At 40.9% G+C, this 144,179-nt stretch overlaps 4 protein-coding genes across 12 annotated transcripts in view; 3 read left to right on the top strand and 1 right to left on the bottom strand.

Annotated features, from left to right (window-relative positions):
- LOC122758466 overlaps positions 1-121 on the top strand; it is a 2,249-nt gene extending 2,128 nt beyond the window's left edge. Inside the window, exon 4 of the mRNA XM_044012683.1 lies at positions 1-121. This exon is cut by the window's left edge and continues 59 nt beyond it. The gene's annotated coding sequence lies outside the window, so the exon portion shown is untranslated.
- A 4,248-nt stretch (positions 122-4,369) lies between these two features.
- Positions 4,370-15,628, top strand: pip5k1ba (phosphatidylinositol-4-phosphate 5-kinase, type I, beta a). Its single transcript, XM_044011893.1, has 15 exons — positions 4,370-4,494; positions 8,322-8,374; positions 8,477-8,548; positions 9,292-9,422; positions 9,523-9,640; positions 10,375-10,527; positions 10,746-11,042; positions 12,310-12,497; positions 12,599-12,679; positions 13,190-13,238; positions 13,331-13,415; positions 13,501-13,653; positions 13,728-13,818; positions 14,453-14,549; positions 15,043-15,628. The coding sequence occupies exons 3-15, from the start codon at positions 8,480-8,482 to the stop codon at positions 15,043-15,045; spliced, it is 1,515 nt and encodes a 504-aa protein (XP_043867828.1). The 5' UTR covers positions 4,370-4,494; positions 8,322-8,374; positions 8,477-8,479; the 3' UTR covers positions 15,046-15,628.
- Positions 15,629-17,381: 1,753 nt separating this feature from the next.
- tjp2a (tight junction protein 2a (zona occludens 2)) lies at positions 17,382-42,465 on the top strand. 9 transcript variants are annotated; one of them, XM_044011890.1, is made up of 25 exons: positions 17,382-17,572; positions 21,121-21,250; positions 27,352-27,405; positions 29,483-29,607; positions 30,489-30,591; positions 31,184-31,931; positions 32,048-32,151; positions 33,560-33,713; positions 34,921-35,032; positions 35,561-35,691; positions 35,799-35,889; positions 35,968-36,118; positions 36,211-36,319; positions 36,848-37,067; positions 37,820-38,007; positions 38,656-38,751; positions 38,836-38,915; positions 38,996-39,206; positions 39,382-39,482; positions 39,686-39,910; positions 40,005-40,109; positions 40,232-40,456; positions 40,582-40,596; positions 41,435-41,512; positions 42,026-42,463. In XM_044011890.1, exons 3-25 carry the CDS (start codon positions 27,361-27,363, stop codon positions 42,113-42,115), a joined length of 3,507 nt encoding a protein of 1,168 aa, XP_043867825.1. In that variant the 5' UTR covers positions 17,382-17,572; positions 21,121-21,250; positions 27,352-27,360; the 3' UTR covers positions 42,116-42,463. The 9 variants fall into 9 exon arrangements, with proteins under 9 accessions (XP_043867825.1, XP_043867820.1, XP_043867822.1 ...); XM_044011885.1 differs by lacking the exon at positions 17,382-17,572 and adding an exon at positions 19,763-20,093 and having other exon boundaries at positions 35,802-35,889; positions 42,026-42,464; XM_044011883.1 differs by lacking the exon at positions 17,382-17,572 and adding an exon at positions 19,764-20,093.
- A 7,178-nt stretch (positions 42,466-49,643) lies between these two features.
- LOC122758257 (ephrin type-A receptor 5) lies at positions 49,644-132,683 on the bottom strand. Its single transcript, XM_044012283.1, has 19 exons — positions 132,371-132,683; positions 124,274-124,338; positions 112,700-113,420; positions 95,395-95,550; positions 94,181-94,519; positions 82,325-82,449; positions 81,099-81,188; positions 80,089-80,158; positions 79,812-79,914; positions 75,875-75,942; positions 74,576-74,701; positions 72,614-72,799; positions 71,890-71,951; positions 65,657-65,724; positions 65,431-65,572; positions 63,431-63,580; positions 56,240-56,433; positions 54,236-54,400; positions 49,644-53,178 (listed from the first exon to the last, which is right to left on the bottom strand). The coding sequence occupies exons 1-19, from the start codon at positions 132,546-132,548 to the stop codon at positions 53,067-53,069; spliced, it is 3,120 nt and encodes a 1,039-aa protein (XP_043868218.1). The 5' UTR covers positions 132,549-132,683; the 3' UTR covers positions 49,644-53,066.
- Positions 132,684-144,179: the final 11,496 nt, after the last annotated feature.

Below are 144,179 nucleotides of genomic sequence, written 5' to 3'. Positions count from 1 at the left end.
CACAGCTGCATCAACACGGAAAACTCAGCAACAATAATAATAATAACTTAAATGTGACAATGTCTACAAAGTGAGTTGTCGATAAAGAGTTCAAAATTAAACGTTCTTTCTTAAAACTGAACTGTAGTTTTGTACTTTTAGTGTTTCTTGTCGTCAGCACAGTAAACAATGCTGTCCTCTCAGAAATACCAGCAATAAAGTATACAAAAAGAAATAGCATTAAAAAATTGTATATAAATATACATATAAACAAAATAATAAATATTAAACAAATACTAGATCGGCAATTCCGTGCCGAAATTTCGAGGGTGCCTGCAGTTCTTGCGGCATGTGGAAGTTATATGATTTGGATCCAATCCACCTTGGAAGTACTTTTTGGTGGAGTCACCCAGTTTTAAAGGAGAGAGGGGGAGAGAGATTCACAAGCCCCTCTGTTTCCCATTCATGTGTATGTGGAAGTTATATGGCAGTTTTTTGCGATTTTTGTCGCCATGGTTACTTGAAACGCTTAGAAATAGTCATCGCACACAAGTCCCGGTCGAGCCGCACGTTTTGATATAACATGTGTGGGGGTTTTCTCAAAACTGTGGGAGGAGTTAGACGTCAAAGTTTTGGGTGGAAGAATACAGAGAGACTGACAAGCCCCTCCCAAAGTCCCCTCTGCTCCTTACACACACGCACACACACACACACGCAAACACACGACTGTCTCTATCTCTCCAAAACCAGCAGAGAAAGCAGAGAAAACAGCATGTTTTAAAATGGTCATATTTCAAGAACGGTTGATGATAGAGATAAAATTTTTGGTTTGTGAGCGTCAGGAGGCTTTCGGCAACTCCCACATTTAAATTGGTGACAAACGGACGTGAATTGACAGAGAAATCACAGTTTTAAAATCACCCTCGTCTTGATTTTTCCAGAACTCAAAAGCAGACATTTTAACATGGGAGTCAATGGAGAGTGTGACCGGAGTTGTCTGCGCTTTGAGGTGATTTTAAGAAAAACTACAAGTCATATGAACATGAAAACACACACAGGGTTAGACGACGCCCATGGCAACGTTTTGATGTAAAAATTATCAGTGTAGGTTGGAAATTGTGGGCAGGAGAAGAGTTTGTTTAGAGATTTTTGGTGATTATTTTGCTGGATCTCGCTAGAGTGGCACACTCTAGCTGCCGCCTACACAACGCAATACACACTCATTATAAAATCTGAAAACGTAAAAAAAAAGTACAAAACGTAAACTGCGATTGTTTAAAAACCGTAACATGTATCAAAACTTTGACTTAGGTCAGAAAAGTCCCAAGTCTTGTGACCCGTTTAAAGTTCCAACCACGTTTCTACGTTAAAGTATGACGACACTGTGATGCTCCGAAGTGGGCTTGGTTGTTTTCGGTTTCCCATTATTGTGTGAGTGGAAATGAGTGAAAATTATTTTACATTTTCGCGATTTCTGTCGCCATGGTTACGCGAAAGTCTTAGAAAAGTCATAGCTCACGATTCCCGGTCAAGGCGCACGTTTTGATATAACTTGTGTGGGGGTTTTCTCAAAGCTGCGGGAGGAGAAGCGCGGCAAAAAACGGGAGGAAGAGGAATATCGAGCGGAATAAACGCAAGTGGAATATCAATAGATGCTTGCTCTGCAATGCAATCTAGTGAGAACCCTAGGGTTCTGACTAGTTTGCCTTGCAGCAGCAGGCACCTAATAATGTGCATACAAATATATGTAAATATATGCATATATTCAAAAGAGAAACTGTACATTATTGGAAACTGTGATTGTAAATGTGATAATTAGTGCAAAGATGCTCAAGTAAGAGATTTAAAGTGACAGGGATGTAAACAGATGACTTTAAGGCAAGTGTATAAGGTGTCTAAAGTGTCTTTAGTGTCGTCCGTTCAGCTGTTGACTATTCTGATGGCAGTGTTATAGAAAGAGTCGTCCTGCATTTCACCACAGGTGTGAGGACGGTCCACGTTGTCCTTCATGACGGTGGCAGCTCTCCTGTGCAGACCTGGTGATCCTCTCAGCTGTCTGCACCACCACTCTCTGCAGGCGTGTGCGGTCCATGGCCGCGGTGATGCTTTCTTGACCAGCTGTGTTGTGTTGGTGGTCCACGTGAAGTCCTCAGTGATGTGGAAAATTCTTTTAGGTTAATATGAAGTTTGCACCTGGCAGAGCCTCCATATTACAAAAAAATACACTGGAAACTAAACTAAAACATTTACAGCATTTACAAAAACATGTACTCAGTTTACATCTTTATAAATTTACTTTTGGGTTCATGAGAGGTTTGCAAATCCTCCATATTACAAAAAAAGACCTTAAACTAACACTAAAAATAATAATTAAAAAAAACAAATAAAAGCTCATTAACTTTAACAGTAGTTTTTTACAGTAATAAAAAGGCAGATAGTGATATTGTCAGAAACGCTGACTCATCATTTACACTTGATGACAGCGTGACTGAGGTCGCTCTCACAGACGAATGTGGCAAAGGTTTGTGTTTTTCTGAGCTGATATCTGATGACCTCAAACAGTCTGATTCTCTGTCTGTCTGTCTGTCCAAAAACAAACCTCCAGCAACTTGAACTGTGACCCAGTGAGAGGACAAAAGACGACAAACGTGGACAAAAAAACAAAGAAGAAGAAGAAGAAAGAGAAACGGGAGAAAATAATGATAATACAAATAATACGTGGAATAATGAGGAAGTAAAAGAACAAAGACAGGGAAGAAAAGTGAAAAATATGAAGTTGCAGAGAGGAAACAGGAACATCATTAACACACGGTGGAGTCAGTGGAGCATGAGAGGGGAGAGCGCCCCCTACAGGACAGAGGCAAACTGGTTACCTGCAAATCTGAGAATCTGTAAGATGATTTTTAATTTGAATACCTTTACTAAAATATTAAATAAATATTAAAAAATAAATATAATGTTTTAATTACAATATCATATATGTGTGTGTGTTTCCACTGTAATGTGGTATGTATATGAATAGAGTAACAATATAATAGTATGAGATTAAAGTAAAATACCATATTTATAAAGAAAATGACTATTAAACAACATTTACACAGGAAAATATGAATAATTCAAACTAGAACACTGTACCACATGATTGCTTTGAAAATATAGGATTTATGCCTAAAATATACTGTGAGGTTACAGTAAAATACAGCATTTATGAAGTAAGAAGGCTAATAAATCACAGTAGTATAATTATATATTATATTACATCATATATATATAGAAAAAATCATGGTAGAGTCATGGTAATATACTGCATATCAAAATGACTTTAATGTTCAGTTAAATACAGTATTTCCACATGTAAATACTAGTAATTCATGTTTAATATTTTGACTCTCATGGTTACTGTGATCTCTAACGATATTTTCTTTGGAAACTTTCCGTATTTTCGTTGGAAACATAATTGTGTAGTGTGTAATTGTGTAACTATGTTACACAGAGTTAGTGCTATTACGTGAGTTCTGTTACCTAATTTCCTGTCAAAATTCCTGTGACCCTTCTCTTCTAACTAAGTGTTATTTTACTATTAATATCATGGTTTTGGATATTTAGTATAATATTGAATAAACTGACAAATGGTTCATCCCACAGGCTGTAAACCTGGGGTGTTTTCAATTTGGTTAAAAAATATTTATTCTTTATAGTTTATTCTTTTAAGTTTGAAAAAAGTCGACAAAGTGGTGAAAATAAAAATAAATGTATAACATTTATTTATTGACCCCTAGTGCTCACACGGCACAGATCAGTGCCACAGGTGCACTCTGGGTAAATTGACTATATATATATAATAACACACAACTCCTTGTGTGTTCATCGGTCACATCTTCAGGCATTTTCATCTTCTGTTTGTTGAGTCAAAGTTAGGATTCATTTTATGTCACATTTTCTTTTTTTTTTAAATAGTACTAGTAGTGATAATTGTGCAAAAAAGTCACAAAATCAACACAAACATGTCCATAAAAAGCTTTGAACTGTGACGTATTTCCACATTCCACAAATTCAATACGATACTAAAAGATTTTGAGTACTTTTTTTGCTCAGGTGTGTTTATATAGTTTTTAATCAGATTGTCTATAGGCTGTGCTGAAAAAAAAGATTTATAAGACTATATATTGCACATTCTTAAAGCCTTTTATATATGTTTTAATAGAGTTATGCAAAATGCTCTGAGTTCTCAGGGTTAGCTTCAGACAAAATGTTCTGCAGAAACCGCTGATCCTTTCAATGTTTCCCATCACTGACTATAACTCAGCGTGACTCACGCTGTAACAGGTAGGCGGAGTGAGTGAGAGAGAGAGAGAGAGGAAGTGGTGATGATGTTCCACAGTCACAGCTGCAGTCACTCACTCACTCACTCACTCACTCAGTTTATTTGTCACTCACACACAAACACGGTCACATCGTCGGCGTATCGTCGGATCCACGTTTAACCTCCACCTGTTTGTCGCCATGTCTTTTCAGGTAAGGGGGCAGTGGCCTGTCGTGTCTTCTCGTGCCGCTCTTTCGAGTCAACTTTGTCACTGAGGGCGGAGCCAACTGTTAACGTTAGTTTCCCTATCCAAATTTGTCTCAAAGTTTAGAAAAATACGATTTTTTAAAAAAAAGCACATTTACTGTTTCTGTTTCATCTTCAATTAACTTTTGTTAAGTGAATATGAGGAGATAGTTCTCTGAAATAATCAGTAGGTGGCGCAAAAACAGGAGAAGGATAACGTAAATAAACGTAGCCGCACATTTGCAGAGATTATTGTCGTAATATTTGCATCTAAGTGGGGGAATGTTGCAGATTTCGTCGTCCGGTTTGCAGAGTGAATCAAACTGGAAAGTGAGTTAAGTGCTGTACAAATAAAATTGGATTGGAAAATGGACAAGAAACATTCAACATTTGACAATAAACAACTGTAATGAAATATGAAAAATGCTTCATCTATAATCACTAAACCTTACTTTCTGTTTCCTCCTTTCCTTCTTGTTTTTCTGTGCATTTTTAGTTGTATTCACACGTAATGTCAGGCTGATAAAAACCCACCCAGTGTCTGCAGGTGTTTTGTGGGTGACAGCGTGTTTGAACGCAGCCTCCGGGCTCAGACGATGAGCCGGTGATTGTATCACAGGAGGAAATGGCTCCACTTCCCTTTCGCTTCACTCACAGAGACTGAATAAATAAAGTGTCGACGGCTGTGAGCTGAAGAGCTCCTCGTCTTTTTTACATACATGCAAAAACAGCGGCAGTGGAGCGTGAGACGTGAGAGCGAGCAGCTTTATTCAGTCGAGCCTGAACTCACTGCTTAAATGGTTTTAGAGATGAGTTTATTTAAGTTTGTGGTTGAAAACAGTGTAATACTATGAATATTCATTTATGCTTCTCATGGGATACATTCAACTTAGTAATCAGGAAGAAATTTAGAGTAATATAATGTCATATTAATGTAATAATATCAATGTAATGAGTCCACAGCAAGATATTTAATGTGATATTTTGATAGTTACTGTCACTAGGATTTCACAATAATTTACATAATCAGTACTTTACAGGCTTTAACTTTCAAAATAAACTACTACATGAGTGGCTATTACAGGAAAACTACTCTAACGTGATATTTGTTTGTGTAATTTTACAGTTGAATAAAGTATTTATACAGAAAATGAGTATGAGATTACCTTAAAATACTGCATATATTCAGGAAAATACTAATAAATCACATTAAATCATCATCCATACGGGAAAATATTACTTATTCACATGATGACTTTTAAAATACCAGTTAAACTAGTAAAATACAGTAAAATGCAAATAATTAAAACATTATACTGTATTATACAATTACTTTGAAGTAAAATGTTAAAAAAACAAAATACTGCTAAATCTGTATGGCATAAAATTACAGTAAACAGGTATAATTTTATAGTATTTTACAATAAACTACTGTGAATGTAAAGTGTTTAATTTAAAAAAGTAAGTGTTTAAATTGCTAATATTATACACATATACCCTTAATATTTACAGTGTGTTTTCCTCCACTGCCTTGCATAATCTGGTGGATTTTACATAATCTGTCAGGTGGAATTTAAATGACATGTTACTGTTACCACACTCACTGTGTTACATCACTCACTGTGTGATTTTTTTAAATACATAAACCAGAGGAAAAAACCTGAACTACAATTAACCCCATTCACATCAGGCTTTAAATGAACTGAACTGGAATACATGTTATTGAAGATTGACGTTTCTTTATGTTTTCTCTTGAGGCCTCTGCTTCAAACCTGTAAACAGCTTTCTCACCATAATCCTCCCTGAAAACATTTCTCATTTAGTCATTTTGTCACCCACAAAAACCACATCCTGATGAAGCTCAGCCGAATATAAACAATCGTCTGGTTTGATCTGTGTTTGAAGAAACTGTTAAGGGGATTTTACCTTTAGCAGATAGAGACGACAGGGGAAGTCAGAGCAGAGAGGTGGACAGAGAAGAAAATGGCTGATAAATTTGGTAATGTTTGAAAGAATTCAAGGAATTTATATCTGACTTTTATTCGTATAACTGTCCAACTGTTCACATGACAGGCTTCAAACTTGATAAATGACTTAGTTAAGGCATCAGTGTGTGCAGTAGCAACTTTAGCGTTGTTTGGATATGAAATGCAAGAGATATCGGTAGAAATCAGCTATATCGCAAAAAGAGCCACTACTGCCGCCGTAAATAATTGAACAGTTACTGCACGAGTTCAAACCAAAGTCAGCAAGATATATAAAGTGAAGCTGGCATTAGCTTAATTAATTAAGGTGTTACCAATTTAAATTAAGTTTTTTTCAGGTTTTTTGTCGGCCAGTTTGTTTTTTCAGTCCATGAAGTTGTATTGATGCGATCCATTTGTTGACAAAGATCGTAATTTTGCAAGTTGAGTGGGCGTTCCTTCAACAGGCTAGCTAAAAAGCTAAAAGTTAGACACAAATTTAACTGTATTTGTTCAAATCAAAGTTAGCAAGTTATATGAAGAGAACTTAAGTTTGCATTAGCTCAATTAATTTAGGTGTTACAAATTTAAGTTGGGGGGGTGTTTCCAGTTAAGTTTGTCAGCCATTTTGTTATTTACAGTGCATGAAGTGTTAGCGTGTTCACCCAATCACAAGCCCTGACATAGGATTCCAAGATGGCTGCTGCTTGTTTTAAAATAGCAAAAACACTCTTTTCTACTTTTTCCATTAATATCACTTCTGTCTTGTTTGTGTCACAGTAAATCAGTCGTACGCGTTGTATTGTTTAACTTTTATCCATAGACGTGTCGCTACGCTGTTTGTGTGAGCAGAATAGCACAAAATAGAGTAGAGTGTTGTTGTTGTTATTGACCGGTATTGCTAACAATTGCTAACAATGTTTAGTCAAAAATATGTTTGTTCCAAGCATAAATGTATAGAACTGTGATAAAGTCAGTTGTTTTTTTCTAAAGTTATAAAGTTCTATTTTCCTTTTAGTGGAATTCTGTGATTTAAAGTTGGTTTTATTGTAGAAACAATCTTCCAACGCGTTAAACTCCTGCAACATGTGCATGTCGTGTTTAAACATGTCTATAATCAGACTGCTGTAATGATAATAATTAGGGTTCCATTCCATTTAGGTTTAAGAGTCCTGCTTATGCTCACATGTAAAATGGAGGTCACACATATTTTTAATATTTAATATTTCTTTAAGAAGAAATGTATTAGTGTATTTTCTGGGTGTATTCTATGAAAATATATTGATAGATAATATTATATATTACTGTATATATTAACATCTTTGCTAACAAATTTAGAAAATATGAACTATATTTACAGTATAAACTCTTTAGGGGATTGTACATGAGATATTTCACTTATATGAATAATACAATATTGAATTAATATCAGACTGATTTCTATAGTTAAATAAATGAAACTAAAGTGGTAATAATGTGTTCGTACATAAGAGGGAAAAAAAGTAAGATTATGTTTTCATTTATGTCCAGTCACCACTTCACAGAAGTTAGTGTTGTTGAGTCTCGTTGTTGTGTTCAGTTATAAAACACGAGGCTTTTCATACGTAATGTTTTTTCTAATCCGTCTTAATGACGAACAAAGGTTGTTTTGTTGAGGGAAGCTGAGGTTAAAGACTCGCACAGACGCAGCTCGACCCTCAGACGCTCCGTGTACAGTAAGGTAAAGCGTGGATTTGAATGTGACTCTCAGAAAAGTCCGTCACAGCTTTGCATTGACACGAATGCAAATGTAAGCGCGGCACGTAAACCTCTCTGTGCCTCACCTACAGGAGCAGCCAATCAGCAACATGAACTCTCAGTAAAAGAAAAAGGTCCATTCAAGGTAAGTCACTTCATCTGCATGGCTGTTTATCTTTGAGAGGAAAAAAGGAAGTCACATTTTCTGCAGAACTTCCCTTTAATCAGTGTCTCCATCCGTGTGCAGACAATGTCCACATCCACAGCAACCAGTGCCGGAGGAACCAAAACCGCCAAAGCGTCAAAAGATCATAAAAAGGTGAGCGGACGTCAAATTCAATTCATTTTACAGAGGAAGAAAAAAAAAGGAACAAAATGTTTAAATGTTACATATGTATTTAAATTTTTACTGGTAATCTGAGATTTAAAAAAGCCACGAGACATTGAAAAAATATAAATAATGGTATAAGTCAAGTTCATACACTTTACATTGAAGATAATTGGGACGTTATTTGTGACTTTATTTAGAAGGGGAACAAGTTGATGTTTTCCCAGATTGTTTCTGATATAATGCTAAAATAAAATAAATAAAATAAAAAAATATATATTTTGTGGGAAGCCATTTTGCCATTTTTTGACTTGTTCTGCACATTCAAGCCCCAAAAATGCAGTACTTTGTGGTCAATATAAAAGTAAACACAACGTGGCAGTGTTTCATGACGCAAATACATTGTGACAAGAGCAAATTTGTGCATAAGGTAGCAACTAATTCACAGCCATATCGGTTATACAACCTCGTATATAATCTTGAGTTGGTTGGCCAATCATTTTCCAAGAGATAATCAAAACACATACATCTTGATATTCTTGAATAAATTCTCCAAATTTCTTTGGGAACCCAAAAAAACTCTTCCGCGACCCATCTGTGGGTCCCCGAGCCAGTGTTTCAGAAACACTGCAACAGGGGCATTCACACCACACAGTAATCACAACACAACATTGCAGAAATGACACATTTAAATGAATGTGTAACAGATTATTGTGTCCTGTGTGTCGTGTCAGCCCACATCCACCGTCCTGAAAGGAGCGATCCAGCTGGGCATCAGCTACACTGTGGGAAACCTCAGCTCCAAACCGGACAGAGATGTCCTGATGCAGGACTTCTCTGTGGTGGAGAGCGTCTTCCTGCCCAGGTACAAACATACGGCTGCTGTATCTTTGCACTTCACAGGGAGCTGAGTCGCCGCTGAACAAGGATTTTTCTTCTTCTTCTTCTGTTTCTGGTTCTAACAGTGAAGGCAGCAACCTGACTCCAGCACATCACTTCCCAGACTTCCGGCTGAAGACGTACGCCCCGCTGGCCTTCCGCTACTTCAGAGAGCTGTTTGGCATCAAACCTGACGACTATCTGGTGAGACGGGGGGAATGATGCGTTTTCAAGACATGGACTGCTAAATATTTCTTTACAAGCGTCAAAGGTAACGCCGTGCGCTTAGTTTGTGTGTTTAAGGATTACAATCTGAATCGCTACTACGTGACCAAACACGAAGAGAAATACAAGAACTTATCTGATGAAGAGCGCGCAGAGGAGTCGGAGGCAACGTTACGGACGAGATCCGTGGTTCTTTTCTTCTACATGTGTCTCGGTTTAAGTTCAGCAGTTGTCATTATCTCCCTCCATGTGTGTTATCTTATGATCTAACCAGCGAAGCACCGTCACTCGTATGTAAACTCATCCGGTGTGATTGCAGCATTAGTGTGTGTGTGTGTGTGTGTGTGTGTGTAGGTGGGGTGAGACAATATATTCACTGCACTACACCACAGTAGTATAGTATAATAGTATTCATTATAAAGTGTAGTCAATTACAGTAAATACAATTTACTGTAATTGACATTATTTTTTTAGATAAAAGTGATACATTTAAATTAAAACTAATTAAAATTTGGCTCGGCCCTCAAGGATAATTTTTGTTTCTCATGTGGCCCCTTATAATTGCCAACCCCTGGTCTACATCAAACCAAACTGCAGCAAACTGCTGTGTCAGACATAGAATTTAAGGGCAATCTCACAAAATGTCAACACATTCTCTGTAATGTCAACACAAAGTAAGGGAACATTTGTAAAACTGACTGTGTGAATTCCAGTACTCCATCTGTAACGAGCCACTGATCGAGCTGTCGAACCCCGGTGCCAGCAGTTCCTGGTTCTACCTCACCAGTGACGATGAGTTCATCATTAAGACAGTGCAGCATAAGGAGGCGGAGTTTCTGCAGAAGCTGTTGCCTGGTTACTACATGGTGAGCCATGCCCACAAAAACACAAACTCTACCTGCATCTGAATTTTGAGTTTTGTTCATATGCTGCTAAATTGTTTACTCACTACATCCTGGTCTCTGCTGACTGTGCACATTTATTAATTATATATTCATACATCATCTGCAAAAAACAAAAAAAACAGTTTTTAGAAATGTATTTACATATTTAAGTGACTTCATTTGTCTTTTTTTAATCGTAGAATCTGAATCAGAATCCGCGGACACTGCTGCCTAAGTTCTACGGTCTGTACTGCATCCAGAGCGGCGGCGCCACCGTCCGTGTGGTGGTGATGAACAATGTGCTGCCGCGCGCCATGAAGATGCACTACAAGTACGACCTGAAGGGCTCCTCGTACAAGCGCCGCGCCTCGCGCAAGGAGCGCCTCAAGTTCTCGCCCACGTTCAAAGACCTAGACTTCCAGGAGATGAATGAGGGCCTGTTCTTCGACGCCGACACGTACAACGCCCTGATGAAGACTCTGCAGAGGGACTGTCGGGTGCGTTACCATCAAATCTTATATAAAACATGTATTTACACTGTGATGTTGGCATCAAAAATGTTTACAGGCGACTAAAACTAGCAGCTGGTTAGCTTGGACAGCACAGAAATGGCATTTGAAACACCTGAAAAAGAGTTTTTTTAAGGTCATCTTTTCCAGCCAGAGTATTCTTCTTGAATTTTGAAACAGAAGTTTGTTAAACAAACAGAAAAGACTGATATTCTTTCTCGTATGTGAAAGCCACTGAAGTTCACTGACCCAGATATTGGACCTTCTTCTTTCGGCTTCTTCTACGTTTAGAGTTCACGGATCACCTGCCTCCACCTTGTCCTCTCACCTTTAGCCGATGAATCAATCAAAATTTGTGCAAATTATCTTTTCTTTGGTTTTCCAGGCATAGTTTTCATGTAAGCTGCTTTTCAGACCGTCAAATTCAAATTTCCGCAAAGAAAATTAACCTTTTGTGGAAGTCACATTTCTAGAATCTATGATCATTTCCAACAAGCCAGTTGCCAAATGTCCGTTTCAAGAAGTTTGTCATGAGTGCTGAAGGAAATTTACGAATTTATGAATTGTCCACCACTTTATCGTACATGTGAGTGTTTGCGGGGGATCTGGAACTAATCCCAGCTGACATACTGTAGGGTCACACCCTGGAGAGGTCACCAGTGTTCTTGGACCTGGTAGAAGCCGGGGAAAACTCACGCACACATGCAAACGCCACTGTGAACCGACAATCTTCCACGTGCTCCACCGCTTGGCCAATTTCCTGAACTGAGTAACCTGTTTATTTAGAACTTCTCCGGCTAGTTATCAAGTCAGGATTCCAGATAATGTCCAAGTGAGCTGCTGTGGGAACACGGCAATAAAGGTTGAGGATCATTTCCAAGACATTTTTCACAGTTATTGTCTGTATTTATTGATTATCGGTTGGTTCAAAATCTAAACTAAATCCCACTTCTCTACAATTACACAACCACACCGAGCTCCTTTGTCCAGGTCTGAGCTTTAATAAAGACCTTGTTAGCGTCCGCCTGTTATTTCATCAGGGTGAAACAACTGAGAACCTCTTGATGAAGGGATTAAAGCGCCTGACTGGTGCATTAATCCCAGCAGCTAGACCACAGCAGACCTCAGTAAGGATGTTAGGTAACACGCTGCAGAATGTCAGATGGTTTAAAGGTTCACAGTTTCAGGATTAGTCCACTTCACTGGGACCTGGTTTTGTGTCATGTTTAAATGTTTTGTTTAATTAATTATGTAGGTGTTGGAGAGCTTTAAGATCATGGACTACAGTCTCCTGCTGGGGATTCACGTTCTGGACCAGAAGCCTCTGAGCAGAGGAAGTCGCTGTGACAGCAGGAGAGGACAGAAAGTCCTCTACTCCACCGCACTCGAGTCCATCCAGGGCAACGTGAGGGATCCTGAACCTGTGGCTGATGATGACGACACGTGAGGAAACTTTTGCTTCTTTTCTTTGTAGAAATGTGCAGCTGTTGATTCATTTTATATGAAGATGGTTTATTTTAAAAAATGTCACTGGTGTTTTTCAGATTGGGAGGAATTCCTGCCAAACACAAGGATGAAAACCTGCTGATCTTTTTAGGAATCATTGACATCCTTCAGTCCTACAGGTACACACACAGATTTATTTTTTTAAGATGTCATTTCTTGTTGGTGATAAATGAAGTTTTTTTTTAAATGTATTCATTTATTTCAAGTTTACAGAACTTTGGTTCTGTTTCAGTTCTGACAAGGTTCTGTTTTCATATCGGAAAAATCTTAAAATACACTCAAATGTTAACAATCATACAATTATTAATTAAATACAGTTCATTAGTATATATATACATACGTATATATAAAGAAGTTTGAGTCACTTTGTTACAAAGTAATACAATATGATACAATGCTATGCTATGCGATACATTAGATACAATAAAATGTGATCCAATGGGCAATATTAAAAAAATGTTATTTCTTGTTGGTGATCAATTAAGTTTTAATATTTCCACTGACTAAGATCCTCAGCTCTCTGCCCACTTCCTGGCATTTTGCAAAAATGTTTCAGTGGGCGGAGTTAGCCTCAAAGGAGGGAGCGTTTAGTTGCCCTTTAATTATTGTATATATTTATATTTTTCCAGGTTCATTAAGAAGGTGGAACACTCGTGGAAAGCGCTTGTGCACGACGGGGTGAGTAACACACCTGCTGTGTGTGTGAGTGTGAGTGTGTGTGTGTGTGTGTGTGTACCTTTATGACTGACTCTTTATCGTGTGTTTGTCAGGACACCGTTTCCGTTCACAGGCCCAGTTTTTACGCAGATCGGTTTCTGAAGTTCATGAGCTCCACCGTATTCAAGAAGATTCACCGTAAGTTTTCGGGGGGCGTCGACGCTCTGTGACTCCCGCGTTTCCGCGTGAACATTTCACATTTTTTATTTTTTCCCCCTCTCAGCTTTAAGAGGAGCGTCTTCAAAAAGGAAGAGGAACTCTCTGTACGCAGCCAAGTCGGCGTCTCAGGAGATTCTGTCGCCGCACAGGGAGGAGGAGGAGATTAAGAAGGACGAGAAGGTTAAAGCTCAAAGTTTGGACAACCTGGACGGAGACTGTGAGTTTGTCACATGACACTCATGAGTCTGTGTTTGAATGTGTGTGTGACTGATCCACTGTTTGTCCTGACAGTTTACAGTTCCTCTAAACAACCGGATCTCCTGCCCAAATCTGCTGTTTCTTTTGCGTCTAACACAAATGAGGAAGAGGAACAAGACAACAGGTCAGATCCATGTACTGTAACTCATGTTTACACTATCTTAAATGTGTGTTGACTACTTTATTTCACTGTTAGACACACTTTTCCAACAGCTCACTCTCCCACACCAAACCCCATAGAGAAAATCAGTGATTTTAGCTCACAGGGACACAGGAGCTGCTGGTGTAATGCTGCCCCCGTGTGGTCAGTTTGTGCCACTGAAGTAAATTCAAATTTAGGATTTTAAAATAAGATATTTGAACTTACAGATGGAGGCAGCAGTGGATCAGCAGCTCCTGTGTGCTGTGATGTTAAAATCACTGATTTTCTCTATGGACTTTGGTGTGGGAGAGTGAGTGGTTTACAAAGTGACACAAACTTGAGTTTCCTGTCACAAAAGAAGGGTCAAACAGTGACAATCATTGAGATTAAGCAGCAAACATCGTCTTAAGATGTTGTTGATGAGTTAAGATGATGAAGATTTTGCTTGTTGTGCTTTTATGTTAAGTGGTTAAAATCGGTTTGTTTTTTTCCTAATGTCTCTGCTGGGAGTCATTGTGTGTCAGTGCCTCATACTAACATGCATACATGCATTACATACATGCTTTTGTGCATTGGAATCATTTATTTTCCATTTGCTGTTATTTCCTCGTTGCAGTGAGGAGCGACGTGACTCCAGTTCAACCATCGCTCTGGACGATCCTCTGCCGTCCCTCAGCAGAAGCCGGTCAGACTCTGAACTGGACGTCTACTTGGTAAGAAACCTCTGTTTCATGCAATTTACATACCCAAAATAAAATAAAATAAAATACATTTCAACATTAGATGAAGTCTACAATTATCTTAAGAATATGTTTGCCACTTTACCTTTGTGTAAAACAACTATTTCCAACAGGAAACTGAAGTTTATGACCACTCACACACACCAAACCCCATAGAGAAAATGAGTGATTTTAGCTCGCAGGCTTTACTGCTGCCTCGTGTGGTCACTTTGTGTCACTCAGGATTTCAAACCCCGAAGTCACAAAATAACATATTTGAACTTACTGATGGAAGCTGCAGTGGATGGACAGCTCCTGTGTGCTGTGATGTTAAAATCGCTGATTTTCGCTGTGGGGTTTGGTGTGTGAGAGTCCGAGGCACCACAGTCATTCATGTGAACATAAATATCACCATGTCATAACGATTCATCCTCATCTGTTCACACTTTGTTTCCTAAAGTGGAAAAAAAAACACCTTGTTTTCCAGTGAGGAGACACGAGTGCACGTGTGACCTTTGACTTCCCAGCTCCACATGAGGACGTCCCGCGTCTCCATGGTGACAACAAAACTTGTAAAACACTAATAATCTGCCCTTTATTGTAAACTTTGCTGCTAATTGAACAACAAAACAAGAAATGTGGAGCCTCAGCGGCTGGATCTCTGAGCACTTACACTCAGTTATTATAATAATATATTAAAAAGAAACGTATTTTCCACATATTTATATAGACATTTGTTCTTAAATCTTATCATCTATGTTATCTCTGATGTACAAAACTAAAATAATCATGATTTCAAGTGTGCACACCAATATTTAAAGGCACATAAATCAGTTTAATCTCTGCTGTTTGTGTATGTTTAATTGAAATGTTTTCATGTATAGATGTCCTATAATAGGATTTAAACTGCTGTAATCTTTTATATTTTTTAAAATGATCCTGCTTCTTTTTAGCTTCTCGTTGACCTTTGTGTTATTTCTGTGTAGAAAATGAGTGAAAATGCCTACAACTGTATTATAGCAACACTTTTTGACTTTTATCCATGAAATAAATTAATATTTAACGTCCTTAAATATTGTTCCTGGTGTTCTTTCTGTCGTCATTATTATTATTATTATTGTTAATAATAATAAGCATTATATTATACAAGTTAGGTACAAGTACATATATAATATTAATATCTTTGATTGTGATGTAATTTGTGTTACAATATTTTAAATATATACATAGAAATACAATCTGTTACCATGAAATATCATGTTATACTACATTGAGACACTGGAGGGTACTGTTGTTGTACAATAATAGATAAATAGAAGTAAGTTTTATCCATATACTATAAAAAGTTGAATAAATTAAACATAAATGTGTTTAAACTCCTTTTTTTTTTTACCACACAACCTCTTTAAATTCATATTTTTGACTAATTTTAAGTAGTGTTCCTACATTTTGTCACATTCCTCTATTAAACAAAACTTTTTTATCTTTAAAAAGTTAGATTGAGTCTTTTACCTGAATTATTTTGAATATTCTGTTTGTGTTTGTGTGCAGGTTAAGAAGATTTAAGGCCAATGAAAACATGAATTATGGAGTTATTTTAAAGTATTGTGTTATTTTTAAATATTGTTTAACTTAAACCTCCGCTACATTACTACAATATCATGGTAATATTAGAAAATAATTACTAATTATAGTAATTTACTGTTGTTTTTGAGATTATACATGAATAGCTCATCTGCACACACACACACACACTGAACTGCTTGTTGTTTGATGATTGTTCGAGATGATTGTGTGTGACTGTCTCAGTGTGAGTCGTGTTTCACTCTGTAAACAAAGAAACAAACAAAGAAACAAACAAAGAAACCTGAGGTTTTTATGGACTTTTCTGCTTCTGTCTGAAACTGAACTGGTTTAACGAGTCACACCAGAGTTTTTTAACGCACAGCCAACGCTGGTCAACGCTAAATATTTACATTCTATACTCTATAGACTATAGGATACAGGTGAGGTGAAACCATGTGGTCAGTGAGGAATTCTTTTGATTTTCTGAGGGATTTAAGTGAAATAAAAATGAATAAATGTTCAAAAAATATCAGTTCACCCTTGATCAAGTTGGTATGTAATAGTATAATATTCTATAGTATATATATCCATAATATAGTTATTCAGTTAAACACTTTATAAGATCATTGTTAAAAGTTTCTTAGAAATGTCAGTTTAGAAATATGAACTTTTTACATTTACATTATAACTTATAGTTTTTGTTTATGTTATATTATATTTTCATGAGAGGACATTTTAAATTCAGATTTAGTACAATTTTATTTTTACGGGGATTAAAATTAAAAGGGAAATAGGAATTATTCATTATTTATATGTATTAATGTACATTCTGTTTACACATATATATCTATATATAAATATGTGTATATATAAAAAAATATTGTAAATAGAAATATGTTTTGTCATATTTATCACTGAATTTCTTTAATTGTATATTTTTCTAATTGTATTACATTAAATTAAATGTTATTACATTAAATTAAATTTTATTTAGTAAACTTTTTTTTAACTTCCTGTCATCAACAATTTATCTTTTTATTGATTTACTTATTTTTGTCGCAACAATCTGTGGTTAAACCAATAAAAAAAGAACATGGCGCGTTCCCTTTCGTTCACGTGTTCGTTTACAGTAGTAAAGAGTGAGTCACGCTCCAGTTTCAGGCTGAGTCACCGCAGGCTCCGCCTCCCGCCGCTAGGAGGAGTCACGAGCACTGGCCACCTGCAGCAACACCTGCAGCAGCTCATAAACCACGCCCACATACCTGCAAGAACCAGGAAACGACAGCCGAGAGTCGTCGTTCCCTTCTCGGTCGGAGCGGGACGAATCCACACAGATCCACGGAGAAAACCGTGTTTCCGTGTAAATACCGTGTTTGTTTCACATTTCCTCTGCTGCCGTGGTGACGTGAAAACAACGAAAGAGAGGAAAAAACACGCAGCGTTTTCACCTGGTGAGTGAATTAATGTCACTTCCTGTCGACATGTTTGTGTTTTTTTCTGTCTGCCATGTTAGGACTGTGTTCTTCTGTCTGTCCACACCTGCGCGAGACTGTCTTTGTCCTCACCAAACGACCACGACTGTGTTTATTCATCACTTTAACTCAACTATGTTGTTGTTTGTCGCTTTTATTTGATCGTTTTTATCGAGTTAAGACGATAAAATCGTGTCTCTCAACTACAGTTGTGTGTGTAATGTAGGATGTTGTGTTTAAGTGTAAAATACCCTTAGTAAATGGATTTCAAATGTCCATTTATAGGGCTGCAACGATTAAGTATCAATTATTAATCGATCATTAAATTAATTGTTATTTTAATGCTCAATTATAATTTTTTTAATTTGAATACATGAAAAAAATCTAAAACTGTAAAAATATTGCAATATTTTGTGTTGTGATATGTTGCTTTTGAGACACCAAGTATTGTTGGTTTTTTTTTTAGCATTACATTTTTTTATTTATTGATGTTACGAATAAAGTTTAACATTACAAAAAAGTCCATTGACATTTCAGTCCACTAGATGGTGCCAAGTTTTCACTTTCACCAGAGCTGTTGTGTGATTACATCGCTTTGTGACTTAAATATCGTGATTACATCGCTTTGTGACTTAAATATCGTGATAACATCGTTTTGTCATTTAAATATCGTGATAACATCGTTTTGTCATTTAAATATCGTGATAACATCGTTTTGTCATTTAAATAACGATCATATGGTATCATCACTTAAATATCGTGATACCAATGTATTTTTAATAAATGTTGTGCTAACATCACATCATGACTTAAATATCGTGATAATACGGTATCGTGGCTTCGATATCATGGAAATGTCGTATTGTAACTTGTAACTAAATATCGTCTCGTGCTGTCTCTGGCGATTCCTTCCCTGCTTTTTATATAAACATTTATTTAATGTTAACATCGTGTTGTCAATAAAATAGTAATAAAAAACCGAATAATTTTAAATTTGAATGCACGTTTCACTGAAAGAACTTAACTACCAGGTTCTTCTTCAGTCTTTGTTTGTGTTCTCGTCACACAGCGCTCTTTTAAAAATAGCCGTGTTATTTTTATTCCTGGTATTTTTTCGGCCGCCCCTCGGAGCGAGGACGGATTTCTGACGCTCGGTGACATCTGCAGCGAGACCCTCCACGGCTGTAATCCCAGACATCCAAGCTGCTGCAGAATAAATCTTGTCCAGAATCTGCATGGTCTGGCAGCGAGTGCATGCAGATTATTTATTTATTTAATTTCACGTCATTTATGTCAGCTGGAGGATGACATGGTGTCGTGAGCACAATCTGGAGTTCACATGAGTGGAAGGAGCATCTTTTTTGGTTTTAATTAATGAAACATTGTTTATAAAGTTTGTAATCTTAAATCTGTGGGGAGATTAACGGGCAGACAGATGTTGCTTGTGTTTATAGATAGATGATAAATGATTCAGTTTGAGTGACCTGGACCTTCTCGCTCTCAGTGAATCACATCCTGTGTGTCACAATTTCAGGAAAACAAAGTCAGCAGTGAAATAATCTGAGTAACAAGTCCTGCATGTTTGTACACACACACAGATCCACAGAGATCCACCATGTTTTTATTTAAAAAATAAAACGGGCAATTATTACAAATTATGTAAATGTTTCATCCATAACCAAAACATTTCTGGTGTTAGGTTATGGGTCAAACACAAATAACCTTGTATTTTTATACAAAAACTCACATAAAAGTCAAGTGAAAGTCAAAGGGAAACAAAACACAACAAACACAAAATAGTCATATTTTTGTTGGGTTGTACATATTTTTTTTAAAAAACCAGTGTGTGGCTGTGAAAACTCTCAGGTCTGTTCTTGTGCAGATGAAGCTGCTGGTTTGAGGCAGAAGTAGATGTTTCTGTCTGGATGTAAACGGTGAGAAGACTCAGCGAGGACGGGATTATAGAAGCTAGGGGGCGGGGAGAGCGTTCACGATCTGTCAGGGCTTAGTGCCACAATTATCCCAGCAGCAGCAGCAGTGATGGCAAAGGCTGCTTTTTCATTAGTGTAATGTCCAGAGAGATTATGTAAGAGTGACGTGCTGTCATCATCGTCGTCATCATCATCATCATCATCATCATCTCCACACACCGCCTGGCAGGAGCGTGGCTCTTTGTTTTCATCCTCCCGCACTCAGAAAAGGACATCTGTCCGTCGGCGTTCAGGGACGTACGGTAGTAGTAGCATCATCAGTGGAGGAACCTCGATGTGGAGAAGACCTGATGATGATGATGAGCTCCATGAAGGAGAAGAAGAAGCGATTCCTTTGTTAGAAGATGGACGTGCGGTGCCGTTCGTGGCGCTTTCTCTGCGTAAGGAGGAGGATTTTAGAGGATGAAGTTTAAGAAGTTCATCACGATCATGCAGGCGGCCATGGGCATCGTCCCCCTGAACAAACGAGAGCTTCTGCCACCAGGCAGGAGACTGTGGAGACCACCAGGGTGAGTCTGGCAGAGTGTGGAACAGGGCTGCGACGATTAATCGACAATTAATCAATCACTGAATTAAACTAGGACTGTAAGCAGTCCTAGTTTAATTTCACTCATAGCAGGTTTGGTTGTGATCAGACCTTCTGTCTTCAAGTTATAACGTTTTTTGTGTTTTTTGGCGAGTCGCCCCCTAGTGTCAAAAACTGTTTGACATTAAGTGAAGCTTTTGGTAACTTTCGATCCTCTTCTTCTCCAAAGCAAGAATAGAAGTCGATCACAGAGCATTTGGGGAGGAGTTTGTTCAGAGACTACATGTGACAGAAAATGACAGTTTGAGCCAAAATGGCCGCCCTTTTAGGTTATGAGACCTAAAATATAAGCTAATGTTCATGTGTAGAAATGAATCATCAGTTTGTTTTAATCAGATTTCTGACTTTACTGTGCTGTACTAGTTGACAGAAAACTTCATTAGTGACTCACGGTCATGAAGTTGTTTGAGCTCAGTGTTGAAAACCACATGTTCAGACACGTTGTTCAGAAATGTTGCTCTGCAGATGATTTGTGTTATCAGTTTTTATCTCTGTGAGTGAGTAAGTTTTACAGTTGACTTCTGGAAATCAGTGAAACCTGGTCCCAGAGTGGTCCTGGGTTTTGACATAGAGTTGATACTGGAGTAAATTTTCAAAAGCCTCTTTGCAGCTTTTGAAAATCACACTGTGCCTTTATTATTATTTGATCCCAATGTGAATTCTGACTTTTTTCAGTTCTGAACTTTTTTTCAATTCTGACTTTTTTAACGTCTGACTTTTTTCAATTCCGACTTTTTTTTTCCAAGTCTGACTTTTTTCAATGATGACTTTATTAATTATAAGTCTGACTTAAATAATTTTCCAATTCAGACTTATTCCTCTTTAAAAAATGTAAACACTTTGTTTCCAAAAAACTTCTCATGTGGCCCAATCCTCTACTGCACTAATCTTGTATATAGTTGTGTGTAGTTCAGTGTTATTTATTAAAGTGTGTGTGTCTGTGTCCACAGGGACCAGCCGGGCTCTGACCAGACCAGCTCTGACCTCCTCAAGTGTAGACGCAAGTTCTGCTGGTCCAGAGAAGCCCAGTACTTGTATCTCCGCCGCCTCTCGTCACGCAGCTACTCCGCTATCAAGACGGTACGTTGTTTCCATGACGACGGCGTATCTGTAGAGTCTTGAAAGACGTGGATGTTTTCTTCAATCACGTGCTGGTGGTGATATTCACGTTAAAAACAGTTTGTCCTAAAATAGTTGTGAGCTTGTAAACAAAGCAACGTCAGCCCTGAAACATTGTTATTACTCACTGATTGAGGGACTCATTGTTTCCCACAGTTCTTTCCTGTTTCCTTTGATTTGAACGCTGTAGTGACCTCCTCCTCCTCCTCCTCCTCCTCCTCCTCCGCCAAGTCCCAGAAACTTCATTGTTTAAACGACATTGTTGGTCACAGATTATTGAGGCCAGTGAAGCTGTTTTACTTGAGCAGGATCGAAAATCAATGATGTGGAAGAAAAGTTTTTTGCCTCCAAACACGTTCTGTCATTTTTTAAAATGGTGGACGATTTATATGGATTATAAATATGTGAATGTTTGTCATTAATCTCCATGTTTTCCCTTAATTTTCCATGTTTTCCCCTTAGCACCATTTTCTTCCCTTAACATCCATTTTTCACCTTAAATTTTGTGGGGGTTTTTTTACCTTAATTTGCCTTAATGTTCAGATGTAGGAGATATATATGGAACTAAAGCTGCACACAGTTCGTTTCTCTGGACTCGTGACAAGTTTGAGAGTGATAATACATAAATACAAAAATATAATCTACTGTTAATGATCTGTATTACATGATCTTAAAATATACACTTACGACCTTTCATTTCAGATAATACCTGCTTTATTTCTTTAAATGAAGGATATTTACCTGTTACTAACAATCACATTGGCTATAAATATGGTTTAAATTGTGCTATAAAACAAATAGTTAGGCTTAGTGGAAGTGGCTATTGAAAGAAAAGCTATTATTATTAGTGATATTGAACACTTTTCTGATTTGTTTTGTGCAGATTTAAAAGAGCAGAGGCTTAAATGGTCAGAATGGATTGTGTTACACACACTCATGCACACAAACAACAAAACAACAATCGGTGGCTGTTGCTGCTGCTGCTGCTGCTGCTGCTGCTGCTGAGGCCCACAGTCGTCTACGTTTTCTACGCCTTTGCTTTGAGCTGCTCGAGTATAAGTGTTGACATTTTTCTCACAGTTTACAACTTAGCACAAACCTGTGTGGACTTTTGTTCTGAGGCCTCATGCTCTAGAATCAGAATCAGAATCTGAAAACTTTATTAATCCCTGGAAGAGAAAAAGTGTTTGCTTTTTGTACTATATGAACTATATGTACTATCTAATGATGATTTTGACACATTCTGGTTGTTTGGTAGCCGTTAAAGTTAAAGAGTTTTACCCTCGTTACAAAGCAGGAAGACTGCTCACTGTTTTGGTGTTAAAGTCGGAATTTCCTTCAACTGGAACGTCCTTTCAAGTTGGGATTTGTTGTCTGGAAAGTCGGAACAACCTCCCAAACTCCCGACTAAATGATAAATTATTCAGTTTTAGTTGTTTTTTTTTTGTTGTTTAAAACCAGTTTAGTTTCTCATCAAGAAAATGTAATTTGTAATTTTACAAAAAGGTGTATTTGTAAATCAAATCACAAATCACAAAATAATTGTTTCATTTAGTAGTCAATTGCTTATGCACATGCATCAATTAATTGTTTTAGGACATCACTGACTTATGTTTACTCTGCTCTTAATATGAACATAATATATATAAGATATAACATAACATTAGTCTAAAATATGTTTTTAAACTCAATATTTACTTTAAAATATTTGTGTAGATTAGTGAGTTTCCCACATTTTCTCAGTTATTACGTGCAGTTTTGTCAGTTTGAAGCTGTTTTTGAGTCTGAAGCTTCACAGCAGGTTCACTAAAAAAAAAAAATCAATGGGAATTCTGGACTAATTCATCCTGGCATCCACTCAGGGGGTAAACGCTGACCTTACGTATATTCTCTGTTGTTAGCGGTTTATTTTTAACTACGATAAAAATGTTTAAACATTTTCATTAGCGACGTTGTTAGTGATGATATGATTTTAATACGCTTTACTTTCTCACAATTATATTAAAAAAATCAAATCGACACCCCCCCGTTTCTCGCTCGCTTGGTACAGTCTGAGACAAACCGAGGGAGTAGTCGGCGCTGCGTTCTGCCTTCTGTTTAGTACTTTTTAATGTTTTTATTCCGAACATTTAGTCATTTAACGCAACGGAAACGCGACATTTACGTCGTTTAGATGTTGTTTTGTTTTATTTCCACGTAAACGTTGGACTGGAACGCGTCTAAATTGGTGTAAAATCCCGCCGGAGGACTTAGTCCGGGATAAAAGTTCAAAAGTGCGTGATGCCAGAGAACGGAGGAGGTTTGCTCTCTGTGAGCAGAGCATACAACACTCATTATTTCACTGTAAGTACAAACTAGTACAACTTTTATTATAAACTATAAGAAATAAACAGCAGTTATTTCTCATACGGTGTTTGTGTGTGGTTGTAGTTTCCCTGAATCCATGAAGCATCCCGCTACACCTGCTCCTGCATTCCAGCTAACACCAGAGTTAGCTAAATAAAGCTAATTAAATGTCGTTTTTATGTCCGGAAAATCCCATAAATACATGACATTTAACTAGGTGGCATTTAACTGATTTAAGATTAAATATAAATCCCAGTTTAAGACATTTTTGTGGGGTCAATTATCATTTATTATCTTCTTCAGCTCCATTAATAGTTAATTGTAATGACACTTGGTACAATGTGACATAAATGCTACTTATTTATTATAATAGCTTTATTTTTTTATTTGAATTTTTTTTTCAGAAATGTACGTGTTGTTCTCTGTTGTAATTCAGCTTTGTGGCCAGCAGAGAGCAGACTCTTTCAAGGTTTATGTTGCCAGTACATATAATGGTTTACAACACCTTAAATATAACAGTAAAATCAGCAATTGTGTAGTATAGTAATGATTAATAATTGCAATTGAAAAAAAATGTATACACATTCACACGCTGGCAGCACATGCAACTCACTCTACCACCTGAACTGCCGTCGCACACTAGTGTGCACTACTAGTCTGTTTCTTTGCACCGTAATACAGCAAAGAAGTCATCAAAACTGAATACAATTTGGTGTGTGGACAAAAACAAGACATTTGAAAACATAATTTGCACATTTGGGAACTACTATATCAACCATCAGCAACCATCAGGCATGTTTTGTATAGATGGAAATATTTCTTGAACCTTTGAAGAGCGGATATGTGAATAATAAGACCTGAAGTTGCTCTGGAGAAACACCTGCGAACACCTGTGTTCTCCAGGACTTGATGAGTTTAGAGAGTGTCCGCTTCTCTGGCACCTGCTGAACAAGAGTCTAAGTGAGAACCAACCATGGAATTTTGTCTTTTTTATCAGTTTCATTTGTTTTTGAAGAAATCAAAAATGTTCCAACACCTACAGAACATTCAGTGCGGACTGAAGACGTCAGATCAATGATCGAGCACGTGTCGTTGTGTTTGAGGATGAACACAGGGCAGTTTAATCACAGCGTGTCTGCAATGTTTACACTGCAGACAGTGGGATTTGTGCTGAATGTAGGACAGCACATCCCGCTTACGTCAAGCACGGGCGAGCGGGCGGGTGAGAGAGCAGATGTAGAGAGAGAGTGGTGGTGGTGGTGGTGGTGTTTGGAGCAGATGTGGTCATGGAGCAGGAGGCTGCTGTGGTGCACGTCAGTCTGCTCCGACACCGCCGGCAGTGAACAGGGACGAGCGCAAGAACAAAACCTCAGCGATGAAGACCGTCCTCAGTCTGCACAGGAAGTGGGCTCACGCCGTCAAGACCATCCGTATCCTGCAGGGACTCGTGAGTGTGATTCTGGTCTCAGGTCAACCTGCAGATCTGCCGTCACTGAGCTTTTGATTTAGAAAAAACTGTCTAGTTACATACATTTGAACTGCCTTTAAAGTTTAGTTAGTGTCAGGTTTTGTTTCAGCCTGTGGCCAAGTGGAAAGGGAACTTGGCTTGTGGAGGGTCACCGGTTCAAGTCCCCACCAGGTCAAAAGGGCTGGGGTACCCCTGAGCAAGGTACCCAACCCCCATTGCTCCTCGGGCGCTATCCAGTGTGGCAGCCCACTGCTCCTAATTCTAGGATGGGTCAATTGCAGAGAAATAATTTCCCTAACGGGATTAATAATGTGTAAGATTTAGATTTAGTCCCCACCAGGTCAAACAAGGGCTGAGGTACCCCTGAGCAAGGTACCCAACCCCCATTGCTCCCCGGGCGCTGCTCCGAATTTTAGGGAAGTTTCTAGTAGAGGACGGATTCCCCAGCACGACTGATAACGGACTAATTTATTTAATTTGATGGGAAATCACGTAAAAGGGGCATCAGTGGGTGTGGGAATCACCAGAGGCGCCACAATATGATATTATCACAATATTGTAGTGTTTACGAAATCATATATTGCGGTATACTCCCACAACAGCTCTAGTGAGCACTTGGCACCATCTAGTGGACTGAAATGTCCATTTATATGTATATGTTTTTATATGCTAATTTTAAATTTCATAAACTGCAATTTTGTAGCTCAGATGTGTGGAATGTTTCTGCAATTGTTTTTTATGAAGTTTATAACTCAAAAGGTAATCTTTCATTTTTGTGTGTTTATCGCTAGAGTTGTTCCGATTCCGATACCAGTATCGGAAAAGCCTCCGATACTGCCAAAAATGCTGGTATCGGTATCGCGAGTACTGGAGTCTAGGCACCGATCCAATACCACAATACTGCACTATTTAAAGATTTAAATGCCTTTTTATTTTAGTACATAATGGCTGCAGTTTAATTTGTTTTTTTATAATTATTCCTATATTTATTTAAGTTGCTGTTGCACTACTGTTTTTTTATATTGTTCCATTTAAAAATAAATATAAAAATAAATGGCTTCCATTTGCTATATTCATTCATTTTTTACAAAGGGTTTAACCTGAGCAAGGCCTTACCACAATGATAATCATATCACATTATCACATGCAGGCATAGTATGATTTATTTTTTTTATTTTTTTTTTAACACACTGGTATTGGTACTCGGTATCGGCCGATACCGACAGCACGAGTATCGGAATCGGTATCGGGAGGGAAAAAATGGTATCGGAACATCTGACTGATTGACTGACTGATTTGAAAACTTTACTTTGTGTTTGCCTATAATATTCAGCCCAAATCTCTTCATCAGGTGATTATTTGTTTAAAAAATGACTGTCAGCTTCACTAATTCATTCATTTTTCCTTTTTGTCACCGTTTTATTGCAAATTTAAGTAACTTTTTTGACTTTCTGGCAACAAAACTTAACTTAATCTTGAAGACAAGTTGCTTAGCTGGTATTTGCTTAATTATAAATTATCAATGTCACTGTGGCCATTTGTATTATATCAAAATGTTAAAAGTCATTTTATCAATGATTGCATTTATAAAAACAAATAATTCTACACCGTTGTTTGAGCCACAAGATAGCAGCAGTGGCCAACATTTACTGAGCAGACTTCACGTGTGTTTGTGGAAGTGAGGAATTTTACGAGGTTTGTTGAATGCATCCCGTTAGCTGCTGTTTCCCTAGCTTTCTTACACCAGAGTTTAGTGTATTTATTAGAATATTTGACGAATAATGCTGCGGTCACACTGATAGCAAATTTTTGTATTTTCGTAATTCCTCACAGACTCTCACTTTTTGCGTCATTGGATGAGGTTAAGTTTTCGTAAAAGTTGTCAGTTTTCCACTCGATGGAATGACGCAAATCTGTGGTTTGACCTCTGTGACCTCTGCTTGGTTTAAGGACATGCTTTCTCCCCTGAATTATTTGTATGTGCCCTTTAAAAGGAAGAGAGTGGCTGTTGAAGTGTTCTCTTATCAAAGTTTGATGGGTTCCTCTGAGGTTTCTGTGTCAGACGTGTTGTCTCCTCGGCTCAGTCCAGACCTGTCCACGTCCTGGTTGTGTAACAGTAATGGTGTCACGTCGAGTCTGTCGTTACATCACGTCGTACATGATTTATCTTGCTTGGTAAAACGAAACCTGTCGTTTTTGAGCTGAGCTGAGTGTGTGTGTTTTATTCCTCCTCTCTCTGTTTCCACAGAATCCAGTCATGGAGGAAACGGTGTGGGAGCAGTACACAGTGACCCTGCACAGGGTGAGTCCATCTGCACACAAACACAACAACAAAAACAGCTGCTGCTTTAAATTCAGCTACATATTTACACCTTTTTATAAAAAGACTAGGGCTACAAATGCCTTGGGTATGAACTTGAAATCTTCAAAATTAAAGGTTTTAAACTTAAATGTAGTTGGTAAATAATGTAATCTTTGGCTAAAAACAATCAGATTTGATGCAAATACAGTTGAATACAGTTGTTATTCTATCACGCACTACTTACTGTAGGGCTGTTTACGCCCCCTACATGCACTGTCACATGACATCACAGATGATTTCTAGAAAGCTGGAATATTGAAGCTTTGATGATGTTCTGAGGAAGATATTTCTACACCATTCCCTTTGTTCATATATACATGTATACAGTATGTTTGTACATCTGTCAACAAACATTTTTATATTTGTGTGTGCTGCTGTTTCTTCAAATTATCCAGAAATATCCAGTTCATTCTCAATTCATTCCCATGGCATTTCCCAAAAAAATCTAAACCAAACTTCCAAGGGACAGTTTCTGGAAATGTACTGGGAATTTTCCAATCAGTTAGGCGTTATAAAAATTGTTTATAATTTTATAAATGACAGACTTAAGCCAAAGCACCTTCCTCACCTGCGTTTGATCTTTATTTAGAGCAGCTACATCAGAGATTATTTTACCCTTCAGACATTTTTTTTTTTAAACTGTAAAAGTTGCATACAAATGCACTGTTTTATCATAAATTGTCATAATTCTCATTTTCAAATGACAATGTTACCAAATCTAAGCCACGCAGGAGTGAAAACATGAAACAACTCTGCCTTTCTTTCACATCAGCAGTCAGATGTCATAATAACATAATAGGAGGTGAATGAATGAAAATGTCTATCACAACCGAGTTGCTAACCTGGTACCAGTGGACAACATTTGAGGACGACTTTCTGTCCAACTCAATCCCTGGCCATAAATAACACATTATAAAAAGCAAAATCAGAAAAGTGACTTTGAGCTACACAGTCTGTGTGACTTAAAGGAGCATTCTCCAGAGTTTCTGTAAAAGAAAGCTTTTGTTTTGGTCAGAGATTAAACTGAGGGTCAGCAGAACAATAGTTTATGTTGAGTTAAAAAGATATTGAGCTGTAAATTAGCGTAATCTGTTGTTTGCTGCTGCTGCTGTTTTAGCAGAACAAACCAGTTCAGCTCAGGTTATCATGTTGATAAGTTTTTGAGCTTCGAAGCAGATTTAGAGCCAAAGAAGGTCCTTTTGTGACCTCTGAACCCTCAGCACAAGGCTGGACCATATGTCTATAAATAATATCTGGATATTTTTAGTTTTTTAGGAGAGATCTGTGGATATCAAGCTGTTTGTCTGGACTGAGGACTTGAAAAAAAAACGAGATTTTGTGGACGTCACATAGAATTTATTTTTGACATTCATTTAATTTAAAATATGTCACAGTATGTGTGTTATTTCTCCATTTATCCTTTATTCTGCCTGCGTTTTCCTCTCTCGCTCCATCTGCCTCCATCACCATCTGCTACACACACACAGGCAAGAGGAGGATATTGTATTTTTTTTAAGTACTGATGGAAAGTAGGGGATAAAGATTCATCAAATCTCTATCCTAATCTCATCTGTTCAAACTGGAACAGTGGCAGGTAGAATCATCCACAGCCTGGACACGTTTACAATAAAGATAGAAGATTTAAACTGTTAGAGAAAGGACAAAAGGGCAGAATTAGGTTAATTTCTGTTGAAATATACTACTAAAACACATGAAATTTGAAGACGAGGATTATAATCATCGTTAATCACAGACTGGATGATGCGCGCACAGTCATACACAACTGAAATTACAATTACAGAGGGATTATGGGCTCTTTATCTCACACACAAACATGATAATCTGCCTTTTTTTCCCCTGCATTTTAACCAATATTTCCAAAAAATATTGTTTAGATTTTAGTATTTCAAGATTAGTTTGAATATTTTGGTTTTTTTCCATTTAGTTTTATTTCATATAAAATGTGCAATAACAACATTTTCACACATGCCATGTTTTTGTTTTTTTGTTTTCTCAGGATTCAAAGATGGGCTTCGGCATCGCCGTGTCAGGAGGGCGGGACAACCCCAACGACGACACTGGCGAGACGTCCATCGTGGTGTCTGACGTCCTGCAGGGAGGACCGGCCGACGGCCTCTTATTGTACGTATTGTATTTTATTTTTCTCTGATTCCTCCATTGAAAATCATTTCTCATGTAAGTGAAATATGTGGAATAGCTAATAAATCACTTTCTCACCAAACAATGAATCCACAGTGAATACATGAGGGTATAATCCGGAATGTTTTCTTTCTTGTTGGAAAAACACGTTTTTAATTTTATCTAGGATTATATATTTACTTAGAAATGTTGTGGAAATGTAGCTTAATTGCATTTATGTGGTGATACACTGTATGTCTGTTTAATATCTTTGTGTATTAGCTCATGACAGACAAGAAAAACATCAAACAAGCCATAAAAAGTTTTCCCCCATAAAACTGCGGTTCCCTAAAAGCAAAATCTGTGACTGATTCAATCAACAAAATACAATATTTTGATTAAGTTATACTTTTTTTTATATAGTTCCAATAGGGATGTAACGGTATGAAAACATCATACTACAGTATTGGTGAATAAAATTATTGGTATACTGTGGTATTGTTAAAATGTGTTCCAAATGTTGAAAAAAAACACTGATTAGAACACAGATAAATTGAAATATTTTCCCCAAAATTCATATTTAAATAGATTTATTATATGTTAAAATGAGTCATAATCCAAGAACCTCAACAAAACATTAAATACAGTTTAAAAAAGGCCTCAAAACTGTGCAATGTTAACAATCGCAGAGTAAGTTTATGACAGAGAAAACTTGGTATGCATCATGCACTCGAGCTTCAGGTTAACTTAACTATCTCGTGAGTTTTCCACGGTTTACAGTGACGCCGGTAACCGTTACATCCTTACGTTCCAGATGAGTCCAGCCCCTAAATGTTGTAGTATTATTAAGTTTAGAAATAATTAAGACATTGTTTTGTTTTTAGTGAGAAAGACCGAGTGGTGCAGGTGAACGCCATCCCCATGGACGGAGCCATCCACTCGTTTGCCGTGCAGACGCTGAGGAAATGTGGCAAAGTGGCCAAAATTGTGAGTAAAAGAGTCACAATAATCATTTTCTTTCATTTTTATTCAGTTACGTTTGAATTATTCTTTCAAATTCTATGCGTCATTTTTCCTTTTAAGTTAAACACAAATTTGAAAACAGTGACAGTGCTACTTCTTATTTAGACTTTTAAAACTTGAGGAATTAATGAAAACTATGATTAATCAAAGGTCGAGTAAAACGCGTCAGAGTAAATTAAATGGTTTAACGTTAGTCTGACATCTTACCTATTAAAACTATATTTCAGTTGTTGACGTTATTTTATTTTTGTTCTTGTATCTTCTAACTTGTTCATGATTATTGTGGTTTATTGTACCGTATGGTTTTATGTTTTGTTTTATTTAGTTTTAGATGTTTTTTTAATTGCCTTCTGTGAGTCCTTAATGTGTGTTGAATTTTATTAAAGAAATTTACAGATGAAAATTAAGGTTTTAATGACTTTAGTGTCTCTGTGTCTTTATTAATAAAAAGGCTGATATGTCCGTCTATGTTTATGTCTTTAAAATTATTATTTTTATTTGAAAAAAATGATGATTTACAAACTTTTACCTGAAACATTTTTTTCTTGCTTCACAGACGGTGAAGAGACCCAGGAAAGTTCCAGTCAATGTTGTAAATCGTCCGCCGTCTCCCGACGATCGCGTCTTCAACAACGACTACAATGACGACTACGGCTACGACCAGGACCGCCGCAGTGCGTACAGCGGGGGGCGGGACCACAGCCCGGAGCGAGGCGGCGGAGGCTACATGGACTCCGGATACCCGCCCCACGAGCGCGACTACGACAGGGACTACGACCGCCGGGAGCGCGGCAGGATCCCGGAGAGGGAGCCCAGCCCGGACCGGCAGTACCGGAGGGACGGCAGCAGAGGGCGCACTCTGGACCGTAGCCCCGACCGCCGCTACAGGAGCGACCACATGCTCGACCGCGACTACAGTCCGGAGAGGAGGCACCGGGACCACAGCCCGGACCGCCGCTACCGCAGCGAGAGAGCCCTGGACAGGGAGTACAGCCCGGACAGACGCTTCCGCAGCGAGCGCACCCTGGACCGCGCCAACAGCCCCGACCAGCGCTACAGGCGCGACAGCTACAGCCCGGGGCGAGGCCGCGGACGCGAGCCCAGCTTCGAGCGAGGCCGAGAACGTGTTCCCAGTGAGCCGAGGAAGTACGAGGAGCCGGTCCGGCGCAGCGGGAGCAGGGACCGCCTGGACCGCTCGCCGTCGCCTCCCGCCATGCCCATCCCTCTGCCCCGACCCGCACGGGACCTGGAGCCGCTGGAGAGACCGGTGAACGTGGTGCTGCTGAAGAACCGACCCAACGAAGGTGAGGAACACCGCGATGTTAGCCAGAAAAGTGTTTGTACTTTTCATAGGTGACTAGTGGAGATGGGAATCATTTTACAAACATTTGACTCACTCATTTTAAAATCTTTTTCCCAGAGTACGGTCTTCGTCTGGGCAGTCAGCTCTTCATCAAGGAGATGACCAGCACTGGACTCGCCTACAGAGATGGGAACCTGCAGGAAGGAGACATCATACTCAAGGTAGCGTCAACATGACCACAATGATTTCAGGTTTCTTAAATGCTCCTGTAGCTCAAACAAAACTACTTCTTTTTGTTTTCCGGTTGTTCTTCCATCCGTTTTCCTGCCTTAAAGCAAGTCTTGGCCCCACCCCCTTTATTTTAAATGTTGATTGATTTCATTGAATTCCATGTAAGGCTAGAGATGTTCTGAAAAACCGTGCATATGCATCGTCCTCTGCCTCCGTACACTGTCTCTCTCTCTCACCTCCTTGTTGACGTGAGTTAAGTTAAAACAAGAGCTGTAAAAAAAGGCTGAAGTGATGTCTGGGAAATGAAAATTCTAAGATCTCTGTCTCAACAAAGACTGACTTTGACTAAGTTCCTGAGGACTCACTTGTCCTGAGTGAGCTGCAAATCAATAAAAGATGACGCCCTCCCATCTTGAGCTGTGTCCTGGATAATCCTTGAAAAGGCCTTGAAATTTATGTTAACCAATATGTGGGAGCCCTGGAATAAGCAAAACTGAATAGTTTTTGGATTGTGGCCAAAAAAAAAGATATTTGAGTTTTTCATCATTTCCATGGTTGCAGGAAACTCAGTATTTTGTGACAATTAATCAATAAAATGGGCAATTTAACTGATCAAATATTGAAAAATTCATACCCATCCCGACTGTTAATCTATGTAAATTCATGGTTAAATGAATCTTTTTTCTCTAGGTATATTCACTGATATCTGAAACTGAACAGACATGGATATAAACTCCTTTATGTGATTGATCATCTAATTTTCCAGACTCGTCTCACGTCGTCCCCTGCGTCTCTCAGATTAACGGCACGGTGACAGAGAACCCGTCTCTGAGCAACAGTGGGAAGCTGATTTTTACAAATTCTAGTTGTTTGGCAACAGTTAAAGGAAGAGTTGTTTTGGTGTTAAAGTCGGAATTCCCTTGAACCTGAACGTCCCCTCAAGTTGGATTTGTTTTTGGGAAAGTCGGAACGAACTCTCAAACCACGACGTAGGATGACAAAATGATAAATTAATCAGTTTTAGTGTTTTTGTTTTTTTTTTGTCATTTAAATGTGAGTATTCTGTTTTCTCTTTCCTCCACATAACAAAGAAATCTTTTGTGGACAAAATTAGGAGATTAGGAAACATTATTTTATGGTTTGGGGAAACAGCACCTATGTCACTGAGCTACAGCCCTAACTGTGTATGCGCTGATTTCATTTATCAGGCTTTTTATGATCAAATATTGGAAAAATGAACACTACAGAAACACGTTGTTAAACAGTTAAAGGTTTTCAAGCCTGACGTTGATGTGTGAACCTGAACAGACGTGAGACACAAACTCACACCTCCAATAGTTTCACAGAGCTTTATTTTGTTAGATTGTGTCAAGTGTCTCACGTTGTCTCCTGCGTCAGATTAACGGCACGGTGACGGAGAACCTGTCCCTGAGCGATGCCGGGAAGCTGATCGAGAAGTCGCGCGGGAGGCTGCAGCTGGTGGTGCAGAGGGACAAGCAGCAGGTGCTGATCCGTGTGCCGCCCATGGTCGACAGCGACTCCGAGCTCGACGGTGAGAGACAGTCGCCGCTGAACGGCAGCAGGTCCTTTCCAGTGTAGAGACAAACCCCGCCCCCACTGGCCATCATCCACATATACATATACATATACATATATATATATATACATATACATACAGCAGAATGTGTTGTGTTGGTGGTGGTGGAGGGTGTTGCTGTTGCTGTATTTGTTCATTATCCTTTCATGAAATAAAGGTTTTACTGACAGACACGCATCAGTTTTTAGTTTTATTTAAATTTGTTGTGTTCAAACTGGGGGAATGAGACGATAAAGTCCAAAATAACGGGTGTAAAAATGTAAATTTAGAGCCAGCAACAGCCATTTTTAGCTGAGTCGGAGGATATTTGTGACACAGCGGGAGAATTATGGCTCGTTTTAAAAGGTGTAAAATGACTGAATGTCGTTAAAAACTGTGTTGTTTCATTCAATTCGGTTCAAATATTAGTCCGAAATGAGCAGAGATTGTGCTCGTATTCCTCCACCTTCACCACCCTCGCCGCTTTATACCTGCTTTTAATGTCACATGACTCCAGGGTCCTGCTGTGATTGGCTGGAACCAGTTTTTAGACGTGTGTGGGGTGAGTGGATTGTCATCGCCAGAAGACTTGTGACCCACTTACACTCCCCCATCCACCCACCCACCACCACCACCACCTTGTGTGTGTGTGTGTGCGTGCGCGCCTGAGGCCGGGGTGATCTAATCCCTCATTATATTACAGCTGTTGGATATGACAGGGTTTTATTCTGTGGATTCCTGGATCCTTCTACCTCCCTAAAGAAAAAATGGACGCCTGATATAAGCGTAAAGGTGGATTTTCAGATTTGTCAGGAGTGAAATCACCTGAAGTCACTTATTTTGAGACTCACAAGGCTTGAAATATACACAATAAACAGAGCAGTGATGACCTGACCTCGGTTAATTCTCCCCGTAAGGCAACTTGAATCATGTAAAAACTGGGTTATGTAATTAAAAAATAATAAAAATCAAGGTGAATTAGTTTTTGTGTCCAGATTATACTTTAAAACGTCCTCAAAACAAATTGCACCATCTTAAATGTACTGTTTTTTTACTATTTTATCCCGTTAGACATTTCAAAATGCAAAATGAGTGAAATTTTATCTGACAAATCCAGTTATCTCGTCAGTGTTTTATTGTTAAAGAGCAGTTACGATGATTTCATTGCTGTTTTTTGTTGTAGATATCTCAGAGATCGAGTCATACCGCTCCTACTCACCGCAGGACGACAGGCGAGGTCACCACTCTGACCTCTCGTCACACTCGTCCAACGAGAAGCTCAGGGAAAAGTCCAGGTAAGGTATTTTATTATTCTTTTACCATTATATCGCTTATTATTCTGGTTTCAGATGTGGTGTGTTCCGGGTAGAGATGTTGGGTTTGTTTAAGATCTACTTAAGTGTGATCTTTAAATGAAAATACATTATTATAATTAAATGTTTTCATTTTATTTACGTGCACGTCGTTAGAAACAGCAGGAAAAATCAGGATAAAGCAGGATTATGATGATTTATGCTTCATCAAGCTTAAACAATCCATCGCATTCCATTAAAAAATATATAATAATCCAGTGCAGTGGTGATAATTAAGATCTAGAAGGAATTTTTTTTAGAGTTAAAAATAAATTTGAGTGAATTTAAAGCCTTTATTATCACTTGACAGCAAAAGTTAATATATTTAAACATTAAAACAGAGAAATTAACATAAACAATCAAACTGGGAGGAAATAATAATTTGACTGACATGAATCAGAAATGACTTAAATTAATTAAATAAATAGAATATTGCGCCTTAAAGTCTTCACATTTGTGATCTTGTCACAGGGATGATCCACCCAGCAGGCTGGCAAAGATGGGCGCGATGCCGACGCCGTTCAGAGCGCCCGACAGAGCCGCCGAAGACCCGCCCCCTGTGCTGGCAGAGAGGGAGGAGCCACCACCACAGACGCCACCAGGTAACACAAGTCTTGGTTTATTATATTATTTTATTTTATTAGAAGCTGAAAAATCACAGAAACTAGAAAATAAAACTTTTATTAACAAAATCTAACTTGTGTCCCAGCAGCAGCAGCTGTCGTCACCGCAGCCTCTAAGTTCTACGCTCCTTCTAAGGTGCCGGTGAAGCCGAGCGTAGAAGACCAGGACGTTTACGGGTCAGCATTCGCTCAGCTTTAACACATCGTCAAAGAACTCTCTCTTATATTGTATATTAATGTGTTTTTGTCGTTCAGACCGAACACAATCATGGTGCATTTCCAGAAAGGCGACAGCGTGGGTCTGAGGCTGGCCGGAGGAAACGACGTCGGCATCTTCATCGCCGGCGTTCAGGAGGACAGCGCCGCGGAGCAGGAGGGTCTGCACACAGGAGATCAGATCATGAAGGTGACTAACACTCAAGACTAATCAAAGGGGTGGAGTGTTGTCCTCTGCTGTGTCCTGTGTCACTGTATCCCTGTTTTGTTTGTGTTTTCCAGGTGAACAGCACAGATTTCAGAGGCATGGTGCGTGAGGACGCCGTCCTCTACCTCCTGGAGATCCCCAAAGGAGAGGATGTAACCATTCTGGTTCAGAGTAAACCTGAAGGTACATGATCGTCTCTCATAGTGGACTGATGTAAAGAGGGTTGTCGAAATTGTTATATCGACGATTTTAAGATCATAAAAGGTGCAACAACTTGCAACTTCACTGCATTGGTGAGTGACACCGTGAGACAAACGTGGACCAGTTAAACATCTGAAAATGAAACAAGCCAAATTCACTCTGAGCTGTGTCTGACAGCTGTGTGCCACTGATTTTATATTTATCTGTTAATTAATTACATGTAGATTGAAGTTACTTTTAAAAATTGTTGATTTTTAAAAGTTCTGCAGTCAGACAAAGAGAAGCTTTTTTTTCCAGTCATTTATCACTGAATTTATGGACGTTTTATTTGCAGTGTACATGAGATATAATTATTAATGTTGTGTGTAAAGGTTTAACTGATTTATAATCCCAGTTAAAAGTGATAATCTGGCATTTTTCCTGTTATATCCGTCTGTCCTGGAACACACACCATATCTGGCAACACTGTCTTTTCAAGTCTTTAGTTTGTTTGTCCTTTCACGTCCTCAGTGTACGAGGACATCCTCGAGTCAGGCAGAGGCGACTCCTTCTACATCAGGACCCACTTTGAGTACGAGAAGGAGGCGCCGCAGAGTCTTCCCTTCTCCAGAGGAGAGATCTTCAAAGTGACGGACACGCTGTACGACGGCAAACTGGGAAACTGGCTGGCGATCCGCACGGGCAAAGACAACCAGCTGTTAGAGAAAGGAATCATCCCCAACAAGAGCAGGTCAGTGTGTTCCTGTGTGTTCCTCTGTGTGTGTGTGTGTGTGAGAGAGACGAGCAGTGTCCTCTGTGAGGATGTTTTGGGCACGCGGCTGTTGCAGGTTTTAGCAGTAGAATTACTTTTAGATTAAATAGATTAGATTAGATTTTCTCTGTCAACAAATGCTTCTGTTTGTTCTAATGATAATACTTTTCCAGCAGGCAAAACACGGCTACTACTACCGCGACTACTACCACTACTATAACTACTACTCCCACTACTTTAACTACTACTACTACTACTACTACTACAAATTTCCAGCAGGCTGAACATAGAGGTGTGATGCTACCCTCTACAGTTTGAAGGTTGTCTGTGCCATCGTGGAAATTCAGAGACAACCAAACATGGACAATCCAAAAGAAGTCCTTTAATCTAGATTGTAATAAGTAGGGATGCACCGATATAAACATTTTGTCTGATACCGATATTAACACCGCTGACATTGTCTCTCCTCTTTAGTTCAACACACCACAGTCTTGTGCTGCGCTTGCGTCACTGACACTGTCACATGGCCTCCCCCTCCCGACACACATACACAAACAGCAACTGGACGGGTATAAACATCGGTTGTTAAAATTGGTGCAGTTTTACTCATCTAAAACTGCACCACTACTCATTTACTCATGTTAGAAAATGACGAATAACGGCTGATACCGATATTAATGGCGATAGTAATAGTAATAATAGTAATAAGTTTTATTTGTTTTTTCTTACAGAGCCGAGCAAATGTCCAACGTCCAGAACGCTGCTCGGGCGGCGTCGGGCAATGACAGAGGAGACTTCTGGAGGCTGAGGGGTCAAAGGGCAGCGAAGAAGAAGGACCTGCGCAAGAGCCGTGAGGACCTGAGCGCCGCCCCGGTGGCCACCCGCTTTCCTGCCTACGAGAGAGTGGTGTTGCGTGAAGGTAATGTTCAGTTTTCCTTCTTCTTGTTAACCTGGAAATATTCACTTTTTGAGGATTCTGGAACATTTGTGTTGTGTGTGAAATTTCGGAATATTAATCTCCGTCCAGGATTAGTTTGACCGACCCGTTTTCTACAACTTTTAACGTTTGTAGAGCTGCAACTACCGATTTACGACTAGTTTGGTCCAAAAAATGTCAGAAAATCTTGATCTGTGTTTCCAAAACCTTAAAATAATGATATTCTAAAATGTTTTGTTTTCTCCACAAACCCAAATTATTAATTTTTAAAAAAATTCTTTGTTATTTGGAGCAAAGAAACCAGAAAATATTCACATTTAAGAAGCTGAAAAAACACAGAAAATTGATTAACCAATGATTGTTTTTTTGCATCATACATCACAGATTTAGTTTTTATTTTATATCCATATTATCTATAATGGCACTCTAGTCTTTATTTACAGTTTTTGCTCTTGTTTTCTTTAGTACCAAAGACCAGATTTTAGTGAAAGCTTTACAAAGCAATATACCCGAATCTGGAGATCAAGGGTTGAAGATAATTTTATTAAATTTTTTTTAGTCATGGTTTAATGTTTGCAGCCCTAAATGTTTGTATTTCCTCATATTTTATTTTCTTGTCGTGTTTTTCAGCTGGATTCAAGAGGCCCGTGGTGATATTTGGACCCATTTCTGACGCCGTCAATGAGAAACTGGCCAACGACATGCCGCACAAGTTTGTCATCGCCAGTGAGTTTTCTCAACATCGTTAGTTTTGTTTTATAAATTTAAATAAAATCAAGGTTTTTTGAATCTTGATTTCTACGTTTTCAGAAACGGAGCCTAAAGACGCCGGAACTGACAAATCCTCTGGAGTCGTGAGACTCAACACCATTCGACAAATCATCGAACAGGTACAGAGTGGGAGGAGCACATCAATGAAAAGTCCACATCGCTTTTAATTAACCTTTGACCTCATCTGCTGTTTCTCTAGGACCTCCACGCTCTCCTGGACGTGACGCCCAAAGCCGTGGACACGCTGAACTACACGCAGTGGTATCCCATTGTTGTTTTCCTCAACCCGGACTCCAAGCAGGGAGTCAAGACCATGAGGAACCGCATCTTACCCGGGTCCAACCGCAGCGCGCGCAAACTGTATGAGCAGGCAGTCCGACTGAGGAAGACCTGCTCACACCTCTTCACCGGTATGATTTAGTCTGAGGGGAATAATCTACTGAACGTAGACTAGATTATAAAGATCTGATTCATTTAAAAACTGTATTTTGAGCCGTGGTGTTCCTCAAGGCTCAACTCTTGGTCCCACACTTTTTTAACAGACTCTTTTCCCTTCTTCATCTGTTTGTGTTTGTTCTCGTGCAGCGACCATCGACCTGAACTCGGCCAACGATGCGTGGTACGGCAGCGTGAAAGACACCATTCAGGAGCAGCAGGACCGAGCGGTGTGGGTGTGTGAGGGCAAGGTGAGGAAAAAAGCTTTTTCTTTAACCCTTCTGTGACTGACAGGATTTAGCATGTATACTTTTTATTACCTCAACTCCTGCAACCTGCAGCTCTAGAGCCACATGTGGTTCTTCAGCTCCTCTGCTCCTCAGAATTCAGAAAAAAGTCAGAATTCTGAGATTGTAGGTCATCAGAGGGTTAAACGCGACTTGTGTCTCCTCAGCTGGACGGCACGGAGGAGGACCTGGATCTCCACGATGACCGCATGTCCTACCTGTCCGCACTGAGCGCCGACTACCTGAGCATGGACAGTCGCCTCGCAAGCGACTACGAGGACACCGCAGACGAGGGCGGGGCTTACACCGACAACGAGCTGGACGAGCCCATGGACGAGCCGCAGCCCGTGTCGGCCATCGGTCGCTCGTCTGAGCCGGTGCTGCCGGACGAGGTGAGACTGGTTTACACCTGTCAATCATTGTGGGGTTAGGTGTGTGTGTGTGTGTGTGTGTTGTCTGACCCTCCCCCTGTGTGTGTGTGTGTAGAAGTCTCACCCTGAACCTCGGGCTCGTATGAGGAGGTCAGGGAGCAGAGAGGTGTTGACCAGAGAGCCCAGTCCTCCCCCTGCTTTTGTCCCTGAACCCCCAAAGGTGAGAACCTCCCTTCTTCCACCTCTTCTACCTCCTCCTCCTCCTCATCCCTTCATTCTCGCCTCATACACACAACAACAAGAATGTAGCAGAACATCCTGACCGGTCTTCTCCCCCGACAGGTTCGGACTCAGACTCGGACTGACTCAACGCGCAGTTACGACTCTCACACCGGCAGCGTCGTCAGCAGTGACCCTGCAGGTGGAAATAGACCACTTCCACATCCACTTCCACCCCCTGTGGCCCTGAAGCCCACCCTCACCCGCACAGCAAACCCCCCCACAGAGGAGCAGAGGAGTCCGGGTCAGGAGGAGGAAGACCCGGCCAGCAAGTCCTTCCTGGGCAAGGTCAGAATTTATTTATATTTTTTTATTTAGACTTCTTCTGTCAAATCTTCCTGTTGTTAATTAAAAAAGCTTTTATTTTGTTTTCCTCTGTTTTTGACTTTGATTGCTTTCTAATGTGAAAAAAGAAAAAAGGCGACCAGGTAAAACTGTGTTTGTCTTAAATCTCATGATTCGTCATTTTTAAAATCCAACATCACTCATCGTCCCCTTCATAAAGGTGCTGAGTCATCATTTTTCATGTTGTTATTGTACTGATCACATGTCCTGTATGGATCACATGTCCTGTAAGGATCACATGTCCTGTGAAGTTCACATGTCCTGTATGGATCACATGTCCTGTAAGGATCACATGTCCTGTGAAGATCACATGTCCTGTATGGATCACATGTCCCGTAAGGATCACATGTCTAGTAGGGCTGTAAAAAAATAATCAACGACTAAATTTGTTGTCAACTATCTCAATAATCTTTCAGCTTCTTAAATGTGAATATTTTCTTTGCTCCAAATTACAGAAGAGGATTAAGGCTGAGCTTTTGTCTCAGAATTCTTGCTTTTTTCTTGGAATTCTGACTTTTTTCCTCGAATTCTTACATTTCTCAAAACTGTGACTTTTCTCTGTATTCTGACTTGTTTTTCTATTTATTCTTCATTTTAATAAAAAAAAGTCAGAATTCTAAGAAAAAAAGTCAGAATTCTGAGTGAAAAAAGTCTTTCTGAGAGAAAAGTAAGAATTCTGTGAAAAAAAAATTTTTTTCTCACATTACTGCCTTTCTTTTCTCAGAATTCTGACTTTTTTTTCCCAACCAAAAAATGTACGGATTAATTGAGAATATGATTGATGGATTAACAGATGATGAAAATAACAGTTAGTTGCAGCCCTAACGTCTCGGAAGTGTATGTGTATTTTATTTTTTTAAACGAAGTGAACATGAGTACATGTATTTTTGAATAAAGTGAATGTGTGTAATTTTCTCTTAGATTAAAGCGTTTGAGAAAATGGATCATTTGGCTCGAGCTCAGAGGATCCTGGAGCTGCAGGAGGCGGAGAACGCAAGAGTCAGTGCTGCTTTTAATATAACTTTATTTTCAGATTTTCAGTTTTTAATTAAATTGACTTGCATGGCTCTTTATTACAGAGGCAGATTAAGAGTGGGTTTAAGAGATACAGTTAAGGTTAAGGGTTAATGTTTGGCATCAAGTTGTGATAGTTTAGGGTGAGTGTCCTCATTTAGAATGTTGTGTTTGTTACCTTGTTTCCTACTTTTTTTGTTTCCTCATGGAGACTAGAACCTGGTCCTAATGAGGCAGAAACTAATTTTCTGAGGAACTGGTTTAGTTTAGGTCTAAGATTTGGATTGTGGTTAAGATTAGTGTGTGCAAACCTGTGTGTATGTTTTTGTCAGATTTTGATTAAATAAATCCCTTAATAGTAAGGGTAATTTATGTAAGTTCCCACACCTTAGAAAGTTAAACTTGAGGGTTTAGTTCTCAGTTGTGATGTTATTCATGTTAACTTAAACTCAATGAACAAACGTTGTATTAAGGTTGTCTGTTTTGTTCTTCTCACAGCTGGAAATCGCACAGAAACATCCAGACATCTACGCTATCCCAGTGAAGCTACCAAAACCCAACATCAACCGTCCACAGCCAATCGGGTAAGAGAGTTCAGAGCGTCGCCTTGTGCTGCCTGCAAGTTCCCCTGTTTCAAACAGAAGTAACAAACGTTTCTTTTCACCTCCTGGTGAAACTCACCACGTTGTGTCTGGCTCCGTACACTTGTTGTGAAACCACACAAGACGACGGTTTCTTTAATGGATGCAATTATAGGAACACTAGACTCAGAAGTAACGTCGCATTTCTTTTTCACCATCAGCCAAAACATTGTTGCACTTTGTCTCTGTTGAGGAAACGTCTGCAGAGAAGAAACCATCATCTTGTGGTGGTTTCTAAACAAACCGTAACACAACATGGCGAGTTTCACCGTTCACTTTTTGGAAGACGACAGCCAAACCAAAGTTTTGTGAACGAGTTGCACACTCTGCAATTTACACAATACACACTAATGTGAAACTTTAAAATGTGAAATTTATGAAACATTAAAGTGTAGTATGTCGTCCAAAATCACCCAAAAATGTCATAGTTTAGTATATCCTCCAAAATATGTCAAAAAACATAATTCTTTTGACATATTGACTAAATATACTAATGTTTGACTTTTCTGTCACATTTTGGACGACATACTAAACTATGACTTTTTTGTCACATTTTGGACGACATACTATACTATGACTTTTTTGTCACATTTTGGACGACATACTATACTATGACTTTTTTGTCAACTTTTGGACGTCATGCTATAGTATGACTTTTTTGTCCTCACAGATTTTTGTGACCGCATCAATCGTGGTGTAAATTTACGTCTGAAAAAGGTTCGGGGAATGTGCGTCGAAAATTGAATGTGGGAGGGGCCAATAAGTGCGGCGCCACCTGTCCAAATTCACCATGACCAACACAAATATCGCACATGCACGAAATTCGGTACACATGTGTAGTGGGTCAGGATGAAGAAAAAATTAAATTATGACCATGATCCAAACCCAACAGGAAATCCGCCATCTTGGGTTGATTGGCCATTTTTTGGCGATTTTGGCGAATGCGCAGCAATGGTATTTGAACTAACTCCTCCTAGAGTTTTCGTGCGATCACCTTCAAACTTGGTGAGGTCCCTGTGGACCAGTTGAGGAGCTCACAGTATCAAAAGTTTTTTCAAATTTCGCATGGCGCGCAAGATAGGGGGCGGCAAAGTTCGTGATGATTCTGATGTTTCGCATCAGAAAAACAAAACTCTTATAACTTTGCGATGGAAGGTCCGATCCGAACCAAACTTGTTACCATTGATGATGGGCCTTGGCTGAAGATGTCTATGAAAAAACGGTGAAGTTTGAAAACAGCGCCTCCTTGTGGTGAAAGAAAATACACCAAAAAAAAGTTTTTTTACGATTTCGTAAATAACTTTTACACAAATAATCGTACCGCACTCAAAATTGGTGACAACAGTCAAAACACATGGTAGATGATGCGTGATCAATATGACGACAAATCGTTTAACGGTGTTGCCATGGCAACGACGCAAAGTCGGATTTTTGGGACAAAAAATCAAACTGTTACAACTTCGCGAATCCTGGTCCGATCTGAACCAAACTTGCTAGGATTGATGACAGTCCGGCCCTAAAGACGTCTATATGAAAATATTCAATTTCGAAAACAGCGCCCCCTGTTGACAGCAGACAGTATGACAGCTTGTATTTCAATTATCTCCTCCTAGAGCTTTTGTGCGATCACCTTCAAACTTGGTGAGATCAATGTGGACGAGTTGAGCATCAAAAGTTATCAAAAGCTTTTTAAAATATTGTATGGCGTACGAGATAGGGGGCGCCAAAGTTGGAGATAATAATAATTTTTCACAACAGACAGTGAAACTCTTATAACTTTGCTATGAAAGGTCTGATCCCAACCAAACTTGCTTTAGTTGATGATGGTTAGTTCCTGAAGACGACTGTGTTGCTGAAACGGTACATTTTGAAAACAGCGCCTCCTGGTGGTGGTAGAAAATTCTAAAAAAACAAACTGTTACAGCTTTGCCAATCCTGGTCCGATCTGAACCAAAGTTGCTGGGATTGATGACAGTCCGGCCCTGACCACGTCTATATGAAAATATTAATTTTCAAATACAGCGCCCCCTGGTGACAGCAGACAGAATTACATATATAGTTTTTGATGCTGCTCCAACAGGGATCGTTGTATTCACTTGAAACTTAGTATGTGGGACCCCAGACCCTTCCTGAACATGTCCGTAAAAGGTCACCTACCTACAGGAAGTAGAACGCCCAAAACAGGAAGAAAAGTCTTACATTGTCCGATTGACACGAAACTAGATATGTGAGTTACGGGACCTTCCCGGAGATGAACAGGAAGTCGGCCATTTTAAACAGGAAGTGCCCTCTAACTTTGCCGTACGTTGTCCGATTTGCACAAAACCTTATATGTGACACCAGGGACCTGTCCTGAGCATGTCTGCAAGAGATGACCTCCCAACAGGAAGCGGAATGCCCGAAACAGGAAGTAAACTCTAAGATTGTCCGATCTGCACAAAACTTGATATGTAAGACAAGGGAACTTCCCTGAACACGTTTACGGACACGCACTTGCCATACGTCGCCTGATCCCCCTCGAAATTTGGAACGACATGTGCAGGGACGCCGCTGAAAACAACTAGTACTGAAAATAACTAGTACTGAAAATAACTAGTACCGCGCGCGGTGAATGAACGGGTGAGAGCGCGAGGCACGCGGGGAGCCGTGGCACACGGCGACCCGCGTGGGTCGGCTCGAACCCGTTCAGAACCGCGCGCGGTACTAGTTATTTTCATTATTATTATTATTCTTATTATTCCCCCAAATGAATCGCCTTTTTGAGGCCTTTCCCATACCCCAAAACTCACCAATTTTTGTGACCGCATCAATCCTGGTGTAAATTTACGTCTGAAAAAGGTTCGGGGAATGTGCGTCGAAAATTGAATGTGGGAGGGGCCAATAAGTGCGGCGCCACCTGTCCAAATTCACCATGACCAACACAAATATCGCACATGCACGAAATTCGGTACACATGTGTAGTGGGTCAGGATGAAGAAAAAATTACATTATGACCATGATCCAAACCCAACAGGAAGTCCGCCATCTTGGGTTGATTGGCGATTTTTTGGCGATTTTGGCGAATTCGCAGCAATGGGATTTGAACTAACTCCTCCTAGAGTTTTCGTGCGATCACCTTCAAACTTGGTGAGGTCCCTGTGGACCAGTTGAGGAGCTCACGGTATCAAAAGTTTTTTCAAATGTCACATGGCGCGCGAGATAGGGGGCGGCAAAGTTCGGGATGATTCTGATGTTTCGCATCAGAAAAACAAAACTCTTATAACTTTGCGATGGAAGGTCCGATCCAAACCAAACTTGCTATGATTGATGATGGGCCATGGCTGAAGACGTCTATGAAAAAACGGTGAAGTTTGAAAACAGCGCCTCCTTGTGGTGAAAGAAAATACACCAAAAAAAAGTTTTTTTACGATTTCGGGAATAACTTTTACACAGATAATCGTACCGCACTCAAAATTGGTGACACCAGTCAAAACACATGGTAGATGATGTGTGATCAATATGACGACGAATCGTTTAACGGTGTTGCCATGGCAACGACGCAAAGTCGGATTTTTGGGACAAAAAATCAAACTGCTACAACTTGGCGAATCCTGGTCCGATCTGAACCAAACTTGCTAGGATTGATGACAGTCCGGCCCTAAAGACGTCTATATGAAAATATTCAATTTCTAAAACAGCGCCCCCTGGTGACAGCAGACAGAATTACATTTATAGTTTTTGATGCTGCTCCAACAGGGATTGTTGTATCCACTTGAAACTTAGTATGTGGGACCCCAGACCCTTCCTCAACATGTCCGTAAAAGGTCACCTCCCTACAGGAAGTGGAACGCCCGAAACAGGAAGTAAAGTCTTACATTGTCCGATTGACACAAAACTAGATATGTGAGTTACGGGACCTTCCCTGAACATGTTTCCAGAGACGAACAGGAAGTTGGCCATTTTAAACAGGAAGTGCCCGCTAACTTTGCCGTACGTTGTCCAATTTGCATGAAACCTTATATGTCACACCAGGGACCTGTCCTGAGCATGTCTGCAAAAGATGACCTCCCAACAGGAAGTGGAATGCCCGAAACAGGAAGTCAACTCTAAGATTGTCCGATCTGCACAAAACTTGATATGTAAGACAAGGGAACTTCCCTGAACACGTTTACGGACGCGCATTTGACCGAACAGGAAGTTGGCCATTTTAAACAGGAAGTGCCCTCTAACTTTGCAGTACATTGTCCGATCTGCACAAAACCTTATATGTGACACCAGGGACCTGTCCTGAGCATGTCTGTAAAAGGTCACCTCCCTACAGGAAGTGGAACGCCCGAAACAGGAAGTAAAGTCTTACATTGTCCGATTGACACAAAACTAGATATGTGAGTTACGGGACCTTCCCTGAACATGTTTCCAGAGACGAACAGGAAGTTGGCCATTTTAAACAGGAAGTGCCCGCTAACTTTGCCGTACGTTGTCCAATTTGCATGAAACCTTATATGTCACACCAGGGACCTGTCCTGAGCATGTCTGCAAAAGATGACCTCCCAACAGGAAGTGGAATGCCCGAAACAGGAAGTCAACTCTAAGATTGTCCGATCTGCACAAAACTTGATATGTAAGACAAGGGAACTTCCCTGAACACGTTTACGGACGCGCATTTGACCGAACAGGAAGTCGGCCATTTTAAACAGGAAGTGCCCTATAACTTTGCCATACGTTGCCGATCCCCCCCGAAATTTGGATCGACATGTGCGGGGAAGCCGCTGAAAATAACTAGTACTGAAAATAACTAGTACCGCGCGCGGTGAATGAACGGGTGAGAGCGCGAGGCGCGCGGGGAGCCGTGGCACACGGCGACTCGCGCGGGTCGGCTCGAACCCGTTCAGAACCGCGCGCGGTACTAGTTATTTTTTGCTGTTGTTTGTGGGAACAACCGAACCCTTACGCCTGTTTTCTAACCTTGTATTAACCAGCGTTGATGCTTAAACACCTGCCGAGACAAACCGTCTCACCGGAGCCTCTGATCTGTCCAAACCACATTCTGCATTCTGTAAAATCCTCTGCTTATGCGTACTCCTGCTCTACATGAAGAAACCTACGTATAGCTCTGTTTATTTTTAAAACTAAAACCAATTCCTTGTGCTTTACCGTCAAAGATCACTTTATTGGGAAGCATTAAAACAATCAGCACACAGCATTTATAGCAATTATAAACCATGATGCTAAAAAGTCGAACGAAAGGGCAACGGATTTCTCATAAAGTGCAAATTAAATTAGTTCCAACATTCTTTTTTTTATTGCCTGTGGATATTGTTGGCAAAAAAAAGTACTGCAGACATTCCGGGGAAAAAAACTGGGGCATACTGTAGGATTTTGGCAGGGGGGAGGGACAGAAACGGCGCTCTTAAAAGACGAGAGGCACTGATACCACGTCATAGGTTTCGGCTTTAAAATGAAAAATGAAAAGAAGAGTTGCTAAAAACATGCTGTGTGGTAAATTTAAAACATTCAGTCCAACTACAAAAAGGGGGAGCATCACGTTATGGATGCACCCCCACCAAAAAAATTAAACATCTGCATAGCCTCAGTAATCTATGTATAATGTTTTACAGCCAATAAATTGTTTGCGTCTCTGAGGAGACAAAAAAAAAGAGAACTAGTTGATTAAAATAAGTTTGTTGTGTTCTAAAAAAAGGAAAAAGAACTAAAAATACAGCGTATTAATACACAAGCTTGAGCCAAATCTCCAAAGTAATAAAATGTAGATTATTGAGGCGATGCAGACGTTTGCCGTCAATCAAACTTTCGCTCCGGTGGTAGAACGTTTCAAGACAGTCTAGCTGCAGACCTGCACTGTCAGGACCCTTCGTTGCAGACCTGCACTGTGAGGTCTCCTGCACTGTCAGGACCGGAAGTTGATTCGAAGCCTTTCAAAATAAAAGCGACCATACCGGAAGCACATATTTTTCGTTCCCAATGTTGATTGGATCTTTATTTTATGTTTACAATGTAAATATGTTTATGTGTATACATGTGTTTAATGAAAGAGATTTTTTTAAAAAACGTGTATATCTTTCCAGTTCAACTGTATAAGGTGAAAAAACTCAGGAAAATGTCAAGATAAAAAACGAACAAAATATTATATATATAAAAAAGAAAATACAAAACGTTATGACCACTTCTAGGGTTATTCTACAGATAATCAGTGCAAACTACATGTACAGCTATTGTTATGATCCCCTATAAACATTATTAGCCTACTCAAAACATGCATTATTTTACTCCAGTGTTTTAATTTAAGTCATAAAAAGGACAGCTGTTTCGTCTGCACTACAAATTCATATTGAAACAATACATCTCTGTAAATACACCTTAATGTGTGATGGAATAATGCATCTACACTCCAACCTATTGCTGACTGTTCTTTTATACCATTATTTATCATTGAAAATTTAGCCCCCTGCACTGTTGGACCTATTTACATATTGATTTACTTATTTTTTTATATAGGCATATCTTATGTTTGTTTGCAATTATAACACCTCATAATTCATTTAATAATTGCTTAATATTGTTTGTGCTACGTTCTTACCTTGTGCTATTGGACCACATGGATAACATAATTATTAGTGTTTCAACAACAACAACTTTTTCCACAATTTTAACTTTTGTTTTTTTCTTCTTTCTACTCTTTGTACTCACAGTACGCCAAGTACCCTCGTTTATCCATAATCTTTTCACAGAAGAGCCACATATCTTCAATCTGGTAAAAAAATAAATTTAAAAGGCTCAAGAATTAATTCTTTCTCTTCCTCATTCGGATCCATGGTGTCAAACAGCTTTCACATTTCCTGCGCAGCATCCTCAGTTTGGGTGCTGTTCATGTTCAAAATCTGAGGCATCTCCACTCTGGCTGCAAACAAGTGTTGATTCGCCTGCACCCATTCCGCTGCAGCGTTCAACTTTGGGCGTAGTGCCGGTAGTTAAGATCGAAATATGCATCTCTAAGAGACAAATAATGTCGTAATAAGTAAAACAAAATTATATAAAAACGATATGATATAACTCAGTTTTCTTGGTCTTCGAGTAGGAAAATGGCACATTTAAGTGAGCACTATCATACGATAACAACGCTAAAAACTACCCAAAAGTCCAAAACCCGATTCTTTCAAATTAATATAACTTTACAGGACAATATATAGTGTGCAACATAACGTTCTAGTGAATAAAGACTGTTTCTGTTTCTTCGTATGACGCAAAGTTGTTGTCACTTGACTGTTACCCACCTCGTCGTCTTCACACTTCACATGGGGAACGAAAAATACGTGCGTCAAGTATGCTCGCTTTTATTTTGAATATTTGCTTCCGGTATGGTCGCCTTTATTTTGAAAGGCTTCGAATGAACTTCCAGTCCTGACAGTGCAGGAGACCTCACAGTGCAGGTCTGCAACGAAGGGTCCTGACAGTGCAGGTCTGCAGCTAGACCCCTCTCGAACGTTTGGCCCCTTTTACACCTGATCATCTGTGATCGGTTTGATTACGATTGTTATACAAACTGTCAAACCACTTCAGTAGGAGGTCGGAGATGCATTATGACCACGTTGAACCCAAGTGTGAATGCAACGAGTCTCTGATGCGTCTCCGCTCCACCAAAATATAGCCTTTGCTTCTTTTTCATCACTTTTCCGCTTGACGGTTTATCCGCTCGCCAAAACAATACCGCGGCTTCACGCGCAGCTAACACTGTTGTTGTTGTCGATATAGTGGCGGCAACAACAACAATAGGGAGAGGCCACATAAAGGGGGAAGACCGTGATCGGATAGCGATCGGAACTTGATATGGACACCACAGACGCCTTCTAATGCCAGGTGTAAAGGGGGCCTTAGTGGACCCCAATCATTTTCTTTTTATGTCTCCAGTCAAGACGTATTTTCACTCAGTGGAAGTTCAGGGTGTTTAGAAGAAAAGAATAACCCTTAAAAAAATAAAAAAATGAAAAAAAGCAAAATACCCCTTAAAACACTTACATTCTTCTTGTGTTGCCCTCTGTGCTTCTCTGACAGCCAGGTGAAACCAGCTCTTATAAAAACTAACTTTACAATCTCATTTCATTTGCACCGCTGTGCCACAAGCACTCGCAGTAAATACACCGCGTACACAACCATGAAAAATATCAGCACGTTGTCTGCAGAGGAGATATACATACATACATATATATATATATATATATATATATATGTATATGTATATATGTATATCTACTGCCAGATTTGATTTCCTGATATAGGTGAAGACGAAAGTGAAACGGGCCAAGTTTTAGCAAAAAAAAAAGCATCCAAGCGTAGCTACTTGGATGCTACCACGGAGAAGTAAAGCAAGGGCTTGATCATTGACATCATTGTTTAAATTATGACCACATCATACATACAGTATATCAATCCCTGCGCGTACTTCTCCACCTTTACAAACAAAGCCTCGGTGGTAATATTTATAGGTCTCGCACCAAATCTTGAAATGGTACACAATCATCGACAAGATAATATAAATAACTGATGTGTCTGCATACCCAATCGGGTATGCTACGATTCTGAATATTTTCCAACGTCTGCTTCTCTGAAATGCTTGATCCTCGGAACGACGCTCCCTGCTTTAAATATATAGTACATTATATACATGAAAGACGTGTAGGCAGATTTGCTCGGAAGTCCACGAGAATATTACGATGGAACACAAACCGTCTACGTAGTTTTTGCTCATTTCTTTAAACAAGTATAAATAAATAAATGATTATCAAGTTGATCAATATTGCCCTCCCTTTTTTTTCAGCAGTCCCTTTTTCAGGTTAGAGTGCTTATTGTGGTGCGGCGGATGTGTCGAGGCAGGCAGTCTCTGCGACACCAACGCGGGGGAACTGAACGGACAGCTGAGCGTTTTCTGTGGTACCTGAAGGTTGTTGGAATCCCGGTCAAGTTTTCCTTCAGAATCTCAGTGAAGGTTCATTCATTGGAACGGTCCCTGTAGAACGTAGCGGATCCTTTTGGCGCAGTTCCAAAAGAATCTGGATGACGCTTTCGGAGCAGTTCCAGGAGAATCTGGTCAATCCTTTCTGAACAGTCCCAAAAGAATTTGGCTGATCCTTTCAGAGCAGTTCCAGGAGAATCTGGTCAATCCTTTCTGAACAGTCCCAAAAGAATCTGGATGACGCTTTCGGAGCAGTTCCAGGAGAATCTGGTCAATCCTTTCTGAACAGTCCCAAAAGAATTTGGATGATCCTTTCAGAGCAGTTCCAGGAGAATCTGGTCAATCCTTTCTGAACAATTCCAAAGAATCTATTTGATCCTTTCCGAGCAGTTCTAAGAGATTTTGGCAGATCCTTCCTGAACAGTCCCAAAAGAATTTGGTCAATCCTTTCGGAGCAGTTCCAAAAAAATATGGCTGATCCTTTCTGAACAGTTCCAAGATAATCTGGTCGATCTTTTCCAAGCAGTCCCAAACAAATCTGGTCGATCCTTTCCAAGCAGTTCCAAACAAATCTGGTTGATCCTTCCTGAACAGTCCCAAAAGAATCTGGCTGATCCTTTCGGAGCAGTTCCAGAATAACCTAGTTGATCCTTTCCATGATAATCTGAGACGCAGTCCCATCTTTACATCAGCAAATGTTCCATCAGGACAGATCTAACTTTTTCACAATTTTCCATAAGCAAAGCTTCCATTGGAATGAAAAAAGAAAGTCACTGGATCTTATTAAATGTACCTTTGTGAATGTTTGGATGTCTAATGTTGCAGGAAGAACCTGGTGAAAGGTCCTTGAGAATCTTGGTGAATGATGGGGATTTGCAAGAACTTATCAGAGAGAACATATCAATGTCTTGGGAAGAGATTGTTGGAGAAAGCAAAGCCAGAAACTCTTGTACAAGCAGCGGCATCTTTCCGAGTCTAATTTTAAGGACCAGAATGGTTCTATTGCCACATTCTTGATGCTGCGACAGAACACTGTGTTATGTCTAGTGTTTTACATTCAGCCAGAACATAAGAAATAAAGAATGCCAGAGCCTGGAGCCTTGATTTGAATTTCAGCTCCTTTAAACACTGGAAGTTGTATCATGTGTTCTTGTCTTGCATTGCTTTATGGACGATAACGATGTGAGCGTTGGTGAATATAACACGTGCAGACCTTAAAAAGCTGGATTACAGCAACAGTCTTGTGGCATTGGGACCTGAGTGTGACAGGAAAACAAAAGACCAAAGCACATCAACAGAGCAAAGCAAATTGAAACAATGAAGTATTTTGCTTTTGATCAATTGTTACATGTGAACACTGCCTGGGACCAGTGTTACATCGAACAATGCCAGGGAATAAGCCAGTGCTCTTCAGATGTGTTGGGCTCTGATCACCTGAGACAGGCTGAAAACATGTGACTTTGAGCCTCCTGCACAACACCTTCATGTGTGTGATGCAGTGTGATGCAGTCTCCCTCTCAGAGCCTACACTCTTCACTCCGCGCTTCATGCCGGATCTGAGATAATCCAAAGAGTGCACGAGATATTAGAAATCCCAAGATTCACAAAAAAAAATTTAGAGTAAGTAGATTTAAAAGTCTTCACGTCGCAAGGTGTAATGCAGTTCATTACTTTTAATCTCAAAGTTCCCCTTCGTGTCAGCACCGCTCAGTTCAGTTCAGTTTGGTTTTAGCTCAGCAATGTCACAAACATCCCCCAGTGACACCACAAGCAAACTCCACGGATTCTTCCGTTTAGATCCATTAACACTGGGTTTCCACGTCCACGTTAAAAAGTGCTAAGCTGCTCTAGGTCCAACAGCGAGTCTTTTCTTCACATACTAGGCCCATATACTGTGTGTGTGTGTGAATGTGTGTGTGTGTGTGTGAGTGTTTTTGCCTGTACATATGCATCACATGTTTACAGTAGAGTTGGTGTTGTTCATTTGGACTCTCATCTCCTGGATGCTAGTGATGATTTTTTTCTGATGTCCAGCCAGATTCACGCCAACTTTCCGCAAATCCCTGAGAAAAACGGCAAACCACAGGTCATTAATTCTAAAGCAATTATCTCACAAATATTATATTAAATACCAATATTTTACAAGACTCTTTTTAAAGCAATTAAATAACTTACCTCTGCTGCTTCTACTTCTTATACACAGCAGTATAACATGATTTAAACCTTCTTTGTGCTCTTTTCTTTTCATAAATGATAGAGCCCTGTGTATGATAATGTGCAAAACCTTATATATAATAGCAGAGGCGGTCTTCCAGTTTGCAGGGTGAACTTTACCAGGAAGCCACAAGGGGGCGTTACCATTATTTAAATGGTCTCAAATACTAGTTTTAGGTCTTCGGCCTCAAGTCAACAGGGAGTCGGCCATTTTGAATTTGGCGTCCATATTGGCTATTTGTTTACTTTTCATAAATAAACAAAACTCGCCTGAACGCAATCATCGCAGCAGCATCAATTTGTACTAGAAACATCAAAGATGGAAAAATTATCAAAAGGTCTTGCGGATTCAAAGGGACGTTGCCACAGCAACCATTGGAATGTTGGCAAACTTTGACCATTCGCCACGACACAGGAAATGAACTGTAACTTTGCCGTTCATGGAAGGATCTGCTCGAAATTTAAGTGACTTAAGAGACGCGGCCAGAAAACATCAGCACACCAAAACTAAGTGAAGGGTATAGCACCACCTGCTGGCAGCATGAAGTCTGTTAGGACAATGTCAATTATGTTCCCATTCAGTTTGTACCTGGTTGCAGGTGAGTTTGAATTTCCTGTTCCAAGAATTGACATGGCGCCAAAATAGGGAGTTCATTTTGCAGCTGGATCCACTTTTTTTATATACAGTCTAAAGTGCGAACAAATAAATTAGCCTCATAGTTGTCTAGTAGTTTATCTCACACTCCTTAAGTTCAGAAACACTGTCGAAAAACACGCACACACATTCAAATCCTACACCTCGGAATGATTTACTCTGACAGATTAAAAAAAGCTCAAATCATCCACACATTTAGATGTGAGATTACTTGCATATGTACATGTGGTCATTTGCTGACGTGGCCTTACTCTGAAGTCATCTGAGCCACCGTCTCCAGTGAAGAGTAGCCTCCTTCCATGAAGAGCTCCGTGTAGCGGCCCATCTTGATGGAGTCGAGCCACTCGCCGACAGTCTGGCTCAGGGTGTTGCAGTCGCCTTGTACGTTGGCGTGTTCCACCAACAAGTTGGAAACCCTATCACACGTGGACATGGTAAAAAAAAAAGAAGAAATAATTATGAGTGTATTCTATCAGTAACAGTATCGTCCCCGGTTGTCAGGATGAATTAAGAACAGATTAAAGAACTGTATGTGAACGAGCTCTGCTTCACATCATTATCATAAATGTAAATGAGCCTGTGTGTGTGTGTGTGTGATTCACTGTGCAATCAAGTGTATTTTGACGCTCCTGACAGTTACCAGCGCGCCGCGATAACACTGGAGTTATGCACCGTCACACAGGACTCGTTGTCATTCCGCTCACTCTTCATGAAAAAGAAAAAATATCCTCATGCTATCAAACAAAACGGTTCATCATGCCAGCCAACAATATTGTCCACTCGGAGGCTTGAACGGACCGTCGTGTAGAACAAGGCCTTTTATCTGACATATGTTATTGCACGGGCTGTTAGACATGCCGCTCATTTACTGAGCACGCTCATGTGTACGTGTACGTGTGTGTGTGTGTGTGTGCCTGGCATAAACACTGAGCTTGCCGGGACCAGTAGTCCTCATGTGGACTGAAAACCTGGTTCTAATGAGCAGTATGTTAACAGAAAATGACTTTGGTAGAAGTTGAAGTCACTAAAGGCCTTAAAGCATGTGACCATACTTACATTATACTATACTTAAGTAATTAAGTACTTGTTATACCAAATAAAATCAGAAGAATAAGAGTTGGTATTATGGTCTGTATTTATATAGAGCTCTTCTAGTCTTGATGAGATGCTTACGCACATTTTCACCCATTCACACACTGCAACATGGGGTTAAATACAGTCTTGTATAAAGTATCTACAAGAGTAAAAGCAAAAAATGACTTTTTTTTATAATATTACTTCATTAAAACGTTTTTTGACATTTACGGCACTTAAGTATCCAAAATTCTTTTTTATGACATAAAATGTACTTATTTTTAAAAAGGGATGAGTACAGATTGAGCCATGAGGGCTCAGTGGTAGGGTGGGTTGTCTTACAACTGGAAGGTTTTGGGTTCAATTCCTCTCTGCTAGTCTATATATGTGTTATTGGGTGAATGGCAAAACTATACGACTAGAAAAGCTCCATATAAATACAGACCATTACCAACTCCTCTTCCACTGATTTTATTTGGTAGTAACGAGTAACAAAGATAGTTAGAGGAAATGCAGTGGAGTAAAAGTTGCTAGAAATATAAATGACAAAGTAAAGTACAGATACGTGAACAAAGTATTTGTACTTAGTTACTGTACAACACTGCTAATGAGGCAGAACCTCATTTGTGGGGACCTGGTTTAGAGTTTAGCGTTAAATATTAACTGGTTATGCTTGAGGTTAGAGGTGTGAGTGAGTGAGTGTGTATGTGTGTGTGTGTGAGTGGAAAAACCTCATATTATTTCTAAAATAGAAAAATAAGGTAATGAGGGTGTCTGACAAAAATGTCTGCTTTAGAGCACTCGCAGCAATTTAGTGTGGCCACCACACACTGATGCACGGCATCGTGAGGCTTAGTAATGAACGTTTTTCAAATACAGTTCAGACTTCAAGATTTAAAGTGGTTTAAAGTCAAAAAAGAATCAATCCACGTTCGTTTAATCTACGTACAGTACGTCCTAATTCAATCTCGCGGCGACACAAACGTTCGTTAGACACTATATTTAATCTGAACGATGATGACGAGCCCATTCGCTCGCAAGTCAATTTAAAGAACACACAACAGACGCTGAAAGTGCGAGTAAAAAAACGTCCATATTCTTATCCACGTGTGCACAAACAGTACAAACACACACTGAGTGTTGTGTGTGTGTGTGTGTGTGTGATGCGTGTGGCGTCGCACCTGTGCGAGGAGTTGACCAGCTTCTTTAACGAGCTGGGATTGCGAATGAGTTTGTCGAGGAGACACACGATCTCATCAAACTTGGGGCGGTTGCTGCGCTCGCGCTGCCAGCAGTCCATCATTAGGTGGTACAGAGCCTCGGGGCAGTCCATAGGACCTGGCAACCTATAGCTCTCCTCTATTGCTTTTATTACCTGTAAATAGACAATGGGCAGGGAGGAGGGGTTATTTTGGTAACACATCCCGAGACGGTACACTTAAAAAGTCTAAAAATGACTCAATTAGGGGTTCAGAAATGGAGGGAAAGAGGGAGAGAAAGTTGCCCAATTGACAGTATTAAAATGAAAGGGTTAGGAACAGTGAGAGGCTTTACGTTAAACACTAACACTGAGGATCCCTGCAGATAAAAAGCATGTGTTAAAAATTCACAACTCATCATCATTTTATTTGAGAGAAGGAGATACAGGAGTATTTCACCCGGCTGAAGCAGCAGCATCACATCTTCCATGAACTTGTGTCCTTGAACTAAATAAGTCCTGCGACCGGAAAGATCCAAAGATTCAAAGCGTTTACTGTCATATGTACAGTGAAGAAACTAGAGCTGCAACTAACGATTATTTTCATAATCGATTCATCTGTCGATTTTTCTCGATTGACTGATTCATCGTTTGGTACGTTAAATATCAGAAAACCTTAAAATACGTTGATCAGTGTTCGTCAAACCTGGAAATGATGAGATTCTCAAATGTCTTGTTTTGTCCACAAAACAAAATGATTGACTTTTAATGAGTTCTTTGTTATCCAGAGCAAAGAAATAAAGAAAATACTTGCATTTAAGAAGCTTAAACAATCGGAAATCTCGTTGGAATCATGAAAAAAAGCTTCAAACCGATGAATCGATTATCATAATGGTTGTCGATAATTAATAATCGATTCAACGATCAATTGTTTCAGCTCTACAATGAAATTCTGACTTTGTGGTCCACACTGAATGCCACAAGTTAAAGAGGTACGAAAATAAGCAAAGAAAAAATAAAGAAGATAAACTATGCAAGTAAATGAAAAGTAAAGAAAGATTCTGTAAATAAAAAGCGTGCGAGGGAGATGGAATTTCAGGTGTATAGGAGGAGATGTAGTCATTACAATCCTGTCAGCTGCTGAGGCGTCTGATGGCAGAGGGAAAAGGACACTAATAAAGTTTATAAATGATTGACTTAGCAACACAAACGGCTAGATTTGGGTCCAGTGATTTCCAGGGTAAAGGCTTTTGTACATCGACCGTGAAGTGCAAATAAATGGTAAGGAAGTGCAAATAATTGGGAGATTAATCTTGACATTCAGGTGTGAAAAAACAAACGGCGTCACTGAATAAATTCTGTCACTGATGCTAAAACTGCATTGACTGAATATACGGTTGAAAGGAAAAAGGAATATTAACATGCACATTTTTTTTAAAAGGCCTTAAAGCCGCACTGAGCATCAGTTAAAAAACCCAAAAAGAATGACGTCATCGAAAACCTGCTACAGTAACAACACAGCAAGTGTTACATAGCATTGCTTTAAACCTGGACTTTGGATAGAAGCTGAAAACCTTTAAAACACTCTTTAAAAAGCAGCTGACAAAACAACAAAAGTAGTATAATCTCTGTAGTACGAACAATACAGTAATAATTCTGTAACAGTGAAGCAATATAAATGGTAATTTCATCTTATTTCTACAGTAATTAACAAGTAATAGCATCGTAATAACATTTTAAGGGAGATAAATGTCAACTTCACCATATGATAATTATCATTATGTTATTCTAATAACAATAACCTAGACATTACTGGTTTTAATGAACTATAATACCATTGTTTACCAATGTGATCAGAAAATAATATAATAATAATAATAATAATACATTTATTTGTTTTGCCCTTTCTATCAAAGAGCTTTACAGTAAATCAATAAAATGTGTAGTAAAATACACAAACTTCATTTGGAAGAAACTACTAAAAGATTGACCTAATATTATTGTAACATAAAAAAATGTCGAGTCTTGTTTCGTGTTGGATTTTATATATGAGCTGAATCCACACAGACAGGAACGACAGTGGGAGAAAATCTCCTGCGTGGCCGAAGTCTGAGTGGATGAGCGAGTGCAGAGGACATGACTTGTTTTGACACGTGAACGTGTAACAAGCTTTTTTTTTTACCTCGATACAGAAGCTCAGATTCTCTTCAGGGAGGCTCAGACTTTTCCATTTCTTACCCGACCCTTGGACTCAAGACGGCATGAAGTTAGTCAGCAAAACAAACCAACAACAAAACACCCCCGCGAAGAGCAACCAAAAACAACCATGAAAGTATGATTTTGTTTACTTTATCAAGCTGAATTACCCAGAATTCTGATGCACTGAATCCCAGATTTACCCGTTTAAAAAAGGGGGGGGGGTTTGAGCTGGATGAATAATGAATAAATCCCAGAGAGCCGGCAGTGGAAAAGCAGGCTGAAGTTTTCAGCCTAGTTCTGCCAGGGCAAAAACACTGGAGGGAATTGATTTGTTGAGTTCATGACAGCCTTTACTTGTGTCAAATTCACACACAGAAGACAGACGTGATCGCACTGCGGTACACGTGTGAGCGCACGCGTGAGAGCGGCATGGAGTTATGGGTGCACGCTGAGCGGGGGGAAGAGGCTGCACGTCGCTGAGTGGCAGGGAGGAGAGAGATCAGAGGGGGAAGATGAGCAGTGGCGGAGGTGAGAGAGTGAGAGAGAGGGAGAGAGGGAGAGACAAAGGGGTGAACGAGAATATGTTGCATGGATTGAATTATTTTGGAGACAAAAGCGAGGACGGAGGGAAGACGGGAGTGAAATGGCAAACAGAAGGCGAGAGCTTAGAGGGAAAGAGAGTGTGAGAGCCTGCACTTTTTTTTGTGCAGATCAGAGAAAATCCGGCATAACACTTTCAATTAAACATCAAACGTCCACTCCTCTCCTCTCCACTCCTCTCCTCTCCACTCCTCTCCTCTCCTCTCCTCTCCTCTCCAACTCTAGACTCTTCCAGACAGACAGACGGAGTCTCATAACTAAAGGAGGGAGGGGATGAAGAGGTCACTGGAGGGCTGTGTGTGCATATGTTGCCTGTGTGTGTGTGTGTGGTGTCGGGATTAGATGCTATACATTCTCACACACACACACACACGCCGCCCATGTGACCCGACTGCAGATCTCTGCATTGAAATGACCTGCGAGCTCACATCCCGTTCTCCTCTAAATCACACATCCCGTCTGCGCGCGCCGCTCAAAAACGACTAATTCTATATAATTATTTGACAATATATTAGAAGAATTAAGCTTTTAATTGGGACACAAACATCTCTGGACTGTAGCTAGAGGTGTGAAAAAGAGACGACACGAATCGGTAACAGATTCTAATCCAGTGTTTTAATCTAAATGCACCATGAACGGATGAATTAACATCTTATTTCCTCATCACTTTGCTTCAAACTCTTTTATGAGACTCACTAAGCGTGCGAGCCTCGACGTTAAAGCTGCAGTGCGTAACTTTTGGTGATTTTTGTTGTCGTTATTTTTCTGCCTCTTCACAACTATTTGTATGCTGCCTCCTACAAAATGTCAAGCGAAATGATCAGACCTGACAGAGGGAGGAGCTGTGGGTGTGTATACAGCAGCAGAGCAGAAGTGGGCGGGAACAAGAAGCGTTTATCCACTGCTCATTCAATTCTGACACTTTTCACGCGACACTTCTTTGTTGTTTTCAGTCATACTCTTTACTAGCGCAGCGCTGCGGTTGCATCCTTCCCTCCACTTCCTGTGTGCAGTGCGGGAATGTTACTGAGCAAAACTAGATCTAAAGAAACGCCCGCTATACTAGAGTCATGTGGAGAATCAGCTTTGTGTAAATGTAACGGATGTTTCTATTCAAAAGTTACAGACACGTATCTTACTTTTATGTTACCTTACGTCCGGACTGACTTTTCAGTTTTTTTGTCCAAAGTTCGTTCCCCCACGTTTTTATAAGTGGGACGGAAGCGATTTTCAGTGTTTAAATCGTGAGAAGGCACAGATTAGACACGACAGTCAAGACGCAGGACCACACACACACTTGACGTTTAATCGGGGAGGAGATTCCAGGGATTTTGTGATCTCACAGAAACTCGCGTGATTTAACGTGACTTCAGAATGTAGACGGACATGCAGGTGGACTGTCTGAAGTTACGGTTCTACAAACAAAAGCGTCTGTTAATCCCTCACATTTACAGGATAATTTGGCCAGATAATCTGTTCAAATCGGCCTAGAATCTGACAGACAGATTGGGACCAAAAATCTGGCCAATTATCCTCTACAGTGGGGAGGCAGGATTAACTCAACAAGAGGTAGATAAAATAATACCATATCTATCTGTTTGGTAAGCGGTGATAGATTTTCCAAACTTTCAACAATGCTCTTTGTCACAGATTCTTCTTGACAACAATAATTTGCAAAAACCTATTTCAGCCGCGATCACTCCGCTGCTGCTGCCAGGAACCACGCTCCGCCGCCTCCGTCCTTTCCTCTTCCTTTCTCCATCAAACACATTTTTGCACTTATGCGTACAACTTGCGATCAGATGACTCTTATTTAGAAATGCTCCGCGACTCGTATGAGTGTGATATCTGTGTGCGAGCTAAACCGAGAGGTCGCAGCTGAGGTGTCGAGACTGACGCTTGAAAATAAACAGAATAAAAAGAATACCTGCTGCTGCTGCTACTTCAACACTTTCCAAGGTCCTTCCAAACTAAAAATGTCTATATTTTGGGAAACATACTTATTTGGCAGAACGTTTCACACGAGAACGGCACCATCTGTCCGCTGAACGCGGAGCTAGCAGCCAGTAGCTTTGGAGCAGAGACGGTAAAAGTAAGAAAACAGTAGCGTGGCGTAGCGTTAGCGCAGCTCTGTGTCCAAACTTGTCCAAAAAAATCCATCTCTCGCGTCCAAAGTTCCTAATTAACAGGACGTATCTCATTTATAATTCCATACAAATAAACACAAAAAAATCCAGCAAATTATAGATACTGTATATATTTTTTGCCATGTGCCAGACCATTTCCTGGAATCTGGGCAGTTGCCAGGCAACCGACCCTGACGGATGATTTTTGGCCAAGAGATAATCTGGCACATAACCCGCTATCTCATCGTAGCTTTCTTTTTTTCTTTTCTTTTTTGGTACGGATTAAAACGAACAGGATCCATCGTTTAATTAGTGACGCAGAAACAAGAGCGCTGAGAAAACGTTGGACAAACTCCAGCTGCTGATGAAGACCGTGTGAAACTGCACAAGTTCAACAAGTTATAGTTTGATTATAGTAGTAGTTTTTTGGAGTTTTAATCCTTAGTTATTTAATATTATTTATCTAAAACCACCTTAGCTATTTATTAACCTTTATTTAACTCTTAGAACACAGAGCATTTAGGCTACTTTTCCCCATTACTATGTTAAAACGTACATACAGAGGCTATAAGAATGTGTAATATAGTATTTTATATACTCTTTTTCATTTTCACCTTGTAGAAGTGCTCTTAAATTGGATTGAATTTGTGAAATTTGTACATACATAAGTTAAAAATAAATATAAAAACTAAAATGTAACAGAACTTGTAACAGAAAGAAAAAAGTCTGAAGATGTGACCTATAAACACCCCCCCCAGGATCTCCATATAAGGAGTTGTGTATTATTCCGGCAGCAAATTACCCAGGGTGCACCTGGGGTTAACCAAGTAAATCCCATTGAAATAAAAAACAAAACATTTCAGAAAGCAGGTTAAGTGAAAACTCTGAATTAGTTAACCCTGAGATGAGGGAAACTCTGGTTTTTCGATTTCACAGACGGTTCAGCTTAACTCTGAGTGAGTTACCCCGGCAACATACTCCGTGAACCTAACCTGCTCGCTGACACTCGTCTCATTTCCTCATTCATACAGTCCATATCAAAACAAGTATCAGAGCGCATTCACCTGCCAAATTAATGACATTTACGTCTTTCAAAACATCAAAACAATCCCAATCAGATGTTACTTCCAGTGTGCGAACTATATACCACTGTATAAAATGTAATAGTGTTCATTTATTGACTCCTCTCTCCTGTTTTTCAACATAAATGTCATGGTCATTGGCATGTGTTAATATTTCTGCTCAACTGGATTCAAATGGAGGCTGTGCTCTTTGTTTACCCGTTGCCATGGTGAATCGTAGTATCTTTTTTCATTCCCAATGCACACGCTTAACTCAGCGTGAACATACTCAAAGTTGATTGAACTAATGCTGATCAGCTGTCCTGAAACCCAAAACTCAGAGTTTGACAGCTCAGAGTTGGTCGACCTAGAGTTAAGGTTTTAGTTTCTGAAAGAGGCCCCTGGCCGAGATCTGCAGCATCACAACAAAAACACAAATAAATAAACAACATATACAAGTTGATTAATTAAAAAAAAGAAAACAAGGACATATGATGATTTTTTGGATTTAAAAGCACTCAATGAAATCAATTCTGTCATTTTCCAGTCACTCTGCTGCATGTTCCATGTACAGTAACTGGTGCAGAGTGGACAAAAGACAGCAACAGATTATCCTGGAAACCAATGTTAAAAAACTTTGGCCAGCTGACACGATGTAATCATTTTATCTTCAATTTCTGCCAAATGAAAGTAATTTCACCTACATTTTTAGATTCTACACATTAAAGTCTTGATGAGTGGAGTCTGAAGCACTTTTATCTGAATTCTCTTTACTTGGTTTGATCATGTAATTTGTCCTTTTATTATATTGACTTCACTGCACAAAAGAATCATAAGTATAAGTGAATAAAGACTTCTATTCTGACTGAACCAAATTCAAAAATATGCATTGGAAATTTGACTGGATGTTTAAATTTTGAGATGTTTAACTTTGGGTTGTTTTGGTCTTGAAAATGAACACTTATGGGGTTTATTTTGTTTGTTGTTGCTGATGTAATTAAGATGAGGGTGTAGCTCACTGTAAGTGACAGACCATCTAAGAGTTTCTTTGAGTTTCATTTAGGGGGCAGACATAAATAATAATTCTATTCTCCTCACTGCTCCTTTCCAATCATGAGAAGTGGATAAAACATTTTACCGTATTGAAAATCATGAAGGGAAGAAAAGAAAAAGAAAGAAAGAACTCACATCCTGATTGGACATCTCCCAGTAGGGCCGCTCCCCGTACGACATCACCTCCCACATGACGATCCCGTAACTCCACACGTCGCTCGCCGACGTGAACTTCCTGTACGCGATCGCCTCCGGAGCCGTCCAGCGTATAGGAATCTTCCCGCCCTGCGGTAAAAAAAAATCATGCTCATAACTCATAGTTACGTATTAGATATTTGACGTCTGGTCGTATAATATGTGGAGCAGCTTCATTGCAAACATTAACTCTTGTGCAAACAACATCGCGGGCGTGTAAATACAGCTGCAGCCATTCAGGCAATCTTCACATTTACCACCGGAGAAAGACGCCTTCAGTAAGACTCTTCTACCACATGTGGTCCAACCCACAATCCCTGCTAATGAATACCAATTTAGGGAGATATTCATGATACCAAGTTTCTTTTTTTTTTTCCCAAATTTCCTGTCCTAACCATCGGGGGGCCCGAGATTCCTCTGTGCCCTTTCCCTCCCTCTCCATCATTGCACTTTCAGAGCCGAGGCAGAACCAGTTCTTGGGAGGACTCGCTGTGTTCCGGAGGAAAAATGTGTTTTGGGCTGATGAGTGGTGAAATAAGCCTGATGCAGTATTGATGAACACAGCAGCAGCAGGATATCTCAGGGTCTTGATTATTTGAAGGGTGTGAATTACATTATTCTTGCTGCACCGTCAGGAAAAGGGAGGCAGAGAGAGGGAGAGAGGGAGAGGGGGGGAAGAAGAGATGTAGCCTGGCAGTGAGAGGTGAGTGACAGGATATTTAGCGCTAAGGCAGCAAGACTCGGTGCTAATTGAGTGTTGCAGAGACTGAACCGAGTACTAATTGGGCCTCGTTGTGCAGGAAGCAGCCCGTCTCTGGTTGACAGGAACGCCACTCAGCCTGGGACACACAGCTCAATTTAAAACCAAGAAAAAAAAAAAAAAAAAAAAAAACATGCTGCAGCTCCCGAGTATATTCGTCTGTGTATGCGTGTGTGTTGGTGTGCGCGCGCGGAGAAGCATAAAATGTGTGCACCGGGCTTGAACGAGCCTGTGTGAGAGTTTTCCCCACTTAATCCAAAGTTTAAAAAGCCACAGTCGCTGCGCGCGCACACACATGCACGCACACACACACACACTAGAACAAATGCAAATGACGTAAAACAGACATAAGAGTTTGCCCTCGAAGTGCACCCGTGTCTCTCTTTCTCTCTCTCTCATTGACTCTGACGAAAAATCGATAGCATGAAGTGGTCGATTTATTGATGGGACAATAGCTGACAGGCAGACATCTGACCACAATTGATTAGCAGCCAGTTAAATATGATAAATTGCTCATTTTCTCCATTTGACAACAACGTCATTATCCAAAGGTCAGGTGTGTAAGAATGAGTGACATCTAATGGTGAGACTGGAGACAGCAGCACACAGAGGGAACTACAGTGGCTTTAGCATGTCATACTGTAGATTCATCCCTGAAGGAATTCAATTTCTAAACATTCACACAAGTAAATATTGTCACTAACCTAGAGGGAAAACCCCAATATTCAGAGTCTAGACTAACCCCAGCGTTCAGCAGTTTAACACATGATTTTGCGAGTATGACGCAAACTACTACTATGACGGACAGGATCATGATACGCAACCTCTTTTACCGTCTGCAGGACGTGTTTCTCCCAGACTGAATTAAGGTCATTGAAGCGCGTGCCAGTTATTTTGGAGCAGACTTTGACCACAGTGTTCAAACACTTTCAGTTTCACTCCTTGTTGCCGCGACCACGTAAAAGAAGGCGAAGAAGACGTCAGTTTACACTTAAATTGTAAATTTAAGTGCACATAAACGATGGATTAATCAGCCACAGTGCCACACAGTCAAATACAATGTTACAATGTGCTGCCAACTCTTTGTTTATCAAAGATTTCAATTCCATTTCAGACAATTAAAAACTCCCTCACAGCTCACTTACAGCTGCACAAGATACACACAAACATGCGGTCTTACCCGTGTGGTGTACACAGCCTCCGGATCGTCCTCCAGAACTCGGGACAGGCCAAAATCGGACACTTTACACACCAGGTTACTGTTCACCAGGATGTTACGAGCCGCGAGGTCACGGTGGACGTAGCCCATGTCGGACAGGTACCTGGATTTGTCAACAAACGAGAGTTAGTCAAAACCACTTCACGGTGACGCGTTCATTTACGGTCATGTGCTTGCGAGCTCGTACCTCATTCCGGATGCGATACCGCGCAGCATGCCGACCAGCTGGATGACCGTGAACTGACCGTCGTTCTTCTAAAGAACGGACGAGAAAGAGAGAAGAAATAATATTACACATGAGACAAAGTATAATCCTGGAATTTTCCCTTAGTGTCTCGAACCTGCAGAGATAAAGGTGTCGCCCACACGGTCTGACATTAGCGAAAAATGTCACTTCTTTTTAAATGAAAACACGCTTCATTTCCCCGTCACCTGCTCGGCACAGTTTAAAGCCTGTGTTGACTAAATTGGGTCAACTCCGAAGGATAAGCCGCAGAGAGAAGACGTGTGTGTGTGTGTGTGTGTGACCTCTAAGGTGAAAAATAATAGCGGAGCATTCGTCTAAAAGCCACTTTAAAGTTGGCCCCCGTAGCACGAAAGCCACACAGCTACTGATAGCCCAAAAAAAGCCAATTACTGTTACCTACAGGACGGCAATGGAGACCCGACTGTGAGCACCTCGACTCTGTCTCACTTTGAGACACATTACCGCGGCTTATTCTCATTTGCTTCTAATTGCTACAATTTTAATTTCTGGGTGATTTTGTCGTCTCTAACGATGAGCAATTTCCTCATCCTTCTTCTACTGGCGACGATAATCCTCGTCTTCTCATCCCCAACATGCATCATTTTTACCTCAGGTCATCCCTCACATGGATCCGCCCACTGCGTGTCCTTCATGATGTTGATTTCTGGCTCTATGAACGAGCCCACACCGAGATTAAAGATACTTTTTTTTTTTTAATCCCGCTCAGGGCTCAGTGCTGCTCTGAATCACACCATGTTTTTTTTTTTTTTTTTGCCGCAGACTCCACAACTGCAGTGACTCCCCAAAGCCAAAAATAATTTAAAAAATCGCAGCCACCTTCTCATTATTCACGTCCAGCCCTGACTTAACCTTCTCTCGTAGCACTTAAATTTCCATAACCCTATATTGATAATTAGCTCTTTCAACATCCAGTGAAGAATTATGTGAGAGCAAAAGAAAAAGGTGCTTCTCTCAGATCATGAGTGGGGAGAAAAGCAGCTAAACCTGGATGTGGTAGTTCGGGGGGTTCTGAAGTGTGGTTGTACGAGACATTGACACATTATCGACACTGACTTCTCTGGACCTGCCTTAGAGCCAAAAACTTGCTCACTCCGAGTTAGGCAACCTTTTTTGTACTTTGTAAACTCTCTACACCAAAGCCCATAGAGAAAATTGTCAATTTTACATCACAGCACACGGGACGTTTTCATTCACGTCTACCTCCACCAGTAAGTTAAAATACACCATCTTGTTACTTTGGTGTTTGAGATCCTTTACTGACTTTTGCCTGAGTGACAAACAATAACCAAAAAGAGGCAGAAGTAGACCAGCAGCTCTTGTGTTCCTGTTGGCTAAAAACACTGGTTTTCTCTATGGGCTTTGGTGCAGGAGAGGACATGGTTTACAAATCTCAGTTTTCAGCCTGAAAAGACAAGTTTACAGTGAGATAACATACTCTTAAGATATTACAGGCTTATGCTGCCATATATTTTTATTATGTGAGCCTTTTTGTGAAGTAGCTTCAATCTGTTTTCGTCCAATTTATACACGGGAGCAAGTGTCTGACACCTGAGTGGGTCCATTGAAACGGTGGTAAAATAAAAACGCTCTTTCAAATACTCTGAACTATGCTTTTAAAAAACACAATAATCAAACGGTATTAGTTTAACAATATGCATTACTCACAGTTTATTGGTCAAAATCATAATCTAGGGTGGTCAGTACTGATGCTCAGTTTGATAAAATATTAATATTAAGTTTATATAATACAGTAAGTTCAGTGACTGCCGTCAAAAGCCTTTCCACTGCACTCCCTCTTTCCCTCTTCGTTTCCTACCAGCGACAGCTCTCACTGTTGGTTTAAGCCTCAGCGCCTTCCGATCCACATGCAAACTATCCAATCTCCTTTTTTTTTCTTCTTTTTCTTCATCCTTTCTGCACATTTCCACAGGAAGATATGCAGCAGAGCTATAGTTGTTGACTTCGACCTCACTTTCCCATCAACACTGCGACTGGCCCTCCTGTTATTCCACGGGCAGAACATCCCTCTTACATGTGAAATGACTTGTTAAGCCAAAGACGTGAAATATGAGCCCTTTGCCGTGCATTGTCCAAAGCTGTGACACTTAATCCGGGAGTCAGTGCGACCCCTGGTTCTTCTCGTGGCTGTGTCATTTATACTGGCATCAGTACAGCAGCCATCCATGTAATTACTTCTCAGGGTGTTTTGCCGTGCTGTTTCGCCTGATGGTCCCCCACTCCCCACAACTCCTCTGCCTCCCCATTTTGGCATCCAGGATTACACACTGACGCACAGAGGACAGTCATGTCAGCAGTTCCTCTGACCATACAGCAGATCTGCGCCCTCCCCTCCTTCCTCTGTCTTTTGTCTCACAGCATCCTCTCATTCCGCGCAGGCTGGGCGACGCCATCCTGTGCAAATTTGAATTCAAGCATGCCAACAGTGCATCCAAACTCTAGCAAAAGACACCACATTCACACAAAGAAAGCCACATAATCCAGGTGTTTTTGACCAGTGGGAACGGGTTAGATTGGTTGACTCATTCCTGTGTCAAATGACTGCACTACACGTGGCTTTTAAACGGCTTCTGCTTCGACTGGTATTAGTGGAAACAGGTGAACATGATCATTTCTTCTTTAAAGCCGTGTTCACGTCAGGTGGTTTGCGTTGCCATTAGGAATACTACCAAAATAACCGGCCCCTACTGGGTACCAAACAAGGTACCCAGAGTGAAATGGTACAGTACGGTCAGAGCGGAGCTCCGCAGACATCAGTCGGGTGCGACTGGTGTTTCTTCAACACCCGCAGTCTAATCTCATACAAAGCTTGACGTTTTGTTGAGACAAACGTCCACAAAGAGCTGCTGGATGTCCTCCACTGGATGTCGTCTATGTGTTGCGTCTGACATCACCATCCGTTGTCGTCGCACCCGCACATGGTTAGGCTACGTGTCTCGCCAACACGGCCGACACCGGGCAGAGCCCACACCCCGTCTAACAAGTAAAGGTACTGTTCTAAGTCGAAATACAAGTCTGACCCAGGGCTTTACCCTTCTAAACTGTACCGTACCACGATGGAAATGCAACACAAGACAAAGTGGCAACCGCCATCACCCACAAGAATCCAAGGAACCTTTGAAATTCTCGATTTGGCTTACACTGTTGATGTGAATCCAATTCATTCATTCATGATGGTCAAGTTATAGTGTCCAATAACCTCTACATGTTTTTGGACTGTGGGAGGAAACCGGAGAACCTGGAGGGGGGTTCCCCTACACACACACACACACACAGGGAGAACATGCAAACTCCTTGTTCTGACCAGGTCTGCTGCAAAGGCAACAGCGCTAACCGTTAGTAAACAATCACAACATCATGTGCTACTGAAGAAGACCTGCAACTGACCATTGAGACCATGAACTCCTCAACAAAACTGATGTTACAAATCAAGTGAGAAGTAGAAGCTCTGAGACTTCTATTCAAACAGTTATTCCTGTTCCCAGTGGAGTCGACCCCTGGTGGCTACTCAGTATATTGTTACTTCCGGGTTGGCTTCATGCAGGAAACTGGAGAACTACGTCCATTTGGTTGTAAACGGTCTATGGCGTCAACACTCAGTAAGACTGAAGTAAAACAAACAATAACCGCGGTAACAGAGTCACTGAGCTCCGCTGTGGTGTCGTTTCCATGTCCATTCAGAAATATGCCCGTACCATCTTGCAACCGTATTTATTTCATCTCTCCATTCGCCATCTGCAGTCCTCCTTTTATCCCATACAGGGTTTACGCAATTCATCTGCCAAGCGAGCGCTGGACCACTGGTGAACAGAATGAACGAGGGGAAGAGGGATCGCCTCATTCACAGATCTGCCAGATTGCCTCTTCTTTATCGTCCTCTGCTCAGGCCAGACAGTCAAGGCCTGGGGGGTGGGGTGGGGGGATTTCAGATTGGATTGGTGTTTTTTTTTTTTTTTTTTCCCTCCTATTTGACTAAACTTTAATTTTACAACATCCTTGGAGAGGCCATGATGAATTATTGAACACACACATATCAAACTAATCTCTCCAACATGACGACTGTAACGGCGTCTTCTTTGGGCCGGGTGTCTGATATCAGATGGTAGCGATGAAGATGATGATGATGACTGAGACAGTGTTTCCCCAAGTGATGCCAATCCCTCACGAGCCAAAACGCTGAATCACAGCTTAAGTTTGCGCATTTTATTTGATCTATTTTAAGTAAAAAGGACCTGCAAAGTCATCATGAGACTTGAGAATTAATCTGCCCTTGACTCATGCCAGGAAATTGGCTGTCCCTGTTCACACAAACCTCCACCTTTGGTCGGGGCAAAAACACTCATTTCTCCTCCGTGTCAATCTAATCAGTGACCCCAGTTTCTTCAGGATCTCTCGTCATATCAGTAATCTGTTTTGAAATCACGTCCTGTTTTTGTCCTTTTACCTTAATCTCATGTAATCCACCAGTTCAACAAGTTCTTTAAGACCAACCCAGAGACACATTGGAATCGTTTGACTTTGTCTGGCCTCGTCCAAAGCTCCTCTGAAGATGTTTCAACTCAGAGATAATCTGGCCTCCTTCTTCTCCGATGAGCAGCTTCCACAAGGAAACTCTTGCCGATACAACTCACGTAAGTGCATCCTCGCACACTAAGTGCACTTTCTTGTCTGTTTCCCTTCCGTAATTTGTCCATTTCTCCGGCGTTCAGGTTCAGCCTGTGCTTCTTTTCTTTTTTATGATCTCAACACTTCCATCATGCTCGTAAGCAACAGCATGTGAACAGCTATGTGAGATTCTGTTAATTAGATGACTGCTTTTCACCCTGAAGAACAATGTCAGTCTGCAGTTTTATCTTATTTTCACTTCTGGTCTGCACGTAGTTTTAACACTCACTCACAGTCACTTTGACATTCTGTTCTATTCTAGGAGTGGGAGGAGATCATACAAAATAAAGCGCACCATCTTCCCACATGGATGTACAAATATTCTTTTCTTCAGGGTCAAAATGTGAAAGCTTGAAAATCTGCAGCACAGACTGAGATTTTACAACAAATTCCCTGTAAGAAAATCACATATTGTTCTTCGGTCAAACTCGAGTGAGTACGACGACGACGCGGTCGATTTTTGAATAATGACGGTGTTCGGGCAGATATGCACATGTCGTGATCATCTTTACAGTCATGTTTCTCTGTTACACACAGCTCTGAGAAAAGTATTTTTTCCTTTACAGAAGTTTACATATCTTTTCCAAACTCAAAGTGTGGCACATCAGCACGTAGCTGCTCTTCAACCTTGTCGGTTTGCCACTTATTCAGCAGCAACACTGATGTATCTCAAATAGGCCATGGAAACACAATTAGTTTTTTCCACTTGTTTTTACCCAGAATTAATGTCTAAAATCTGATCTTTATGAAAATAACTTCTCCTTATATTTAGGGCCCGAGCACGAATGTGCCAGCAACCTATCGTTCCTGTTGAGATGATTATTTTTCCTCCGAAGTTGCGCTCATTTTTTAGGGGGTTAACGTGCACAAACACTCCTGAAATTTGGCACAGTGGTCAGGTCGGTGAAAATGCAATATATAGTGGCATAAGGCACAAACCCGTTTGTAGCCCCAGGGCTCTATAGCGCCCCCAGAAGTCTGGTTATGGGACAAAATTTGGTGGGTTTGTGGCTTTGGCCAAAATTCGCCTTAAATGCTAAATTTCAGATTTTTTCTGTCGTGTCTAAGTCACACTTAGTTGTTCCGATTTTAACCAAACCTTGGTACACTTGTTGCTCTCATGAATCCAAACACATTTCTAATATACTTCCATTAGCTCCGCCCACCCAGAATTCGGTCATTTTGGAAAAACAAAAATGGCTCATCTACTCATTTGAACAAACTCGTCCTAGCACGTTTGAGCTAGCCGCGTCAAACTCCATGTGTTTCTAGACAAGTTGTCAAAGGATTTTCTCAAAAATCAAAAGGTGTGGCCTCAGCGCTCTCAAATTTGACGTTAAAATGGCAGGAAAAGTACTTTAAATTTTTTTTTAAAAGCTTTAACATAAACAGAACCACTAAACAGAACGGTCCTAGTTCCAGTGCTTATCTTTACCACCTTCCAAAAGCCTTCACCACTCTCATCTTACCTTGAGAAACGTGTCCAGAGATCCATTCTCCATATATTCAGTGATGATCATCACCGGTTTGCCTATACAAGGGAAATACAAAAACATTTACAAACACATTATGTTGTTTTCAGAACATCCTGAAGATAGTAATACATGTGGTAAATCAAGATAAAACAACTTTTTGTACAGAAAATTACAAAATTCTCATCTAAAAACTGATAAAACAGCAGAAAAACAGCATATTCAAGAAACATGAGCCATCAACGACATGGGAACATTACCAGAATTAGTAATAAAAAAGGTGAATAAAAGAATAGTTCAATCATTTTTAATAGAATGAACACAAATGAGCATAGTTATACTGATTTTCTACAATTTAAGCACATGTCAGTAGTCATTTTATTCTGTATGTGGCTCCTACCATAATATACTGTAACTCATATATGTTGAGCCTGTAACTCCTCTTGTCGATGTTTAAATGTCCTGCTACTGTAGCGGCAGAAATCAGGTATCAAGTGTACGAGCGAGTCAGACAAAGGTCAAGTCAGTGGAGCCGAGAGCTCGATAAACCTTCAGCTGCAGTTGTCAAAGCACATCTGAAGCCCGGTGATAGAGCAGAGCTGAGTCAGTGCTGACAAAGTACACATTTCACAAGAGGTTTGACAAGAAGTCTTCATCCACACAAGTGAGTGAGAACGTTCCGGTAATTTGTGACACATGAGACAAAACGCGGACGACTCACTCTTGGTGACCACGCCCTCCAGACGGATTATGTTGGGATGGTTGAACTGGCCCATGATCGACGCCTCCCACAGGAAGTCGCGTCTCTGCTGCTCGGTGTAGCCCGCTTTCAACGTCTTAATGGCAACCTGGATCTCTCTTTTCCCAGGCAGCCTCAGCGGTCCACTGCACACTTCTCCAAACTCCCCTGAAAGACGGAGTGTGGAGGTCAAATTATTGTCCAAAGTGGCACAAACTGAAAGGAACAGCTTTTTGGGCTCAAACCCATTTCACCCCTTACCTGCACAAATGAACCTGCTTCATTTAGAGAAGCTTTGTCCTGATTCTGGTTGAAATAGAAGCGTAACGGGTTAACTTGCTCTTTAAACTGAGACACACTCCAAGCGGAGGGTTATTCAGATTAACCCAATCCAAACTAATGTCTTGTTTGCAGTCTATTGTATAAACCAACTGGTCCACTATTCTTCCCAGACGATGAAGACAGCTTTTGACCCGTCTTTGGTTGTGCTTCATAACGGCTAAGTCTTGTTTCACCCCTTGCTCCTCCTCCTCTGTGACGTGTGTTCACATTAAGGTCGCCGTACGTCTGGATATTGGCTGTATAGTTTTTAGATTTTAGATATCCTGTCCGGCGTCCTGTGCAGCTTTGAGCCTTTATGGAGTTGTACTGGAACACAGCAGAAGTTCCAATGCCCTAAGATCTACGGTCCTAATTCTGGCGTTGATCAAATATGTCTCATATATCATGGGTTAAAAACAATAAACAAGGCTTTTATGTGTTGATAATGCACAGACAAGGCACTGCTGCTGTCTGCATCCTTTAAATCCGAGTCAAAAGAGTGTGGCTTTGTCAGCAACAGTAGTAAGGACGACTTTCGTGGGTTTTGCGCTGTTTGTCGTTGTGGCCTTGATGTAAATACTCAAAAGAAAAGGCGCTACTGAAAGACTTGTTTCCACAGATAAACATAAAAACAACAGATGCGCCGCTTGTACCTCTTATAATCTCATTTTATGGAGAAGCTACTGAAGTTCCTTGGCAAGAAAAACACTCCGGGATGCCAGGAAATGGCAGACATATTGCACATAGACATTAAGCTATGGATTTACTTGATATGATGCAGCTTTATTTATTTCTTACTTTCATGCAGTGAGATAAAAGTGTGCACTTTTGTCATGAAGTATTTTTCCTCCGGTTCTGTTCTGCATTCATCATGATGATGATCAGGGCTGCAACCAACGATTATCTTCATACTCTTCTCAATTAATCCAGTACTTGTTGCTCCGTAAAATATGTAAAAAAATTGCTGTTTACTAATCCTGGAAAATGTCTTGTTTTGTCCGCACACCAAAATGATTCAGTGTCATACGGAGCAAAGAAAACCCCAAAATATTCACATTTAAAGAAGAAACTTTTGTTGTTTGGATCACGGCATGATATATATACAAATAAGAAATGGGACTGAGCCTTTAGTCTGATCTCATGTTCGTGTTTAAATCCCAGGCGACGTTGTTTACAAATGCCGCAAATCAACATAATTGTCAGCGGAACTCAAATTTATAGCCGCGTGAACTGTCACTTTCCAGCACAGCGGCTTAATTGACCGTGTGTAGCGGCGCGTCTTCCTTTTTACGAGCCTGTTGCGATAATGAACGTGACAAACTCACTCGGGCTGAAGGGAAACAGGCGGCGCGGCGGCGACGGAGGACAAACGACAGAGCGCTTAAATTCCACGCGACGTGTCAGAATTAGGCGCGACTCATTACTGTTATTACAGCGGCGGAGGTGTGTTCTCATCAAGCCTTTGTACGACATTTTTACCTCGATCACACGGGTCTCGCTTCAGTTGGCTCACAGGGTGAGATGTAATGTATTCATGCGATACATTATTCTGCCCCACAAGCTAAACTGACTGCTCGGAATGAGAATGAGCGCATCTGTAACGCGCACACGTAACAGACTCACCAGCTCCGATGATCCTCTCTATGGAGATGAAGGAGACGTCGATCTCCTGGGCAAACTCGTGCACCGCCTGGTTGGGATCTTCGTAAGTGAGCGGGTCAATGTAGGTGCGCACGCCGGGGAACTTAACTGCGGAGACACATGCGGTGCACTATTATGGTCTGTTAGTGACATACTAACATAAGAGTACACACTTGTAGACACGCATACAAAAACAACTGGGTCAAATTCGTCGTCTCACACTAAAACTTAAAGCCTCAGCAGAATTAATCATCAGTCAGTGATGCAATGGATTTCACTCTTTTTTTTCACGACAGAATTCAGTGGATTACTCTCCATCAGTGTGATAAAACACCTTGATGTGTCATCTACAAAGAAGCTCTCTCTCTTTCTTTTCTGCATATTTATGCACAAGAGCAGCATCAGAGTTTTAGATCCACTGTTGCAGAAAACAGGGTGAGAATTGAAGAAGTGAAGTTTGACCATTTATCTACTGATCTATCTATACTGATATGTAAAAAACAAAACAAAAACAATCTTTGCACTTCTTGTGGTTATTGCGGTAATTTCACTCTTGCTGTTGCAGGAAGCTGGTGAATCAGCGTCTTTGTCTCCAGAGACGAGAGAGTTGGACAAACACCTGTACATAGTTTCCAAAGACTTAAAAATCTGGTGTTCGTGTACAACTACAGTGTTTTTACACTTTTTGTTTTTCTTTATTTTATTTAAAAAGGCACATTTTCTGGCCCTTTTATGGTTAAAATAAGCAAAACAAAAAAGTACAGACGGACATTTTGAGGCTTAGGTATTAAAGGGTTAAGTTCCGATCACTGCAAACAAAAAGTGCATTTTCAAACAAATAAAATGCAATCATTTGGAATGATTGAATCCATATTTTATTTGCAATTTGCGCATTCTTGATTTTGTGGTTCATTGTCATTTGCTTTGTTTGATAATATTGACACAAATCTAATTCCACAGAAAACCAAATCTACAGTAATAATAAAGTCTAAAAAAGAAAAGGAGATTTGTGTGCACACAATTATGCACCAAGACAGATTTTAGCACATTAGCACATCTGTCATTACTGCTGCCAGCTCCTTCACTGCTCCTCCATTTTGTGATATGATGAAGGAAAGTGAGTGAACATTTAAGGTGTTTACTGTTTATATAAAGCTTTCCTTAAAATCCTACCCAAAATGACTGCATCTCGTCACGAATATACAACAAGTCTGAACCATAATTACTTCATGTAAGGCCTAAAGAGAGAGAAAACAGTCATTAAAATGTAAATAAACTTACTGTGGCCGTTGTGGAAGTGCATCTTCTCCTCTTCAGGATCCTGCTTGGCTTTGCTGTAGCCACACCGCCTGAGAGAAAGCACACGCGACACGCTACAATATCATTAAAAGCACATAGAATAGAATAGAATAGAATAGAAATAGTTTATTCATCCCCAAGGGGAAATTGTTTTAACATAGCCACTGCTCATGACATGTTAGAAAACGTTAAGATTAGATGGGTATTTAGCAAAGACTGTACAATATTTTCCCATTTCCTAACCAAAAAAGGCAAATGGTGACATTTCAAATATGACGTCAGATCCTGGTAAAGATAGCACCGACACAGGAAAAGACATAGAAAAGGAAACCATGACTGTCAAAAGACATAATCATAATTGAATCTAAGTGCCAGCTTTGTGTTTTTCCTCATAGGATCCGCTAACCTACACCCCAACGTTTGCTGAAAGCGCTGAAAAGGTACGAGCCGTCGAGATGAAAGCAAAACGACTGCAGTTTCCACAGAGTATCAAGAAAAAAACCCACGTCGACACATCAACTCTGACCTGTGACACCACAGAGGACAGTCTTCATTGTACAGACCGGAGGGAAAAACAACAAAAAACTGGAGGAGGAATTCATTTAATCTACCGCCATGTTTTATTTCTGTATAATATACTTCACGACGACGTTTGTTTTCACCCTTCATGGCCAAAAATATCTATTAAGCTTCATGTTGTGTGAGAGAATAGTCTGTGTGTGTGTGTGTGTGTCAATATTTAGACAGAGAACATCAGAGATAATCACAGATAACCCAGATTAAACAGCAGGATTGGTTTTAAACTTGATCCTGTGAACTTACACATACGCGCGCACACGCATGCACACACACACACTCAAAATTGATATACATACAGTTTTGTGCAGTCAATGGATTTTGAATTTGCAGAACTTGGACTTGCAGAACACTAAAAGGCTTCTTTCTTTCTTTTAGAGACAGAATTGATTTCATTGTTCAAAACATGGAGACAAAGGTGCACACACACACACATACACACATATACACACACACACACACAAAGAGAGAGAGAGAGGGAGAGAGGTCACGTCTAAGTATTTTCTAGTCCAGCTCTCTGTAGGGCGGCAAGGCTTGGCCAGAGGGGTTTGGTATGGGCAGCTGGATATAGTAAAAGGGGGAGGGGAGTCTCAATTTGTGTGTTATTGTGTGTCTACATGTCTGCAGTAGGCTATGAGGACACCTTTTTATTCAAACCTGTCTTTTGTGAGGACACTAGACAAATCTAAAGGGCTTTTTTGAGGGTTAAGACGTGGTTTTAGGGTTAGTTATGATGATGATGATTATGGTATTGAGTGTTCTCATTAAGGATGTTGTACAAGAAAATGTGTGTGTGTGTTATAAGAACACATATTTATTTAAACTGTGAGGACATTTTGTCAGGTCCTCACCATTTTAAAGGGCTTTTTTGAGCCTTAAGACGTGGTTTTAGGTTTAGTTATGATGATCATTAAGGTTAGGTTAAAGGACTATGTCTATAAGTGTCTTCACTAAGGATGCTGTACAAGAATGCGTGTATGTGTGTGTACTCTATTGTGAGGACATTTTGGCAGGTGCCCACAAATTTAAACGGCTTTTTTGAGGGTTAAGACGTGGTTTTAGGGTTAGTTATGACGATTAAGTTTCGGGTAAGGGACTACGTCTATGAGTGTCCTCACAAAGAATGCTGTACAAGGATGTGTGTGTATGTACTATGAAGACACATTTTTATCCAAACCTGTGAGGACATTCTGTCAGGTCCTCCCAAATTTAAAGGGCTTTTTTGAGGGTTAAGACGTGGTTTTAGGGTTAGTTATGATGATGGTTATGGTATCGAGTGTCCTCATTAAGGATGCTGTACAAGAAAATGTGTGTGTGCGCGCGCGTGTGACCCAGGGTGTTTCAGTTTTGCCGGTTCTGTTGAGTCGAGGGATTTGAGCAAAAACGTCCACCGCCTACAGCCGGCCCTCTAACATGTGTGAGTGCAGGTGAACTCATGCATACATGCATCAGCGTGCACATGTGTGCTGTGTCTGCATGTCCACACACATGCTAGTGTAGTCTGGAGGGTCATGGGGGGGGGTTGTGGTGCGTACAGTGGACAGAAGGTTGAGGATCGTGCCCAAAATCAACCAATGGAAAATTTGGCGTTCCTCCATTTCTCCTCCTCCGTCCCTGCTCAGTTAAACCACAATCATTAGTCTCTCAGAATTTCTTTTTTACATCTTTAAACCTCACCACTGCATCTGCTGTCTTTTTCATGCGATCATTCCTGACGCCTTTGAATACATTTTATCTTTAATTATAACGAACTAAAATGATGACCTTATGTGGGGTGGGAGAAAAAAAAATGAAGCCGCGTATGGATAAAAGATGATGATTAAACACATCCGTAGACAGATTAATGTGAAATAGATCATTATTACAAATGTGTGAACGGGGAGTTGGGAGGAGGAGGAGGAGGAGGAGGAGACCATCACACCACAGGATGAGAATCTGAATTTGCACCGGGCTTTATTTTATGAAGCTGCCTTCAGCTTTGTTAATTATGGTTCAGTAAAAGGACATGGACACAGTACATAGCCTGTAATTAACTTAATTAAATACATTTCATGGCAAAATGTGATTAAGAGGGAATCGGGGTTCGAGTTCAAGAGTTTACGAAACTTCTGCAAACAAATAAAAAGAGCTGCGAGGGACAAAGACACTCGTACAAGGACAACACACTGAATATTTCTCTAAAATGTGTTAAATAATGTTATATTATGAGCAGCCGATTAAGTGCTTTGCATATGCAAATAAGGTCTCTACTTTGTATTTACACCTTTGTGGCTGCGTGTGGGAAAATTATGAGGTGAAAATTGCTTGAACTAATTACAACACAAGGTCAGGTGAAGGTCATATGAGCCCACATGCTTGCAAATAAAACAGTAATGTAATGTATGATGTATATAATGTATGGAGGAGGGAGCATTAAATACCTCAGTGTTACGATGTAAGGTGATGTCGCCAAACTCAGGCACAGGACTCACCGTCTGTATTATACACCTGCTCTTAATGTAGGACTTAGTCTTCATCACCTACCAACCAACCAAATTAACAACCTATTTACTTACCAAACTACCAACCAAACTAACAACATACTTACTTACCAAACTACCAACCAAACTAACAACCTACTTACTTACCAAACTACCAAACTTCCAAGCTCACAACCAACCAAACAATCAAACTAACAACCTACTTACCAAACTACCTAGCTACTAAACTAACGTCATATCTACCAGACTAACAACCTACCAACCAAACTAACAGCCTACCTACCAAACAATATATCTACCAGCCTAACAACCTGACTACTTACCTATCAAACAACCTATCTACCAAACTATCTACTAACCTACCAAATTAACAGGCTATTTACCAACCAAACCAACAACCAACCTACCAACCAAATAAACTACCAGCCTACCAAACCATGAAACTAAAAGCCTACCTACCAACCAGACTAAAAAACTACCAACATACCAAATTAACAGCCTACCTTCCAAACCACCAACCAAACAATCAAACTAACAACCTACCTACTTATCAAACTACCTACCTACCAAACTAACAATCTACCTACCAACTAACAACATACCTACCTAACTACCAGCCTACCAAACCATGAAACTAACAGCCTACCAACCAACCAACCAACCGACTTGCCTACCCACAGTACATGTCAGTGTGATGGTTCTGGAACATCTTAGCTCTGAGTACATATACATTTCCCAGAGTTGTCACAGGAGAATAATGTGAGTGCGCACACACACACACACACGTACACACACACACACACATATACATATCAAACAGTGTTGTGTTTACATTGTGTCAGGGATGTATTTTTATTTCTTACCGCCCGCTCAGTAAGAATCCAGCCACCACTGCCAGCAGGACCAGAGCCAGGGTGACGGCCACCGCCACTATGGAGGCCTGAGCTCGTTCACTGGTGGCAGTTACTGCCAAAGAAATAAATAGACACACACACACACACACACACACACACACACACATGCACGCACGCACAGCAGGCATCTGTTGTCGCTGCAGCCTCCAAAAAAGCAGGAGGGAGACACATACAAGCTGAACTTTATTGTACTGTCATGCTCTCTCCCTCTCTGGGTTGTACTCACAGTAAGGGCTGGTCTGGAATTCAAATCGCCGACTGAATGCGCCATAACCTGCCGAGGTCCTGGCTCGCACCTGGAATACAACATGTCCATGTATTTCACAAAATTTACACAAAATACCACACATTTTATTTAACAAACCTTTAATGACACAGGAAAATGTCAAAGATTAATAAAACGGTGCAGAGAGAGAGAGAGAGAGAGAGAGAGAGAGCGTCGACCTGAATCTCACAGTCACAAAGACTAATATAACAATATGTGATAACGACAATATACGGCGAAAATACTGTAAATAGAAAATCTGCTGATTCATGAGTTGAATGTGAATGACCCAGCGAGTTTGCTTTAAAATGACTCTTAAAACTGTTCAGGAAATGTGAAAATATTTACACACAATGTGTAAAATGTGTCATAAAGAGTGAGAACAGGCTGTTTGTCGAGACTGTGATCGGCTCGCCGCCTCGATTATTGCATTTTAACCGAATTTTAGTTTAAAAATGGCGCGAATTAAAGCTCCAGTGTGCAACTTCTGTCGCCAAAACACTGCTCTTTTTTTTGCCATTCTTTTTTCAGAGACATGCTCTCCTCCACACAGACAGACACACACACACACACAGACAGACACACACACAGTCTGCATGAGTCATGACGACGAGGATTAGGGCTGAACTCTGCGTGTGTAATTCTTTGGTGTTTTTAAGCCAGCGAGGCAGACGCAGACATCAGACTTTCCTCGCTGCTCAGGTGAGTTTTTTTTTTTTTTTGGCAGAGCTTTCAGATTACAAGTGTTTGCTGCCATCTCGCCGTCTAGATTTACCGCCGCAGCCGCTATTCTTCTTCTTCTGCCTTTTTACTCTCCGTCAGTCATAATTAAAAAACGCCTTGATCTGTGTGCAGTTTTAAAAAAGTTACATACTACACCTTTAAACCAAACTCTTCCCAGTATTTTAGACAATATCTTTTTGGATAACTCTATTTATTGTAAATCTGTGAGTATAGCACTCGTGTTTCACCTGGAAGATGTAGACTGAAGAGGGCTTCAGGCCTTCCACCACCATCTCGGTCTCCTTTGACTTTATTATCGTGTAGCTGGAGTCCTGCTCCTGTCGTGGGAGAAAGAGAAGAGCGGGATACTCTGAAACTGTGTCGTATTTACATTTCAATACCAAAACATGCGCTAGAACGCGATTAGAGCGTGTCGCATTAAGACTCTTCTCTATGGGACGACTGTGATTGGACAAATGCGGCAAAAACGTCACTTCCACGGAAGCTCAGCTTCTCTGGGAGTCTCACTGTGAATAGAACAAGTTATTATCGTGTTTCCTTGTTCTAGTTTCCTGGATTTATGTTTAAATAAGTGGGCCTGGAATGAGCTTCCCCTGCTTTAAAGACCAGCGACCGTGGATGCCACACTTCATCTGCATCTGTTGTCTCCATCTGTTTTTTCTCCAGTTTTTCCTGCACATCTCCATGGCGGGCGCTACTGTGAGTGCATGTGCGAGGATCGGTTTCCTCCAAAACTGTAACCACATCAGGTTGAAACACGGCTTAAATGCCCTCTCTCCATTAGCCCCGGAGCCATTAGCTCACCACTGACCACAAACCCCTGTGTGTGTGTGTGTGTGTGTGTACCTTTATATTCTGACCTTCCCAGAAAAAGAAGACATGAGAAGAAAGAGCAGAGGAAGGGCACGAGAACAATGATCTGAATACATGGATCAAATTGCTCTACCTACACAAAAAAATAGCTATATGGAGACATTTTTTCCACAATAGTGGACCTGATTTAAAAGGCCACTCTATAAGGAGAAAAAGAGTATATTTAGCTTCTACAGCATCTCTGAGGGCCAATTTGACCAATGTGGGTCTAAAAGTTTCCCGCTAATCCACGACATTAAATATCTGGAGTCCAGAACTGGAATGAGCTCCCTGTAGTGTCTTCAAACTCTCCAAAGCACGGGAAATACGAGATATTCAGCAGTTTTAAAGACATCCACGAATGTTCACCGTAAAACAGGCGACTCTTTTGGTGGAGAAAAAGATGGAGGAAGATACAATAGAACATTAATAACATTGCTGTGAGGGATCAATAAAGTCTAATCGGATCTAAAGAAAAACAGGAAAACAACAGATGGAATATTGTATTATTGAACATGCCCTTTCTCAGTAATCCTCATTTTTTCACAACATACTGTACATATATATGTATATATGTATGTGTGTGTGTATTTTCCTTTACCTTTTCAAAGTACTTGATCTCGTACTCCAGGATGATGCCGTTGGGGCGATCGGGCTCAGCCCATGAAAGGGCAATGCTGCTCTTCTCTGTGTGACCTTTCCTCACCACGCTCACTGGGGACGGAGCTGCAAACACGCAAACACACAAACACAAACACGGACATAAAGAATCAACACCTAAAACCAACACCAATTTACTCGAATGTAAAGTCAAATTTTAATGAGGCAACCCAGTGTAATCCCTTCACTTTTCCTGTAGTATTTAAAGCAAAGACTGACATAAAGTCGGGGGATTAAACAGAAACAGAAGATGGAAAAAGGTGCCGAAGCTGTAAAAATCCTCTGGGTACAATCGACATCAACGCCGCCGCTTTCCTGTCATGTTTTACACCAGCAGAGTCGAACGTGACACCGTGGCGCGTTATGAAATATTAAAAGTAAACAAAATCTTGGTCACCGATGCAGAACTAACTCGGTTACTTACTCTGACATTTTAACTCTTTTACAGTTCTTTCCCCTCAGGCTTTTCCACAGGTTGCTTGTTCTTCTCCCTCCGTTTGACTCTAACTCAACAAGTACGACTATTTTTGGTTCTAAGGCAGCTCTGCCTCTGGGGGGAAGAAAAAATAAAATATCTGTAATGTGACAGTAAAGTGCACCTGCACCTAATTACACTGTTCTTTTTATACCAGCCTGTTATCGTGCACTGCTGGCAACAGGAGCCGGAGAAGTCGAGTACGACTCTCCAGCGTTTAGTGCACTGGATTTGGCAACCGGCAATGGATACGATCCACTCTGTGTTTGTTCCAAATGAAGAGGCATAACAACCAGCTGAATTATGGATTATTAGATTCAAGATACTTTTCAAGCAGCTATTAATTCAGCTGACATGCTGTTTCTTCTTTTACCTCACAGCAACTGCAATATGAAAGTCAAGAGAATTAGGGCCACATGTAAAAAAAAAAGGAAATTGAAATAATAAATACTTTATTTACAGAACGACATTCAAAAATACTGACTTAATCTCAGAATCCTGAGATTAAAGTCATTCTGTAAATTAAGTAAATTCTTACTTTTTAATCTTTTAATCTCAAAATTCAAACTTTTATCACTCAGAATTCAGACTTTTTCCCCTCAGAATTCAGACTTTAATCTCAGAATTCTGAGATTAAAGTCACAATTCTTACTTTTTTCTCAGAGTTCAGACTAATCTCAGTATTCTTACTTTAATATCAGAATTCTGACTTTAATCTCACAATTACTGTAATCTCAGAATTCTGAGATTAAAGTAAAAATTCTTACTTTTTTCTCAGAATTCAGACTTATCTCAGAATTCTAACTTTAAATCGCTGAGATGTAACTAATCTCTAATCTCAGAATACATGATTTTTTTTCTTTCTTTCAATTTTTGTGGCCACTCTTCCACAGAAAGTATACAATAAAAAAACGTTTCAGACTGTTTTGAGAAGTGTTTAATTTCTCTTTCCCGTCAACACACTGGCCTTTTATTTGGTAATTTAGTCTCTAAGTATTGTTCAGTAGAGCTCAGTTGTGTGAGTTTGCATTAATCATCAACCCGTCCTGTAGTAACCTGAGCTATTGGCCCGTCTCTCTGAGGGACAGTTGGAGAGTCTCTGACACATAAAGAGCTTTTAACCAGGCAAAATGCTCCCTCTGGCAACATCCTGATAGTGTGTGTGTGTGTGTGTGTGAGGCCTCGACTGCAAATGCTAAACACCGTTTAGGTTTCAGTAGCCTCAGCAGAACTCTGTGGGGAATAAATCATCGCTACAAACACAGTAACTGTATCCTGAGTGCATGGTCGCACACCAAAGTGTTATCTGCAACATCTTAAAAGCTCTGAAATCAGAGACTGAATCTCGCTCTCTCACACACACACACATATAATCTCTCCATGCTTAAATAGTGGAAAAAAAAGGTCTGAGAGGCCATGATGGAGGAAACTTTTTCCCAGCAGCTTAACGGGTAACAATACACCAGAATCTTAACTTTAAATCCTGCGAAAAATGGACGCAGTTGGCCATGCTGTGTTTAATCAAAGCTTCCTGAATAGAGACGTGTCAAACGAGGGCGCTCAGAGTCTAAAGCCCTCTTTGATACACAACCGTAGGAGTTTGGGTTATATAAAATAAACTTAATACAGGGTGAGAGCCCAACAAAGAAAATGAAGGACAAGGAGAAGTTCTATGGGAGTGCAAAGGGTTGATAGAATGTCTATTTAACTTTAATATAAAAAACTGTCCAGGGTTATTATTATTTTTCTCCACCATTTTTAAGTATCTGTATGGCTGCAGCTCTTTCTTTGCATTTTCTTCCATAGTCTGTTGATATGTATGACTCCTCCAACTGCAGTTCAATCACATGTCTAAATGAAAATGGCTTCTTCTTTGTTGTTGTTCTTTTCTTTGCTGTATTTTCTTTGCTGTATTTTCCATCATTCTTTCCCCTCAATCTTTTCAAAAATCTGTCTCAGATATATGTGGGGAGATCATCTCAAGGTCACCCTAACTTCATACGATGTAAAATGTGGATATTATATGAATTTGAACCATTGAGGAAAGAAAATAGTCCAAAACTCAGCCCACTAAACAATTTGAGGAACAAAGTCCATGCGCCTTTTTTCATGTTTATAATGTTGATTTGTTTGATATATATTGTTTGATTCCTGTGATTTAAGGCCTAATTCATGCCATATAGAATATGAGTTTGAAAATTTGTGTAGGAAAAATCATTCATCATCTATTATCGGTTATGCATACCACCACAGTCCACAATAAACTATTGAAATTACTTCCTGGATCCAGTGTTTACTGGATACTAGTAATATTAATATCCTCCCAACTGGATGTGAATCCTGCAGCCATGGAGTCGCAGGTATCTGAAGAGCATCCTTCTCTTTCCTCCACAGATGCAACGCACGTCCATATGAGACAACAGAAGCCTCCTCCTCCTCAAATTCCTCCACAAAGAGACACCTTGTAGTTCCACAACTCTGCTGCTGAGATTTAAAAATAAACCCCCCCCAAAAAAACGGAGTCTTTTACATAGATCTCGAGAAGACGGAGCGGATGGGAGGTGATGGAAGAGAGGGAGGGGGCGCTGAAGGATTGGGGAGGGGATTAAACGTCAAGCGGGTGGTTTGACAAAAACGGAAAGCAAGTGCGATATGAAAAAAGTGAGGGGTGGTGGGGTGACGTGGCGAAGGCAGCGCTCCAGCAACACTTTTCCTTTTTAGCAACAGGAAGCCGAGTGCAATCACGGCGACTGCTTTAAACACTTCCAGCGCGTGTTAGATTTAACTAATGAGCACCTAGAGTGGTGAAAACAGACGGAGGTAATCTCCCGAGCTTCTGCGTCTGTGAGGCCCATTGTCTGCCTCAGACGTCGTCTATTTTCACGGAGACAGAGGTCAAGAAAGGTTGTAAAAAATCTTATTGGGCTGGACACACGTGTGCAGCCCTGCAGTGAAACAACGGCAGATAAAAGCACAGTGTTATCACAATGAAGAACATAAGCGTCTCACACTTCTATCTGTCTGAGCAATCGCCGAAAATCAATACACGCCTTCAGCCATCTGCGGTGTTATCCTTTAACTACCCTGAGAGAATGACACGAAGATGGACGGGGAGAGAGTGAAAGGGTGACACTGTAACAGAGAGAGAGAGAGATGGTTTCTTTAAGATTGTGAAGAACCAAAAGTCATTCTTTTTTTGTGTGTGCAACTCCACCTACAAAGCACTGGCTTCAGTCTGATTAATAAAAGTCACGCAATTGAGAAAAAACTTTTTCTTTTTTTTTTACCTTCAGGTTCGAATGTCATTAAAATAAAGGGGAAAAACGATGTTTGTCAATCACTTGAAGGTGTCTCATTTGCAGTCCAACTGAAGAAGCAAACAATGGGAAATTTGTTGGCTTTTATTCCAAATAAATCAGTTTTCTTTGGCCATTGGAACAATTTAAAAGCATAAACATTGGTGCTGTTCAAAATCTCTGGATGTGATAGTGGAAAGGCACAAAAAGTGAAATCAGATACGATCCAAAAACCCTAAAAATGCTAATTTCTGTCAGAGGAATCGCGTTGGGTACCTTTGTTGTTTTCTCTGCAATCTGATATATGCACTTAATAAAAGGAGATACCTCTAAAAGAACACTGAATTATTTAACCATCAACCATTTAAGTGTTCACCTTCAGGTTTGAATGTCATTAAAATAAAGGGGGAAAAACAATCATGAAGGTGTCTGCTTATTCAGTTGGACTGTGAAAGAAACAACGGGAAATTTGTTGACTTTTATTCCGAATAAATCAGGTTTCTCAACAATGAGAATAGACCACAATCATACGTAGAATTGTTATTGGTCCAAGTGTTAAAAATCTCTGGATGTGATGATGGAAAAGGCAAAAAGTGAACTCAGATACGATCCAAAAACCCTAAAAATGCAAATTTTCATCACTCTGGAGTTTATTAAGGTTGAGGAGGAATAACATTTGTTGTTGTCTGATTAATACAACACCTTTAATTAAAAGAATACTGAATTAATCTACCATTGTTAAGTGCCCCAAAAAACTCGCCAGACCTGTTCAGCTTCAGGTCTGAATTTCATTAAAATAAAGGGGAAAAACTATTATTTATAAAGGTGTGTGCTTCTTCAGTTGGACTGCAAAATAACCTTTTATTTATCCAGAATAAATCCGGTTTCTTTGGCCATTCTAACAATGCGAATATGCCATAATAATATTAAGCATTGGTATTGGTCCAACAGTGTTAAAAATCTCTGGGTCTGGTGATGGAAAAGTGACATCAGATATGAGCCAAAAACTCTTTAAATGCACATTTTTGTCACTCGTTCGAGTTCTTTTTTAGGGTTGAGGAGGAATAACATCGGGCACCATTTGTGAAGGCAACAGCTTCTTCATAAATCAGGTTATCCGGTAATCAAAATAGGCCATAATAATACTTAGCACTGGTAGTGGTCCAATAGTGTTAAAAATCTCTGGATCTGATGATGGAAAAGGACAAAAAATTGAAATCAGATACGATCCAAAAACCCTAAAAATGCATGTTTTTATCACTCTGGAGTTTATTTAGGGTTGAGGAGGAATAACATCGGGCACCATTTGTGAAGGCAACAGCTTCTTCATAAATCAGGTAATCAGAACAGGCCATAGTCACACTTGGTATTGGTCCAATAGTGTAAAAAAGCGAATTCAGATACGATCCAAAAACCCTAAAATCCTTAATACTATACGACACTGTCGTGTAAAAGCGTTAATAAAAAGCAGCAGCAGCATTTTAACTGAGTCATGTTGAGCTGTTTGCTTTTCAAAAAAAATCACTGGTTATGGCTCTGGGTAAAAGCACCAGCACTAATGTGTTGTTAAAAGACATAAAATGACTGTATTGGACTGAACGAGTAGATCTTTTGTTGGACACGGGAAAAAGTGGCTGCATCTGTTGTACATCTCTAAACGCACGTCAGAAACACAGCGATGGGTTGAAATGTAAGGGTTCCTGTTTGTGATAACGTTCCGTTTAATCACAGCTACATTCTTCCCACATCGTCTCTGCTTTTATCCACTAAACATCGCGTCGGTCACGTTTCACCCTCCGCCGTCACAACTTCACTTCATTTCAACGCTTCCAACAAACCCCCCAACCGCCACCACCCACCGCCCTCACACACACACACACACAGAGTCTGTGCCTTTAAAAAAAACAAAACAACAAAAGTGAGACACATGGCCACAGCACTACAGCCTGTGCACTCCGCCGCCCACAAGCCTCGAGGATAATGCATCACAATTCGTCTGATTAACAGCCGACGGCGGCAAAAACAATGTATGGGAGCATTTGGTGTCATTAACACAAACGGCTCCCACACCGTAAACAACAACAACAACAACAACAACAACAAAGAACAAATGAGCAGAAATAAACATATAACAGGACACTAGTTTTGCATAAAAACTCAATTAATGCACATTGGCCGAATTAATTCAAGTGCTCGCAGTGGATCCGAAAAATTAAAAAAAAATTGTGTGGATGGGTGATGGAGCCTTCAGTTTGAGCTGGAAAGCATATAAAAATGTAATGTTATGAGTATCCCGATCAAAATAATTGGAATTGTGTCAATTACAAACATCTAAAAGGTCTCTTACGCACACAGAAATCCCTGGGATTTACTGTTTAAAAGGAAAACCAAGAATCTTAAAAAGTCTTATAAATCCTGAGGTCCTAGGAACATGCAGGCACTTTAAAACATGCCACTAAAACTGTATGTTCACGTCAGTCGTGGATTATTTAAGATTTTCTCCTTTCATGCTTATCAAAAAGACGGCATTTGACCATAATAAACTTATTGTGAGCGACTTTTATTCCATTGTTGTAGGCTATAAGAAGTGACCTCTTGATATAAAAATAAAAACTCTAACAAGCCATACATAAAAGATAAAAGAAATAAAAAAAAATTATATTATTTTATCTTCAATTCCTTTTCCATTTTTTTTTAATCTGTTACACTTTTGTTGACTAACGTAAAAATCTACAGTAAATCAGTGAATATCCAGGATGCACTCGTTTATTGGCAGCTAAATAAATCCAAAAACCTCTTGAATGAAAGTTTCTGAAAGTCTTTGAGCGAGTTAAATCCACCCACTCACTCTCACCTTCTCTCTGCCTTTGTTTGTCTTCTCTACCTTGATGTTCTCTCTCTCTCTCTTCCTCACCTCTCCTCCTCATGATTACCAAACACTTTATTATTCACTGTGAAATCAACTTTTGTCACGGGCCCTTTGTCAAGTGTGAAACTTCCCACACATCATCACCACAACGCAGCAGAGTCCTCTAAATTTGTCCCCCCGTCAAACCGAGTCTCCTCCGTGCCTCGTGTGTCTCTCTCTGTTTGTACTTTTGTCTTTTTTTGGATGTCAAGCTTTTACCCTCACGACACAGATTCAAATCCATTGGTTCCGGCACAATTTTGGCTTCATAATCGGCGTTAAACGAGTGGAAAACCTCAGCGTTCAATAAAACACGAAGGGAGAAAAAGGCCATTATTGACCGGAACCACGTGAATCTAAAGTCACATGTTTTAAAAACATTGGATGGTAAAAGTTGCAGAAGGAACTTGTAAATGTGGTGTTAAGTTGTTATTTTTAATGTGCTGATATACCCTCCATTCCGGCCCCCAGGATGGATTTGAGAAAATTTCACATGATGATGATTAGAATCTAATTATGACTGAAACAATCGCTCGATTATTAACCGATTACTAAATTAACCGTCAACTATTTTTACAATCGATTTATGGGTTTGAGTTTAAATGGTGTCTTTGATCCATATAACAAAGAAATCATTAAAACTGAATAGTTTTTGGTTTTGGGACTAAAACAAGACACAAAATTCACATATCTTTACTTATTTTATTTACTTTATTTATATTTCTAGCAACGTTTACTTTTACTCCACTACATTTCCTCTAACTATCTTTGTTACTCGTTACTACCAAATAAAATCAGAAGAAGAAGAGTTGGTATTGTGGTCTGTATTTATATAGAGCTTTTCTAGTCTTGCTCAAGGACACAGACTAGCAGAGCCAGTAATTGGACCCTTCCAGTTGAAAGACAACTGGCCCTACCACTTAGCCACCATGACTCAATCCTAACTCCTAACACTTTTGTTTAAATGTTGTATTACTTACTTCTACCAAAGTCATTTTCTGGTAAGATAGGTACTTTATACAAGACTGGTAAATCCAAGTTGTATACATAAACACTTACTAGTTTCTACTTATTATCACTTAATTTTACTCTTATACATCCATTTATTAAATGTTTACTCCATATTTCCAATAAAACAATTGAAAGAAATGCTATTTAATTTCACCAAAAGAACTTGACATTACCACAACCAAGCCCGACAATCACTTCTGGATATTTGCCCTCTAACATTCCCACTGTTGCACCGGCTTAAACTCCCCCTTTGAATACCAGTGGCTGCACTTAAATACAGAATATCCAAGGTACAAAAGGCTGTTCTCCACACTCCACGCCACAGAAAGAGCACTATATTTATCTGCCCGTGACTCCACCAGCCATGTGTAATCTGCCGTAATGCCTAATCTGCACTTGGTCCAGTGACTGGCTAACTTTAATCCAGCAACAACTCCCGCAAAGTGAATGAGAGTTGTGCGGTGTGGTGTGTAATCCACTCAGACTGCTGACTGTCACCACATCACTGGTGTCGTCTTCTCAGCACATGAGTGTTCACCTGGACGGTAAAACGGACTGGACTGCTGCTCTCTACAGGAGACTGGAGTGTAGGGGGCGCTCTTTAAAACCTTCAGCTGTCCTTTTAGGAGTGGTTTGCCGGGGCAGTAGACAGAGGGAGGCTGCACAGACAGATAAGAAACTCCCATCTTGGTCCTGGGATGTCTTCTATCTTGACCCAGTGGCGGTGGTTAAAGAGTCTGACAACCATCTCACGCACACTCTCTACCTCTACTGTGACTAAAGCTGCGTTCACACCAGCTCCTTCTTCATCGAACCCGAGTTCGTTTTCTCAGAAAGTCCGGTTTGCTTGGGAACGCACAAGAAACGCCTAGAAACGTAGGTCTAGGTCTCGGACTACAACGCAGGGCATTGTGGGTAAACACAACCAAAACATACAGCGTATATGTGTCGTATGTTCACATCAAACTAAATAAAACAACCCACGACCGATAGGGTTTGATGCAGCTCCTTGTTTTGCAGAAACAGAAGTTGCCCTGTAATAACCAATAGGTGAGCGATGAGTTTTCTTGTTCATTTGTTTGTCTCATCCTCTCCTTCAGTAATTCTTGATGCAGCGCCACCTCAGGCGAGGAGGGGAACACTTTTTTAACTAAAGTGTGAAAGCAAACTCGGACCGGCTGAATGCTGCAACCCCCCAATCTGTACCGAGTCTTAACTGCTACTACTTCCTAGTATGACTCAACGATGTTAGATCATGAAGGATTAGAACTTCTGTGACCATCTGCCACAGCAGAGAGATAGTAGTTCAATCTATAGAGAACATTCTATCCATTGTCTTCTTGATGCCCACCCTCAAGAAACAGCGATGGACCAATCACAGCAAAGACACGGGCAGTGTCTTCGATCTCATTCCCCCACAGCCTGTTTGATTCGAGCCAGGGTTAAAAATGGATACAAAACATTGGAGTCGGTCCCTAAATAGAACTCCAACCTCCATTATATGGAATATAAAGTATAAAGTATTTGCAAATCGCTGACATTAACATCGCTGTTTGTGCGACAGAGCCGAGATCTGTGTCTGTGTCTCTCTTTTAAATTAAAAATAACATTTCTGTTAAGAAAAACAACTTCAAGTCTCACACTTGTTACATGTCCATTATATTTGGCAGAGACTGATTCAAATGTGTTCAGATTCAAATGTTTTTTGGCCTAAACGGTCTAAAATATATGTATATTCTATTTTAGGGCACTGTTCAGTTACTTGCAAAATAGTATTTGTTAAAAATCGATGTAAAAAAAACCCCAAAACAATCATGATTGTGGTTTTATTGTACAAAAATCATGATCTCATATTACTTCCAGTGACTAAAATCTCCACATGGACGTCGAGGGAAAGTGCATTAATCTCATATTTTTCCTCATTTCATTATGGGCAAATAAAAATAAACTACACCAGCGCATACTGCCTGTAAATATATAAATGAGCTCCCAAAGCAGACATAAAATAAAAGCATCTGATGTTTACAGATATGGAGGTGCACGGGGGCTCTTTCACTCTCCTCGCTCACAGCGCTGCTCTGGGGTCCGCACATCATAACAAACATCGCCCAGGCAGCTGCAGGCACAAAACAAACGGCAGCCGCAGACTCGAGAAACCAACACACTGCGATCCAAAATGAACACGTGTACGCGCGCGCGTCCTCCGCCGGATTCATCAGTGGCGACAGGCGCGACTCAATAACACCTGCCGCCCGACACGCGCTTACACGGCGGCCGGGACCAAAAATCAGGCTTCTCATTAAGACCCAGACTCCTGAGAGTCTCTGCTGATGAAGTGCACAGCCTGAGCGAAGGCGGCAAGCAGCGTTCCCGATGATATATAGAAATGCCACGGCAACAATAAGAGACAACAAAGTAAAGGCTTTTTCCATCATTCACTGCAGGGGGACGACTGATTTGTTGGACAAATATTGGGGAGGTTTTTTTTCCCCGTGTGCTGGTCTCCAACATGCCAGAAAATTTGTGGTGGAAAACCATATGAAAGAAGCTGTTTTTTTAAATGATTCCTCCCCGGCTCCTCTTTTTGGGGAGTTTATCTCTGTAATTACAAACTCTCTGTGAATGATCTCGCTCTCAAAATAAAAGATAACACTTGTGAGATTCCATCAGAACCAATGCAGATGCCGCTGGGTCAGAGCAAATCCTGCTTGTATAGAGTTGGGACTCTGTAGAGTCTCTGTTGTCCAGCAGACAGGGTTTCTTTTCTTTGATGACATGATCAGACGTGTGTTTTCTGCACACGCTGGTTTGATTGATTGTTGTTTTGTGTTCATGCGATTGTTTTTTTAATAATTTTATTCAGGAACAGGTTAACCCTTCAGTGACCATCCAGGATTTGACGTAACTCCTAGACCGTTTGTGATATCAAGAAAATTCCAAAAACTATGGACTGGTGATCTGTCCACCCCCCCGCCTTTGGCCCTATGTTGACCGAGATTGGCAAGGGAGAAGGTAGAAGATGGACGGATGGATACCGGAGAGCAGAGAAATAGAGCTTTGCGCCATTAAACTTCCGCGCAACGACCATCCAGCGTGTCATGTGTTTGTGACGTCAGCTTCCCAGCACCGTAATTCCTAAACGCTTTAAATAACTGCCAGATATTGGAAGTGAAATTTATCCTGGAAAAAAGGGGGCAGAAAAAAAGCACTCACTCATTCAACCTCCCAGATTTTTCCGATTCGCGTCGATATTTATGTGGAAGATCCGACAAATCTTTTAACATATGCTCCTTCCTGTATCCTCTGCTGCAACAAATCTCGCAGGGCAATCACAACCACGCGAGACTTGACCTCGATGTTTTTCCTGATTAAAACAAGGTTTCTGATTGTTTCAGCTTCGTAAACATGAACATATTCTTCGTTTCTCTGATTTATATAAACAAAGAAATCATTCAAACTGAATCCTTTTGGTTTGCAGACGAACATCGTCATTTCCAGGTTTGACAAACACCGATCAACATTTTTTACCGTTTTCTGAGCGACCAAGAAAATAATCGACAGATTAATCGCTTATGAAAACAATCATTAGTTCCTAAGCAGACAACCTGAGCGCTTCATATATATATTTATACAGTATATATACTAAATGAAGAAACTCCCCACGTCTGGCTGCATCATATCCGTCGCTAACTAATTCAGGAAATTCTTCCGGATGACGGGAGGTTCAAAGCTTATTTCAGAGAGCACAAACTGACCTACTTCTCTGGCGCCGGTATCAAAAAATGCTCAGAAAGAATTTCATTGCATGCATTAAAAGGAAAAGTGGAGAAAAGCAGGCGCGTCACGACAGACGAGCGAAGTGTTTGTGTGCATGTCTGATGTGCGTCCCCACTGAAAACAATGTGCTGGCAAAAGTTGCTGCGTACGAACGTTCCCCCCAAAAAAAAGAGGAGGAAGAGGAGGAAGCGGCGTGTCATGACAAAATGATGATGTTTGGAGGAGGAAGAGAGGGAGGGAAGGCTGACGCAGCTGCGACAGCACAGCTGTGGGGCTTGAAGGAGGAGGAGGGAAAAACAATGTGCCGTGACAGATCCGGCGGAGACATACCTGCCTGATTGGTCGTCACGTTGAGCGACACGTACTGCTTGGCGTGCTCTCTGGCCAGCTCCGACACGCCGTTGACGGCCTCCAGCAGGAAGCTGTAGTTGGTGTGCGACTGCAGGTCGGCCACCATCACCGACGTGTTGGACAGGCCCACGCGGCGCGGCAGGAACCGCACGTTGGGGCCGCACTCCTCCAGGCCCCGCCCCTCCGGCAGCACCTGCCGGCAGAGGATGTTGTAGCGCACGTCCTTCCTGCCGCCCGTTTCCGTGGGGACGGACCACTCCAGGAAGACGCTGGTCTCGTTCACGTTGGAGATAGCGTTGCGTGGCGCGGAGGGCGGGCCTACGGAGACGAGGAGAGGCAAATACAAGCGGTGACATTGTGAATCTGGCAGATAATTTATGAAGATATTTCGGGCTGTCACTTTTAAGCGGAGTTGAACATATACAGCCTAGAAGTGCATCAGTGTTGAACGCCTGTCTTTGGTGCCATGAGTGGACAATAATGTCACCATTTAAGACCATTTATGAACGTATGACGCTGGTAACGACACATTTGTTACCAGCGTCATTTCAAAGACTTAATTCTCCAACTGTGTAACAAATATTGTTGTAAGAAACGGCCCAAACATGACCGAGCTAAAATGGTTTTGCCAATTTTTTAAGACGACACGTTCGCACATTTTTCATTACCGTAATTACGCAACTGTTTGTGCTATCGGAAATATTTAAACAGTTTCCGAAAGCTGAGAAGTTGCACGTCAAGGGTGGTTATTGCGGTAATTTCACCCCGGGCTATTGCAGGAGGCCGGCGAAAAAAAAAACTTCACTTTTATTATTTCAAATATGTTTTATACTGCTCAAATTTAAAACTTTAACACACAAAATCTGTTTTTTCTTCACTTTAAATTGTTAATACACCATTTTAACATGGCAGTAAATTGAAAATAACTGCCAGATATTGAAAGCACAGGGCATTTCCTGGTACTTTTATGGCTAAAATAAGCAAAAAATAGACAGTTTTTATAGTGAAGCTTGGGATATATAGGAATTTTTGGATTGTATCAGATTTTACATTTCTCTCTGTCCGATATCCGAAGTAACAAATCTTTTAGCGTCACTTGAGTGAATGATAAATAGCGTTTTATATTCGTATGTTTCAGTAAGTTTGAACTTTTCCAGAAAGTGACAGCCCCACATTAGGTACTTTATCCTTACGTGTGCAGGCCATGTTGGACGGGTCGGAGTCGATCTTGTAGTAGCCGTCCTCACAGGTGCAGGAGGTGGCGCCCGTCTGCCTCGCCACGCTGTGAGGCGGACATTTACTGCAGGTCAGGGACTCCAGCAGCGAGCGGTAAAACCCCACGCTGCACACTGAAGAGTGAGGAGGAGGAGGAGGTTTGCAGAGGGAGCCACCAGGAGTTCAGCGCCAGATGAAGATGAGATGATAAGAGAGGACGAACAAACAGGACGAGGAAGGAGGAGGGAAACAGGGGAGAGATAAAGCAGAAGAACATGTTCATTTAAAAGTTCCTCATCAGAGAACTAGAGTAATTTAAAAAAGGTTAGTTTCTAGTGCACATTTGTGGTTGTTTTTACATTTTCTTTTTGAATTCTGATTTCCTCTTATATTCCTCCAGGGATTATTCTTTAATCCAATTTGAACAACTCTGCTCTCTCTGTCATGTTTCTCTGTCTTACTCAAATCAGATACTTCAGTTTACTGATCAATAACCAGCCATGGGTTATTGACACCCCCCTATATGCAGTATATATATATGTATATGTACATATATATATATATATATATATATATATATATATGTATATATATATATATACATATATATATATATATATATACACATATATATATATATATACACATATATATATATATATATACACATATATATATATATATATATATATATATATGTGCAGCATATAGAAAGAAAAAGAAGCCGCACATGGGAAGTGGCATAATCTCTCATCTTCCCACACAAACGCACACTCAAACAGTTAATCTGCGCCGCGCAGGTAGACATGGAGGGTTTACTCGCTCAGAATGTTAACACACAAGAATACATCAACAACCTCTGTCGCCATGGTTACACCCCATTCCCTCAAAACAACCAATCACTTCTTTATCACAGCATCACTTTCGTCCTGAATTTGCTCTTGTGCTCAGACACAAACAGACACACATACAGTCAGGGGATGAAATACTAATGGGATATTGGACTTTTTTGATAATGATCGGCGAGTTCCACAGATCACTGAAGATATCGTCGCGGGCGATGACAACAAATCTTGTGCTCCGCGCGTCACATATTTTCCTGAGAGGAGCGGAGAAATGAGGTGTGAGGAGGTGAAAACACCAGCGAGGAGGAGAAGAGAGTAAGACAAAGGAGAAGTCGCCGCACTACGGGGCTCGAAGCTGTTGTTGTTGTGTTCACCCGTTGTTTCTTAATTTGGCCAAGGTGCTCGGCCCATTCACGCTGAAAAGTGTGATTAAGAACTACATAATTAAAGTCCAAGGGGGAGAATAAAGAGGAGGTTAGGAGTGGAAGGTAAAGGAGATAAGATGGGAGCGAGGGAGGGAAGAAAGGACGAAACTTTACGAGGGGGGATGGGAAGGGTTGGATGAAACAAAGGAGGAGCGGCGGCAGATGATCGCGCGTGTGTGTGTGTGCGTCGTCTTATTTTTATGCGTGTACTTGTATTTGTTGCCACTTCTTGCATAAACAGTGACCTTGTAGTAAAGGTCAGGGCTTAAGATACAGTCGTGGTCAGGCATTAACTGGTTGTGGCTAAGGTGAGAGACGACTTGTTATTTAAGATGTCCAAAAGAATGGAGGTCAACGCGAGTGCTTTAAAAAAGGACAGCTGCATGAACCTGCGTGTGTGCGTGTTTGTGTGTGTGTGTCGTCGGTGGCACTGATTCACCTTGACGGAACCTTGGCCTGTTGTCACGGAACATTAGGCCTGAAAGATTCTCCCTCTGCCCGGGATCGCTGTGTGTGTGTCTCACCTCCCCGTGTCTTTCCTCACAGACACACACTTTTATAATAGTCTCCGTCATGAAGAATGCCACACATACTGTACCGTACCCAAATCCCAATTATGTGTTGAGGCTCAAGACGTCGCCGTCTCTGCCGTTTGTGACCTGGCCTAGTTTCGCCCGAGCGTCTCATCACATAAATCACGCTCAATGGAGCGCGGACCCTGAATTTATTCCAGGGCATAAACGTAGAGAAGGCCTCCGTACAGTGTTGTATTGATGGCGGCTAACTAAATTTGATTTGCGGCAGATTTTATTTGATCGCACTTGGGTTTTTTTGGCATCGAGGGCAGTGGGACACACCTGATCCGGATCCACAAACATTCGCGGTTATGTACAGATTTATTGCCGCAGTCTGGCGTCGTCTCGCTCTCCTTGACTTCATCCTCCAAACTCCCCCATGGATGGCCAAATCCATAAAAACATGGTGGCAGCTCATTTCACTTATACAGACACACACACACAGACACACACACACACGAGTGAAGTATTACAGAAGACTGTGAGGGTCACATGTAAGAACCAAAAAATGAAACGGCATAAATTCTGAGATTAAAGTGAGAATTCTGAGAAAAAAGTAGAAAAAAGTCAAGATTCTGAGACTAAAGAAAAAGTCAGAATTAAAGTGAGAGTTTGGAGATTAAATTCAGAATTCTGAGATTAAAGAAAAAATTGTAATTCTGAGAATTTAAGTCAGAATTCTGAGGAAAAAAAGTCAGAATTATGAGATTAAAGTCAGAATTCTAAGAAAAAGTGGGAATTCTGAGATTAAAGAAAAAGTCAGAATTATGAGATTAAACTCAGAATTATAAGAAAAAAGTTGGAATTCTGAGAATAAAGTGAGAATTCTTATATTAATTTTAAAAAAATGGGAATTCTAAAGATTAAAGTCAAATTTCTGAGAAAAGTCAGGATTCTGAGACTAAAGAAAAAGTCAGAATTAAAGTGAGAGTTTGGAGATTAAATTCAGAATTCTAAGATTAAATTCAGAATTCTGAGATTAAAGAAAAAGTTGTAATTCTGAGAACTAAAGTCAGAATTCTGAGGAAAAAAAGTCAGAATTCTGAGATTAAAGAAAAAGTCAGAATTATGAGATTAAAGTCAAATTTCTGAGAAAAGTTAGAATTACTTCATTACTTATCTTTTTTATTTTAGGTGCTTAAATCTGGCCACATGGTGTGTCAATCAACAGTATGGTGCGGGCCCAGCGTGACGCTATAATGGCTGCTCATTAAGATTTCCTGTTGATCAAGTTCTGAGATTTGTAGATGATTTTGTCTGTTGGCCACAGTCGCTGCCAGCTGTCACTACTGAGGATCGCTATTTACTATTTTGGTTAATTCCACACACGCTGGGAACCGAAGCAAATCTTTTTTAAGTCGCACGCTTTTTCTTGGTCGTCAGTCAAAACTAATTATCGATACATATCTGAGGGAAGAAAGCAAACGCGTTGGGTGAGCCACATGCATTTGCATTAAAAAAGGACAGATTTGCCTATAACGTGGTCTTAGATATGAGATAAAAATGTTTGCAGTAAATTAAAAAATAATGCCATGGAAGTGGCAAATAAATGATTATGAGAATGATATAAAGATGTGCAATTAAAATGTGCAAATTGGAGTGAAAAGAAAAAAAACATTGCAATGTCACTTTAATGAAAATCAATTCCAATTGACTAACAATCACTGACAGAGTCGAGGGCAACATGTTTATTATCATTATTCTAGCTCATTTCCAATTAGGCTAAAACAGATTACCTTTGCTCGACGGGAGACGTGAACGTGTGGAAGTGAACTTCACGCGCGTGCAGTTTAACATGACGTGACAGCATGGGTGCAAATGACTGAATGATTGTCAGGATTCACAACAAGAAATGTCTGAGAGCGCAGTGAAATAAGGCTGAAACTGGGATGAAGAGATTAAAAAAGCCACAGAGACTAAACCAGAACATGTGTGTGTTCAGCGTGGACGTAAGGAGCCAACCTAATCCCTTAAAAATCCAGATTCTAAGATGGCTGCCACTCACAGTCTGCTACCTTTATTGTTCATTGCAGATACGTAGAGTGTTGCTATTGACTATTGCGAACAATGTTACGCCCAAGATAAGTTTGTGGTCAGGTTTGTTTACTTATTTAATCTTAAACTTTATTTGGAAAAAGCCTTTGATTTGTCTAGTAAAAATGGTCACGTTCATTATGTCGGTACGTAAACGCACTCGCCAAGATGGACGCCAAATTCAAAATTTGCAGACTTCCTTTTGAGTTGAGGCCGTGGTCCAAATAGACTTTTTTGTTCGCCTTGGGCCGTTACAAGTTCCCATCAAGTTTCGTGAAATTTGGTGCAACTTAATCTTGGCTCGCTCCTATCCACATTTTGCCTTAGGGGGGGCGCTATAGAGCCCTGGTGCATCGCACAGGTCAGAGTCCATTTTCGCCACACCTGACCTCCGTGCAAAGTTTCACGAGGACATATAACAACCTGGAGGATAACGATAGGTTCCCCCACACAAATGACATGCCGTTTCGGCCCCTGCCATTCGTGCTTGGGCCCTAATTGAAATAAATAATTACGTGATTGAGGGGGAATAACTCTTCTTTGAAGAGATTTTTGTAGAAAAACAAATGCTGTTATTACCATATTAGCATGCGAGCATTTCTACTATGAGTATTATGTGTATTAAACTGTTAGGTCTAAGTAAGGCTGCAAAGGGGCTGGAAACCCTTGGTAAAATATCCAGAAACCCTCCATGGGATTGGGGAATTTAGTGCAGGGTCTTTTGTAAATATTCCAAAGTGGAAACAGGATTAAGTTGAACCTAATGTAACCTAATTTGATTAATACAAAATATTCATGTTCGTACGGGGTTTTTGGTGCATAAATATCTGTTAAATGGATTTCGCTCTTGCCAGTGTTCCACAATTTAAAAACATTAGAAGATCACTCGCTCAATGATCAGTACAGAGAGGAACCAGTAAGAGTTTTTTAATCTTTAATCTTTAAAAAAAGAATCAGTGCAGCAAAGACATGGTGCTAATGTTTGGTTGGTTTTCTGTTCTAAACTCTAACATTTATCATCTAACACGAATAAAACTAATGCTTCGTCTCTCCAATGTTCCTTGTGTATCTGCACCGCAATGCACTAAATTTACTTAAAAAACTGTACTTGGAAAATACAACGTTTTAGTCAATTAGCAGCATTTCCTCCTATTTTGAAAAGAAAGAAGGTGTCGATGTACAGAGATAAGTCATCAATGAAGCCATTTACATGAAGTTCCACTTCAAATTATTATTATTATTATAGTCGGGTTAGGATAAAGCGGTAGAAGAAGGACGGATGGATGGATGGATACCGACCGGAAAGCAGAGAAATGGAGCTTTGCACCCATACACTTGTCATTACGGTAGAACCCCAGGACTTCCGCATGATGCCCGTCCAATCACGGACAACATTCACTAGTACCGTGAATCCCTAAGCGGTTGAATCACTGCCAGTTATCGAAATGTGAAACTTATCTTTGAGTTTTTTAGTAAGTCCAGGTCTTAAAAGGACACGCCCACCCATGAACTCATCACTTTACACTGACAGACACGTGAATTCACACTTTCCGTGGTTGAAATTAGTGATGGTCACGGCTGATTGAGTGAAATAGATCAGTGTTCATTGCAAATGCAACCTGAATGTTTTTAGCGTTGGTGGTATTAGCATGTGTGTGTGTGTGTAGTTGCCCTTGGGCAAGCTGTCTCTCTGATGCCATGCAGCTCTTAATGCACAACACAAAAGGCTAAACGGTAATTAATATGCAATACACACTGATGTGCCTCCACGCAGCTGTGCGTGTGTGTGCGTGTGCGGAGGTTAATACGTAATTAATATGCATCGCACACTGGCGTCCCGAGCAATTAAGGATCCAGCGGTGTCCGCCGATGCCTCTAAATGAGCGTCCTCTTTAATTGGAAACATTTCACTGCAAACATGTTGATTTATAAAGACGTGGCTGTCGTCGCTTTGGTCGGGATTAAAGGGAGCGAGCGAGCAGATTAAAGACGAGGCGGCGAGTCATAGGACGGTGGGGTTTGAGGAGCCGCGTTCTCAGCCAAACTGTGGGTTTGAATGTGGTTGTTTGTTTTTCTTCTACACAGTGAGAGACAGCGCGGATCCAAGCGTCGCCACACATTTGTTCTGACGTACGAAGAGGAATGACAAATTCCTGAAAGTCGTCGGACGACGGGTCAATTGCTGGATTAACAGGGAGATTACAGAAGAAAGAGTTTCAGCTGGTTTGTAAAAGGAATCGATGGATTACGCTTCAAGTTGCAGATGCTAAAACTACAACATATAATGGAGAAGTTATTATAAATGTTAATTAGGGCAAAGCAATCATAAATGTTTCTGTCCATAAAAACTGTTTACAGCCACAACTTTACTGGTTTATACCACAGACTGTACATAAAAATAAGTGGATGTCGTCCGCGGGTTCCTCCTGAAGCCAACCAGGAAATAAACATTTATTGAATAGCCACTAGGGGGCGACCTCACTCGATGCAAAAAAAGTGGGAAAATTAGCTTCCACTGGATTTATAAGTAGTAAATAAACATTTTCCTAAAGAGTTAACAGACTTTACAGCACGTGATGTCATATTTGTAAATTCTGTTCTTATTTTAGGGAAAATAAGTGATATTGACAGCTGCTACCATCCAAAAGGAGGCCATTGGAAATAATACTGAGTAATACTGAGTCTTCAATTCTTATGAGTGACGTCACAACCCGTTGTCTCTCAATCTTTATTTATCTGACAGTTATTGTGATCATTACTGACACCGACTTTGTAATAACAATGATGATTTAAAAAGTGAAAGCTTTACAAAAGCACTTCCACCTAAATATACTCAAATATCATCCATCCATTCATCTACTACTGCTTTATCCTCCACATGAGGGTCAGAACCAACCATTCTGACCGACAGTCAATTTACAATTTTTCGAGTGTCCAATTTGCCTAATCCCCATATTGCATGATTTTGGACGGTGGGAGGAAACCAGGGAATCCAGAGAAAACCCACGCACACACGGGGAGAACATGCAAACTCCATGCGGAAAGACCCTTGTTCCAAATGGGTCTTCTTGCTGTAAAGGCTGTCGTAATTTCCAAACACAGAATGTCCCAATTTAGACAAAATGAGAGCAATAAACAACTCAAACCATTTGTCTCATGTGTCCTGCCTTTACGTTTACGTCTCCCCTGTCACTCAGGATTGACATTTAACAGGAGAAAAACAAAAAAAATTGGCTGAGGCTGAATTTCAACAGCATGTTTGTGTTGTCAGAAGACACCATTGTGAGCTAATAAACTGAGCCGAGGAAACACAGTAAATATCCTGTTCCTGTATTTGTCCCACAGCGAGCTACTGGCCCGTAAGGAACATAAACACTGCGGGTTTTTCATACCTTCACGTATTAGCTTGTGTGTACGTCTCTCTGTGTGTGTGTGTGTGTGAACACAAACAAAAGCTACACGATAATAACGCAATAATATACAATGGAGTCAACAGCGTTTTCCTCTCTGGAGCTCATTGTTCGGCGGACGTTAATTCTCACAATCAGGACCCATGTGGGTCACGGGAGGTCACGACAGTCGGCCTACAGGGTACGACTGAATATTAGCTATACATCAAGTGTCGAGATGTGCCGACCACATACTAGCGGTGACACGAGACGGCGTATAATGGAGATTTAAATGGCGTTCCTGTGTGGCGACACACTTAGCAGCTGTGAGGGGGGAAAAAGTGCCAGCAGGCACATATTTGGTGAGCAAAGGTCAGGATCTGAGAGGCACAACAATCCTCCTGAGACATGTGATCTAAGGGGAAAAAGGGAGGTGGACGGAATTGGTTTTCCGACGTCTTTTGACTGATTTAAGTGCAGCTATGCTGAGCATTCATAAATCTGCATGTGTATGCACATTTATCACAGGCTAATTACATGTTTTCTGTGGTCCTAGCCTTAAGTTCCCCCACATGCACAGAGGAAGTAACAAGAAATGATGAGGTTATTAGGTAGAAAAACATTTCAATGTATATGTTTTTTCAAAGTTAATCTACTGGATGGTGGCTGCATACGTCCAGATTCCTCTAAAGCAGTGGTTCTCCTTTTCAAACCACACGAGAAAATATTGCGCTCTTGAATCAACACCGTTATCTCCAACTTTAAAATACAATTCATGTAAATAGGTCGAGTAAAAGTCAGCCGCGCACTTTTCACAGGAGGCTGATTTATTCCCAATAAGATGAGAATTTGCTCTCTCATCATCATCATCATCACCCTCCTCCTCTTCCTCACATATGCTTCACACACTGGTATAAAGACATTAAATTAAGATGGAGCAAGAGATAAGCCTCACTGCGATCACATACCCTGTTATTATAAAGTAGAAACAGCATTTCTCATTTACCTCCAAGTACCACCGGAGGAAACTAGCGTACCACCAGTGGTACACGTGCCACAGATTGAGAACCATGGCCCTAAAGCAAAGTCGCTTTTTTGAAAGTTTCGATTTTTACCTACAACACAAACAATGCCACAACATAAGTACTACATTACATGGTTAAAATCCTTTTTCTACACTCCACAATCAACGGCGAGCTTTATTAGGTACACGCTGACGCAATTATCTCATCAGCTAATCACAGCCTCTGTAGTTTGTAGCCTTTATGTGTGGAGAATTCCTGAGGTTTCATCTAAAACCTCAAGTATACAAGTGTACACCCAGCGGCTTGGCAGACTGTATATACGGTACATCGCTCACATGGCAGCAGCTCAGTGCATGTGAGACACGGTCAAGACGATCTTCGAACACACAACTCATGAAACCTTGAAGCCGACCACGACGAACGCCTCTCCTGCCACAGTGTACCTAATAAAGTGGCCCCATGACCACACTGGGATATAAAAGTAGCTCCGGTTTACTCAGATCACCGTGTATTTTACTGTAAGGGTCAGACTGTATATATGTGTGTGTGTGTGTGTGGGTGCAGAAACTATGCGCGCCCGCCATAAATCTATAATCGCTTTATTATATACACGAGTGACTCATTACCTGACCTACATCCATCTGAAGTGTCCCTAACTACCAGTAACCACTTCTACAAGCCACCGCTGACTGGGCCACAGGAGACGACCAGGGCTTTCATGGAGGGGAGGAGCTGGTTCTGCTGGAGGAGGCATTTTATGAATATTTCACCAACTGTGTGTGTGTGTGTGTGTGTGAGTGTGTGTTCTCCTGTACATATGTCTCTGTCAGGACACTATAGGGTCCTCAAACGTGTGGTTTTTAGAGATTATGGCGAGTATCGGATTTAATTTATGGGTTAAGAAGTTGAGGATGTGAGTGGTGTTTTTTGTGTTGAAGGTTAAAGTAATGTGTCGTATACGGAGCTCACAAATACGTGGATGTGTGTGTGTGTGCACATTAGCGGGGAGAAGGGTAAAATGGGGGAAGCACTTCTGGGAAAGTCAGTTTACCCAACAAGCACTCAGGAAGCACTTTAGTTGTCATGACAGCATGTTGAGATGACGGGGTGATGGAGAGGGAGGAGGGAGACAGAGAGAGAGACAGACGCTGAGGGAACGTACAGAGCTGGAGAAAGAAAGACAGAAGCCCGGAGCAGTTTCCAGTGGAACAAGATCTCAAAAAGATGAACGAATAAATCAAGTCGATTCATATTTCTGGAGGTGATGGAATCACAAAGGCTTCCCGCCACTTGCAGATTTCTGTGCCATCAGTCACTGAACTCTTCTGTTCTGTCTGTGGAGCAATTTAACAGGGATGATAAAAAAAAAGGTTCAAAACTTAAAAGATGAATTAAAGATTTTGGGGAACAGAACACATGAAAATGTAAAGGTTTGAGCTTCACAAGGAGCAAATGGGGGGGGCTACTATTTCTATAAAATTAGGACTGCACTTATATATAATATAATATTATAATCGATTAATGAGTTAGTTGTGTGACCTTCAAAATGTTTCCAACCCTCAAAATGATGATGTTCTCAAATGTTTTGTTTTGTCCACAAACCACAATTATTTGATTTTGATGATTTCTTTGTTACATGGAGCAAAGCAACCAGGAAATATTCTCATTTAAGACGCTGAAAAATCACAAAGCTTATTGAAATTATTGAAAAAAAAAGAATGAAAGATTAAAGTTCAAGTTCATTTATATTCATATAAAAAAATTTTTTTTTTTACAATAGACAAACAAACAACCTTTGAGTTTTCAGAGTCACATCAGAGTAATGAAAGTCAAAGTATTATGTGACTGAAATAACAACAACTACTAAGTACTGGTGAAAAAAATATAGTCAAGAGTATAAAGTACTTTTTAAAGTGACGTTCAATTTTCAGAACCTTTTCTAGAACCATTCTCTTACCTCAATGAGTTTTTTCGGATTAGACGCTAAAGTTTTATGAGCCAATATCACTGCACGCGCTGGCAAGCATATTTTACACCGCATTTGGACGCCATTTCCTTTTTTCTCCCATGGTAAATAAATCATTTGTCCAGTTGTGGCCGAGGCTTCTCCTCCACCACAATTCTCTATGTCGTTTTCTCAATTTCTGAGTTCCTATCCGAACCCAAACCCTCTGCTGCGTGGTTCAGTGGGCGCGTTCATGTGATAACGACGTTAAGATTTCTCGTAACGTGTCATTGGCTTTGTGTTGCCAGGTAAAATGTAAGTTAAATGTAGCGAAATGATCGGTTATACTCGCAAAATTGTCCTTAATTACAGTCATTTGAGTCGATGTAATTTGTTACTTCCACCACTGCTGAAGACTACATTGTTTCCCCCAACGCACTTGGAAGGGAAGGATGAAGTAATGCATGTTACATCGTTGTCGGGTCACATGGGTAATCACATTTAAACGCTGGTGCAAACAGTCCCGTGTGCGTTTATCTCCGTGACACGGAAGCGACGCCTTCCTCAGAACAGTCGGCGCTCTGCGAGTCTTCCTCGCATTACTGCGCCTGTGAGTCAGCAGCAGCAGCAGCAGCGGTTGCCACCGGCGTGACCAGATCGAGTTTGACATACGCGGCGCTGACGTCTGACAGGCAGGCAAACACGGAGCAACATCAGGGGAAACATCAGGGGAGCGCTGGCACTGAACGTATCGTCAGGGGAGGAAAATCCAGCTCTGCCCATGACACACTTAGACGACACACACCGAAACCAAGAGCTCTACAGTTTCCATTGTGCCTCCAGTGAGCATCACGTTATCAATCCAAGCTATTTTCTTATAATTTCCTCTTATCCTCTTCTGTCACTCTATATCCATCCCTCCTCCCCCCGGTTACCCGTCCTCATCCTCACTTCCCTGACTTCGCTGCCCATCTTGTACCTCAAAGTCCTTTTGTCACAGTGAATTCAATGCAGCCTGAAAACTGTCAATCTCGGGATTCCTTTCAGCCTTTATGCCATTTTCCTCAACGTGGCGTTCAGCTCTTATCCTGTCAGCGCAACATTCAATTTAGCCCACATTCCATTATTCCAACATTGAATCCAGATCTTTTACCCCCCCCCCATCTTTCCTGTGTCATTTAGCTCATTTCCAATCCATCCAGGCTTTTATCTACAATTTCTACTCTCCGGGACGATTTCATTTCCAAAATGCCACTTTTCAAACAAACATTCTGGCCCTTTTATTCCGACAATAGAACATTTCCAGTGATTCTTTTGTAGTAACCCCCGATTCTAAGTGTGCACATCATGTTCTAGATTCCAAATACCTGGGATAAAAACACGGCTTCCTCTCTGAGCCAGACTTCACCTCATGTGCTTAACCAACCGGCACTGAGCCTCCGTTATTCCACAAGACAGGTGAACAAGGAACTGAGGGACAATTTGTAAAATATTCAAACGTCTAGCTGGTCTGCTCTGTCTGGTTTTATTTACCGTAGATATGCCTAACGTGAAACAATGGCCCATCGGTGATGTCTTATAAACACCTTATCCATGTTTCTACTTGCAGAAAATGATTATTTTGGACCATAATTAATAGGAATGCTTATTTTTGGACCTTTTCACAAATAAAATATATTCAAATCAATGTTTTTTGCCATGACGACACATAAAACAATTCAATTCGTGCTTCAGACTTGGTCATGCATGTGCAAAAGTCATGGAAAACAACCCCCTTACAGTTCATGCTACTGCAGCACTATTTTTTAAAAACCAGTCTACAAACTGGGTTCATCCCTCTAATATATTAAAAAGGCGATAAATAACCAGGCTTCTCTCTTGACTACACATATTTCCTGTATATGATCCAAAGCAGGATAAAACTGGGTTTCCAATCATCCTGACAGCACACACCCAACGTTCAACTCAAAGATTATTCATTGCCCCGCGCGGCCATTATTCCAGCGCTCCTTCCTCCCAGTGTTCATTCAGTGCGAGACCACATCTGCGAGGCCCGTCTCAATCTACAATCCCCCCTTCTTCTACCTCCTCCTCCTCCTCATCTCGCTTTTCATCCATCTGCCCACTTCCATTCTCCGTTATCCTTCCTCTATCGCAATCAACCCTGAAACAACAGCCATCCATCTCGGTGTCTCCACTGCCCTCACATCCTGTAGTGTGAGATCTCCAATTTATCTCTTGTCCCCTTGTTTAGCCATCAATTCTCGGGCTCTGCGCTCTTTTCCATCCTTTTCCTCTCTCTCTCTCTCTCTCTCTCTCTCCATTTTATCCATCTCCCATCTTTAGTCTTGCTGCGGCTGACAGAGCTGTAGGCCATCGCCAATTATCTCCGCTTAGGTTGTGTTGACGTCCAAGACGGTCACACAGAGTGTGTTTGGACGTCGGTGGACACAGTAAACGTCTGCGAAACGTATTACTTATTTAACACAACGGGGATAAACAACTGATGATGTATTTGTTTTCAAGATTTAGTGTGCGTCATAAGGTATGAAAGAGAAGGCTATAAAGAAAAGCCAAGAGCTGGATCCTTGATTGAGAAAGATGGACAGATCTTTAAAGTGAGGAAGGAGAGGGGAGTGGAGAGAAGGCGAGAGAGCGGGTGAGAGGCGTTGGCAAGATTGAAAGAGACAAGAGAGTGCTAATGTGGTTGGCAGCAATAAAAAAGAAAGTCAAGGAGCGAGAGAGAGAGAGAGAGAGAGATAGAGATGGATGGATGAGCCAGGGAAAGAGAGAGGGGAGGAAAAACAGCGGAGAAGATGCACGACGGGCAAGGATGGAGGATGGAGAAGGTGACGTATTGACGGAGACACAAAGCAAAAGGTCTGAGGCTGCAGGAAAAGAGGGAAAAGATGGCAGGAGCAGATAGAACGGAGGTGAGGAGAAACAAAGAGGTGTCCATAACGAGCTCTGTCCTACATCCACAAAAGGCTGCGTTAAATCATGCTCGACAAGGCTGGCACATGGAGACAATGCAGCCGTGGTCCAACACAGACTTCCACCGTCACACACAACCTCCACTTTGTTAGGTACACCTAATAAGTAAGTAGGTATTTCGAGCATTTCATCATTTCATAATGACATCGTTATCCAAAACCCCCCCCATGAAACGTCAAGTGAGAGTGAGAAAGGCCATTTTTTGGCACCACTAGGTAACCAAACAAGACACCAACCATGTATTTTTGTTACCGTGTTCACCGAGAGAGACACCCGAGCAACCAGCAGTGATGAACCGCGCCTTTAAGTGACTTTGAACGTGGCATGGTTTATGGCGCTAGACAATCTTGGCCGGAGTATTTCAAGAAAGTGCTGATCTACTGGGATTTTCATGCACAACAATCCCAAGGGGGTTTACGGAGAACGATTCCAAAGAAAGAGAACATTTCTGGAAAAAAATGCCAGAGGTCAGTGGAGAATAACCAGACAGTAACTTTCGTTATAACCACTCGCTATATTGTGTATATTACATTGTGCAAGTGTATATTAAAGTGCAATCTGAGCTGCAACACACCATTAGAACCATTAGAACATGGGCTATCAAACCAGAACCTGGTTTCGTGTTCCGTCTCCTTTAAACACTCGTTAAAAACACACGACATTCACAGAGAGGGCAAAATATATAATATACTACAAAGGGGAGAAGGAAAATAAATCAATGCATCCCAGGACAGATCCTCAAACCCAGGCTGGCAGATGTTCACAACTTCCACATCTGAAAGGAAACCTGAAAGCCTCCTTATATAAGAAGACGCCGAGAACATAACTCCTTGCAGTTTAGCGTCCAGGGACTCTTTCAACATCTCACAAACAAAAATTTGACACCTCACATTCCAAGGTGAGCGTCTGAAACACACATGAAAAACTTGATCGCTGAGGCGGAGACGCATATGGTTACAAAGCTGAGGGAGAGAGAGAGAGAGAGAGAGGAAACCCTGCCATGTTCCTCTCAGTAGGTGATTTCAAAGGGTGTAACTTTAAACAGACTCATCTGCATATGAAGCTGCTGGTAAAATAAAAATAAAAATAAGGGAAGAAATGACCCTGTAGCTTCATTAAATGCAAGGAACTATGCACCGACTCTAACAGCTCACTGCTCAATGTTGTTTACCTCATTTTCCTGCGCATACGACCATGATAACAGAAAAAAACTAAAATCAATCAACTTTACTGTGTTTTTATTCTAAACTGTTTACAAACCTATTTGCATATCACACAACTTCATCTTCCCCGCAATGGAAAACACTTTGAAAGTCATTAAAATGAAAATCAGTCAAACTTTGTCCTGCAGCGGAAAATGGGACATTGGGGTGCGTCCACTGCTTTCAGGACAGACAGTTATTACGGTGTCATATAATTCTGCCCTTTTTGAAAAACGGCACAAATGGCAAGGTACTTTTCAAGCTCTGCCTACATCAGAACTCATTAAAATCTAATAAAACCGTCTTAAATCTATTTTTGTTCAGTCTGTAAATGCTTTTTTCATGATTTAAAGAGTGAAAAAGGTCAGAAAATACCATAAATAAACGGCGTGCAATCAACTATGTGCAGTTAACTATACATTATCACCACAAAAGTTCTGCTCGTTCCCTCACTGTGTCATTTGTGGTGGCTTTTTTCTGCATGAAAGAGTCTGATAAGTTACAAAGACTAAAGTGAGCAGCAAAGCGAGTTCTCCACTTTGATGGAAAAATCTGTTATTGAAGTTCCCGAAACACCTCATTTGTATTCCTGGCTAAAACCTCAATAGGAGCAAGTAAAATGTCTGCTTCATTCAGGTTTTAGTAGACAAGACGATGAAACAATTTAAGAAATGACGACAAAATAAAACTGTGCAGCTCACAGCTCCGGTGTGTATGTATGTGTCTGTGTTTTTTAGCTCAAATGACTGAGTTCCATTTTTATTTTCAACATAAAACGTGGTACAAGAATTACCACAAACTGTTGCCGGAGTAGCTAGCAAGGACTTTTTCCACACGTACGCTAATTAGCTGTCTAACAACAAAGGAGCGAGTTAGTTAGCTGTGCTACTATTAGCATGCTAACACTAGCAACAACATTTGTGAAAGTGCGGCTACTTCCTGTTGAAATAAATTTCGGCAGTAATAGGAAGTATAGCCGCACTTTTGGACATGCGGGAAGCAAATCAGGCAGAAGTGCAGCTACTTCCTGTCTCAAACACATTTTTAAATAAAACAATATTATTATAGAATAAGGGTTTTCTTTTTTTGGTGAGTGGCAACCACAACTGTCAAAAAAAAACCAAATAGCAATAATAGGAAGTAATGGGGTAGTGACATAACCTGCTTAAGTATCATGATGCCATATTAGTTTAGCATGTTAGCATGCTAAAACTCGCAGTTTAGCACACTTTTTTTTTTACAGTTGAGGCTACAACTCTCATTTCACATTGCAGGAATTTAGATATATTAACATATTAGACAAATAAACATGATTTTAATGGAAGAAAATGAAATGTAAATACAGAATTATTCTTCTTTAGGCAGATTAACCCAAGTCAAATTATAGTTGTTGTTGCGATATTTCAAAGGTCAAATTCATTCATCGTGTAGCACTTTATCCTCCACATGAGGGGCGCCGGTGCCAATCCCAGCTGACGTTGAGACAAACAACCACTTAGTCTTAATCTGCATGTTTTTGGACAGTGGGAAGAAACCGGAGAACCCACTTCGAGAATATTTCTTGTGTGCGGACGGACTAATCAACAGACATCACAAACCAGGGAGTGTCAAGAAACTGGACAGAACAGAAGTGCACTCCTGAATATTTAGACTTCTGCAAACATTAACATTTCATGCTCTTGTCAGCCACAGAAGTGTAAGAGTCTGGGCTGAGTGTACAGTCTGCAGCAGTATGACTGCAGTCAGAGCAGCAGCCGACGGAAAACTGTTTCCTAATGATGTCCCCGCGGACACTTCATGTGTGATAAAGGAAGCCTAAATATGGTTTGTAGCATCGGTGGCAGGTTTATCGTTTGATTATAATGAAGTGACCATTGCTGAAAGTGACACTGCAGCTCTGAGAAAACACTGTTGGACTCGCTGCAGGCACCGTGTGACGAATCCAGTTGAAACACGCTCCTCGCATACACCGCTGTCAAACAACACCACTCCTCAAATACGTTAGATACGAGCTTTGTGGCCAAGGTACAATACGGTGTAATACATTTGCTGCATTAGTACTTAAGCCATGGCAAGAGGCATGTATAATAAAAACGCTGCAAAGCAACGACCCTGTAAAAAGTGTATTAAACGAGGGGTTGTTTTGTGTGATGGGGTGCAGTGAATTTTCTATTCACCGCGTACACAATCACACGAGACAGCCACTCGATTGGCGGCGCGTTGTGTGAGGAGATGAAACGCTCGGCGGCCATCACATAATGGCACACTTTCAATTTTCTGTACCAACTTCATGCTGCTACAATAAGCGCTCTTTGTTTTTGTTTTTTTTCTCCTTTTACTCTGAGAGTTCGCCATGCTACTCGCAGTAAACCTGAAAATTGAGTTATTTCAAAGCCAGAACAGAGGAATATTGGGTAGAGACAAAACAAGAGAGGCCCACGGTGCCTGTGCAAATGGCAGTTAAGGTCGGCGCTGGGAATGTTTGGGCTGGAATCGCAAGCAGAACAGCGGCTGTATGAGAGCAGCAAAGTGCTGCGGGGCTCAGGGGAATACCCTGCACTAAGCTGGGGAGACACACACACACACACACACACACACACACACAGTAAGAAACACTCAGATCCACGCACACACTCAAACACACAATACTAAAAACAAACATGAGCACAGATATAAAAATAAACACAGGATGAAGATGGAAAAACCGAAAGAGGAACGCAACAATTTGTGCTCAAAGACCTAAAATAAATAAAATGTGAACACTGGGCACTGATACGAAAAGTCAAAAGCAGCATTTACTCACAGTGGAAAAGTGAAATCGGTTCAACTCGACGGGAACTACTTCTCACCTTGACAGAATCCGCTGATTTCCTCAAACCCCGGCTGGCAGACACACTTCCCAATCGGCACCAGCCACTCGCCCTCTGTGCTGCAGTGCATCCTGGGAGGCTCATACAAAGGCAGGGAGTTATTGACGCAGTGGCCGACCACCTCCACCAGCTGCGAGGCCTCCGAGCCTGGGATGGTGTCGGGGAACTCGGCCAGACTCTTCACGAAAAAGGGGCAGCGTTTGTAGAAAACCCGCACGGAGACCAAGGCAATGCAGGCTCCCAAATCCTGAAACGCCAGGTAGAAGCCTTTCCGCGTCAAAGGGCCTAAATCGCGGACTTCCGTGTTGAGCTTCATGACGCGGTCCCCCAGGTCCAGCTCCGTGAAGCTCTCGTCGGCCGCAATGGTGTCAATTTTGATGTACCGGCTCTCCTTCATCGCCCGGTCCTCCTCCTCGGTCATGCCCGGCCCGTCTCTCATCTCGCCCTCCTCCATCTCGTCCTCGCCCCCGTCCGTTTCGTAGTAATACATGTTGAACGTCTCCTTGCAGGTTCCCACCCCGCCCGGCAGGCTGTTGCAGTCTCTGAGGGTGAACTTGAGCTCGATGAAGACCCGCTGCGCTCCCTCGGTCAGGATCCAGTTGGTGTGGAGCCAGTTGTTCTGGTTCTGCTCCATGACGCGGCACACTTGGTAGGTGTGGATGGGGGCGTAGTTCTCGTCGACCTCGCCGATCTCCTCCCACTGAGGCAGAGGGAAGAAGGAGATTAATGGCATTTTACCATTAACGCTGCTCAAATTTAGCTAGTTTTAACTTAAATAACCAATATAGAAAGAGAAGGTTCTAGTGGATATGAATGCAAAACAGAAGCAAATACACAACTTTCTATCCATATTTTTAACGTTGTTGTTGTTGTTGTTGATGTAAATACATTTTACAATGAACAAAGAAAATGGTTGAGAAATCCTTATAATACACCTGAATTAATTCATTAAGTAAGCTAGTTTTCTGCATATAAAGTCCTAACTTTTAGAATTTACCTCAATGGGTAATACCTTAGTTAAGTGTGTAAACCATAAGCTTTTGCACTTAGAAGTTAAATTTATCGTGTAAATAGTTTAGACTTGAACTAGTGGAGGTAAAATCCTAATAATAAAATAACTAGCAAATGCTAGATCACTATATATTAAGACAAATAACATTTTAATTGAAGGACATTGTTACTTTTAGACAAAATCAGTTGACAAGAATTAATATCTTGTGAAAACAACATGATAAAAATGTAATTTTTTTTGGCCAGTGTCAACATGGAGGTATATATGCACTAGTATATAACATATATATAAAAAAATCAACTTATACTTAATGCAATTCATTGTTCTGAGATTTACTCTGGTATTTTTGACAGTCTACTGCGACGACACAGACACAGGGAAACAAGGTGAGACGGAAGGAGGGAAGGAAGGTGTGTGACATGTTTAGCAAAAGTCTGCTGCCGGAATCAAAGTGTGGACACTGCTGTTATACAGGATGTGCTGTGACCGTTCGACCGGAACGCTCCTGTAATACATCTCTGAACGGCTTAACAGTAATGAGGTACGTGTATGTGTGTGCGGGTATAGATAGAAGAATAATCCTCATCTCTGCCTCCTCATTTACTCCCGACAGCAGACGGACGGGAAAATATGAGATAGTGCTAAGGGGTTTAGCCTAAGTGAAAACCAGTCGTGATGTCACCCAAAAAAAGAACCCCCAACTCCCATTAGCAAGCCTCCGAAATCGCAATTTGGCTGGTTGACGTTTTATGAGTGGAATTTCAAATGTGTCAAACCTGCAACCAGGCTCCTGTCGCTCTTTACCGTCCATTTTCCTCTAAAGTGGAACATATTACCAATTTTTACAGGACGTTCTACTGAAGAAGAACCAAAACGAGTTTACTGGCATTACACAGAAAATCAAGAGAGACGCAAACGGAACAGAACGTGAACGTCTTCTTTTAAAAAGTTCTCATCGTGTCAGGAAACGTCTTCACCCAACATGAAGCACCTACGGTGACTCTAAATGGTCGCAGTACACGCGTGAGGCCTGTACGTGGCGCTGCAACACCGAAAACAGTACACAATCACAGGAGGACAGGAAATAAAAGTTATCATGGAGCAAAGCAGGATGACGGCGACAACAACAAGGACGTATGACATCATTGTTTTTCCAAAGTGGTGTGCTGATCGTCTACACCACACACGTCCAAAGTCCGACCCGCAGCTTCAGTTTGATTTTATTATGTATTATTTATGACCAGGGAGGTCAGACTGGGACAGGGAAATCGGCCCGGCAGTGACAGACGGATGAATGCATTCACCCACTGCAAAACCGTAATAAAAGTCTGTGTATGTCATATACCTGTAAATATTACTTTATGGTACCATGTTGTCTGTTTTGTCCATTTGTGTTTTTTTAAATCCATTTTAAATGACTTTTACTGTCTTATCCCTTTATTGGGCAGTCATTAAAATACTTGGAAATTAAAAATCTCAATCCTAGAGTGTCATCGCAGGGCACCACGAGACTTATTTTCTTTACTTTTGTGACATTTTCAATATAAAATATTCACTTTTTATGTTTTATGTTACCGTGTATGGTTCCTTGCCAAAAAAATTCCCAAGCTGAGTTTCCCCTGAGTTGAGAAACAGCTTCCTTCTTTTCTTTGTTTCTTTGTTCCACCAGTGACACTTGGTCCTGTTAGCGTAACTGTTAGCAAAGATGGCGGACACTGTTTACATTCTGGGTATGAGGTCCCGCCTCCCCCTACGAGTTGGTCTAAAAAGTGTGGAATTAGCAGTGGGCACATAGCCTAAAAAAGAATGAAGATATTTCTCGACTCAGGGGAAACTGAGGTTTTTTTTCAAAAATACTAGCCCTATTCTACTTATATAACGCTAAATGCAAAGTATTCCTTTAAGAGACCATTGGCCCCTGGGAATCTTCTCATTATCAAATCTGGTTTAAATGAGTTTGGACACCCGTGGTCTACACGAAATGCTAGGGTGGCGTTTTGAGATTTTTCAGTTTCCCCACACATTCCAGGGCTTCCGAAAACACCAATTCCATGCGGATGAAATGGGATATGATAACGTCTCGACTCGTTTTCGTGTGGACAGGCCCTGAGCGGCTGTTCGACATCACCTCCTGGTTGGCGTCAGAACGGAGCCAAAAGACCGCGCCCGTGTCCATATACGGCGTATGATTTAGCCTAACTGCATTCATAGGTGTGTAATGTATCGTATAGCTTTACGTGTACGTGTGTGTGTGTGTGCGTACAGTATGGAAATGACTCTGTCATCATTCAAAGCTTGCGTGTATGTGAGCAGCTACATTTGTGTGTGTGTGTGTGTGTGTCAGACAGCAGCATTAATTCCCTCCGCAGGTCTCCTGGGACGTGGCTATTATCTGCATCACTAGCACTCTCCCATGGCTAATACAGGCGCTTCATCATGTCACCATAATATGGCCAGAGGGACCAGACTATGATCTGGTGTTATAGCTTAATAGCCCATATTAATCAATGCTGGCTGTGGTTGTTGTGTACCACCTTTCCGCCTTTGTCTTCTCCTTCTCTCTTTTCTCTTGTCTTGTTTACCATCTGTCTTCGTCCCTGCTTCAATCCATGTTCTGGTTTCTCTGTGTGTGTGTGTGTGTGTGTGTGTGTGTGTGAATAATCTGCGAAGTGACTGAGGCTGTCGATCGCTCATGCCGTTGTGTTCAATATACGTGGATTTAGGAGTGAAGGACATCTTTTTTTGAAAAGTCAAACCATTCTGAATGTCAACAGTTCTTTGAAGGGCGTTTGAGGTTTAAGACATGGCGTCAGAGTTACGGGTGATGAGGGGGAACCTCGTGCACAAAATGTAGTCATGTGTGGGACCAATTCCCCCTATCTCTCCCAGACACCGTCCCAGTGAGTCCCAGTGCAGACATTAAGCCTCTTACTGGTTAGATCACACAGATCTAGCAGCCTGCGCCGGGCTTTACACAGCTTAACACACATTTGCACACAGAGACACACATCAATCATTAGCGGTGGCCAAGCAGGGAGTTGAACAGATGACCCCCGCCGTTGTCTGGTTCTCGCTTCAAATCAAATGGGTTCTGAATGTGTGTGTGGATAACACAAAACACAAAACACTTTGTTGCTTCTGCAAGTCTCAGCCACTCTGCAGCTCCACTACATTAGCAGTGGGTTTGTTTTTTTTTTTTTTATTACTAATGGAAACGGCGCACACGCGAGCTATAGGCTAACGCTGTAAAGCGGAGTCGTCAAACAATGATTTAACACGAGCCATTAGTTTCAGGATAAATACAGTGAACACAAAGAGCTCAGACACACACACACACACTTCCATTAAAAAGGTGAGCGTCGGGGCTCAAACTCTCGTTTTCCATTAAATTACATCCACACCTGCTTTATGTGCTGTATTTAAAATAGGTCTGTATTAAATACTGCGTTTTTAACACAGACCAACCTTTGCATACACTATTATAGCTACAGTGCATTTTCTGGGAGGTGCGTGCTTCTCCTGGGAGGTTTTTTTTTAGGTGGGCCAGGTCTTCAGAGGTGGAACACAGAGGGGCACGATAACAGCTCGAGGTCAGGACCCCCGCTGCAGAAACAAATACACTCGGACGGATCTTTTACGATTCTGTAATGTCATTTCTTATTCCTTCTTAAGTGTGATCTTGTAATCCGCACACAACCTCCTCACTTCATCCCCAAATTACAGTTCAGCAACAATGTGGTAATAGGGGTATTGAATTTATGGTAATAACATCTTATTACAGCCCGGTATTAGTGTCGGACTAACAAGGTAATGAAGTCAAATTAAACACAAACAGCTTGATGATCAATTTTCAAGCCTGATTTGTGGTTATTGCACAAAAATGACCATGTTTCCAGGTAACCACGACTTTATCTGTCATTGTTGTTCCTTTAACCATGTTTCCTATTTCACTGTTTTTACCTTGTGAGTGTCTTGAGAGAGTTGTATTTCATTGTTTTGCACTTTATTGTTGCATCTATCCATCTATGGACAGTGTAACCTTGAAAACAAAGACGCGTGTGTGTGTATGCTTATAATATCACAGTACTACCATTGTTATTAACCAAGCTATTACCTGACCTCGCACGAAATAAAGAGAGAAAAACCACTATACTTCCTCTTTATTGCGACTGATAGACTATTACTATGTTATTACTGAACTGTGATGTAGAGGTGGCTGTTTCCAGTGTTTAATGGAAGCAATTAGAATTTGCCCCCAGAGAAGCTGCTGACAGCAAAGACTATTATTATTATTATTATTATTATTATTATTATTATTATTATTACTGAGTAACAACAGAATCACTTCCAACAACCAAGGCTGCTCGCTTTCCCAAAAGCATTCATACAATCGTGAATCCAGATCTGTATGACCACCAAACCTCCACAGAACATTTTTATTTAAAACCATACTTTACTTTTTTGAGTTTAATGATCCCAAACAGACAAAAACCCCGCCCCCCCCAAAAAAAAACACCACCACCACCACAACAACGTCCTTGCAGGAGGTAATAGTTAATTTCTCTTGGGATATTTTTAAAATTCGTCTTCCGGGGGATTTTTTAATCTCACCGACAAATCCTGTGGACTGAACACTGCCGACACACTCTCTTTGTTTTCCTTTTAATATCTGCTTTAATGATTCTTTATAGTGACCATTAATAGGTTTTCATAGTCATTTCTGAGCGTCTCGCGGATGTCTCGGCCTCCATTTTACTTCTGCATCGCCTCGTCTCAACCTCCTGCCCCTCTCTGTTGGAACCCTTCCTTCAGGCATACATCTCGCCCCTCATTAGAGTGTGTGTGTGTGTGTGTGTGTGTGTGTGTGTGTGTGGTTTGTTGACTGCTCCGTGTGTGGGTGAGCTCACGTGTCGCCGTGTCACATCCGTCAGCAGAACCCCCGTGGCTCCGCTGAGTGCCCTCCTGGCTCTAAGTCCATAAAGCTGACTGCAACTTATCATTACCCCGCCCGACCGACCCCCATCCCCACCGATCCAGATTCCCACCGACTATACCATAATAGATCTGCACTCTCCTTCCTTTCCCTTATAGTCTCCGTCAACCCCCCCCCCACACACTTCTCTTTCCCTATTTCTGTCTCAAACATCCCACTTTTCATGCCTCATCCCCCCTGCCTTTCCATTTCAGCCACGTCTGTCATCATTTTCCCTCCATGTGTCCTCTATTCTTCCTTCAATTATCCAATCTTACGTCTAACCCAGAAACACCGCTCGGCTCGGCCACTCAACCCCCACCCCCTTCTCTTCAACTTCTCATCTTCCTCCTTGTCCCCGATTTCTGCTGATGTTCCGTTTCGTCTTTTTTTTCCCTCCTGTCACGGCTCTAAATGAATCTCTCGCCCGTTTCTCTTATCTGCCTCGTCTCCTCTGTCCCTTGTACCCGTCCTCGTCCGTGTTCTCTCTTTATTGCATAATGTGCCGAGAGAAAGAAGAAGGAAGGCGTTGAGCAGCATCACAACACGACACAAGGGGGGAAAAAACAAAAAACTACTTAATCTGCTGTCGTTCTTCGTTAGGGGACGGGGGGACGGGGGGGACAGTTTAGGGCCCTGACACAAGTGTTGGCCGTCACTGAGCATCTGTTGTGTTCTGTGTGCATTTATATTGAATGTATATGTTCCATAAAATGGAATATCAGTTAACATTTTATTATATTTTCTTACATATTAAGAGTTGTCTAGTATCTGTCTAGTATCTGTCCACTTACTGAGGAGAGTAGCAGATCATTTAGGCCGGAAACAATTACTCAATTATCAAATGAATCAACTATTTTGATAACTGAGTCTTTCTTTTAAAGATTTAAAACAGGTTTTCTGATTTTTCGGCTTATTCAATCTGCCTAGTTTTCGGTTTCTTTGCTCCATATGACACAGAAGTCATTCGCACGGAATAAAGATATTGGAGAACATCATCAATTCCAAGTTTTCCAAACACCGATCAACATTTCCTGACGTGTTATGAGCCAAACGACAACCCACAGATCGATGGATCAAGAAAACAATCATTAGTTGCAGGTCTGAAATGTGTCTAATTTCATATATTTTGTACCAGAAGATGAACTAACTCTTGAACAACACTATTTCTGTCTTTTTTTAAAATTTCATCACGCTCAAAGATGCCGGAGATCTTCCACCTGATGTCTTCCACCTGATGTCATTTGATCAGCAGGAGACCCAAGTACACAGCCATGTTCCTTCCTGCTCCCAGTGCAGCGAGTAAAGGAAGTAAACGATGTCGTATTAGATGACAAACGGTTGACGGACAAATAGCTCCGGTGGGACGAGGAACAAAAGATATAGATAGATGGTCTTTAATCTCGTGTCCCTGTCTTTGTCCAACGCGACATTTAGGATACAAGCCTAAAAAACCTAAAGCTACATTTTTTAAAAATCCGGGTCTAATAATTAAGCACAAATAAAACCCTGGAATCTATGCTGCATAGTTTTTTCATATTATTTAACATTGCTGAGTTACTTTCTAATAATATATCCATTCGTAACTCTGCTTTGTTTGTTTTCTGGTTGCATTTTAACATTTTTTTATTCCTTAATCTCTATATAGCTGTGGTGTATGTCCTTACAATTAACACCTTTTCAAAATAATATTTCACATTTTATTCTAATGTGTTCTTCTGTCTTTTATAAAGCTGTTCTTTCTTCATTAATATTTTATCATTTTCTTTACATTTGTCTCATGTCTCCAATTTCTCATATTTCAAGAGTTGTAAAGTGTTCATCCATCCATCTATCCATCATCCATCCATCCATCCATGCTGTTTTCTGAAAGTGGGAACAACGTCCAACGTTCTCTCTTCAAGAGTTTGTCCATTCGTCTCCATCCAAATCCTTCATCAGCCTCCTTTAACGTCCACAGAGTGACACGAGGACATTAAGACGCCATTCATCTCCTTTTTAAAATGGGAGGAGACAGAGAACTCACTGTCCAGTACAGAGGTCAGGGGGACGCTTGGTTACGTCTCTGTAACGCGGTGTTCTCCCTTTACAGCGGCTCTATAATAATTCTGTCCACCTCTGTCTCACATCACGTGTGTGTGTCCACACTGTTTAAGAAGCCAATCATACATGTAACAGTGTTCGCGTTAAGGTACTTTATAGAATTCTTAAAGCCCTTAAAGGCTCACCCCTCCTCTGCATCTTAAGACACATGTTTGGATCATCGGCGTCATATGGGAAGCTTTGAAAGTGGAAAGCGCACAGAAGCGAGGAGAAGACGGCGAGATAGAGAAAAGACAGGCACATGACAAGAAAATGGGGACGCAGAGTCAAAGTGACGTTTTGGTGGGTGGACAAGGAAAGAAGAAAGTAGAGGAAAAAAAGGAAGGGGAAGCAATGATGTGGATTCAAGGAGACGAAAAAGGAGGACAAAGTCTGCAACTGAGCCTGTGCTGCAGATTATAATCTTGAATATGATGTAGAGATTAGGCCCTTTCATTATCGATGAATCCGTCAATCGCTTCCTCAACGAATCCATTCGTTGAAATCGATGATAAAATGAAGAACTCTGACAATTTCTGATGTTTGTTTTGTTCTATAAAGCTGAAAAATCAGAGGACTTGCTTTAAATATTAAGCAAAAACACTCAAACTGATTAATTGATTAATCAAAAGCGATGAATCGATGCGGCCCTGAAGGGAACACACATGCATGTGTATATTTTGGTCTGATTGCTCCGTCAAGTCAGTGTCTGACAAGTTGATTAAGAAAAAAAAAAAACCCGACACGAGTTATATTTCAATCAGCGGAATAAAAGCCGCAACGCGATAATAAGATCCTTACATTGTCTCATTCGCTTGTTAATTTTCTCTCCCCTCCGTCTACCGCTCCGAATGCAATTATTTATGCAGGTGCATTGTCGCAGCCACGCGCCATAATCACATCTTCATTAATATGATTGCGCGTATGGATGCTTTTGTCAGCACTATCTCACCCATCTACGATGAGCCACAGAGTGTGTGTGTGTGTGTGATTTGAATACACAGGAGCTGAGAAAAGCACTAAGGTCAGCACTATCGGTCCCGGCCGTGTAAAGCTGCATATTTGCCAGTGGGAGCCGTGCGACTGTCAGGTTTTTATATTAGGATCAAATGGGAGGCACAAATTAATTCTTGTTAAAAGCCACCACTGCAATTCCAGTCGCTTTCTGCGGAGACTGGACAGGAGACGTCCGTCTTAATGTCCCTGAAACAACTTCACTGGCTCCCCCATATGTGTCCGCAATTCAGAATCCTTCTTTTTAACACTCAAAGACCTCAATAACCGAGCTGCAACTAACGATTATTTTCATCATCGATTAATCTGTCATAAAATGTTAGAAAACCTTAAAACCAAACCAGGAAATGACGACGTTCTTTGTTATCCAGAGCAAAGAAATGAAGAAGATATTCACATTTAGGAAGCTTAAACAATCACAAATCTTGTTCTAATCATGGAAAAGGCTTCAAACCGATGAATCGATTATCAAAATAGTTGTCGATCAATTCAGTAATCGATGAATAATGGATTCATTTGATTAAAGTGCCTTTCTTTCCCACATCTGGAGTCAAATAACATAATATGAGATGAGTGCATGTAGCCGTCACAGGTGGGTCTAGAACCCGGGACTAAAACTGAAGCTTCGGGCCGTGTAACATCTCACAGAGGGCCGCGATTGGCCCGTGGGCCGTAGTTTGGACACCTACTGGTGTAGGTGATTGCGATACCTGTGTGTGTCCAACTCTCGCAGTAAATACAGTTAGAAGGCAGAATTATTCACACTCGTTAAGTATTTAGGTATATGACAGAAAGACAAAATGGACGCTAGCTGCTATAAAGTTGCTAAATATTCACAAACTTAAACAAACAGACATTATTTCCGATGGTTCCCCATGGCTCGGTTCATTCTGTCTCCGTTTCTGTTCCTAGATGTGTAACGTTTACGACGTCTTCTTCTTCTTCTTCTTGCGTTCTTCGGTGTAACGTTACAGCGCCACTTACAGTGCTAGCATAAGAACTTACAGCGCTTTGAGCCCCCGTAAAGACGGCAGCGTTTCAGGGGGGGTTGGGGGTTCCGTGTGGACGGAGCTATTCTCTGCCGTCTTCACGGGAACTCAAAACGCTGTAATCTGTACGGGGGAACCTTTTGAAAAACGGCTGGACGTGGCCTTGGACTCATTTCTAAACTAGCATCTACTGTGTTGAAGTTGTCCGTTTGATGGATCTTCTTATACATGATATAAAGTGACCTTGCAAATAAAATGTATCCTTATTATTGTTATGATGATGAGTCCAGGTGGTACTTTTTTCACTGTAAAAAGTCGATCAAATAAACATTTCCCGACTCTAATTATCATGTCATCCTCTAATTAGCCGTCATCCTGGGAATACTTAAGGATGGAAATCCGACTGCTGGCGTGAGACTAATATATTCACTCTCTTATTCATGAATTCAATTTACCCAGCCGATAATGAAGTCGGAGTTTCTGAAAATGAAATGACCTTTAACCTTGATAAAAAACAAATGAAGTACCTGCACTTCAAAGTGAAAACGGGGCGAAGCTAAAGGTGTCTTCCGAATCCATGCGATGAAAGCGAGTTACTGCGACTTGAACCCTTGAACCCAGGACTTTATACTTCATTATTCCCTTTGATTGCTAAGGAATTGTGGCACGGATTGAGTGTTTTAATATTTATCATTTCAAAGAGATTTGTTTTACTCTGTGTTGTTGTGTTTTCATATATCATTGTGAGCTTTAAAGGTGCAACAAATAAGAAGTACAGAATAACACAATTTAGATAAGGGTCTGTGTAGCATATTGAAGCTAAATATGCAAACAAAGAAGAATTCCATCCTTTCTGGTCGGGCTACAACTAACAATACATTTTTATAATCTATGACTCCGCTTCGTCAATACTCGATCGTTCCATAAAATGTCGGAAAATTGAAAGTTGTTGATCTGCGTTCCCCAAAACCTTGAAATTAAGATGTACTCCAATATCTGGTCTTACCCACAGACCGAAATGATTTGAATTATTTAAAAATGATTGAATGATGAAATAAAAAGTCAAAGTAGCTGGAGGTTCAATCCATTCATATTCAAACAATGATCGCAGGCCTACTTTTAAGAGCCACAGTGTCATATAGTCGGTCGTCTCACCATTTACAGGACACTAAAGCTGTGTTTCCATCACGGTACGGGTTTGTGTTTCGACTTAGAACATTATACCTTTACTTGGTAGGCGGAGTGTGGGCCGCGTCAGCAAAATATGTGGCGTTAAGTCGATGTCGCACTGGCTAACTGTCAAAGGTCATGACCTTTACTCTGGTGCCCCAAGGGAAGTATGGCCAAAAAAATGGAATGGTAGGAGCTGGTGGTTTTGGTGGCTCAATGGAAACATGGCTTAATGCTTACATACTGGAAATGTAAGTAATGAGAACAGTCAACAACAACAACGACAACATTATCATAATCGATAACTAACTTACCCCATTCTTTGGGTACGCCACCCATCCGAGGTCGACCATCACAGCGCGAGAATCCAACAGGTTCACTGTTGGAAGTCAAAAACATAAAGCAAAGAATTATTCAAAGTCAGAAAAAACAACCTGAAAAAAGCACCAAAATGTCTAAAAATGTGAAAGCGTTTCCCAAACTTGTTTTCAAATGCCTTGTTCATGCCGTCCACAAGCCATAATGACTCAGGTTTAATGATTTCTTTGTCAAATGGAGCAAAGAAACCAGACGCTGAAAAGTCAGAAAGTCAAAAAATCTCTAAAACATCGACGCAGCCCTAGTGATCACCCTAAAATCCAGCCTTTAATAGATAGAACCACGTGCTTTGGTAGAAATATAGCAGTAGTAGTATACGACTACTACCATTCAACCCCGCAAAAATTAACTTTGTCAAGTAAGAAAAGAAAAAGTAATGTTAATTAGTCGTGTGGGAATAATCAGGGGAAATATTTAACTGACAGCTGCCGTCGATGCATGGAAGACACAGCTGCTGCTGAAGAGAATCCACTCATCCACAGCTCCGAGAGGGGAGATTATTATCTTACCGACATCCTTAATCACACTATTCCTGATTAGCGGCCATTATCAGCAACACACGATTATTAACAGACTTTTTATTCTTCACTTCTGCCACAAATCAAAACACACCCATCAACGCAGGTGGATGTTTTTCTCCAGAGCTCCTCCAGTGGAAACTTTAGAGGAGCACGGCGAGCAACAGGGAGGCTGCTGCTCCGTCTTTGAGCCTATAATTATTGATTATCAATTATCTGTTGTGTGCACACAGGCCGCAAAGTGCCTGTCGGGGGAATTTCTGGGTCGCAGTTGTCACCTGGAAACCACCGCGCCCTAACAAGAAGTTGTTGTTTTGTTTGTTTTCCTCCCCCTCGGCCATGAGGCCGAATGAGGCTTTCAACTGGAAACTAAAAATCCCTCTCCCTCTGCTTCCAAGATGAAAGCTGTCATCGGCAATTACACGACCGCGGCACCCTTCGAGAAGACATTTCATGTTGTGCAGCGCTGTGACAACATCGTCATTCGCCCTGCGGTGTGCTCTCCGACAGAAAAAAGGCACGAAACCTCTTGTTGAGAGACATTTTAAGAGAAAAGCAGCGAGCACAGGTTAATGCTGCAACCGCACCGGTTAACGGTAAGAGAAGAACATGAGGCTGATGTTGTGTGCTGCTCCTGCAGCGTCGACGTGAGGCTCAGCTCTTAGCTCAATACTGTACCATAATACTGGTGACCATATTGCTTTATACGTTGTACTGCAGCAGGTTTAAAACGCCCATGTTTGCCACAGGACATGCCCGGTCATAAAACTGCATATCAGTGCCGTTGATAACGTTCCCCCCCTCAAACAATAACAGAGAAAGTCCAACTGACGGCTTTTATTGCCAAGTAATGAACGCAAACATGAGGAGGCGGACGTCAACGTGTTCAACTGAATGAAGCCAAGTAAATGTCTCAAAGTCTCGGTTAGACCTTGTGCAGTTTCACTCATCTTGTGCTTTTTAAATGAAGACACACTTTAAATTCAACTTTTACTTAAATCAAATTTCACAATGCGCAGATGAGTTTAGAGGCCGTGTCTGAATGTGAGCTTGAGCTCATTGCAATAAAGGGTACTTCAAGGCGACGCCGTGAAAGAGAATATGGAGACGGGTGAAAGGGAGACACAGAGTCTGGTCCGTCTGTCTGTCTGTCTGTCTGTCTGTCCTGCAGCAAACTTTAGTTTCATGTTACAAAAGCTGAGATACGAAGTCAAAATTATGAGATAAACAGTTATAATTATGAGATAAACAGTTATAATTATGAGATAAAAAGTCATAATTATGAGATTTAAAGTCAAAATTATGAGATTAAAAAGTCATAATTATGAGATAAAAAGTAAAAATGATGAGATAAGAAGTGCCCATGTGCCTCAATGGCAGTGTTTTCAATGGTCCCTTCATCCATCATCTCGCTGGCCTAACCATGCTCACAGTATGCAATCCTAAATGAGGTAACTAGAGGTGACTTTAGTTAGATCGGACATAATCGCAACAGATTTCATTTGTTGTGAAGCCATATTTGAAATAGTCCTCAATATACCTGCAATCCATATCTGTGTCAGTATCCCCACACCACATATGAGCTGCTACTGAACTGCTGACTTTTTATCTCATAATTATGACTTTTTATCTCATAATTATGACTTCATCTCATAGTTTTGACTTTTTATCTCATAATTATGACTTTTTATCTCATAATTATGACTTTATCTCATAGTTTTGACTTTTTATCTCATAATTATGACTTTTATCTCATAGTTTTGACTTTTTATCTCATAATTATGACTTCTTATCTCATAGTTTTGACTTTTTATCTCATAATTATGACTTTTTATCTCATAGTTTTGACTTTTTATCTCATAATTATGACTTCTTATCTCATAATTTTTTTTTCCTGGCGGAAATGGGCTTTCATAGGTTCCTGCCCAAAACATTCAATCCACTTCTTTGGATAGTTTGCCTTTATTTGCAGAACACACAACACTTCACTGTGACCCCTTTGGTTGATAACACGCACAACAGCCAACAATTTTATGAATAAACAGCTTGTCTTCTTCAGTAGAACTAGGTTGGTCTACATTCCAGTTACAACCTACAACCACAAGAGAACCATGTTGTCTGGTCTAACTGAGTTCAGTAACTTCTCATTACAGCTTCACTTCCTCTAACTCTCCTCCAATTTATGTTGGACAGTTGTTTTAACTGTTGACGGGACGTAATCAATCAACATCTACAGTATCTACCTACTATGGTCTGCCTAGCAACTCAATATTGACATCCAAAAGAAAATCAATAGCATTGTTGTTTATCCTTTCTATTGTTTTAGTTATTTTATCATGTCATAAAATCATTTTTAAACACACTCAGCAGATACTTTATGAGCTACACCTGTGTGGACAAGGCAACCTGAAACTGAGCCATTAGAAATGGGATTTAAGAGAATTATAAAAGACACAATGTCATGGTTGCTGGCGAGCTGATCTGAGCATTTTAGTATTTCATAGAAAAAAGGAAAAATACCCAGTGAGCTGCAATTCTCTGGACAGAAAACGCAGAGCAGATGCCAGAGGTCAGAAGAAAATTGCCCGACTGATTTGAATAAGCAAGTAGTCGACAGCAACTCGCATCAGATAATCACTTGTAACTATGCCGAAATATGCAGAAGACCCACAACGCGTTGAACCTTAACCCTCTTAAGACCATCATGGTAATCAGCCCGGCCTGGATTTATTTTGATTTCATGGCTGTAGAAAAATGTCCAATGTGTGAGTGTTGTGCCCCCTTTTTCCCAAGATAACTTCAACTTTGGGAATTACGGTACTGAGGAGCTGAGAAGTCCTGAGGGCTACCGTAATGACAAGAATAAAGGCGAAAGGCTCTATTTCTTTGCTTTCTGGTGGTTTTTTTGGGAATTTTCTTGATATCGACAAAAGGTCTAGGAGTTGTGGTAATGAGAAGTACTCATGCCAAATGGCAACAGAGAGGTGAAACTAAATGGACTACAGCTGCTGAAGATCACACTGGGTGACCTGTGTACCTAATAAAGTGGCCAGTAAGTGTACATGCAAATGACAGGCATGTTATTTTTCTAACTCCCCATGAACAAGAGCAGGAATGGGGGGTTTTAACTGAAAGATGGGGATTGACTATGTGTATAAATGTTTGACCAGTCACTAAATATTCTAGATCCATGGTTCTCCACCTGTGGTGCGTGTAGCACCAGTGGTACGCGACTTTCAGCTCTTCAATCAAAAATACACTTCTAGTGTATAAACCAGGATATGATGTGAGAGAGCAAATGATCTTATTGAGAAAAGTCTGTAGCTGACTTAGCTCAGTCTATTTACACCACGTTGGTGATAATGGCGTTACTTCAACAGCTCCATATTTTCTCAGGTGGTTCTCAGTGTAAAAAGTTAGACAACCACCGCTCTAGAGGCTAAAAATATTCAAGTGTTTCTCGCTATTTGTAGCCGCCAACAACGAGCGACACCCTTTCAACTCTTTCAACATTTACACCGACACTAATAAGTCATCCAGAAGACTGTAATGCCATAAATATTAAACCAGCTGCTGAGGACAATCTTTCCCAGTCACGTGTTCCGTGATGAGCCACGTTATCATGGAACATCTGATCCTGACAGACGCTGGCACCGTGTCAACCACAGGACGGACGGATGGAGGTGTGAGCGCCGAGCAGAACAAAACGTGGAGTGAGAGCCAGCTCAGTAACGGAGACACACTTTGTCTGCAACACCTGCCGACACACACACACACACACCCACACACACAATCACGCAGCTATTTTTGTTAGGACGCTGCAGCAAACTTAAATTCACTGTACACAGCCCACCTTTAAAAGATGAATAAAAATGAAAAAACCTCAGGAGGAGGCGAGTTTGTTCTCCGAGACAAGCGGCCCTGACAAGGTCAGTGTCTTTATGGGGATGAGGTCCCTGTAAGGGGACTAAAAAGCATCTCACACACACACACACACTTACACAGGCAGCCGTCATACTGTCTCCACCGCTCTACAGAGAATAATAAAAGATGTCCTTCGGAGGTGATTAGACAACTAATTAGGCCATAAAGAAGAGATAAGTGAAGCTGAACTAGATCATAAGGGATATGTTACCTCTCTCACATTGTGAGGATCAAACCGCTGTGCGCGGCGCAGCTCAGCTGTGACAGTGATCTATAGAGCTTATTATTAAAAGTCATCGCTGAATGAGCGGAGTGATTTAAAAGTTTGGTACTGACACTACTTCAAGGATACTCAAAGTACTTAATAATGATAATTCTGAGTGGATTGTCAGCCAAAAACATTGGAGATTATTTTATCTGGGCGGCAAAAGGCTGACGTGGTATGACGTTATAGATCCAATTCATGATTTTACAATTTTAGAGGGTTTTAACAAACAAAACAAAAACACATGTTCGCATCTGAAGAGCAACACTTGCGAAGGGAGCGGCGTCGAACATTAAAGAAGTGCATTGTGGGTGTGGGAATAGCATCAGAAGTTGACATTAAGTTGAAGTTGACACACACAACTTAACATTTAGCTCATAAAACAAAGCTCAAGGTTGTTCTCCCCTTTAGCAGCATTAGCAACTCTTGCTACGCCGTTAGCCGTGACAGATGCAGCTCTGCTAACCTCTGCTAGCCACCACTAGCACCAAAGTATCAGACCCGCCAACCGTCAAACAGTAAAGCAAAGGGGTGGGAATCACCAAGATACGATATTATTACAGTATTTAAGTCACGATACGATACTTGTATTTGCAAAATGCGCTAACAGCGCTAGCAAGAGTGAGCACTTGGTAGAGGTGGGAATCACAGGATACCACATGATGCGATACATGGACCACAATGCCAATAATATTGTGATACAGCGATTCTATGATAATCAATGTATCGTAAGACAATCATATAGCGACAGAAAAGTTAAAAGTGCAGAACTCCTCTGTTTATTCACAACATAGAGAACAAAGTGCATAAAGTCGCCGTGTTGAATGTGGATGGAGCATCTCTTAATGTAGCTTTCTCTCTGCAATTATCCCGCGGTAAACTCTTCGGTGGGTAAAAATCTTTATTTTTACCCACCGCTATTCAAGCGATGTGCATGAGCGAGTTCAGCATAATTCCCATATGGATATCGCACTTATAATTTTGACTATTTTTGTGATTAATTAGCTACACTCCACACAATCTTGTCCAAGACTGTATCTGCAATTCGTACAATAAAACCAGTGTAATATCATTGCTTTCTCATCACATTTCTCTCTCTTTTTTTTCCCTCCAGGCTTTCCTCCCCCTGTGTCTGTGCCTTATGATGTTTGATTGTGGCATTTACATGCCAGCGAGGATCACTCCAGGCTTAATGGTCTGACTCCTTGCTCTCACACCGACACACACACACACAGGCAAGATAAACACGCACTTCTGCCCCACCACCATTTACTGTCATTTACCACAATTTGCCATCCTCATTTCATCAACACCATTACCAGCGAAAGAAAAATAACCCCAAAGTGGTTGTTTTCTTTTTTTAAAACTAACCAACTAGGCTCACACACCTTCAGATCACACGCATTAGTCTGACGGCGTCGTTAATGGACGGATGGACGGATAATAGAACACAATAAAAAAAAAAAAAACAGAAGGGAGGCATCTGTCTCCGCATCGAGATTCTACCAAATTGATACATTTAAATAAGAATGGATTGGCTTGAAGAGACGGCATTAATCAAGCTGCACGGTGTGTGTGTGTGTGTGTGTGTGTGTGTGTGCGTGCTTTTATTCAAAATCATTCATCAGTGGCGGAGATCCACTGAAGGAAAACTGTCCCTTCCTGATAAGAAGAGAAATGTTAATATAATAAGTCACTGGGATCAGGACTTTTCTCCATTTCACCTACACACACACACACACACACACACCGTGCCCTCTTCAATTAGTCACTGATCAGGAAACAAGTTGGCGTGTAGCTGCAAATTGAATTAATCTTAATTTAATTTAAGGTGAACCTCGGCTTTAAAAAGAGAGAGAGACTTGAGTCGGCCTGATTGGACGAGGACAGAAATTGAAACGGGCCAGTGGCCAGCTTCCCCCAAAAGATTCCTTTTTTACGGGCCTGAAAGTGGTTTAATCTTACTTTTTTTTTTCAATTACAATAAATTAGCCCAGTGACAGAATAGCAGCTCCATTAATTATGGGATGCTTCTCCATTCCAATTATGCATGCAGTGGTATGATTAGCCAGCGTAACATAAATATGAGCCAGATTTATGTCCAACATTTGTGCTGAGACATGAGTGGCTGCTTCCAACAAACCACTCTGAGGAGTGAAGAAGAAGAAGTTGGCTTTTGGAATAAAGAGAGGACTTTTAAGAAGAAGAAGAAGAAGAAGACACATGGCTTGATGTGACAATGTGCTGGAAAACAAAAGCCGTGATGAATGAAGATATGAAAAGACGACAAACACCACACTGTGTCAGAGATCAAATCACGTTTGAAAAGTTCCCTCTTTGTCGTTCTTTAGTCGCGAGTAAAAACAAAGAGCATTCCGCTTCCCATTCAGAGGACTGAACAAAGCTCGAGTGAGTCAAACGTAGCATTTCACATACAATAAAAGTGAAATCTTGACTTATTTTTTGGCAACTTCAGCAGGAGGACCCGGGAATAATGTGATCCAGGTGACACTGAGTAACCCACGCACTCGTGTTGAACTTCAAACCGCTTTCTGTCGCCTAAAGGAAGCCATGAAACGCCACAGGACACATGAATGTGTACGGGCCACACATTGGGGAACGACCTTTATTTTTCTATCTGAATCTAAACTTTGACCAAATAAATCTGCCATGTGGAGAATGAGCAGGTTGATGAATGTTCACCCCCGGCTTTCCCCGGTTAGTGCTGTCTCAGTAACAGCACAAACAATGGCATTCATGTCCAGCTATTAAAATGCTGCACAGTCTGCAGACAATAGCGTGGGAACAATCATTTTTGACTCACACAAAAAAAAATCACTTAAGCATCCTTCATTGTGGTTAAGAGTAAAAACAACTTCACACATCTGCTTTAAGGGGAGGAAAAGGGATATGTTTCACAATTATTAACAAGAGAATGTTATTATAAACTATTTTAATTAGTATTTTTTTAAAGAAAATGAAGAAAAATACAGAAGCACTGATGTCGCGTTCTTACTGTAGAGGTGAAAAAAACTATAAGGTCAATTAAAACTCTTGTTTTAAAAGCATTTTTCTTAGCAAGTCATCAAATAACGCGTTGTGTTCAAAGGTGGTTGAATATATCGGATTTTACAGTTTTTTTAAAAACACATAATCACTGGTAACCTGGAGGACACACAGCTGTCATCACTGTTTTCTTGGCTCAGATTAATTTTTATATGCGACTTGCTTCTCTGTGAGCTGTAACCACACACACACACACACACACACACACACTGACAATTAAATTCCCCCCCGCCCCCACGTCGCGTGCCAAAGGCTTTTACCTTCATTCGCGGGGATGCTCCGCGCTCCCAGCAACGCCACACTCCAAACCCACGTCCACGCCACGAGCCGAGCGCCGCCACAACTCCACAGACTGCGAGACGGCATGACGCGTCCCGGAGAGACCGACAACCACAACCGCGAGCACGACTGGTTTCGCCTAAACAAGTGCACTTTCATTCAGCGCGAAGCGACGGGAGAAACCGTGAAGATAAACCATTTGCGTTGCCGTTCTCGTGCTGTGCTGTGCTCGTGCTCTACTGTGCTGTGCTGTGCTGTGCGTCCTCGCGCAGAGACGAGAGCTCGTGTGAGAGGCTGAGGGCGCAGGAAGGTACTGAGGAGCAGCGAGCGCTCCGGGTTTGGGGGGGGGGGCGGTGTCAGCGCACCGTGGGGGGCGGAGTGCAGCGGAACAGCCTCTCCAATCACAGCGCGTCCACAGGTGAACCCCACCATCACTGCTGGACTCACGGAGTCCACACGATCAGCACCTTTGAGTGACCACGTTAGAGTCACGCGACATTGTGTCGTTAACTATGACAGTTTAAATATAAGCTGCTTAAGGTGAATAAAAACACAGGGGGCGTGTCTTGTGTGGAAACCTTCACGCTGTGAACATAGGAGGAGCATGAAGTCTCTTTTGAAAGTGTTCACACTGTATTTTTCATTTCATACCCACAGCTGAGTGGGTTTATGGACGGTGTTATGTCTTAACTTAACTTAACTTGGACAGATAAGACTGAGTCTTCACGTTCACTCCTTTCTGTCCAAGACCGACGGATTTACTGGATCAGAGGCAGATGTTGGGTAAAGACAGGGATCATGAGGAGGCACAGCGTAATGGCGCTTTATTCACTCTGTGGTTCTAGCACGGCTCGGCTCGGCTCAGGCAGCCTGCTGTGACGTCGCGAGGATCAGTGAATTCAAAAGTTTAGTTCAGTACTTCCTGCATACGACCATGTTAAATATTGAGATTTTAGACATTTCCTTTGCTAAATGTGGTTAGATTAACGCATGTTTTCAGGATTTTTAACTTTAATCTACACTTGGGCATTGTTCGGTTGGATTCTCGCGTCGGACGTCGAGCTCACGACTCTTCCAGTGACGACAGTCTGCTGATGTCACATTTTGAGTATCGCCTCAGCTCGCCTGGAACCAAAGAGGACCAGGTACTATCACTCGTGGAAACAAGTCGAGCCGAGTCGCGTCGAGTCGAGTCGTGCTAGAACTACATGGAAAAGCGCCGTGTTTAGTGAATCAACAGGAGCTGGTCCTTTTGTTCAGTTCACGTCAGGAAAGTCGGAACTGTTGGAAGTTGAGAAGCCAGAGAAAACGAAGCGTGGACACAAATATATCTGGGGCTAGCGATACCAATACTTGATAACAACGCTCTCCAGCGTTTTGGAATCATGTGTTACCCCGACATTCCGAGTTACAGATCAGACCTGAGAGGGCGACTTAACAACTAGGAATTTGGTACGGAAATTGGAGAATTCCTACTGGGATTATGAGCAGCAGGTTATTCAATGTAAGAATCACAGACAGTGAAACTCTTCCCGTTTTCCTGATTCCCGATGATGCACGTGTTCAACAATGTCGATTCAAATAGAACTTTATTTTTTGTCCGCTCCTGAGTCAAAGGTGTGTTTCAGTGTGTTTCAGTCAAAGCTCCAGATCAGCTTTAACATCCGCGATCCTTTACAGTCGGTTGCATTCATTTATATTTATGTGTGGGGTCATAAAAACTGTGAAATGCTGTTTGATGATTTGCATCTTTGGCTTTCCACTCAATTTTCCCATGATCCTCCTCTCCTCATACAGTATCTGCAGGCTCTATATTTGTGAGAGCAAACTCTTCCTTTTCTCTCACTTTCTTTTCCATCTCAGCTTTGTCATATTCACACACGATGGTGGGGTGAAATTAGATTCTTTGAATCTGGGTGATATTCCTGTGGCTTACCCCCGCCGACACCTCCCACGCTCCTTGTGTACGCGCACACAGACGCACCGGCGCCGATTCATCCCTCGCTCTTGTGAGCAAACATACATTCAGACGTGCGGCGGCCACGTCGGCCTCGGTATAGACGCACTAACGCACCGGTTTAGCGTTGTTAAACACTGTTTTTGAAGCGTATCCGTACGCGGTGGTGGTGGTGGTGGTGTAGCATGGGGTGGGGGTTGTATTTCGGTGGCGTAGGGGTCTGATCGTCACTGACAGCAGGTGTGGAGGTGGTTCTGGGATGCCAGAAACTGTCGTTGTCTCCTGGAGGTGTTGTCGGCTTAATTCTATAAAATGTCTGCGAAAAGTGCAAGAAAAAAATATCCAATCCAAAAAAAAACCTGAAAGCAGCGCCTAACAATCCGCCACGGTGATTTATTTATCCTCTCGTTCTGACATTTCATGCGTTCCTTTTTCTTTTTTTTCTTCTTTGCTCCGTCGCAGCGTTTCTTGAATTAGTGGATTAAGTTTGCAGTTCCACTCTTAGATCAGCCGCAGTGGAGTTTGATAATATCAATGTTTAACCTACTGAGAAGGGAAGTTGCAGTGAAAGTAGATGAATGTACAACAAAAATACTCGATTGTCTCCTTTAAACCTTTAACTCCCAAGCCTCAAAATGCCTGTATGGACTTTTTTTTGTGCTTATTTTAAGATAAAACGACCAGAAATGATGAGTAAGTGCTTTTGCCCATTTTTACAGGAGAACTTTGAATAAAAATAGTGTATTAACCCTTAGAACACAGAGCATTTCAGCTGCTTTTTTCCCATTACTGATTAAACGCATACAGAGGCGATAAGAATGTGCAACATAGAGCGTCTTATACACTTTTTTCTGCTCAACCTATAGACAATCTGATGAAAAAAAACACCCAAATCAGAATTATATGACACATCTTTACCAAGGGTGCATCTGATCAATAAGAGTTAACAATTTAAAATGAGGAAAAACAAAAAGTTTTATTTATTTAGAAAAAAAACACTGTTGTCGTACACAAACGTGCAACTTCTCAGCTTCCAGAAACCGCTGGAATTTGTCCGATAGCACAAACCGTCGTGGAATTGCGGCAACGCAAACGTGTCGTCGTCGATGTGCTCGGTGCTAAAAGGGTTTTAAAAAGGTCTGATGTGATAGAAATAGTGACACCTAATGGTGAGACGGCAGATAGCAACAAATGACGGACTTCTGTCCAAAAACAAAGCCAATGATTTCATCGAGCGGTCAGATATATATATATATAAGGTTTTTTTTTAAACTTTTGGAGTCAGTCAAGGGGGAAAAGTAATAAATGGAACCAGAACTGAAACATTTTCACAATAATTCAACAGAATTTTAGTTTTAACCTCACTTCTTTCTTAATTCCCTCAATCCATTCACCATTAGTTCGTTTTACAGGACAGTATAAGGTTAATTAACTTTATGCACTTTATACTCTTTGCTTCATTTGTTGTGGCCCATCGTTTTATTGACTTTTCTGACAGAAAAGGTTTTTTCTTTTTCTCTCAGAATTGCTGTATCTATTTTTTTTTTTGAAGTGTATGGGGCCAAGCGGACTGCTGCAGGGTGAGTGTGAGTATGGGATTTACTCCCATGGATGGGAGGGATGATCGCAATGTTGAATCCTATTATTTTATCTCTTAACAAAGTGTGAAACAAAAGAAAAGTCAAACATACAGAGGGGGAAAAAAAAGTTTGTTTTTGCATGAAAATCAACATAAAATCAAGCGATTTACATTTTCTGAAATATTTCCTCCTGACAGGCCAGACTTCCCCTGGGGAGAAAATAGGCCTCAAGATAAAGTTGAACTCCTACTTCCTGCTCCTCGTAGAGAACACCCCGCCCCCCCACACACCCGCTCCCCCTTCCCCAAAATAATCAGCTTTGGGGCCTGACCAGCTGGCCTCTGATGCAAGGAACTCTGGGATTTTCAGAGCTCTCTGCAGCAATAAGTGGCGAAACATTGCAACACAACTCGGCCCCCGGAGCAGCATTTACAGTAAATCCTACGTTTCATAGGCAGTTACCTCCGAGCAACATGAGGAGAATACGAGCTCTAAAACCACTTCATTTTAGCAAATTACGCCTCATTCCGCGACGTTTTCCTCATTAAAAACAGCGAACGTCTACATTAGATTACGCGTAAACGGGTCGCTGCGTTGCTCTGAGCCCAAATGACTTTGTGTTGGGAAGAAATAAAAACATACAAACGTGATTTGTGGTGATCCAAAGAGGACAATAACAGACACTCTGGCACATGAAAGCAGGAAAAGGCATACGTCTCGTTACCAAGATGAAGCGTCATGGCTTCACTCCACATTCACATGTCCCAAGTCCAGGACCCTGCTCATGTGCATGCTGCCTTTTTGGATTTGGTGATTATCAATGTGCTTTTTTTCTCACGGATATAAAAATAATGTCGATTCTCCTATCTTGAGCATTCTCAGAGGAAGTGTAACGGAAATCAATCTCCGAGTGCGATGGCTGGGATTATTCAGAGATTATTCTCGGACTGTATGTAAGAAATGGATGTTTTAAAAATGTAAAGCCGGGGAAGAAAGAATGAATGTAGCAGTTTGCCACTAGGGGGCAAATTTGAATAAAAGTCTACGGGAACATTTGACTTATTTCTCACTTTTCCTGAGGAGTGAACGGTCTCAATCACTAGATTTGGGTCTTCTACTCAGGTGCACAGGACATGCTCTTGCTGGCGTAAACAGGAAGTGGATTGTGTCCTCTGCAGTTGTTTGCGTCTTCTACTAACAAGAGAAAAAACAATGATGAAAAGAAAGACAGCACAAGGATTTCTTCTAGGAGAGTTTGCATATCCCGTCGCTTGCATATTTTTACGACACCACTTTAAACATCCATCCATTGTCTACGGCTTTATCCTCACTGTTGTTAAAAACTCACCACTGACGCTCCTCCGCCCCTCCCTTCCCCTTTCCTCACCATGTGCGTTTGATTTCATGCCTTCTGTGTGGTTTCCTCTTCCTCACGTCCTCCAACGACCGTTTTCTCTGCTTCGTTTTCACTGGCTCTGCCAGGTACCAGGGTACGAGGTACCAGGTACTGTCACTAATGGACTTTGCGAGACCTCCCGACTCTAAGGACTCCAGTTCAGCGCACGTCCTCCAATCTCCCCGCAACAACAAGACGTGTAACCGTCACAGCGACCCGTAAAGCTGTTAGCGCAGGGTAGAGACCCTGCATAGTTCTGCTTTAAAACAAACGCGTAGCCAGCGGTGTGAGCACTTAGACACAGTTAAGTGAGTAAAGCTGTGATGCAGCCACGGGCCAACGCAGCCGGACTATCACGCAGTCCGTCTCCTCTCCATCACACCCCTTAAACCAACCTGCCTGCGTCCACTCAGACAGTTTGCTAACTACTTGACAAGTTATCAAACAAAGTTCTGCTTTACAGATTCACTGGCCTTTATTTGACCCCGGAACATGGAGCTCTTGTTTTGGGCTTATAAAAGGAAGGAAAGCTCACACAGAAATACATTTGCACACTCACACTGACATGCACACACGCACACACGCACACACACACACACACACAACCCCCCGGGCATCGTTAAGCCCTGCTTAGCAGCTCAGTGAGGCTGGCAGGCACTGCTGCTGATATTCTCTCTCTATTTTGGCTGCTCCTCTCTGCACGCTGCTCCAAATCCTACTGCTCTCTTTTCACATATTTTATCTCCCAACTCAGGACCTCCGGAATATATATATACTTTATATGAAGAAAAAAAAACGGGGGGCTGCGGGGTAACTTACTTTCCGTGCAGTCTGTGGAGAAAACAATGCCAGAGGAGCCACGGCAGAGGTACTCCAAAAAAATGAAGTGCTTGAATTAAGACTCTCATTATACTCAGTGACGTTTGCTCCTTTTTTTGAACGTTGTTACACACATTTTTTAAATCCACATCCAACCACGTCATCTGCAGACTAGAGGTGGGAATCACCACAGATACCGCGATACGATATTATCACGTGACTCAAAAGCGATATAATATCGGCACGCCAAAACATCCATGAGCGCACTTATCTAGGTCAAAAGAGACAAAGTAGAAGTCGGTAACCATGGAAACCTTTTTCCTGTAGAGGGCAGCATTGCACCTCTATTATTATTAGAAGAAGAAACACGTTGCAACGCTAATTCCACACTTTTTAGACCTACTCGTAGGGGGCGGGACCTCATTCCCAGAATGTAAACAGTGTCCGCCATCTTTGCTAACAGCTACGCTAACAGTGTCACTGGTGGGCACGTAACAAAGAAAAGAATGAAGATATTTCTCGACTCGAAATACTAGCCCTGTTCTAGTAAAGCTAAATGTAAAATTGGTGAAATATTCCTTTAAGACTGAATGCTAGATTAACGTAAACACTTGTTTTAGAAAGGAAGGAACCGCAAAGTATTTACGCACACGCGGAAATAAGGTAGTCAAATATTCATCTGGAAATGCAAATGTATAAAAAGAAGAATATTCAAGTAGGTTCCTCACCGTTTTATGAGATGGATGTATCTGTTTGTCATCTTTTATCAAAGAATGTGTTGGAGGAAAAACAAAGATAAGATAAATCGTGTTTGCACAGGTAAAAAAATAATTAAATAAATAGACAATGGAGAAAATCTCCCTAACTGGATTTAAAAGGGCGGGAACAGTTGAATCTCAATCCTGTTACACAGCTTCATATTTTCCATGGACAAATCTCACAGAGCTGTATATTGTTGACTTTTCACTCACACTTTCTGAGATTTGGGGATTTTTTTTCCTTTCCCCCGGAGCCTGAGGTTCATGCAGCTCCATTCACCGGACACACACTCTCTGCTCTGTGCTTTGATTCCACAGAAGTCGACTTAAAACGAGCGACGAGGGCGCGACACAAGTCTGATTTCAACTCAACTCAGAGCTGCCATTTTGCAGTTATATAACACAGCCCTCCTCCTTTACCCCCAACACTTTGGCATTTTTTCTATTGATTGCTTCCATTTCCCAAAGGCATGCCCCGCTCCCCATCCTGTTTTATCTCTTTCATCCTTTTTGTCTCCTCCAGTCAACCCTCTCCTCTCTCCCGCTCTTCACAACAAGCCCCCCACACACATCCATCCCTGCACTTTTCTGTCACTTTAGCTTTTTTCACTCCCTCAGCTTTTTTCTCCACTGATAGACACAGTACTTATTTTCACGTGTTCTCCACCGTGTGTTGCAGTCTCTCTTACATTTGTTTGTGAACACATCTGAGGCCGATCCTGTGTCGAGTTTGGCAATTTTATTGCTTTAATCAAGGCCCTGGTATACCCAATGCATGGACAGCACATGTGCAAACTGAATTTCCGCCCCACTGGTGAGTGGAGTATTAAGGCTCACAGTGCAATGGACGCGCAATAGTGCTACGATGTGCAATAATGCTACAATGCGCAATAGGTCTACGATGCGCAATAGTGCTATGATCCGCAATAGTGCTACGATGTGTAATAATGCTACGATGCGTAATAATGCTACTATGTGCAATAATGCTATGATGTGCAATAGTGCTACGATGTGCAATAATGCTACAATGCGTAATAATGCTACGCCGCGCAATAATGCTACGATGCGTAATAGTGCTACAATGCGCATAGTATAGTGCTACAAGTAATAATACGCGCAATACAATGCCAATAATGCTACTTCGCGTAACGATGCGCGCTGATGCTGTAATAGTGCTACAATGCGCAATAATGCTACAATGTGCAATAGTGCTACAATGTGCAATAATGCTACAATAATATGATGCAATAATGCTACGATGCGCAATAATGCTACGATGTGCAATAGAGCTACAATGCGCAATAATGCTGCGGTGCGCAATAATGCTAAAATGCGCAATAGTGCTACAATGCGCAATAATGCTAAAATGCGCAATAGTGCTACGATGCGCAATAATGACACGATGCTACTCCTATACTGATACGATTGATAGCTAATGCTGTGAAAGTGAGAAAATAGAACTGTGGAAAATAACTCTAAAACTGGTGTTGGCTGCACACACACATGCACATGCTCGCACACACACGCACATGCTCGCACACGCACACACACACACGCGCCCTGAGGGTTCAGGGCAATGCAATCAATTGCATGTCCAGTTCAATTAAGCCGGCCACATTTTCAGTCCATCTGTTGTTTCTCCATCTTTGGATCAAACAACTACAACTCACACTGCAGACACCACCTGGGAGGAGCCGTGGCTCAGGTGACCCCACTGATCAGAAGGTCGGAAGTTTGATTCCCGGGTCTCTTCTTCCAGTTGAGGCCTTATGGAGTTAGATTTGTGGCAATATTTTCAAAGCAAGCAACACTTTATGAATTGAGCAAACAAAAATGAAGCACACAATCACAATACACAAATATTGTGTTTCATTTGTTTGAAAATACACTTTTGGTGTGTTGTTTGAAAACATTGACACAAATCTAATTCCATAAGGCAAGTGCTAAAGCATTCTTGCCCCGACAGCTGTGCCAGTGTGTGTGTGTTAAATGAAATGTTATAGAAAATGTCCTGTATTTGTGTGAATGGGTAAAATTGATGAATAAAGTGTAAAGTGCTTTGACAGGTTGTTTCCAGAGACAAACAGCAGCAACAGATTGATAGACTCTTGTTTGAATTCTCTGATTTCTGAAATTACAGCTCAATGCAGTTATTCATTATTTGTCATTATTTTGTCTGCAAAAACAAAACAGCCTCACTAGAAATGAGCCAAATATTGGTTTTAAGAATTGTATTTTCGAGCAACAAAATTGAAATATATTGTATATATATATATATATATATATATATATATATATATATACAATATATACATATATATGTATATGTATATGTATATATATATATATGGATCTGATTTAATACAGAATCCTCTATTCTCCAGTAAGACCTATGAGAACACACAGACTCACTCACAAAGACTAACAGCAGAGTGGATTTAATTGAGCCTCAGCAGTTGGGAGTTGGATTGTAAGACTCTCACTTACAGTTTGTAAGTGAGGGAAAAGTGTGAATCATCTCCAAATGAGCTTCAGACGCGCCGGACGCAAAACAATCAACCACTCTGCAGTAAATCAGGACGTGGCTGTTCAAATAAAAACAGGCCGCGTTGGTTACAACGGCTACAATTATCACTCAAGTGGAGAAATCACAGGAAAAAGACAAACAAAGGAAGAAATTAGTCGCATTTAAGTGTTTAATGAAATGGGTATTTACCAATATAGCATAGCAACTGCTTGGAGAACACACAAAATGAGTAATAAACAAAGCACAATGTACTGAATTCCCTTCAAGAAACACTGTCAACCATGTTCAAACTTCTCCAGTATTCACATACACATATGTTTCCATATTTACCTTCTCTGTCCATTTCCTCCCACAGAGGAAACAGGAACACACAAACCTCCCCCGGCCCACACACACACACACACACACACACACACATGCTGCTTAATTTCACCGTTACATGGTGGAAATAAACGGGTCCCTATGGAGCAATAATGGACTGGATGCTGCGTGTGTGTGTGTGTGGATGGACATAAAGGCAAAGAGAGTATGGTTGGTGAAGTTCTCCGGGGAATAAATGAACATATATAACATAAGACTCGCCTTCATCCTGCAACAAAAGCGGGGAAACTGATACGATCTCGTGCACGCTATGCATTTATATGTGCGGGGAATACGGAGCACAATCGAGGCCGCGCAGCTGTCTGTCACAGCCGATTGAGCGAGATGCCGCGCCACAAGAAACCGTCCCACATATCCACCGCTGTTTGTGCAACTCGGCAACTTATTACACACTTTACCGCCCGGGCCGTGGCCCCCGGATTATTCTAAAAGTGTAAGCTCCCTATCTATCAATTTCACAAGTTTCCACAGACACGGGCAAAAACGAGACTTTTTTAGGGGGGGGATATTATGCTAATGCTTGTATTACTAAAATCTCCACGCTGGCTGATTTGCAAATGACACGTATGCAAACACGCAGATCACTCACCTGACTTTTGTTTTTGTTGTTCTCCCAAATGAAATACATAACACGGTGATTGAAAAAAAAAAAAAAAAAAAAAAAGTGGGAACAGTGCATCAGCTGACATAAAGATCATCCATCCATTATCTGTACAGATTATGTTTTGAGGGTTGGAAGAGGGGAAGTTAATCCCAGCTTCACTCCATCACAGGCCCCAACTCTGTCAATTTTAGAGTGAATAAAACAAAAACAAAACCCAATCTGCATGTCTTTGCACGGTGGTGGGAAGCCATAAGAAGGACACGATATAAGTCAACTGAGCTGAGGATCAATGAGCATCTAGTCTGGTCAAGAGAGGGGTGGTCTATGGGAAAAAAGTGGGAAAAAAAACAACTCTTCATGATGATATTTGACAGAATTTCCAAGTAAAAAACTGTTCGTTTAAAAAAAACACATTTATGATGCAAAATACATCTACCAGTGTCATAAAAAAGAGGAATAAATCTAAAATTAAGTAAATAACAATGTGGGCAACAGTAATTAAAAGCTTCACTCCATCACAGGCCCAGCTCTATCAATTTTCAATAAACCCAATCTACATGTCTTTGCACTGTGGCGGGAAGCCATAATATTCAGCGAAGAATCATGGAGAAGCTATGACCTGGAGAAGTCAACTTAGCTGGGGGCCAATGAGAGTCTGGTCTGGTCAAGAGTGGGTGGTCTAAGGGAAAAAAGCAAGAAAAAGTGGGGAAAAAAGCAAGAAAAAGTGGGAAAAAAACAACTGTTCAATAGTGTGTGGGATATTTATGATGATATTTCACAGAATTTCAAAGTAAAAAAGTGTTTGTTTTGATATGGGTCAACATATACGTACATTTATGATGCAAAATACATCAATTAATATCATAAAACAGAGAAATAAGTCAAAATCAAGGAAATAACAACGTGGACGACTGTAAATAAACCACCAAACGAGCTTATGTGTATGTCTATATTCTATCAACACAGCCACACGAGCTGTGTCTATAGGCAGAGGAGGTCGTGGGCTGTGTTTTCATGACAACATGATATTAAGTGGGAGTTAATCCTGCAGTTTCACGCCATCACAGGCCCAACTCTGTCAGTTTTAGAGTGAATAAAACAAACACCAATCCAATCTGCACATCTTTGCACTGCGGTAGGAAGTAATGATATTCAGAGAAGAATCATGGAGACGATAGAAACTCTACTTTCAACAAGTCAACCGAGCTGGGGGCCAGTGAGCATCCAGATTGGTCAAGAAAGGGGTGGTCTACAGGAAAAAGCGGGAAAAATTAGGATATTTCACAAAGTTTCTTTTGATCTGGATTGACTTATACATACATTTATGATGCAAAAATACATCTATTAATATACTACATATAATATATAAATTTTAAGTAAAGATATGGCAACATTTACCGTAAAAAAATGGAAGTTTTGACTGACGTTATAGGGATCCAAACAGATCAAAAAACCTTATGTCTGTCCTTTTAAGACCAAAGTTTATTAAAGCTCCAAAAAAGATGAAGAACTGGGCATCAGATCTATTCCTCAGTTGGAGACAGACGGGTAAGAATGAATTTGTGCCGCTAAAAATTAAAATGAAGCTGTGTGACGAGGATTCCTCCATCGTGGCCCTGGGGGCCCACTGCCCTGCATGTTTTAGATGTTTCCCTGCTCCAACACACCTGATTCAAACAGTCAGCTCATCAACAAGCTCTACAAAAGCCTGATAACGGTCCAATCAGGTGTTATGGAGCAGAGAAAACATCTACAACATGCAGGACAC

This window comes from Solea senegalensis, linkage group LG21, assembly GCF_019176455.1.
Source record: "Solea senegalensis isolate Sse05_10M linkage group LG21, IFAPA_SoseM_1, whole genome shotgun sequence".
NCBI lineage: Eukaryota > Metazoa > Chordata > Actinopteri > Pleuronectiformes > Soleidae > Solea > Solea senegalensis.
This window is presented reverse-complemented; position numbering and strand designations above follow the sequence as displayed.

What these genes read in the sequence shown, in the direction of transcription:
- pip5k1ba (XM_044011893.1), top strand. Translation starts at nt 8,480, where the DNA reads ATGTCCACATCCACAGCAACCAGTGCCGGAGGAACCAAAACCGCCAAA. An exon ending in CGTCAAAAGATCATAAAAAG is followed by an intron (nt 8,549 to 9,291) that starts GTGAGCGGACGT and finishes GTGTCGTGTCAG; the next exon opens with CCCACATCCACCGTCCTGAA. An exon ending in TCAAACCTGACGACTATCTG is followed by an intron (nt 9,641 to 10,374) that starts GTGAGACGGGGG and finishes TGTGAATTCCAG; the next exon opens with TACTCCATCTGTAACGAGCC.
- tjp2a (XM_044011883.1), top strand. Translation starts at nt 19,987, where the DNA reads ATGAAGTTTAAGAAGTTCATCACGATCATGCAGGCGGCCATGGGCATC. An exon ending in GCACAAGTTTGTCATCGCCA is followed by an intron (nt 38,752 to 38,835) that starts GTGAGTTTTCTC and finishes CTACGTTTTCAG; the next exon opens with AAACGGAGCCTAAAGACGCC. An exon ending in TTCGACAAATCATCGAACAG is followed by an intron (nt 38,916 to 38,995) that starts GTACAGAGTGGG and finishes CTGTTTCTCTAG; the next exon opens with GACCTCCACGCTCTCCTGGA.
- LOC122758257 (XM_044012283.1), bottom strand. Translation starts at nt 132,548, where the DNA reads ATGAAAGTGCACTTGTTTAGGCGAAACCAGTCGTGCTCGCGGTTGTGG. An exon ending in GTCCAACATGGCCTGCACAC is followed by an intron (nt 94,520 to 95,394) that starts GTAAGGATAAAG and finishes TCGTCTCCGTAG; the next exon opens with GCCCGCCCTCCGCGCCACGC. An exon ending in AGATCAAGTACTTTGAAAAG is followed by an intron (nt 81,189 to 82,324) that starts GTAAAGGAAAAT and finishes CTCCCACGACAG; the next exon opens with GAGCAGGACTCCAGCTACAC.